This window comes from Anopheles arabiensis, chromosome 3, assembly GCF_016920715.1.
Source record: "Anopheles arabiensis isolate DONGOLA chromosome 3, AaraD3, whole genome shotgun sequence".
NCBI classification, from domain to species: domain Eukaryota; kingdom Metazoa; phylum Arthropoda; class Insecta; order Diptera; family Culicidae; genus Anopheles; species Anopheles arabiensis.
The window spans coordinates 22,432,216-22,552,097 of NC_053518.1; the positions used below are offsets into that span (position 1 = coordinate 22,432,216).

The window sequence follows — 119,882 nt, forward strand, 5'->3', positions numbered from 1 at the left end:
ACCCGCGGCTGGAGAGGTCCATTCGGAAAACCAAGGCGACAAGTAGCAGTTTCACTTTCCAGCCATTGAGCTTCCCAATCGAATCAAGCTGGCCGCGTGATTGCAGCAACGTCGACGCGTCTGCTGCTGCGTTCACTTGACACGCATCGGGGCTTGAGGTTTGAATTTGTGTGCTTCCTCTCCGTTCCGTTTTGTGGTTCCCTTGGTTCCGGTTCTTTTCGGGGCGGGGAGATGGGGTGGGTTGTTGATCGTGAACAGCCACTCGCGAACCTGTCGCCACTCTTTCTCCTGTCCTTCCTTGGTTGCATACGGAACTGAACGAGCACGGATAAGAGTCGTGCGCGTATCTTGATTTCCGGAAAATTGAATGGATGCTCGAGAAGGTTTGACGCACCAAAGGAAAGGAGCAGCAATTTCAATCACCCTTCACCCTTTCTAATCCATGCGGGTGTGCGACCGTCGTCGGCAAGTCGTGCGAATTGTTGCGATCGTGAAACGTCGCCAAGTTCACGACCAAAGTTGTTCTCAGCTGTGGTAGCTTTTCGCGTTCGTCGATTGATTTATTGCATACTTTAAAGTGTTTTGGACCGGGTTTTAATTAAATATGGGATACATTTCTAGTAACTGAATGTTTTACAGCACTGAATCATGTTTGACAATAGAATGGTGTTATAAAGGTGTTAACGAGATGAAACAACATTAATTGTGTGAACTGCGCTAGAACCAAATTGTAATGTCAAATTTATAGAAAAATTAATATTTAAAATTGACGAAAGAGCATTTTAAACTCTTGAAAACATGACAAATAACAAATAAGGTGGAACTGATTTACGGCCATTTAACGATAGATTGTCTCAGCATATAATAGAATAGGATTTTTGAAAAGTTTGTTTAGCTCAAGGTCAAAATGTCATTCTTCTGTATGGTTAAAAACTTCAAACAGCACTGAGAAACATGTCATTCAAAACCGTTCGAAGGGTTGTGCTTCCCTTTCGTAGAATCTGGTGCGAAAACAGTCCAGTGCGAAATGGGTCAAACGCGTGGAAACACTTTCGGTTCATCAATCGCCATTAAAATCTAACGTATCGCTCGGGCACTTTCAAATGGAAAAGCAAACGTACGGCCGGCGAAAAACAGAAAATTTAAATGCTACTTTTTAACTATCGTTTTCTCCATTAGGCGACCCGCGATATCGTTCGATAGCCGCCCGACGGCTTAATGACTTCGAAGCCAAAACCCTCCCGAAAGCGTATGGGGGCAAGCGTTCGTCGCGGGCACACGGCTTACCCGTGCGACGAGTGTCAACAAACGAATCAGTAATGGTTTTTAGGTTTGTACGTTTGGAGGCATTTTTTTTGTTGTTGCTGCTGTTGCTTTTGTCCGCAATGGTCCACTGTGTCGCGCGGAAGACTTTCTTGCTTGCCGGAAATTGACATCCCATCCCTGTGTATTGAAGCAATGAGCAAAAGAAATGAGCAAAAAAAAAAAAAAAACGCTGGAGAAAGATCCGTCAATTGATGAACCGCGCTTTTATTTGCTGTTTCTATTTTCGGAGGTAGGTTTTCTTTGTTTGAGCTTTGCTGTTCTGTGTGTGTATGTTTTTTTTTTTTGCTTTCTTGTGCACAGCATTTCTTTCCCTGCCGTTTGACAATCGAAAGTTTTCCTAGGGTTTGATGCGACACAAAAACCGGGAAAAGATTACAAAAAAAACAGTCGAATGTGTGAATGCAAAGGATGAACAGTAAAAGTTTTCTTTTCGACATCGAGTGCTGTGTGGTATTGCAGTGGGTAGGACGGATCAGGGAGGTACAGGGGTTGAACACGAACGTTGACACGATCAAAGTGTGATTTTGCTAAATGGCTCTGTGTCACTTGTCCCATCATTCGAGGAAAATGTTTTGACTTTTACCGTGAGTAGCTGGTTAAGAGGAAGCAATGTAAAGCAATTGAGAGTTTTTGTATTGAAATGAATATTTTCTTTCTTTTTTCTTTGGTGGGTTAAGTGTTGATTGTACTCAAATCGGTTAATACTCCTTCACTTTCTTATGGAATAATGTATTACTTTCAACGTGGTGATAAGGCCATTCTTTTTTTTCTTCTTTGGCTTAACAACCGTTGTCGGTCAAGGCCTGCCTGTACCACTTGTGGGCTTGGCTTTCAGTGACTAATTTCCGCCCATAGCAGGATAGTCAGTCCTACGAATGGCGGCACGGTCCATTTGGGGATCGAACCCATGACGAGCATGTTGTTAAGTCGTACGAGTTGACGACTGTACTATGAGACCGGCTAAAAAAAGGCCATTAAAATCACCTAAATAATAAAGTTGAACGTTCTATGAATCGTATGACAACCATAGAACATTTTATTAAATAATGGTTATTTCGGTTAAAGACCATGTTGTTATTTTATTTAATCAACCCGTATATCGTGCCGGTCTTGTGGTGCATTCGTCAACTCGTACAACTTAACAACATGTCCACCATGAGCTATATACTATAGACCGTGCCACTTTACGTAGGACTGACTATCCTGCTTTGGTAACAATAAGTCACTGAAAGTCAACAGTCAACAGTGACCGCCAAAGGTTGTTGTGTCAAAAAAGAAGAAGAAGAAGAAACCACGCTTTACAGTTGATCTAAGGGTCAAACCGAAAAAAATATAATAATGTTACATGTTAGTGTTTCCAGCAGCTAGTATTTCATTCTGATCAGAACGAATAATGGTAGACAATCTATGCATAAATGAGGTCAGCATGAACACAACAATCGTTATGTCAGGAAAAAGAAGACTCAAAATACAGGTAACAAGGTCAATAACAATTTAAATCCTTTATTTTCATCTAAGTATCATATTATTTTAATTTTTTTAACTCAAATCGTTTGAATATTGGGCAGATAATGAACAACGTGAATCAACGTCTTAAAAATTCGAGCTGTTTAAACGTGAAGAATAATCGTGCAGTATCGTAGCGCCTCTGGCGGTAAGGTAGAGAAGCTAAACCTTGCTGAAATTGCATAACTTCAGATCGTATTTGGGATAATCGCTGGATCATTTGATAGGTCGGACGGAACAGTACTTAAAATTTATGATTTATTTATAATTACTACGGATCGTAAGAACGTTATTTGTTGCTATAAGATTACTACAAATTATAATGTTCTTGCAAGTATTATCAGGGCGTATTGCTTGCCATCTGAAAATTAGTCAGAATTGAATAGAAAAAATTATGGAAGTGTTTACTAAAACTGTTTTGCGACGCAAACCAAATGAACAGACCAATCAAATGGTTAACAAACAAGAACCTGGACTACATTGTTAGTACCTGTGATGCTGTTATCAACATGTTATGTCAACTGTTTTTGCTGTCCTTAAAACGAACGGAGGTTTTGATTGATTGATAAATTTTAGTAGGCGGTATGTTATAGCTAGAATACATAATTTTATTATATCAATTTCACTGAACATTATAACTCTGTTGGTACTGGTTTGCTCAATCGAGTTTTTATTACCGATTTTTGAGGAAAGGCTCTCACACATCAGTAACAGCAAATAATATTCACGTCCATCGGAAAAACAATGAACTAGATTATAAATCCTTTAATTTACATCCTTTCCCACTTTTTACATTCTTTGATTACTAAGAAATCCTTATTATCTATTTGTCTTGAATTGCGAAACATTGTTTCGAACAAATTTGCCACGTTTCACTTCATAAACTTTTTGTCATCGAACGAACAATAAAAAACCGCATACGTTTAGTTGTTTAAAATGTTTATTTCAAAGTATAGTACAGTCGAATTTAAATATCGTGTCATCGGAATGCATCTGGCTTCTTAAGTATAAACTATGTACAGGAAAAATTGTCACACAAACTAGCAGAACCTGTTCCGATCACGTCCGTCCACGTCGGTTACACATTCGCCTTGCATTAAGTCGTAGCACCTTTTGCGATTGTTCGTCAATCTAACGTTGCCTAAGTGTCCGTTTGTCCCTACGCTCCTCAGTTTGTCTGTGCGCCTTTCGTTCCGTTCTCTTCAGCTAGATGCGCGACACAATCAAATGTATCTAACGTTGAATATAAATAAATAAATAAAGTCATCTTAGCGCGTAACGTGTACTTTCTACTTGCAAAATAGTGTCTAACTACTGTTAACGGTCGTAACTCTAGTTCGCGCACCAGTCATCCACCGAGTGCATCCCACTACTGCACGTTCTTTCCCACAGGGCAAACGTTCGCAAAACGGCTTCGTTTGCGACGATGCATTTAATTATCACAACATACTTTAATTTAAAAAGAAAAACCGACGTTACTTCACTATCGTACTGTTTTTTTTTTGTTGTTGCTAGGTTTAAAGATACTCTGTGTGTGATCTTTACGAGCAATTGCTTTTCACGATCAATGTTCCGTTTGTAACGATTGTCGATTCTACCACCGAAGTGCCGACTAACTATAATACCTTGCCTTTGAGTGTCCTGGAACTCACACTGGGTTATTGGATGCTTTGAGCAAAACTACGGGGAACGGGTATAACTTAACACAACTGTCAGCTAAAAACTTTGTCTCGTCTGTTTGTCTGTCGCGGCGGAAAGCTTGCCAAAACGACTGTCACCTAAGGCTGTATCGATGTTCAATCGGCCAGATTTAGCTGGCCGATTAATCATCAAAATAGGCCGGCTTATAAAAGAAAAAAAAACTGTACGCAAATGAGTAAACGTAGTATCAAACATCAACAACTACACGCCCATTGCTGGGGGAGTGGGGAGACGGACAAAGTCGATCGAGTTTCCCCCAAAGGTTCCATAGGCCCTCCCCTCGCTTGGAGCAACATTTTTCCAAGGATCTATACATCAACGAGAGCAGCGAGGTTACTGCGTGTGTTTCTCTTTTCAGTGCTCCTGTGCGCGGAGTTGGAGTTGCTTCAGAACTGTAGTATCTGATTGATCCAATCCCGGAACTCCGATATCCTGGTGTAAACACCGGGCTGGTTTGGCTCGGCACAGCCAATGCCCCAGGAGATGACACCTGCGAGCAGGAATCGCTTGTCCGTACGTTGAATTACCATCGGACCACCGGAATCACCTGTGAGGAAATAGGAAAAACGTTTGCATGAGACTTTGGAGGTGACATCTTCACTAACTTTGAGTTGTTCTTACCTTCACAGGAGTCATAGCCACCCTTCTTCCAGCCAGCGCAGATGAAGATGTGCGGAATGTGCTCGATGTAACCGGCACTCCTGTACATCGTCTCGCAGATCTTATTCTCGATCACCGGCACGGTCACCTCCTGCAGCACGCTTGGCAGTGGTCCATCTACAGAAAAGCAAGAACACAAGAGCAATTAAACTGTTGGCTTTCTGTATCTCATCGATAAAAAAAAGCTCCAACTCACCTTCATACAGACGACCCCACCCGGTAACGAATGCTGTTCTGCCGATGAAGTTCTCATCATTTTCCGGCACACAGACGGGTATGATGTTGGGCTGGAAGACAACTGGCTCGTAGAATCTAAAAAAAAAAACGATCAAAAGTTGGGTGTTAACGGCGCGCTCTTATTATCGCTCGATCTCGACCTCTAGCTTTCTCTCCTACCTCAAAAGTGCCAGATCATACTCGAACGTTCGCGGATCGAACTGTGGATGAGAGGCCACAATCTGGACGCGGCGTTCCTGGTAGCCGTACGGTTCTTCCTCCAATGCCAGATCGTACTCGCCTAACCGCAGCAACAGATCCGACGGCGGAACACTATTCAGGGTGGCGAATATTGTTTGAGTTAAAGTGATACGGATCTTCGGTACGCCTGGTACTTACTTGTCAACACAATGCGCCGCGGTGATGGCCCAGTTTTCGTTCAACAGTGCCGCACCGCACTTGTGCAGGTAGGTGGACGTTCGCCACTGACGCAGCGATATTTGCCAGGGCCACCGGCCGAACGCTGCCTTCGTGCCGCCGACGATACGCGGCTCGGGGAACATCCTTTTGCCGCACACTGCAAGATGAACGATAAGAACAGTTTACACACGATAAATACCTTCAAATAGCGCGTGGAGGAGGAGAAATCGGCATTGCGATAGAGACGCGCAGCAAGATAAGCAAAGGCAAATCAGCATCCATCTTCGTGCAGCGATGCGTGCATTAATGAGCCTTTGCGTGGTGTGTGTGGGGGGACACAGAACGGATGAATGGAATCGTAATTATGCTGCCATAAAAATTGTAAATGATCCTCTTCGACCCAATCAGATCCGTACGATCTTGATGGGTGTGCGTGGTTTGTGTAGCGCGCGGTGCTAACACACTCGCCGGCGACGCACTCGGGGTCGGCGGGCAGCTGACTGTGGGAACCAGTTTTTCGCACAGCTTCTTCTTATCGGTGCAATGTCCAAGCCACTGATCGGTGAGGTTGCAATGGCAAGATTAATTTTTACCGATCGGAAAGGGTCACTTGGAGCGAACGAATGGGCAAACCGTAGCGAGGACGACAGCGTGCATAATATGTAATGAAATGTTCGCTCCGCACGAGAGGAAGAGCCGCGATGCGCGATTATCATTAGACGCGAAAGAGTGGTTGGTGTGCAGAGGATAAGCAGTGCATGCACTCCTCGACACTTACTCGGGACTGTTGCGAAACCAGAATCGTACATGTAATTCGCTGTCAACGAGAGTTTTATATTTCCACGGTGTTGTACAGCAATTCGCAGCGGACATCTAGCAGCTGTGGCGGCATCCAGGACGCATTAATTGAATGTTGAAGCCTGGAGTTTTGAGTTATGATAAATGATTCACCGTGCGCGAAGCAATTCATCTTGCGCTGGGATGAATCTATCAACACGGTAGAAATGGTGGAATGGCGTGAAAATGTTGCTTATAATAGGATTGCGCCTAAGGTACAAAGGGGCTCAAAGTGACCTCTCAAAACGGAATAATTCTTATTGTGCTTTAGCAGCAAGAATACAATGTCAACAAAGCTTCCGTTTTGGATCACTTCACAATACATTGTAAACATGTGTAAGCTATCAATTAAAATCGTTTGTAAACTGCTGTCAATCCCAATAGGGGGAGGAACCCAACCATCAAGATGTCAGCGAACTGAGCTCCATTCTGCTCGTAGGCTAAACCGTACAACAGTGTCAGTAACCGAACGGACGATCACATTGCATGTTCGCATGCCCGCAGCACGACACAATGCTCCTCGCGGTAACAATTAATTACATAATGTTAACAAGCAAGCGATAAGCCACCGGGGCGGCCCCACCACCCTGTACATTCCTGTGCAGCTCCTGCGCTAAATTCCGTTCACAACCGATCGCGATGCGGTGCGCAATCCCAAAACAGGAGTGCGCAACCCGCGTTGGTGATCCTCGATGGCGACAAAAAGCCAAACCACACACACACACATCTTTCTGGCCCGGTTCTGGTGTTTAAAGTGTGAACACGGGCGAAAGGAAAGAAGACAACAACTGAAACAACAACAACAAAAAAACCGGATAACAAACGACCTGTGAATGCCCTCCGGACGACGACGACGACGAAGGAGGTGCCCTCGTGGAAGGATCACGCAAGAGTGTGCAACTGTCAAAGTCAAGGTGCCGGTACTGAGCGGTCCCCAGGCCGGCCAACACGCCGAGCTTGAACATAAATCAACATTACCCGTATGTGTGTGTGATAGTAATGATACCATTAAGTAAATATAAATAATTTATTTTATTCAAGCCCGAAAAACCAGTAAATCAGGTGTCGGGGAGGGACACGCACGTTCTGACGCTTTGCTCCGGTATGGTCATGGCTGTCCGGTACGAGCTCTCCTTTGGGCTCAGGATCACACTCTTGGATGGGTTGTATTTGTGCTCTTGCGAATGCTCGCACGTCAATGCTCGATAATATTTCATACCAATGGTTGAGGTGTGCAATGGCCTCAAAGCCAAAGGGATTGAATTTAGTGTCCCGTTCGTACCCACAGTGATGGGCTTATTATTGAGCCTGCCTTCGATTGGGAAGGCACATCAGTACAGCATCTTAATGGAGACAAGACGATCTTCACCCCAAAAAGGTACCCTGTAGTGAGCTGTAAAATCTGCCTTCATATTGCAAAAATTGATTCCCACAGTCGTAAAGGATGTTTGCCAAAATGCGCTCCACCTGAGCAGACCCTAACAGCGGGAGGTACCTTAAATACATAAAGCTAATTTATCAGACTATCAATCATTTCGGTGCAAACCATTGTGCCGTTCCGCCTGCGAATGGTCGAAGGTAAATAGAGTCTACCTGTCGATAGCGATCAGTGTAATCGATTTCGAAACAGGTCGTGCTCAGCTCGGTCTCCCGGCCTCGCGTGTGCCTTCGGGGTCGCCCAAAAGGTGCTGCTCGCAAATCTTCAGTATGAGGTATTGTTTACCTTCCGTTTTTTTTACCGCGCTCTGAATGTTGAAACATGCACAAGAAGCGAGAGAACAAAAATTCGCAATCCCTTGCCAAGCTCCAAGGAAGAATTCCTGCACGAAGATGCCACACAATCAGGGAACGGTGGAAGATCCGATCGCGCCTTGCTTGTGCAATTCCAGCACTGGAACGAGTTGGATTCACCCGGCCTCGGTTTGCATTAGGCAATAGGGACATCCGATCTCCCACCGCAAAGGTGAATCAGTCCGGGAGATACTGCCTGGATCGGGGTGGTAATGACAAAACCGAACCCGAGTCCGAAGACGGACGCGAGCATTGTTGCTCGTTCTGCTCGGGATGAGCCCGGGGGATACCGAACCTTCGTGACTTGTGGTGTGGCGTGCGGGCGAAGCATTGAACTTGCTTTCAAGGTTAAAATTGTTTTGTGTTATTATCAATTATTTATGTTATATTTTTATGACCCTCTACGCCAACGAATGACGCCCGAAGGGCGTGTCGGTGTGTGTTTGTGTTTGTGCTCGGGAAAAAGAGTGAGAATCAGCAATAAGCACATTCGTAGCAAAATATAACTGCCCACAAGCTGATGAGCGGTCTGAAGACGCAATCACCCCGTAATGGGACATAACGCGGTTGCTTCCTTCCGCGTGAGATGAGATAATTTTAAACGCACCACAGAACGGCACCCTGATCGGGGCATTTTGGTTGGCAAGTTGGCGATTGCGTGTGCGATACGGCTCCCCCCCCCCCCCGTATGGCCTCCTATGTCAAAGGTGTACTCACCCGATCGGTAATCGATCCCCTCGAGCGTCGGCAGTGTTGAGGTGGTCAGGAAATCGGGCGCCAGCGTAACACCGTCCGTGGTGACGTTGGCAAGCATCGCCAGGGTGGTCGTTGTCGGAAGCGCCGTCTGATTGCTGGCCGGCTGCTCGGGGAACTTGATGGGCATGCCGGTCGTCGACGTGCCCTGGGTCGTTGTTGGGCCACGGTCAGATGTCACCGGTGCTGATGTTGGTGTCGTCACGTTGTTGGACGTTGACATCGTTGATGGGGATGAGCTCGAGGTGGACGTGGTGGAGATCGAAACCGGTGACAAGGTTGAGGCTGTCATCGTGCTGGGCACGAGCGAGGTCGAGGACACTGTGCTTGGGCTGCTGCTGCTGCTGCTGCTACTACTACTGCTGGGAGCTGCCGAGGTGGAGCTTGCCGTGGAGGAAGATGTCACCGGGGTGGTGCTTTCGTTCGTTTGCTTGTGCTGGGTAGCGTCGGTAGCGTTCTCGATCGAGGCCGTCGTTGCATCAGTCGTTTCTTCACTTTCATCCGTACCTTCCTCTCCTTCCTCTCCTTCTTCCTCTTCTTCTTCCTCGCTGGAGCCTTCTTCGCTGCCGCTACCGGATTCTTCCTCACCGCTGCCTTCGGTAGCGCTCTCGATCGACTCCTCAGCGGCAGTCGTCGTCTCACGGAGCACGAGCATGGTTTCCGTGGTGGACGACACGTCGACGGCCGGCGGTCGTTTCGAAGACGACCAAGCGTCCGTCGTGGAGGATGTGCCTGTTTGATGATAGCAAATGAGCAGTTATTAAAGGGCCCCCACATATAACCGAAGGTAAATAAACCGCAGTCATGTTTTGCGAAGCATTGACGGGATCCGTAGCAAAACAAATGTCCTGCGAAGCGATGTAACAAGCGATGATCCAAATGGACGGTGCATTAAATGTGATTTTAGTATGAATTTTTGCCGTAAAAAATACGAAAAACCACTCTTGGGTTTGAAATTGGAAACGCCAGACAAAAAGAATGATGATTAGCAAAAGGTAAACGACACAGGCTAATAGTGCCATTAGTACCATCTCTCATCGCAGTTTAAGCTTGCGTACATGCCGCGGGAATTATGTTATTAATCGCAGCATTTACGCGGAACTTGCCATTGGATCTGCCACGGCACGGATGCTGCGCCGTATCGTTTTATCTCGCATTCGCATGGTGCAGTTAGTGAGGGAAATGTGCAGTCTTTAAAGTCACCAAATGAATGAAGTTAGTGTGTATGTGCGTGTGTGTTTGTGAGGGCAGATTATTTTAAAAAGCCATGCAATTTACCAGATTCCTCGCTAGACGCTGATGATGTCTGTTCGGATACGCTCGTAAACATATCACTGGTCGTTAAGGTCGGTGCGGCGGAGGATGTAAAATGAGTCGAAGTAACAGCGGCGACAGGAATCTCGGTCGTTCTCGGCGAGGAGGATACGATCGTCGTGGACAATGTCGTCTCAACCGATTCGTTAATCGCTTCTACCGCCTCGCTACCGGGTTTGGCGGGTGATTGAGTGATCTGTGACTGGGCGGTGGTGGACGACACTGGTCCATGTCTGGTTACGATCGTCGTACTGTCAGTGGTTGTCGGTGGAACGATCGATGAGTGACGCACCGTGGTGCTCGTTCGCTCGTACGGTGGGAGAGTACTCGATTTGACCTGTTCGGTCGTACTGCTGCTTGCAACCGAACTCTCCGTGGTCTTCGACTGCGCTTCCAACGATTGATCGGGTGAGCGAGAGGTGGACGTTACTTGCGAATGTACCGAAAGATCGTCCGGCAGCAGGAGAATGTTTGGAGCGGGTTCCTCCTCCGGGACCGTGTTGTACACGTAGGCCGCCTCCGGTAGAAGCGACTCGATCGGTAGCTTAGTGTCCTGCGCGAAGGACACCTCGACCGATGCGGGCGGTGTGTGAGTGGAGGATGATGGTTCATGCTGGTTAGTTTGATTACTAGCAACGACCTCTTCCGGGGTTAGTGTCTGTATGAGTATCCAGCTGTTGGAAGTGGTCGGTCCTGCAGATGCATGATGATGATGGGCATGAAGTTGGGGGCGCATGAGAGCATATGTATGTGAGAAGCGGTACGATCGGGACTGTACTTACCTTGATTCGAGCTAGGACGCTCGGTCGGTGTGTCTTCCAGGATGCTAGTCCATGTTACCAGCCCAGGCCGGGAAAGGGAGGCGAGATCCTCAGAATCTCCAAGGTTGATCGGAGCCTCCGGACCCTTTATGGTGGAAGATTGCACTGACGGTTCGGATTGGGTGGATCTTGTAGTGGAAGAGGCCGGTGTTGGAGTTGGTGTCGGTGTGGTTGGTTGTGTTACTTTAACCGTGGTCGAAGGATAGGTCGGTTTACTCGTACTGCTTGAGGGAACAGCACTACTCGATGTAGCTTCCGAGCTCGAAGAATGCGTCTCAACTAAATGGTCTAGCGATGTGGCCGGCACAGTGGCGACTTGGGATGTTGGTTTGGGGCGCGGACGAGGCGCTCGTGTCGTTTCCGAGCTTGTCGTGGCCGGTACAGTCGTTTTGGTAGTCGTCGTGGTAGTAGTTGTAGGCCGTCTTCGGTTCGTGGTCGGTTTGGTTAAAGGTACCAGCGAAGGAGACGTTGTTGGTCGTCGGGAATACGTGACAGAGGGAGTCGTTGATTCGGGTTTCGGAGTGGACTGCGTCGTCGCTGGTCGTCTCGACGCAATGGTCGTCTGTGTCTGGGAAGCGGCAATCGAACTGGGCGGCTTGCGAGATGCAATCGTTGACGAAGTCGTTGGATGTCTCGTGTTCTGTCCAGAGACTTTCCTAGTCGTAGATGGTGGAGTCGTCGTTGGCGCTTCGGTCGTAGTCGTTAGTGGTTGCGCAGGTCGTCTGTTAGGTGGACGTACCGTTGAGGTTTTGTTAGTCGTAGGACGACGTGTTTTGTAAGGTTTGTAAGTGGTTGTTCGGGTCGTAGAAACACGATTATCCTGCGTTGCTAAACTGGGGCTGGGACGTGCTGAAGGCCGTTTGTTCGATGTTGGCGATGAACTTCCGGCAGGGTTTTTACTGCTCTGCACGTACTGGAACGTTGTGAACTCCTGGTACTCAGTCGTCGTCTGCAGATCATCCTTCTGTTGAACCTTCTGGGGAGCTTTCGTCGTTCGTACGGTGGTGGATGTCGTTCGTCGATTGTTCTTGGAGGTCGTTCGTCGCGTGGTCGTGGATGTGCTGAGCAGCTCGTACTTCGTCCCATTGCCAGGTGCCGTTGTTGGCAGGCGGGTTTCCGTGAGCGGTGGCTTTCGGTGCGTGTTCACCGATGGTGGAAAGTGCTGGAAGTTACCGACCGAGTTGTGATCGATGCTGTTATCCGTAATGTCGGGATCAAACAGTAACCGATCGTCCTGGGAGAAGAAGAGATACGGTAATCACAAAAGGCATAGTGTTAAGAGAAATGGAGAGAGTTAAAGCGTACTTACATTGACCTGACAGCAAGATCCGAAGAAAATTTTGTCTATACACACGCCCAAATGTGTGCCATTGGCCTTAAAGCAATCGATAGCGAACATGCAAATTCCTTCCTCACCAGTGTTTCGTACCACGCAGGGAAGATGCCGAAGGTTTCTGCTAGCTTGAACTGGAGAAAGAGAGAAGATGTAGGTTACAGATAAAGCGATTAGTACGGGTATGTGATGCGTGCTTATGGTTTGGTTATATATATCCAGAGCGACAAACAAACATTTACAGCGAACAGCTCAACAGCTCCATGAATTAAGTGCCATTCTAAAGCACTCTCTATCGCTCTATCTCAAAATGTCCAAAACCTAGTTTCTAAGCATGCTGCCCGTTTAACGCTGTGCATCTAACGCGACCAACATTTCAGCTCACGTGTACCGGACTAGGTCAATGTGTTATTTTTACAGCATCATATCGCACGTAAGCATCTTGCTCGCCGCAGTCAGCACCTGCAAAAACGCCAAAATTCCATTTGCATACACTCGCTCTCTCTGTTGCTCTCAACAATCCGATAAGCGCCAGACCAGCGTTAGAAATGCTCTTTTGAACGAATGCCTGGAACACCAAGGTGTAGCGTGCGCTCATGAATTACTGAAACGTCCCGAGTAGGACACGCTTCTCCGGGAAATGGTCGGATGCTGGATGGAATTTAAAATGAAACCATTCCTTTCGTTTGCCCATAGCCACAGCTGCGCTGCCGCTGTCCTCTCTTTGCTGGGTTGAGCACGATGCGGGCGTCGTTGGCTTGGATGCTCCAAAACGGGAGCTCCCTCGAAAGTGGGTCAGCCCGGGTATCGTTTACCTCGATTTATGGTTCTTATACAATTGCCCCTTTGTTGGGTTGCCGGATGATTGCTCTCTGTGCTGGGGGAAGGTGCTTAAAACTGCACCACCGAATGCGCCGCCGCCCGGTGTGAAGGAAGTGGAGTTTTACTTTCTTTGGTCGTTGAAAGCATTGCTTGGGCTGAGATTGAGGTGTCATTTGGCTACAACGATGCTTTGTAACGAGATTACTTTCTTTTCTGCTGACTGAAGCGGATTCCTGAAAAGCCTGATTACCGTGGTTGTCAATGATTCATGTTCCTACGTTTGCTTTCTTTAAATGTGAAATGTGATTGTTTGTCTTGCGGGCGATGAAGTGTGTGTCTGGTTGCGGGAAGCTTCCTCACATACACGCGTTATGCATGCATCTTAATGTTTCGATCAGACACTCAAAGCAGTTATGAAAGTTGTCAGCAGAGGCGTAACGTTATCGCGATCGCACCCGGTGACACCACACGGAACACGGAACACCAGATCAAGTTTGATGAACTAACACAACTTTGGGGTGAACCCACGGAAAACAATGCACGATTGCTTCCGAGCCGGAACTGGTCTGAGCACCTCTGTGAAACGTTCCAAATCCAGCCAAGATCCAACCATCCAGATGTTTTCCCATCGTTGTCACTTAACGGCATAGCTATCGGAGCGAGGTCATCCTACCCTCACGCAGAACGAGAGTCAGTTGAGTGTCCAGCTGTCAGCGCTCGTTATTACGCCGGCAGAAGAATAGTGCCTCCGGGGGGGTTTTGGTAGAACCCTGTTTGGCGGGAGTTTTGTGCAAAAACCCGCTCCCACCACAATGGGTTAAATTAACTCTGTTTATTTTCATTGCCTAGCCGAGCGTCGGAAGGCAGGTCGACCGTGTTCTCCGGTCGTGTCCCTTCACGTTCCAGTCTAGAAACTTGGGCTCGAGAACTCGTAACCAGGGGGATGAGAAAGAGGGAGAGAGGAAACGGAGAGCTTGGGTTTGCATAACCGAAACCCGTTTGTGTAAACCTGCAAACGGAACGGGTGTTCATGCGACCAACATGCGACCGACAACTGGCATGCATCGGAATCGGCATGGCAATGGCCCCTGGACACATGGGAGACATGATCGCGGGAAAAACAGCAGCAGTTCGGTCTGGTTGTATGATCTCTTTTGTGTCATTTCAGTTCCTTTTGCCCCTGCACGAAGCAAGTTCAAAGTCAAGTTCAAGACGTGCCGTTGGCAATCGTGCTCTGGCCGGTAGAATCGTCTAGTCTCTGAAGGGGCGCTGAGGATATTGGTAGAGTTGTGTGCGATAATCACTTGCCTTCTTGGCCGTCGGTAAAGAACCTTGAAGTGGTTGAAGTTATCAAATAACAAATAATGAGGGGTTATAAAAGCATGATTATTTATTTCGTCCTATAAAGGCTGACTTGACAAGCTTTAAAAAGGAACTGTCTTCATTAGCTTGTTTGTTTTCTTTTTTTATGTTGAGAAGAGCGCAGAGTTTGAAAACGATTCAAGCTTTCTTCATCAAAAACTATGTTCTGGTTTGCATTTATTTTATCACCGTGGTCCCATTATTCTTCTTGAAAAATAAACAACCAGCTGAACGCGACATAAAACTTTCTGCGCTCCCCTGGGATAGCCGGTATTGCTTACATTTTAGTGCTCATACTTCAACGTCCTTGTGCTTCCCATGTGACCCATAGCCGCCTACGCCATCACTTTCCACACACAGCGTTTCGGTCAACAAAACCCCCATTTGGGTGGAATGTTGGGCCCGTTTACTTGCGCTTTCGAATTGAGCCGCATGACTCACGCGTGTGCCATTCCATCCATCACCCTCGGGTGCCATTGCGGGTCGCTTCCCGCCTGCCCGAGTGACACTTTCTCCCGAGGCAATGGACACAAAATGTGTGAACATAATCCGCGGTGCGTCACCCGGCGCGGGAATCCGGTTTGGCTGGCATGTTTTTGGCAACCGAGTAGCTTTGCTGCTGCAATTTCGGACATGACAAATATCAACCCCGTCCAAGGGGCTGAACGATTTCAGGTTCACGAATTTCAAGCTAACCTGTGAATGAAAGTGAACGCCAGCGAGCAGAGGGTTTGAGCTTTGGGTTGGACCGGCCACGGCGTAGGTGTTGCCAACTGGTTAGGACTGGCGCGTTGATTTGCACCAGCAGAACCGCAAACATTTCCTGCTTTCCCATCCCATTACTGCTCGCTTGGTTTTGATAATGTCTGCCAAACCAGTATCTTGGGAAAGGTTTTGTGTGTGCATGGCAGGGAGAGAAGCAACTGCTGGGAAGCGGCGGTAGGAGTGGGTGCTTTTTGGCGGAAGAAGAAAGTAAATTAAAGCTGCCCAGCATGCACCCGCAGCTTTACCCAGTGACCTCAAAACCGAAAGCGCGAGAAACGCACGAGAAACTCCCAGCTCACCATCCGCGCGGGGCAAACCATAGGGTCGGTGGGGGGTTGGGGTGGATCTGCCAACAAGGAAGCGGAGTGGGGTGGCAATTCGTGGTGCCGTGTCAATTACGCGCACATCCCCTAGGCGGCCCCATCACAAAACGCTGCTGCTGCTGATGATGATGATGAGCAATGATGATGGTGCTAATGTAACACAAAGAAAGCCTCGCCGCGCAAACGAAATGATATGATAGGGGATTGGGAGGAGAGAGAGATGGGAGCGCGTTTTCTTCCCCTACTCCACTCTGCTGTCCATTGCAGGTAACCTCAATTTTACCGCGGGCGGCGGCCTCATACGCCGAATCTTCACCAAATTGGTATGAAATGAGCGATGCTTCTAAAAAGCAACCTCCCGCTCAGCCTCCACTCCGTTGTGTCTGGTCTGGACTGGTCCCGAGCCCCGAGGGACGAATTGTTATGATAAGCAAACTGAGCGGATTCCTTCAAATTGTTCCACCACTACCAACAACCAGCAGAAAAAAAGAAAGAAAGAAAATCCGCAACCAAAAAGCGAAATCGAAATTTCACGCAATTGTGCAGCATTGTGTGCCTTTGTATGAGTGCGAAGTTTGTTTCCGCATTTCGGTAAGATGTGGTCTTCTCCCCTCCGGGCAAGTTCTGCTTTTGTTTGCCAAAAGAAGCGTTTTCTTTCCGCCATCAATAAAAGCAAACAAAAAAATGGTTGTCACGCTAGCAGAAGGTGCGTCTCAACAAAGCTGAAAAATGGGCCCAGCGTGGTTGACGCAGTCCTTTGGATGTAAAAGCATCCGTTCCGTGGATGTTTCAGGTTTGTTTGTTTGCTTCCACCTCCGCCAACACCGGACGACGACGACGATGAAGCACCCGCCGTTTTGCCCATTCGCTTTCGTTTTCCGTGTCGAATCGCGCAAAACTAGAATGGGACATTGTTTAGCCTTTTGGGCAGCGCGGCTACTTTCACTCGTAGCTGAAGCGAAGCGCCGAAACTGGAACTGGTACGTGTACGATTTAGTGGAGCGACCGTGTTGCAAATCGATGTTGCTTGATGGTGGCCGTAGGGAAAGCAGGACCTGTGAAGGCGGACACCCGGAGAATTCAGTTCGGTCGGTTGGTCCGAGGTAACTGACTGTCCTTTCACTACCGAGAATGGTGATGGTGATTAGAGCTTTGATAGTAATCAATTAGATTTATGGCATGAAGAAAGTGAAATGAAATTGCGTGGTTTGTCAATCGGCCGATGCAGTGCTTGTTTAAGCATTTAATTCAAATAAGGAGTGTAAAAACTTCGTGGTAAGCCTGTTCGAAAGTGATGCTTACTTCTTGTTAGTAATGTAGAATGAGCTCTACTTTCTTCGGGCCTGTTTAAGACCACCCTTGAACCATCCTTTAAGTGAATAATATATACATTTTCCTGGAGTTTTTTTGCCTGGATTCCTAGGAATCTGGAAACATATCAGAAACCTAACACGTACTCTATTCAAAACATTGTAAACGGTTACAATTTAGATTCATAATGACCAAATGTTGTTATGTGTTGTTATGTTTAAGTTTAAGAGATACTAGTATTTGGAATAAAGCCTGGTTCTTTCCAATTTCCAGTTGAAGAATTGTCAACATACATTGGACGAACCGAATTTTAGTAATTTGATGACATCGGTAAAATGATTAAAAAAGAAGAAAAGCTTGCTACAAAACCTCTCATGACGCTTCATTCTTTATTCCAACAAGAGCACTTAGTTCGACCTAAAGCTAACCAAGGAAAATATGTTCTTATGCCAAAAAGAAAAGTTCACAACAAAACTCTTTCTTATGCTCGCCTCAGCTCTAATGTGCATGGTGGTATTATGCAGACGTATATATTGTTAAACTTTTACGACCACTACCACGATGTTAAAATCGATTAAAGTTCAGCATCGTTTTGGTGATACACCTCCATTAGCCTGCAAGCTGTTAAGTCACTTTAGAGACTTCTGCTTGCAGACAGTCTTACCGATTTGCTTCGTTAGCTCGTGGCACCCATCCCGATCATCATCGTAATCATTATCATAGCCATATCATATTTAACAGCGCCTTGGGGAGCATAAAAACCGTACCAGTCCATTCCAGCCCAGTCGAGTCCAGCGCCGTAGGGTGCACACGGAGAACAGTTTCCAAAAATTTGTTTAAAACAACTTTCTGAGCAGTTTTGCTTTGTCCCGGCTCATGTTTTGCTGTATGAAGGTGGGTTTTTTTTTGTGAGAAAGGTCAACAAACTGCATTTGCCGAAGCGTACCACACTGTAATGTGCGCCAGCGAAACCTAAAGGACGGTACGGGGCAGCTGCAGTGTGCCGTGGGAGAACCGCGTTGTTATTATTCTACCAGCATCGTGGCACGCGTCTTCTAGTGTCACGATGTTGTGAAGCATGTGGACAGTGCGGGAGGAAATAAGAAGACATAGCGCGGTTAAGGGTGTAACAAAGACCAAAACCCATCATAAACCGAACAAGCTGGGATGAAAAGTTTATTCTGCAGCGTAAGGAAGGAAGGTGCTTCCCGCTATTTTTGTGCTGCTTTTTTGTTGTTGCTGCTGAGGCTCCATCAAAACAAAGAACTTGAAATATAATGAAAAGCACATCAATAGCACACGGTTCCGACACGGTAACCCCCACGACCGGCCGGGGTGCAATCATCGATTAGAAGTTCCGTAATGAAAGCGTGATGGTTGGTGTACCGGTGTACCAAAAATGAACCCACCCATAGAACCCCTAGATGGGCAACGGGAAACGCTCACTTTCGCTTCGGCTGGCGTGACTACCGGAGACCCTGGAGCGCAGCTACTCCGCCTGTGCGTTTGGTCTGTGCGTGGTCTGGCCGCGAAGACAATGGCGACACGCGTGGTAAGAAAACCATAATCGACTCCACCGTTTCTCCACACTCTAAAAAAACCAACATCCTCTCGCACATGTCCACGAGTAGGTATTGTCGTAGTACGGGACCACGGGAAGCGAACAAAAAAACTCCACGGCTCCCTAACGGTTCTTGGAGCTGAAATATTTTCCTACACACTGCTTCATTATTAGTAGTAGACTGTTTTATTATTTTTGCTGGCGCGTAGGGCCGTAAGACCAGCGTTTTAATGGTCACTTTAGATGCGGATGGCACACCGTGAAGGCAAGGAATAGAAAGAAAAAAAACAACAACAGCCTATCCACACAACCGTAAGCTAGAGCGAAGTGTTTTAAATTCTATTCAGTTCCGCACAATCCACTGGTGGCTTCTGGAGGAACGGACCGGGACGAATGGTTGAACGAATTGTGCGCTCTATTTAATACGGTTTTTTGGTGGTAAATATTGCACCGGCCTAGGGGTTTGGGAAGGGAGCATATTACGCAACGGTAGAATAATATGAGCCAAAAAAAATCGCGTGATGTGAGTATCTTGAGAATCGAATAAGTCCTGAATTTGTAGAAACAAGTTGTAGAAAAACGCTTAGTTTTAATACTATTTTTATGAGCTTTTTGAATAATCATTAGTTGTGGCACTACGAAGGCAATACAATTTGGTAAAAACTGATACTATTTTATGCCTGTTGTTATAAGCTAATTAGCTAGACATTATGCTAGTTAAGCCCAAATGCATGAATAATATTTTATTTGTGTTAACTCAATAGAATCGCTACTCCAAGGTATAGAGCATTGGAAGTTGCAAAAAATGGAAAAATCATATTTAAAATTGAAGATATTTTTTAAACTATTCAGCAGTAGCAGTATAGTTATATAACATAACATAACTTAATAACTTCTGCCAACGAGGTGAAGGAAGCCTAAACTTTTTCTGAGAATAATTTACAATTGTTATTGTGGTGACAAATGGATTAAATCAAGTTTGGTCTAAACTTTTATTGGCTTGCAAAAATATTTTAAACTCAACTCCATCGCATTTAATAAGCGTCCCAGTTTAATTAATTGCTGTACACATCCTATCAGAATAAATAGAATATTTAATTTGGCCCCCTGAATCAGCACTACTGATATGCAGACCCCTGAAATAAGGGCAATGTATCTCTGATATGCATGATCACCGTGGTAAGAAATGAAACAAAAGCAAACATACATACACACAAAAAAAAAACTGTCTCCAATTAGGAATCGTGCCATCGACCTATAAACCGACATAATTAAGCTGTAAAATCTGATAACACCTGAGCACCGGAGTACTCCACGCGGACTGACCGCGGTCCCGATGTGTCCCGAATTAATGCAGTTATCAGACCCTCATCGTGTATGTTTGTCGAGGGCTAGCGCTACTACGTGTGTGTGTATGTTCATACTTACATGACGTGAACGGGAACCCGGGACTGCTGTACGCGGACGAGAGCAAACTGCCCAGCAGCAGGGTAAGGGAGGTAGCGAACTGGGCGGCACTCCGCTGGTGACTGCTCCATCTGACCGTCCCCCGGCGTAGATCGACACTGGACATCTGCAATGGAACGGGTGGAGAGAGAGAGAGAGCACGGAGAAGAGCACAAAAAGCGCGAATCAGTACACGGAACAAATCAGCTACACGGCACCAGGGCCCACAACAAAGGTCATAGACAAAATTTGCATAATGTTTTTCAAGGTTTTACTTCTTCTTTTCGATCCACCCGCTTGTAGGGTGCTTTTCAAGGGGCAGAGAACATTTGGTGTACAACCTAGTGACATTAAGGGCTCTGTTGGTTTGTCGGTATTTTTGTTGTTGCTGCTGCTCTCCGGAATACCCAAGAACTAGAGAAGTCGATAGGCGATAGCTAATTGAATTCACTGTTGCTGCGCGGTACACAGGGTGTCTCTCCGAAACGTCTTCGATGCTGCCTTACGGCAAGAAATTAGTTTCCAGCAAATCGGTAAAGCCAACGAAAGCCAACCACAACAGCGCACTGCTGTTGGGGCACTGTGGTAGTTTGTAATTAATTGCAAATTAAATCAACCTGCGCTGGCCTTTTCCGCTGGCGATGGCGTGACTCTTCGCTGATTAAGGGACAAAACTTTATCGTGACGCACGGGGCTCGTTGGAACTGGCGGTTGATGATGTTGGTGGATCGGAGATGGAAAAATAAAATGGTTTACCTACAGGTGGTCTCCAGGCCAGTCTGAAGACATGCTTCAAGTTCAAGTTGAAGGTCACGCCAACGGGCGAAGATGCAACTGCAATGGAATGCGTCTTTGCTTAAAGTTCTTGACGACTTTGCCGAATAAATCTTTGGCTGATGAGTTAACCAAGCAAAGCCTTTAAATTTTGACGCTTCCCTTGTTCAGCTTTAATCCCGCGGGAACTCCCATGCCCGGGACTTGACGTTCCCATTCCTTATCGATCCACCTGCGCCCGGGCGGCCTGATTAAGAAGTCAAACACGCTCATGTGAAGTGAAATTGCTTGCTGTGGGATGTCTCTTGCCCCCAAAAATGTGCCTGAGAATAATTTTTACACTTCGGTGCGCTTGAATAATGAAGGTTTGCCAGTTTCTTGGCGTACGCTTTCCAGGATTTGCCTGGGTGAAAAGTGGCGAGTAGAGTGAATTGCAAAAAAAAAAACTCTTTTTTGAGACGTAATAATTTTTTGGGTCTCACATTGTGCCTCTTTGTCCTCCTTGTTCTTTGCAAAGTATCCAATCGTTTGGATGGGCACTCGTTTATGCGAGCCCAATTCGCTTAGGGTCGCCTGTTAGTATGATACTCCGTGGCTGCTGTTGCTGGTGCTGCGCAAAATCCTTCCATCGTTCGCACATGGTTGGCAAAGTTGAACGACCGAAATATGTGTGTGTTTGTATGTGTGTGTGTTTGTATGTGTGTGTGTATGTATTTTCATCATTTTCCCGTTTTTCACCGTGACCAAGAGGTAGCAACAGAGAGGGGCTCCATGGTGCACTCGGGGCATTCGACCGACCGAATCTTCCCATGAATGAGTAGCGCTCTTGAAGCCGGCGCAGGCAAGGCAAAGAGCGAAACCTGCGGCCCGGTGTTGGCGTCAAGAAAACTCTGGCAGAAAATCTAGATTAAAAGCCACCGGTTCCAGCAAACCATCCCACCAGACCAGCCGAGAAAGGTGTAGCGAATGGAGTGCGGGCCGGGGGTTTGAAATTAAGCCGAGCGCTGGAAAGACCACCGAGCTGGAAAGAATTTCCTACCTATGCAGGGTATGGGCGGTAGGGCCAGCTGCGGGGTGGAGCGGAGGAGATGAGTTTTTATTTATTTTCCCTCCCAGCGTTCTTTGCCCGCGTTCACATCTTCGGTTGGAGTTTTCAGTGTTTAAAGTGTCGGCCACGTTACATTTAAGCTTATGCTGCTAAAAGCTGAGCAACAAGGAGTGCCGCAGAAGCGCAAAGACGCCGTGCTTCTCGCAGGGCGAATCGAGTTGCATTCGCAACGCAAGAGCTGAGCTTTACCACACTGCACGCTGAAGACGAAATCACTACGACGGGGAATTAAAGAGTGCACGGGAACAATTTTCTACGATTGGCGGACGGTGATAGGAGGATGGAACGCACGCGTAAATTGGTCGCGGCGTCGTTATGTTGCTCTTCTTTCTTAAGCCATATACCACTTTATGCGGCGTAAGGATCGCCGGAACGTTGACGGTATGATGAATCCTTCGGTACGATCGTGCAGAAGGGTGGAGCGTTTGTGGGAAAATCAGAAGTCGCAATTGCTTTCAACACTTGGTAGTAATTGTGCCCTGGCAAGATTAATCAGTTGCAATCGCCGATGAGATGGGCACTGCCTACCTATCGTTGTTTTATTTCTTAGTTAAGCAGGAGGGGAGAAGTGCGAACTGCCCCATGGTGGATTGCTTGGTCCAGTCACATAGATTCGTTAACTACGAGCGATTAAAGGCGTTAACAAGCTGCCAAGTGTCGTCACTTCTGTGTTGTTTGCCAAACAAAAACAGGTTAGTGCGCGAATAAACTGTGCGTTGGAGGTAAAAAGGGATTATTCTAACAATAGTATTTACTATTCGTTTAGATTTGGAATTGAGTGTGTCTTGAAAATAGCTTGCTTATATCCAAAAACAGTATTTGCTGAAAGCAGACTAAACCTTAATTGAAACATTTTTGAAAAGGACTTTAAAAACAGCATTGAGTGCTTGCAAAAGCAGTATTTTTTTCATTTTTGGGTAAAACCCCTTCTTAAACGATTCAAATATTGTAATGAGGAGCCATATATGAATTCAGTTTTAAATTGATCAGTGGACTTAAATGAAGCAAATGGACATGATGGATGGCCTGGCTCATAAAAGAAGAAAATCAAAAGGATTTATGCAAAGTAGGTTTTAAATCAAATTACCCAGAAACTATACAACAATAGGAACAGAAAACAAAAACAATTTTATTTCAGTTATACAATTAAATGTCATGTTCGTGATAAACGACAAACAAACACGAATTAGATAATGAATAGACAAATTAATTAAAAAAGTTTGTGGACTCATGAACCTATCTTCCTCAAAAGAGAACCGTTATCAGTGTTCATGTTTTGCCTGCACGTTGACATGCTGCTCTTTCACGCTCCAGCCCCATAATCCAGTTCGATAACCTCAATTAAATGCTATCAATTCGTAAGGCTTAAAAGCGAAGGCATCGACCCGAGCACCGCGCATGGAGATGGTTGTCCGACGCTTAAAAAAGCTTTATTTTCTTAATTCATTCTCGTAGCCATGCGCGCGCGCGTCCACCAGGAAACCCAAAATTACTATCAAACCTGTCCTTCATCATCGTTCAGGCATGGGTGATTCCAGCAACAGGCCGAAAAAAACACACAAAAAAAGGAAGCCTTCGAACGGTGACACGATAGCAGTGGAGAAGATCAACCAAAAGCAGAGCAACAGAGTTGGTGACGCCAAAGACGTCCACGACACCACCGCTACGACGACGGCGACTGCGACGTCGGGAATTTGACCTAATTCGATGTGATAATTTATTATTTCACCGCAATCAGTGCAAACCGGTTCCGATCGCATTCGACTGCGAACGCGAACGGATGTATTTTTGATCACCCATGGACCCGTGGCCGTGGCCGGACACGGCATTGGAGTGCATTGGAGTTGATCTTCCTTCCACGCCGTGAGCTGTTTGTCCCCCCCTGGGTTTGCAAGCCGATCCCGTCTCCGCTTATGCCGCACCGAGAAGTATCCCACTGTGTCCGTGTAGTAATTGCTCCGCTCCGGAATCATCCGGCCATTAACGAGCTGGGTCTGGGTCAGAGTGTGTGTGTGGGGCTTTTTCCCGAGAAAAGAAAGCTGGTGTGCGGGATTGATCCCGGTTCGGGCCCGGGAAAAGATAAATCTGTTCCACGCGGTTAGTAATTGCAGCGTCGTCTCACTGTCACGCGCGGCCAATGTGTGCCACCCAGCACTTAGCCTCATCCCGGATGGGATGAGGGAGATTGCGGAAGGGGCTCGATTGGAATCACACATTACACACACACACGTGCCCGGTCAGCTGGCAGCATCAAGCAGCGAGAGAGATTGAAACGAGATCAGTGCGATTTGCCCGATGATCAGTTTCTAATTGCCTGACATGATGGAAGCAATCGATCGTTTCGGGCGATGCTTTTATCCGGTAGCATAAAAACACACATACATCACACTGTGTGGGCTGTGCTGGCGAGGTGCTGTGACCATGTTCCTTGTTTCGCAGCCGGCCGCACAGTCGCATCATTAAATGCGTCATTATGTATGCGCTCGTGTACGATTCCCCATTGGCCGGTGCTGCCGTTTGCTTTCCCCTCAAATATGAGTCCACCGTGTGGCGAGCGTTAGCTAGGACCGTAATCTTCACGTCGAAGATGACGGGTGGGTCGTCTACGTCCGTCCGGGTAGTGTCAGATGCGATCAATCAGCTTTTGGCTGTGGAGAAGCGGAGGGTGGATACACACATTTGCATACGCTATGGCGGTGGTCAACGTGATGAGAAGATGTCAAGATGAGCGATGCAAATGTTTGGTTCGCTCGACTGGTTTGGCATAGAATAGGGACAGGGTTTTTGCAAAAGTGGAGCAAAGTCCAACGTTCAATAGTTGGATAGGAATACTTACAAAACCAGATGTGAAGGTAATAATCCAAAGTTAGGATAAGTCATAACAAAGATATCTAGTTCTAAAAGACATCGTTATCATCCAAATTGACTAGTGTCCAAGAACAACTATTAAAAAAACTGGCAGGAACCACTGACTTTAAAAGGCTGATTCTCATTATAAACTAATTACTATCAGGTATCCACAAACCAGCCTTAATAGCTTTTATTGTCTTTATTTAAAGTCTTTATTGATTGTGTTATAGTTGCTGAAAGATTACACTAGAAACGTAAATTCATGATGACTCATGATGATATTCTCAGAATATACTTAATCTGTACATTCCGAAACAGTATTCACAATTCCTGTTACTTACAAATCTTCAATCCATCTTGTACAAATGCGCTCCTGCGGAACATTCACAATGGTTTGTAATATCTCCAACGACACTTGATGTACATATCAGCCGATCAGAAAGCATAACTTTCTCATCGTGTTCATCGCTTCCTAGGCTTTGCATCATAATTAGCTTCCGAGGCAAATGGCTTCTGCACACCCTTTTGCCCCCGATTAACATCTCATACGTAAAGCCCACCCAATAATTCCGGTAGCAGCGAACAGCGGCAGAAATGTGCTCCAATGTGCAGCGGCCCGTAACGCTACTGATGGGCGACCAAACGAGCCACAGCAAAGGGGTGAGCAATGGAATGGCGCTGTGATGAGGTTCACCGACAATCACGGTTCGATGAGTGTGAAATGGAAACACCCGGGCGAAATTTGCAATTGCATAACGAACCGGAAGAGATGTTGACTAATCAATGTCATAATGCTGGGAAGACAGGGAAGTTGAATCGACAGGATTGTCCATGAGTCATCTGAGCCGGGCGGGAATACGTATCTTTGTTGCTCGAAGGGAAAGACTTCACCTGAGCGCTGTCGTATCAACACCGGGTGGTGACAAAATAATTCAAATCAAGCGGAAGGAACAAATCGAGCATCACTCGCAGCGTGCCCTTTTACCCTTTCAGAGCCAACGATGGCTCATTATGTCGTTTGTTTGTTGGAACACACCGGTCCGCTCAAGGACGGTCACGATCGCAGCATCGCATCGGTATTATGTAAAGTTCACCTTCGCACCGGAAGAGCGTCGACCCATGGTGTCTGTGTGTGTGTGTAGTGCGAACGATTGTCGGTTGTTGATTGATTAGTTGACTGTTTAATGATACCGATGCTGGTCGGCGCGAAAGAGCGCGAGAGCGAGGACGTCAGCTGCGTGCTGCTCTGCTTCGGAGCTCAGAGAAACAGGCGAAGCAAATTGCTACCAAAGTTAGAACGTTCGCTACAAAACGCAATGACTTAGGGTAGGTGTTAACAGGCCGGTCAGTAATTATGGCCTCGCTTGTTTGTGCGCCCGTGCAATTAAGTACTCCCGCGTACACCTGCGCCAGCTAATAAATGTGTGTGTGTGTGTGTGTTCTGGCAGCACTAGCAGCCCACGGGCAGCGAACAGAGGATGAGCCATTTCCGAAGCGTCGTTTGTCTGCAGAAACGTGCTCGGCGGCTCATCACGATTCCACGCTCCAATGCAAACATCCTGCAGGAGTTCCGGCAAGCAGGGTGGCTGGGTTCTTTGTTCTAAAAGTAGCAAACATGGAGGGCATCCAATCGTTCGCGGCAATGATAAATTCCAGTTCATTCAGGCTCACTCCAGCCGATGTTCACATCGATCTCCTAATGAGCTTGTATCTAACGATGTGCGGTTCGTTTGCTCGCACCGATCTTACAAGCAACAGTGTGGCAATACAAACAGCAAAAAAGGTCGATCATTCGATCTCAGAACCTCTCTCGACCTGGGATATTAATTAGTCAACCGAACCGATGCCGAATGATGCCTTACCTTGAAGCCGTTGCGCGTTCTTGCTTCCCCTTTATGCTCGACGCTCGGTGTAGTCGTTCTGTACGCCAAACCCAGTCCCAGAAATGATGGATTGGTTTGCTTTTGGATGCCGGCGTTTGACGGGGAAGTGTTGCTGCTGCTACTGCACCGTTAGTTCACACCGGAAACCCCGTGGTCTGCGTACGCAGAGTCTGCGGACGCGGTCGGCGGTTCGTGCGAGGTTCGTCTTCTACGCGCGATCATGCGATCTTCCCATCAAATGCGCATCATTTTTTTGTCCTACCGTCACTGGGAGCTGAGAAGAGGCCGAGCAGGTATGGTTGGATGGTTCACCAAATAACCCTAATCACACGGACGCGGCTGTATTGGTGTGTCGCGGCTAGCAGCGCATCATGGCTGGAGATGCTACTAATCTCTTTCCAGTCTTTGGAAGTGGTATTGGATCCTAGCAGCTTCGTTAGCACCAGTTTAAAGCTACAAACACCGTACGAAACACTTTAAGCGCACTCAACACTGTTCTTATTGCAACTAAACTCACTCACGCACTGTACAACTTCGTTCGTTTCACTGGAAACAAAACCTCACACTAGAGGCAAATGTGCTCTCCGATGAAGTTTAATGGAAAAAGCCTGAAGACAAGCTATTGCGCTGTCTAGCACCTTTCCAGAGTCAGAAGCTCCGAACGAGCAGGACCGTTAGTATCTTACTAGGAAGATCGTTGGCTTCAGCGTAGAAGCATGGCGCGGATGGTCTGCTAGCTGGGTCCAGCTTCTAGCCGGAGTTTTCCGGCTCTTCCAACGTTTGCACTAACACAGCGTTATTCCACTATCTTTGTACACATCAACACACACACAAGAGCAGCACGCACACGGCAAACGGACGGAATTGCACTTAAGGTCGAGATTGCAACACTGTAATGTAGACGTTCTGGATTGCGAAGCCGAGATGCCCGCGAGCTGTTGTGCACTTTGCGATGTTCTGGTAGACCCGTTACTGGCGGCACGAGTTTCTGCCGATTTTGTTTGATCTGAAAAAGAAAGAAAAGAAAGAAAGTGTTATATGTTTAAATCCATAAAACAGTTTTGTGGGATACATATAAACATTCCTAATTGCCATCTTTGTCGTATGCGATCGTTATGTTAGCAAAAATCTCGTTTATGAGATGGTAGACATATTTATAATAATATTTCTGACTTACAAGAATGCTTTTCAAAAGGTGTCTAATACTTGAAACCAATTTCTTGCTGTGTAGTTTCCGTTGCTTCTTAACCCATTACGTCTAGCACTCAGGAAGATCTACTCAAGCGAATCGCGCACGGCATTTGCTAAGAGTTTTCCCCCAGCTCAGAGCAGTCCCAGCGGTCCCAGCTCCAGGGATGGCGTGTGTTAAACGGTGTTAAACTCAAGAACTTCCTCCACCGCACACACACACACACACACACACACACACACACACACACACACACACATTCCACGCACTTTAGCTGAAACGCGCACGTGAAGCGCGAAAACAACCTCAACAACAACCGCTCAGCATAAATACGCGCACCCGCGCGTGCAGTTAGGAAGTGTTGGAATTTATAATTACAAAACGATGGCACGAAAGCACGGTGCAACGGTGTGCAAAGTTATGCTAGGTGAGACAGCATACAGGGGAGGGAGGGCGTGGAAGGGGTGGTGAAATAAATACAGCAAACATTTATTTATAAACGATCGGCACACGGCTAAGAACGCACGCGGCGTTGTGCACTGAGCATAATGAACGGTTATACCGGGTAACGGGATTTAATTGAAAATCAATTTACTGTAGTAGATCGCGATGGTGGAAGAGGCCATCTTAAGTTCTGTACTGGAGGGGGTGTACGGGTAAGAAGCTTATTCTTGGTGCGATGATGGCGCACTGTCCGATATCTGGACCGGATTCTGAGCGGCTGCACGTGTGATCGGGCTCCTCAGCGCACTGCGGCTGGGGATGGAAATGGGGCGCAATTCTAAAGTGTTGGAAGTGTTCGGAACTGTTTCTGTTCTGAGCAGAACCCATCTCGTGCCAAATCTACTCTTAATGGTCAGTACGGTTAGCTAGCGGAGTATGTGCTGGGAAGAGATGGAAACGCAAGAAAGAACGCATTTCAACCTCCGTCTGCTTCTGGTTTAGAGAGAGAGAGAGCCCAGAACGAATGTAGAACAGGTTCTCATTACCGGATCGTGGTGCATTGATTACCGTGTCTAGTGCGCTAAGTGGTGGCGAAATGAGTTTTTTTTTGTAGAGAAGAGGAGATATTCTGAAAAAAAAAAACAGACATGAAATGATCCTTCTTGAGCACAATCATACAGTTTGTAGTCATTCGACTTTAAATACACTTCAATGAAAGCTTAGAGCATGATACTCAATAAATCAAGCAGTAATCTTCAATAAATACTTTACTTTTGATTCAACTCCTCCCTATCAAGTTCGCTAAATGGCCACTTTCCGTGCTATTTCTTGATCATATCATCTTGAAACCAAACACAAAGAAAGCTCAAAAGTGCAATTTCGCAACCACTCCACCAAGCTGCTGGAGTGCCATTCACTCCCAACACAGCTGACTGGTCGCTCACCCGATGCTCACCGATCAGCATACTTCTCCAGTGCCCAAAAAAACTCCAACCCCCCAACCAAACACTAACGGTTCACTTGTGGCGTCGCTGCCAGCACGATCAACGCAACAAGAAGGGGTAGGAAAAGGAAGCACATGCCCGGTGTGTATTGGTGGCGCTGGTTAGAAAACGGTTAATTGGCGCTGTGACACCGACACCGACAGCGCGGAGGAGAAAGCGAGCGAACGCGAAAAGAACGCGCCCGCGTATTGACCTCATATGATGGCCGTCCCGGTGATGGTGGTAGTGGCTACTCATGACTAAGCTCACATAACCTCAATACGGGAATCTCATTTCCTTCTTTCTTTCTCCCCGGGTCGCTGTATGTGTGTGTGTTTGATGCCCTGTGCGTGTGTATCAGTTTGCTGGTTGGAATGAGCTCTCGGGTGGAGTATGCAGAACCACCATCACCACACAGGTGTCCCGTGTGGGGAAGAGAACAGATAAAAACATCCCTCAGAAGCGTTTGCAAGGGTTTCTCGCTTGCATGTTTCAGATGCCTTCAGTACAGGAATAAATTGCGATCCCTTGCTCCAAATACTGGTTCAGATCGTAGCTGTTCCATCGAGCTTTCAAATGTTTGCTCATGTCTAAAAAAACGGCAAAGAAACGGGAAGTCTGTCAGAAAAGTGTCTCAACTTCAACGGGATTAAAGCAACACAAACTGATCGATCGGGTTGGGGTTTGCATTTACTGCTGCATTCCTGATCCTCCCCCCGGGATATCGTTTAGCCGGGTGAGAGGACGGTAGCGTGTGGCCCATTTCGAAAAGACCTTCGGATTTGTATGACAAAAGCCCGGCTCTTCCCCGTCCGTATCGCCCTTCAATCCAGGCCATGGTCGTGATCGTGTTCGTGTGGAAGACTGGAAGACTTCATCTCCGTTTGCCGTCCCTCCAATCACGGGGCGGCGGTGTGAGACGAATGACCACGCGAGTTCCCTTTTTCTTTTTCCCTTCTGCTGCTACATCGCTGTCTCCTGCATTTCTCTTCTACTGTCTTTTTCTCTCTCACACGAAAACACACACACATACACACAATCTCTCCCATTCTTTTACCACCACCCCTTTCGAGGGGCCTCACCGCTTGCCGTTCGGGCCGTTCTTCGATGCGAGAGAGTGCCACTTTCTAAAAAATAGGTTAACCGGCAGTGTAAACAAGTGTGTGGGTTTTTCGTGCTGCGGGCTGCTGGCCCCCTCCTCTCCAGCCCTGTCGCCTCACCCTTTACCATTACCCTACCGTGTACGAGCGGGATGTTGAGATCGTGTTTTGGGGGGGGAAGCACTTCACATCCTGCCCGCCCGAGAATTAATAGATGCCTTTGCCGAGCGAGATGCACGGCCATCGACGACCGCGTTTCAATTTCAGTTTCGCTGCGCACAAACTTAACTTTCACAATCGTCGTGTGTTCTTTTTGCAGCATGCATGCCTCAAACAACCTCCCCATCTCTCCCCTGACAAGGGCCGAAATGCGAGTTGTAACTTTTGCACGGCCGGAGAAAGTGTCTTGCCACTACACAGAGCAAGTCCTTTTGCGTGCTAATCGTTCTTGTTTGCTTTGTATCGGCTAAGCTAGGCGCCCGATCTTATCGCGCTTTTAAAAGCGAAGCCTTTTGTTCGTCGGGGGAAGCGTCGCTTCTGCATTAGAAAACGGTTTCGATCGCACCGCACACCAACAGACCAGCGGGCACCGGAGACCTGTTCTTTCGGGAGGGAAAAAACGGTCGCCGCTGCTGCGTCAACAATGGAGCGCAGTGCATGATACCAAAACAGCACAGGGCAGTCGGAAACGGGTTTTGTGTAGCATCTTGCCCGAGCAGCCGCGATCGCGATCGATCCCTCCGGCCTGAGGTCAATGGCTATCGTCCGCCGCCTATCACGAGTGTGCTTCCCTGAAGATGTGAATGCTGTACGCAATGCAACAGTGTTTTCTTTGGCCCTTCTTCACAGGGTTTTGTTTGGTTTGGTTTCCCCACGTCAAGATCGAAGATGTTTATGTAACTCGATCGAACGTAAGGTGGACACACAGGTTGTGGACGATCAGACGTAGCAGCATCAGGATCTTTGCTCATGTTGCTGTGACCATCTCAACGAAGACCAATTAATAATGGCACACAACTGCACGTGACTCGCTGACAGGCTGACTTCCCGAAATGACCGCAAACCGGGGACCAATAATTTGATCCACTCCGGGTTTTGGGGTTAATGCTCGTAACGCACTCCCTGCAGGGAGAGGAAACACTTTTTTTTGTGTTGTGCAAACAATCCACTCTACTGTTCATTAAAATGTGTGTATGTGTGTCCAATTTCGAACGATGACTCTCTTAAATTCTCCACCATCAGCCATTTGATGCTACTGTACTGTGAGAAATAAGCACAGAGCGATTAAAATAAACATACACATCCATACACACACACACAGCTCGGGAATCATTTTGTGATCCTGCGTTAAACATTAATTGCCGCGCTTCGATTCGATCCATCCGGATAGAGACGTTGATTGGGTTGAGGATCAATAAAAAAGCATCCACACCACCACCCGAAGCTTCCTAATTTGTTGATGAACCCGGCCGGAATCGTCATCCGGAGGCTTGCCGGCTGGCTCGGTGTACGTGAGACTTTTCACAAACGGAAGGGAAGGAAATAGTTTGTTGCTCCCTTGGGAGTAGGAAATGCTCAGTCAAGAAGAAGCGTAAATTGATGCTCCGATGCAGGAACAGGTTTCTAGTGGCATTGCCTGAAGATGCGAGGAAAAGGAATCATTCCATCCACAAATACAGAACAAATGCGAGAACAGTTTCGGGTGGAACAAACTATAAATATCCCCCCGAAAAGGGTACCGAGAGGGAAGCAATGCCCATGTTGCCCACCGAGAACAGTCACGTTCATTATCTTACTCGGCTGTTTGCTTGCCTTTGTCGCATATCTTCACTATCTCTCTGTTTTCGGGGTGGATCTTAATTAGCAAAACAATAACAAGAACTAAAACACTCCGATCTCGCCGCTTCTGATACAGCACGCAAAGCACACGGGATCCAGGACAGGGCACACAAGCAAATGCCACACCGTTTTCGGGCGCTTCTTTGCCTTCGGTGCCATTCACCAGTGCTGTGAGCAAAAGAAAGGGCCCCATGGTCATGGATAGAAAGTCGCGCGATTTCTCTGGCGTAACTGGAAACCTTGTCGGCGAAGAACTTGTTCTCGCTCGCTTTGCATCACATTGATCACACGGCACAGTGTTCGTTCCAGCAAACACACATTTTTCACCTCAATCAACAAATTCACAGTTATACCAATGATGCAAGCTCGCGCGGGGTTTTTGCTTCGAAAACTGGACGTACCACATTCCCCCATTGAAGATGGGAGCGAGTGGGGACCTCTCGAAAGAACTTACGTTTAATTTGGGATGTTTTCCAGCTACGAGCGGTCGTTCTTGGTGCGTGAAAGGAAGGTTTGGACCGTACTTTCACTCGATCACTCACAGATTCTCCAGAAAAAAAATCGTTTGGTTTTTCTTTCAACAAAACGCAAGACACTCTTTTTGAAAAACACTGGGCCTAACTGGAACTTTTCCGAATGGTTCCGCTTAGTGCTGCTGCTGCTGTTTGCTGCTGCCTCTGCTGGCACCGTTTTTCTTACGCCACGGTACGCACTCGGTCAACGGACGACGCGAAAATACGGTCAGCACTCAGCCGTTCGGTCTCCTAGATCCCGGCCTGCCGAGAGCCCAGACTCACACTCACAAACACACACACACACACGCGCGCACGTCGGAAATGAAACCCGCTGCGGGGTCCGGGAGCGCGGAGTCTGTGCTGGTGTGGTCGCAGATCAAGAGCCTCGCTGGAAAGAGACCTTGACACTGAAGACGTTAGATTTATACTGACGAGCTGGTGCCGGAGCCAACTGTGCCGTGCTAGCGCTCAGCCGCGATCGTGTGCGATCGTGCGCCGCGCGCACGGGGTTGTACGGTCACGGAGAGCGCTAATGCCCCTGCCCCGCCAGCATAACCGGACGAACGCACTCCGGGCCACCGGGCGGGCGAGTGTGTAGTGGTACGAGCTGCAGCCCGAGTTGGATGGGCTAGAAAGAGATACCACCGTGTGGATGTATGGCTCTGTCAGCAAGATGCGCACTTTTGAGCGAGAAACAAGAGAGTCTCAAGCGAGCGAGCGAGAGAGAGAGAGAGAGAGAAAGAGAGAGAGAGAGAGAGAGAGAGAGAGAGAGAGATCGTCCCGGTACGCCCGCGTACAGAGAAAGAACTGCAGGCAGAAGCGCCTGCCGAGGGCCCATCGAAAGTATGTTGCGCGCGATCAGCGAAATGGTCAGTCGGCTGGTCAGTCACGAAACGGGGCCCAGGGGTCGGTTAGCAAGCGGAGACGCACACGAAAAGGAACAGAGAGGAGCGAGAGAAAGAGTCAGAAAGAGATAGATGAATGGCCGTACCGAGAGAACGCATTCGAAGAAATAACACTTTTGAGGGAAAACGTTGTTATGCTGCACACTGGTATGTTGCTGTGTGTGTGTATGTTTAGCTTTTGCCGTATGCCTGCTCCCTTTTCCCTTCTTCCTTCTTCCTCCTTCTTTCCGGAACCCGTACAGCTTGCTTTGGTGTGTTTCTTTCTCTCCGTTTCGTTTTGTTGTGAACTTCGTTATCTGCGTTTTCTGCAGCGCGGGACACCATCGGGAAGGAACTGTTTCGGTAGGTTCGTCGCTTGGTGTTCGACGCGTGAGTCACTTGATTTTTTCGGTGCATTTATTTCACAAGGATAAAGGATTGTGGTGGTTTTTCGTGATGCGATCGGTGAGAGTGAGCTGTTACTTAACCGGCAGCTGTTGGCTGTGTTGGGTTTTGCTGTGGAGCTGAGTAATTTGTGTCACCCGCGAAAAGACCCGGTTTGCGTGAGAGGTGAAAGGGATGTGTCAGCGACTTTTGATAATCAATGCGCGGATAACGGAACTTAGCAAAGACGGCAAGGATAGTAAAGTTGTAATATGGGGCATTGCAGGGTTCTTAAGTACTTGTTCTCACAAACCTTACGAATCTTAGTTTAGATGTTTCTGATCATATTTATAGGACTTATAGCTCCATCAACTGATTTTAAGGGCTTAGTCCGATTTTGATAAACAATGATAATGATGTATGTTCAAAATGGTTCGTTAATTAACTGATTAATGAAAGACATTTACAAAAAAGCATTCAAAATAAAGTGAGTCATAGCAAACATAGTTACTTATGCATAACAAAGATTATGCATATGCTGTCAATCACCAAACCATAGAAGATGAACTCAAATACGCAATTCATACATAATTTATGGCTGAAATCAAGAAGAGATTTAATTAGTCCAGATGTTAGCATTGAAGTAGATTCCTTACTTAGTGTTAAATGTAAAAAATATGTGAAAGTTCATAAAGTTTTTGTTACCTTTTTAAATATTTATGAAGCAGATTGTTCAAATAAGAAATCCCAAACATTTATCCAACGATGCAGTCATGTCATATTATGTTAAAAAAACATGATATACTTCAAAAATTACTGTACTCAGTCCGGACTTTGATTTGAAATCTAAAGTTAACTATTGGATTTAGGACCAGCGTGTTTTAACAAAGCTTGTGCAGCAAAAGTTTTCCCTCTGCACCATCTTTACGAAGCCTGTTTTCCTGCTGTGTTCTATTTTACTCAATGATCGCGCAAGCCTCCATCCAGGGTCACCCACAGTAACTCCCCCGGGAAGACAGGAGCACCTTGGTATGCGACCCGTTTTGCGACCCGGTCGGCATTTTGCGCGCAACCGTGAAGGGAAAGTATGAAGGAACACTTTCCAAGCGCGCCAGCTGCGAATTGTTTGCTTGCTGGTTACTCCAGAGTGAAGTGGAGAACGTCTTAGAAACCCGACCTGGGGCCCATTACCCACGGCCGCCCAGATTCGTTCCGATACAGTAGCCGATATTGTGAAGCGCAAGCCTGCGCTGTCGGGAAAGAAATGCGCGCAAAACGGTAGGAAAATGATATTGCAGAAAGGAAGATAGACGTTTGGTGAATAAACCAGGGTTGAGCGAGGGAGAAGAACTGAAACGGAGATGGCCAGGCAGCTCCAGCCGCACACTTGTATGTGTTTGTGGGGAAAAGTGGGATGAAAAAGAACCACAACCGGGGGGGGCAAAGCAAAGCGCAGAAGCACACAAAACGGTCCACCACGGTTGTTGCGGCCGTCGAGATTGCATTCTTTTGCATCAGGTTTTGCAACCGTTTTTCCCGCCAGCCCACACTTCTGCTGCTCTGTACCTCGCTTAAGCACCGCTCCCACTTTCATTGGGCGATGGAGTGTGAGGCGTATAACAGTAGGAAAGCTGCGAGATGAAGATCCTAATTAACGCAACGCCATTTTCCTGCCGCTTAACCACCGACCACCGGCTGATGGAGCAAATGATGCAAGATGATCTCTTCTCACTTGCTGACGAATCCACTGCATGATGTTCTCGGGCAAACCGGCGTCGGCCTGCCTCGGCTCGAGATGCACAGGCCGGATGCATTCAATGTTACGTCGCGCTGGTTCCCGATCGAGCCCGGGGAAGCAAACTCGTTCTGAGCTCGGGTTGTGGCTTGGCTGATAACTGTTCTTCTACGATTTATAATTCAATCCTTCAAAAATCAGGTTTCGATCGGTTCGGAGCGGTGGGGAAACGATTTAAATGAGCTTTCGACGAGCGGCGGGCTGAATGTTGACGATCTCAGGCAAGTGGGACAGTTTATCGTAATTATGCGAAAAGCGGATTTAATAGGCAGCGAACGGAAACTCCTCAAGTCCCGAAAAAAAGATTCTGCATTTCATTTGTTGTGTGTGTGGTTTTAAACTCTCATTAAAAGCAGCCTAGAGACTTCAATGCTACAAATGAGACGAGCTCGGTTTCTGAAATCACTTGCTGTTCCATCTTTCATCTCGATGCGTACTGCTAGCACAAATTAGTATTATTACTACAACGAGCGTACGTACGAAGAAGAGCGCCAGAGAAATACCAAGGAAAAGAGGCCAACAAATCGTGCTACAAACCTGCAATAATCAAATCAAAACCCGAATCGATCACTGCCGACCAGAGAGCAATTACCGCGGCAATGATTCCCTTTCGCATTGGACTTGCTCTATTCCGGCTCCTAGCTGACCAGCTTAGACAGGGCTATGGAGGCTCTTGTACGCGCGGCCCGATGGAGGTCACCGTCAGATAAATTAATAAATGAGAAAAATGAATCAACGATACATATACTTACCCACTCGGTCGGTTTGTGTGCTTCATCTTGCACTTTCGTGGTTGGTGCGTTAGCGCTTTGATAGGATCCCCAGGGAATGGCAGGGTTTGGGCCGGTTTGGGGCGGAGATGTGATCCAGCTTGCTTGGGAAACTACTTTCGAGCCGATGAACGATAGGGCGCCGGGTGGAATGTGTAAGACGTTCGCTGTAGCTGAGTGTCGATGGGTACGTTTGATACAGTTTTCCCCTTGGTGTATGTAGTACAGCTGTAGCCTAGAATGTTTGCCTGAAGATTGAGTCTAGCGCTCCGTTTCCTTTGCTGGACGGAAATTGCAAAAGGGTGCAGCGTTTTTATTTAAATGTAAATTACTCATTGCGCAGCAGACAAAGATTTCACAAATCGATTCTACGCTCCCACTGCACATCAAACATACTGTGAACAGAGCACAACAAGCAACAACTGAACAGAACCGAGGGCAAATTGTCAACGACGCTCATCGATGCACTAGAATGGTGCGCGCATACGAGGCCGCATGCGAGCATACTTTCTCGCAAAACAAACCCGATTCACGTCCCCTGCTCATCGTCTCCGGTGCAGCGCATATTAGTTGAACGACCTTAAAACGATCATCAACGTCAACGTCAGTCATCGTCGGCGGGCGACCCCCGTCCGCGTTCCGCTGCGCTGTGGGGGCCGGGCGCATTGGCAGTGCTATCAATTTTCCCCACCGTCAACAGCGACGGGGATGATAATTCCCGGGCTGGTCGTAGAACGCTAGCAGGCTTGGGTCTTGCACGTGCGATTACCTACGCACGCTCGCGACGGATAAATGCTGTGCGCTTGCGTGCGGAGCAGATACCGGAGCGATACGGGCCGAACAAGAACAAAAGTCGAAGTGACGAGCGAGAAATGTTCTTTAACGCGCTTCTTTAATTGTGCTGGGCATGAAATCGCTTTCGGATTTGGTCGGTGGAGATTAAGAGCGAGAAATGTATTTAATTGTAAATTATGAGCAATGGCAGAGTGAGATAATGGTGGGTATGCTCTCTCACTCTTTTTTTTTAGATTTGTTTTTGTGTGTTTTAAAAAAGTTGGAAATAGGTAATTATTTAATGTACAGTAACAGTACATTGTACAGTAACATAAAGAAAAAATGTAAATGTGAAGGCATACAAAGGTATCAAAAAGAATAAAAATATATTAAAATACGAATGAAATGGAGTGGTTTCACTATTTCTGCCATATTTACAGCGCCATTTTGGGATATTATCAGATTTTCTGCCTAGATGATTTAAGCCAGAACAAATATTTAAACAAACGCCGATTGAAATGATTGATTTTTTAAATAAATAAAGATAAAGATTTCGTCACGAAATTGAAACGATGCTTTAGTTTATTGAAATTCTTTATAGCGAAAGGTAAATGTCAAATGGAAACAACCCGGAACATGAATATTGTTCCACTGACTGGCTGTGCTTTTCGGCTTAATTTTTAAGCTCTGAATAGTTATGGAGAATGAGTCAATAATTTAAAATAATGGTGTTTGCTTAAATAGAAAATCAGGCATCGCTTCTAAGGTCATATTTATTAACCAAATAAATATTACATTCCACTTGCTTTGCGTTGCAGCACCCCTGCAAACATCCGTACCGCTGTACAATTATTTTCGATATGAATCTTTCATATAAGTTGCATACATTCAGGCGTTTTGTATTTCGTACCGCATAGTGGTTTGATAATTAAGTTACAGAAATAGGAGAACATTGTAATGGAACAAATTTCCTACGAACTTCCGTTCTTTTTTACGATCACATAGCTTCTTATTGTTTTTGTGAAGCACCAAAAATACATGAAGTTAACAATAAGTAAAAAACTTAGCTTTTTTTGTTCAACATGTTTATTAACAAGTGTAAAACATATAATTGAAAGTAAGCTAGCAAGATATTGCTGATGTAGATATTTAATTTCTTTTCAAACGTGATCTCCCATTGACTTCATTTGTAATAGCTAGTTTTACAACGTAACATGGTGATGATGATATCTAATCAATTTTTTGTTGGTGAATTGAAGTTTACGTTGATTTTCATAATATTGTTATTGTTCATAATTATATTTGTCAAATGTGTGATGTTGTAATTTTTTATTTCACATCTCATACTAAATGTGGGGTGGTCCCGTAGTACAGTCGTCAACTCAAGCGACTCAATAACATGCCCGTCATGGGTTCAAGCCTAAAAGGGACCTTATCTCCGTAGCAAGTTCTCACATCACATTATTTGTAATAAAGCCCGAATGTCTTCAACAACAACAGTACCGCGTATATGCTGGCCTAGTATTATTTAAAAGAGCATACATCTAGGCGTAAAATGCGATTCAATCGTGGATTCATGTTCCGAATTTCTTTCAAAGCAGCGACTAATATGCTCTCGGTTAGTTTTCCTTGGTTTGGTTTTATTTTGAGACTTACGATAACGTTTTGTTAGAAAGAGAAAAACTTTGACATAACCTCCCAATGCGTGGCATCATGTACAAAATCATGTTGAAATAATTTATCAATAAATTACTACTCGCATTGCGCCACTGCTTACCGACCTACATACATCCTTACGATTAATATCAGCTTACAGCACTAACTTCGCACCGTTACATGCCGATCCCCAGAATGCTAGGGCGTGTCCTTATCCACATTACCATCGAGTTGCCATGGTGAAGTCAAAACGGGCGTTCCAATCTAGACCTCTAGTACTCTTTGCCCATCACCTTCTCGATCCAGGGTACGAACTTCTGGATGTTGGTGTACACTCCGGGCAAATGTTCCCGACCGCACCCGATCCCCCAGGACACTAGCCCGATCAGCGTTTTGCGTCCCTCGATCGAAAGCGTTAGCGGTCCCCCCGAGTCACCCTGGCAGCTGTCTCGGCCTCCCTCTTTGTAGCCGGCGCACAGGAAAACGTCGTGTATGGTTTCGCGCCGCCCGGCCGCCCGGAACCATCGCTGGCATCGTTCGTTCGGTATGACCTCAACGTCCACTTCCTTTGGAGAGAGAGAGAGTGAAGAAAGGAAAAAGATATAGCAAAAGAACATTGATTAATTAGTGATTGTCTGGTACACAAAATTTTATTGGAAATCAATCGTACCTGCAGCACAGAGGGAACCGTGCTTTGACCGTGCCGTGTTCGGCCCCAACCAGCAACGGTTGCCATTTTGCCTACCAGCTTAACGCTCTTGGGAGGTAGACAGACGGGCAGTATATGTTGTCGAAACACAACCTTCCGATCGAGTTTAACCTGTAAGAAAGTTGAAGTTAATGATCATGGTGTATTGTGGGAAGAGCCAGCGTGTCCTTACCAATGCAATATCGTTACGGAAGTCACTTGGAGAGTAGTTTGGATGCACTTCTTTCCGTTCTATCGAGTACTCTTCGTGTGTTAACCGCTCTTCCTGATCCCGAACGTCCCACTCGCCAAGTCGAACCTTTAGGTTGCTGTTTGGGGTCCTAAAATTGAATACAAATGATGCTTTAAGGTAACGAATCAATGAAATTCTGTAAATCAATGAAATGAAAACTCACGTCGCGACACAGTGAGCCGCTGTAACGACCCAGCGGTTCGATATCAGTGCACCACCGCAGCTGAGCTTTTTCGTCAGGAAGCCCGATTTGATGAGCGCCGCCTGCCATGGATGCGTCCCGAACCCACTCGAATGGCCACCGACGATACGGTTCGTGCGAGTGTACAGCTCACCACAACCTGAGGAAATTTAAAGCGAAAAAGGATCTATAAGCATGCGGTTCAGAAAAAAACTGATATTGTCCCTTCATAACATTACGAACTCCAAATACAACTATTCCAATATTCCGTAGTGCATCTACATTTAAGAGAATGTTAAAAGATATCTAAAGGTGAGCGCATGTTTCCATTGCAAAGGTGCATTGTGTGGTGAATCAACAGTTCTCGGGAATTCTTAAGCGTCTACTGCAAGCGCGTGAAAAGTGTGGAAATAGGTGCACGGTGTGTGAAATTAAGGGTGCAAGATCGCACAAGGTGCTTTCGACGGAGCATTCGAACAACCGAAACATTTGTGAGAAATCATGCTAAAACGTTGCTTGAAATCAATGAAGGATTAAGCGAATTCATTCAGTTTTGATCCACTTTTCAGGCAACGTTTGTTTACACGATTCCCAACTGCTCTTGCACGCTCCAAACCATAGAATAAAATAGAAAAGCGAAAAACAGAAAGAAAGACTCAAACTCGAAGCGGAACTACGCATTGGACGACCAAGGATCTTCCACCCACTTAGAGGCGGATCCCACCACAACCGGGGACAAGGAATCGGCATACGGGGCAGGAAACACTACGTAAAAAAAACAGGGTGGCAAGAAACTACTGGCAGACAGTCCGGTACCGTTCTCGATGCCGTATCCATCGTCCTCCTGCGGTGGGTAGCCGAACACGGCCGACGGTGGTCGTATCTGTCCACCGGAACCGCTGGGCCCCCCGTACAGTACCGTCGGCCGGGAAGCGAAACTATACGGCCGGTCATGATCGCTATCATCGAGCGGCCCAAAATGTGACGATGGTGGTGCTGGTGGTGATGATGGCGGTCTTGCCGAATGTCCTCCGTGCAGTGGTGGTTGTGGCTTTGCCGGCGAGAACGGGGACGAACCGCTTCCGAGATGATTGCCATCGAAGCCCCACTCGGGAGGCGGTGCACCGGTGGCGTGGTGCTGGTGCGGCGATGGCAGATGCTGGTGCGGATTCACCTGATGGTGGCCGTGGTAGAGTGGGGGAGCATTGAAGCTACCGCCGCCACCGCTGCCGCCCACGGAAAACAGTGACGTCGTCTGGGTGGTCTGTGGACGGTTCTGATGGGACGAGGGCGATCCCGACACTGACGATGAGGATGATGAGGACGACGACGACGAGGAGGAGGAGGAAGATGACGGCGAGGCGGGTGGATAGAAACCGAACAGGTTTATAATGTCACCTAAGTATTGAGAGTTTAGTGATGAAGTATGGCAGCAAACATGTGTGATAGATTATCTCATTAGTGAGGCTTGAAGGAGGATTATAGTTTCCATTTTGTTGGTTGTTGCAAGCCTTAAGATCTATAGTCGTCCAAAGTTTTGTCTTTGTTTTGTCAATGCACCTCGCTCTATATCTTGTTTTTTTTTTTATTGTGAAGACGTACACTCTAATGTTGTATGTCCTTATTTGTGAAACTGCAGTGATTTTGCAGTTAGAAATTATTTTATACATTTTGCCAAGCTTTATTTGTTGTGTTGGATCGCCGCATACAAAGAGCACCATCATCATGGATAAATATAATATTTGATGGGACATTAACTCAAAACTTAAAGTAACATTATGATTTTTCGAACATTTTTTAATTCTTAAAGCATGTTTTTCAATGTGTCAATAAATCAACTATGAAGAGCAGTATTTACATTGTCTTCTTGAATAGTACAAGTTAGTTATCATAGTCGTGTTCTTGAAATTAGTTCAGGTTTAGTACTAATGTTATTTAAAATAAGTACTAACATGAACGATTTATAATAAGCAATAGCTATTATTATCATTTATTTTTCAAAATGTGTGCGAGATGATCCATATTACGCGTAATCGAAAGCTCATATTCATTCAGTAAATTTCAAACTTATGAAAAATACCTCAACATAAGTTATTAATAGTGAATGATAAATGTAAAAAAATATATATATCTTTACATGTATTTTAAAATATTTACCAATGGTACTCAATGCCTAAAACATAAAAAAACTAATCCTTAACAAAATAATTTTTAGAAATGTTGTGATTTAAGTTGTATTACAATATCCAATAGGTATTTTATGTGACAAGGAAAATATTTTTTCTCACTTAATAATTGAATAGGCCAAATTGGTTAACAAGACTGTTCAATGCAGCTTTGCAGAACTCAAAAAAGCCATGAACAATATAGAATAAAGCTTCTTCTTTTTTTTGGCTGAACAACCGTTGTCGGTCAAGGCCTGTCTGTACCACTACCTGTTGGGTGTGGCTAACATTGATCCCCCATAGCAGGATAGTCAGTCCTACGTATGGCGGCACGGTCCATTAGGGGCTTGAACCCATGACGGGCATATTGGTAAGTCGTACATGTTGTACCGGCAAAATAAAGCAGTTCAACCAATAAATCATCATCAAAATAACAATAAATTAATACATAAACCAATACAACAAAATCAAAATGCCTTACTTTAGGTTTATAAACGATCCAATGTACCATATGCTGTATAATTAATACATTAAATGCTGTGTATTGAATGCGATTCATCATTTTTATTTAAACAAGCTTTGTTTTGAATAACTTAAGCAAAACAAAGGTCACGCTTGGATTACGGCTTGTTTAAACACACATTCCCAATTATCTCCAACCGCCGACCAACATTGTTCGCACGATGCTCTATTTCATTTCTTTTCTTGCTTTAACGCCTTCAACCGCACGCTGACTGAATTAAGCTGGAGACACTCTGCTCCGCTCAACGGTAAGCCACGTGACGCCACTGTTGCTTATTCACCCTCCGCTTAAGTCTGCCACGGATGATAAAGCGCCACACCTTGGGGGGGTTTTCCTTTTCGATGAGTTATGAGCCGCACGGGCCGCTTGGGTGTGTGTGTGTGTACCGTGTCGCGTAAATGTTTTCATTTTTCATCTGCACTTTCGTCACTCTGTCACCGCTGTGTGCTGCAGAGCAATGTAGTTTTCCGCAGCATAACCCGCAGCGGGTGTTTTCTTTCGCACGTTTCATACGCGCTGGGGAGACACATTCGCGACACCACTTTCCACACGGCTTAAGCTTAGCGCTCTGCAGCTTTTCCCTCTGTTACCTTAAATGGTGGGGAGCGATGGTACCCGGAATGACACAACAGTCATTTTCGATTACCATTGTAAAGTGAGATTGAGGTTGCGGAATTTAATTACCGATTCATCCGTCTTGCCTATCCGTCAAGGTCGTTCCTAGGCGCGATCATAAATCGTTTTATCGACACCGCGCGCGAACGGTGGCGATGCGTAAATGACCCATTTCGATCGTGTGGTGAAGTAGGGCATGAACTATGGCCCTAATTGCTCAACAGTTGCACCGTGCGTTTTCAATTAACGTGCGCTTGCGGTGTAAGCGGAGGCAGTTGGTAAGTAACAGTTGTTGCACTGTAATCCATAAAAGCTTACCAGATAGCGGCCACTTGACTGTTTATCGCAACAGAAACCCCGGCTGATAACATTTCATCGCACAGTTGAATTGGTCAATCGGCTGGGATGAAAGTGTTTGCAAATTGTTACGTAAATGAGAACGACTCAAAACGGCAACCGGAGATCATGAATTTAAAAAATGGTGAAAGTATCTATATCTTCCATCGTAATCAGGAAAGAAGATTAAAAATCCGGTTTAAAATGTGCACCAATGTCCACTAAAAGTGTTTGCTTGAATGGTACATAAACTACAAGAACTGAATATTGCACAATAATGCATGGTTTATAATTACAGAGGAGTGTATTAGTGTGTGTGTTTTAAATGTAGAATTAAATTAAAACAAATTAATAATCAGCATTATACATTTCACTAATCAATAAATCAATAAATGCCACTTCAAATCAAACATGTTTTCCACATGATTTTCAATTTCTTATATTAAAGCTTTTTTGAGTGTTATACATCTGATTGAATTACAATTGAGTGTTGAAGCACTATAGCCACAGTAAAAATGCCTTCATTTGCTAATTTTTTCCTCCAAAATAGATCATAGACTTGATATGTTATACTGAAATTATTTAAATAGGTGTGAAGACACAGAAAAATAAGTGCATTGCTTCGAGTGCTTTAGCATGATTTATTATCAGTGAAAGAAAATCATAGCCAGCCAGTTATTTTTCTTAACGCTAGTTAAGCAAGCAAAGAAGCTTTCCCTTCACCGACAGTCAAAGCGGTACCTTATCATTGCTATCCGCTACGCAATTTCAAACCGGAACACACGGTTGGCAGTGAAATTAACCAGCAGCCGGAGAGGAAGAAAAGTCTCATTTTCCCTTTAAACAATGCACACGCGGGTCTGGCTGGCTGTAAATCATCATGTGGCACATGTGGCCGGAGAGTGCGTCTAACGAAGACGAGTGACGCTGATAATTGTTATCGCCACCCTCTGCAAGGGCCCCCCCACTAACCCGTGGCATGGCAATGAAAAGCGTATGCGGTGGTGGCCCTTTCCCGCCATACGATAACCACCACTCGCGGTTGTATTGTTTAGCGCTTGACAAAAGCTGGCAAACACCAATTTCAATAGACAGCCTTTGCTCGCGCCCCTCATCCCACGTACACCGTGCAGTGCGTGTGTGTGTGTGTGTGTGTGTGCAACATCGGCTGACGCTGGCCACCGGGACACGCGTTGCATCGCAGGAAAGTGAAAGGCTGCTGGATTATGCTGCTGACTGATGCGGCGCGGCTTGAGCGCACAAAAGCGAACAAACTGTGCACAGCCGTTGGTTGTGAAATGGTCCATTGCAGGTGGATGGCAAGAGAGGCGATTTGTTTGAGCAACACGAAATGAAGCTTAAAGTAGCGATTTACCTCTGGCAAGGATTAATCCATAATGATCAGGCCCACCGTACAGGAAATGTTTAGTTAATGTGAGCACAGCAAGAGCCTTGCCGTGTCACGTGCGCGAAAGCTAGCATCGGTGTTTTGTTTTTTTGCGAGTCATTCGAGAAAGCAGCCAAATAAATAACCAACCAGTGCACGGGCGACAAAACCAAAATTGGCATCGTTTTTCCCGTTCGTTACCCCGGCGTTGCGATTCGAAGGCGGATGTAAAGCGTTAGGCAAACGTTATCCATGATGAGGCAATTGCAGGCGAGCTTTCCATGGCTTTCCTGCCGTTAACCCCGCTGCCATTTCTGCATGCGGTTCATTTTAATACGCAGATTAAAGAGGTAAAGAGCGGTGCGTTTATGTCAGAGACCGGGGACTGAGATTAAGTCGTTTCGCGATGCCGGTCTGCCATCAGTCAGGTGTCAAACGCCTGTTTGTCAAAGTGTCGGCTGTTTCCATTTCAAACAATTGGGAAGTGGTTGGGAATGGCCCTTGAGAACGGGCCCCGAACGGGACGGGCTATACTTACTCGCATTGTGGACGGCACCATGCTCGGGATCACTTTCCGGTGCAAAGTCGCGATCGATGCAGCAGGACCATATCATACCACCTGAGCAGAGATCGAGCGGTTTGCCGCCCCCGAGCACGCAGGACAGGGACAGGCCGCACTCGAACTTGCGCCCCTTGTGTCGGCATGTTTGGGGAATCACTGAAAGGAGAGTTCAATGTAAGAAAGTTTTAATAAATTGAAAGCAAATTCAAAACTAACGTTAATTAAAAAAGGCATTGTTAAAAAGAAAAATAATAATAATAAGCGTAAGTGTAGTAATAATCAGAGTGCAAAGATGAGGAAAATTCAAAAAGCATAAACAACAACTGAAAATATTAAAATAAAAAAACAAGACATAACAAAAAATAATAAATAAATTAAAAAAACAAGATAACATTTTAAACAAGTAAATTAAAAATAACAGTAATATTGGTAAAACAAGTAACTTTTAGGCAAACTATGTTATTAGTTCAAAATTACAAGGTTTTCCAGGGGTTCTCATAGTGGTGGGACACTTCCTTGAATTTTTTCTTATTTGAACTTCATATGATGGTAATTGGACTCTAAGGCACCCTTTTTGGACAGGCTCCATGGAAATTCCTATTGGTTTTGTCCAACACGAGTTCTATAGTGTTCAATTCCTATAATATAAAGTTCATTTCACATAAGAAAGAGTCAATAAAGTGTATCACAGCTATGGGCACTCCTGGAAAAACCTGTAATAATAAAAAGAAGGTTGAAATAAAATGTTTTTAAATGAAGGAAATATCCAAGTTTTGTTACATAATAAATTATATCTTTCTTAAAATAACGTACGACACCACGCAAACAAATAGTACATTTAATAAACAAACAAAAACTAGAAGTTCCGTTAAGAGTTTAAAAGTCATAAAACAAATAAATGAAATAGGATAAACATTGAACGGTTAATATGAGAATGCATTAAGAAAGCATATAAATTGTCACAGAATGCAAACAAAATGTATGTTGCTATTGTATGAAGTTTTTTTTTATTCAAGAGGAACGACCCAAAAAGGCCGTATTGCTTTTAAGAAGTTCTAACCACCGTTAAAATGGTTAATGACTAGTGAATAAACCTAACGTTCAGTGAAAAATACAAGTAAATATGTGCATACATCATAAAAACTGAGTGTTTTTATTTGTCTGCTGTTCGACACTAATAGCTTTGGCTATCGGTCTGAATTCTTAAAGGTAAAACAAAATGACTTTTTCATCAATTCCAGAAGATTTTTTTTACTAATTTATGATAAACAGAAACGATCAAAGGTGTTAATATTTTTTTTCAAAACAAAAATTTTCATTTATAAACCAGACAGTCGTTTCATTCCCTTGAACGAACAATTTCCCACAACACTCATCGCTTTCAAGATCGCGTTTCAACCTACTTCTACCCAGCAGCTCAATGATCGAGTTTTGACCGTAATCCTCATTGTTGAACGTTTGTCGCTTCCCGAGCGCATCCAGTATCAATATATCCTGCTCTTGCTGTGGCGATGGACCACTTTGACCACCGACCGTTTCCATCAGCAAGATGAGCACCACCAACAGCATGTGGCATGCGAGCGTGGACCGTAACCGGTGTTCACCGGTTCGCCGCAGTATCGACATCCTCTGACACACGTTATCTAGCAGGTGCATTATTGGCTTGCTTCGCGTTATTGTTGCCCACAAGCCGTTACAGGATCACGCGCGCGCTTGCGTGATTATGAAACAGATTCACCTTTTGCACCTTTACACCAAGCACACCTGTACGCACATTTGCTTTGCACCGAAGCCGCTCTTTTGTCGTCACGTGGTGGAACTAATCTATGCAGCGCCGTACACTATACACCCTCACCGACACGAAAAAGTGTGCAAAAAAAAACTCAGCCGTATCCAGTCGGTGGCACTAATTTCGGGCCGCAACGTTAACGTAACACGCGTATTATCATCATCAGCAGCATTATGGAACAGAAGGTGAGGAGCGGTGGGAACGAGACGACTACAAGAAACACAAAAAAAGGAAACACTTTCTTATTTCGCGCAGCAACACTTTTTACTTCTTTTCACTACCACTGCCAGACACAGTGCCACAAAATTCGGGAGCCGGATGCGTTTTTTATTTCTTCTTTCGCTTTTGGGTTCGCTTTCTGTGCGTGATGATGAACGCAGAACCAGTGACAACAGCGAAGACTCACGAAATACAGGAAAGGAAAAACACAATGATGATGCCTTGGTGGCTGTATGCTCCAGTGATGCCGTCAAGTGGTCAAAATTTCCCACCACCACTTCCGGTGTTGCAGATGCGGCTCGGCCCGGCCGTTGCGCAACACTTCAATCGGCTGACTTTGGCCAATGGAAGCTGCCCTGGCAACTCGATACGATCCCAGGCTCGGTGAGTTTTTTTTGCAATGAAATGAATTGCAAAAGACGATGATGATTGCACCGATTGCACACCGTATCACTTCCGAACGGCAGGGGGGAGGAAGCACTTTAAATGGACCTTTTACATGCAACTACACTTGCCACACTACAGCGACTGCAGTCGGATCATTAAGCCCTGCTGCTAGCGCTCCTTGCAAGAAAGGAGCACTTTGCCCGATCGGTACAATGAACTCTCACAAACTGATGGATCTTTTGCTATACACTAGCATACACAAACACACAGATACGTGAAAGCAACACATGCACACATTCATCAGTGGCTCCAACACCCGCACAATGTGCGCTCTCGTTTGCGGTCGAGCGATCTATATACCGTGGCACCAGACCGTGCGCTGCGCCGGGGGGAGATGAGAATTCTTCTCTCCACCTTCGCGAGCACCGCTCAAGATGTTCCCACGTATCTGCCCGCCCGGTGGAGTGTGGACGCGAGTGGTAGGCACGCTTGGGGCCACGACGCAGGCAATTTCACTTTCTGTTGCAGGCGCACACCTTTCTTCGGCCTCTCTGCTTGCTGTACCGCGCGTGACCGTGGGACCACGGTCAGCAGTCGCTCCGGCAGGTCGCGGGTCGCGGCTGTGCGAGGGCTGTGCGAGGGCCAGTGGATAATGAACGGCGATAAGGCGTGAGCGGGAAGAGGGCCGTCGAGTTCAATTCAGGTTCAGTGAGCTGAGGTTCTTCATCTTGACACGCTAATGACGCCCTACGAACTCTGTTGCGATCGTCGTAACCTTCCCAAATGCTTTCGCTCGGCTCGGGGTCTCGGGAAATGAAATTAACTTTCAATCAGATCTGTGTGTAGCACTTGGATGTATTTTGTTTTTGCACCACACTACCAAACACTCTTGCACACTGTCACCTTGTTTTGATCGCGTCACTGCAGCAAACTTTCACGCCGTCCCAATCCGTGCACGCGTTCGAACACGCCGTGGGAGAAAGGAACTACCCCGTCACGATCGCTTTGTCGAAGGAGCAAAAACGGTGGGGGGGAAGAAAGGAAGAAATAAAAAAACAGACAGGACCGCACCACCACAACAGGCACACGCGTCTTGCTTGAGGGTCGCCGATGAACTGACGCGTACCAGCCGCGGTGCAGTCAGCATGCGGTCCAACCCCGCGCAAACGATCGCGGAGGGAACAGCTTGATGGAGACAAAGAGTCGCTCGGATTCGAAGATGAACTCGCTGAGTACCTTTCTCCTAGTGGTGGGTGGTAGCGTGCTCGCTTAAGGGTGGTGTTCACTGCACAGCGGGTGAGTTCCGAAGACGTTGTTTTGTTTGTTTTAATCAACTTGGGAGACAGCATCACGGTTAACCCGCGGAGCGGAGTCATGTGCGAATTAACGGAGGTTCGTCGCTTGTTCGGTGGTGTGTCGGGCGTTGAAGTCGTTTGTTTTTATTCGAGTGCAGCGTCGTTCCGGGTGTACCCGCGCAGTGGTGACTGATCGAGACGGGCCCGATAAGAATGCGGAGCAGCAATTACTGTGCCAGCACTGGGTTGCTTCCGGTGCAGTGGGTAGAATGTTCCGGGAGTGGTGTTATGGCATGATCTTAACACGCTTTGCGTCGATTTGGATGGATGTGTTGCATGGAGTAACGGGTTCTGCCAGGGGTTTCGAAAAAGGGCACGACGGTGCGTTTAGGGCATGGCATGTGAGGTAATTCTCTTGTGTGATATAATTGTTGGAGTAGATAAAGTGTAACAATATCTAGATGATCATGGCGTGATACAACGAACAGCACGCATGTGCTGCGATTGACCTAGTAAAGGGTAATGTTTAAGCAGAGTTCTATTGTTTTGCTTTAATACTTTATACTGTGAACAGTATTTTGGTTGAAATGCATCACTATCTTGAGTAACAGATTTAAATAAAAAAATGCCAAAATTCCAATTAAAACCGTTTACCGAAGCAAGCTGGTGCTCCATTGATTATTTATTTTAGTTTTCAATAAATATTACAAAAATGATTCAACTTGTGTTCAAATACATTCAAATGAATGTGTTACCATTAGTTCTTGATAAATTGTACAAGAAAATTATTCAATGCTTCTTTTAAGGGGAAATTTTTTGCACTCAATATACTGCGATCAATCTCGATCATCTTTTTAGATTGAAATGGATCTTAAATTGAAAATAATATTTTATTTTTCTTAATACCTTATTCTATCAAAAAAACCTTAAATGTCACAATTTAAATTAGTTTAAATGCAAACTGGAATCGAGGGCAGTAATTAGCATGTCTCAAGGCACAATTTTCCTTGCGCGACGAGGAAGACGGATCTACAAAAAGTTTTCACTTTAATTGCCGCCCCATGGAAACTAGTCAGTGAGTTCTGGCCCTTTTCCGATTCCTCCCCCACAAACCAGCCACAAAATGAAGAAAAAATAATAGCAATTTTCCATTTGTGCGCTTCTCTCTTTCTCTGCTGCCGCGAAGTTTTCGCTTCCAATCCATCTTATCCGAACTGGTGCACAAACTGCATCAAGCAAAGGCCTCACGCCGTCTCTTTGTCACGCTCTCTATTATATCACTTCACCCAAATACACCGCAAGCGCCTTGCCGAGCACTTACCACTAAGCTTACGCCGATTGCACATTATGCATACACGCTCATCCTCCTCCTGGGTCCGGCCGGCCCATGTGTCACCGTGGAAGGTGTCGAAAGTGTTTCAGTCGCCGATCGCCGGGGCCCGGCAGTTTTGGCGTTGGCAATGGTGGTCTCGGTTTGCGGTTTTAGCGTGAATAGTGAGCCAGCCCGCATAAAAAGAGAGCGGACGCAAACACACACACACAAACACATTTATTCGCCAGTGCAGGAGAAAGTGCCTGAAATTGTACGGCACCGGCGCTAGTGGAGGGAGTTTGGTATTGCTAAGTCTTGAACGATCGGGACACAGTGGTAAGGTGTGCGATGGCGCAAAAATAATCCCTCCCAAGCGCTCGGTCGGTGGTTTAGCTTAAAACGCGTTGTTCGTATAAGAAGCCATGTGTCATCAGTGGTGTAACTGCTGCTGAAGTGGAAGCAACCACAAAGCGACATTCGATCAGGGTTTCGGCGCTAATCCGCCTGTAATGAAGCTGTCCATTTGTGATTAGTCTGTCCGAGTTGAATAATTCTGTACGCTGTCACCGATCGCAACATAATCGTCGAGAGCCGGGGTCTCCCAGAGAGAGGGTCTCACTTACATAACGTCTGCACAACCACCCGCACACTATAGGATCGCAGCGGCAGGGCGCCTTTGCTACCTTTTGCTGTCCACCATTTCCCTGGGCTGTTTTTCGGTCATATTTATCGCCCGATCGCCCTCTTCCGACGGCCCGCTTGCGAAAGAAAGAAAGAAAGCGAAAGTGAGCGAAAGATTGAGGCCGCCCCGTTTACTTTCTCTTTCCGGTTGCGGTTTATTTGGTCACCGTTGCTATTTTCGAGAGGGCATGAAATTGGACTCGTTCCGTCTTTTTCGGCCAGCGGGTGCCGCGACTTTCCACGGATGGGCTTGGGTGGGTGCTTATTGTGATTGTGAGTGTGTTTCCAATGGGAAGGAAGATGCTTTATGACGCGACTGTGTCTGTGTCAGTGGAACAGACAGTAAGCCAATGCGGTGTGACAATCTCACTGCAATGATGTGACGGTAAAGTTATTAAACGCACAATTCGCACATTAATGTTTCGACAGTTTGACGAGTCCCGCTCGCTTCCCACCCGTGCATTATGCGTGAGTGCGCACTGTTGCGTAAGTGTTGGCAGCAGTTCGGTGCGAGGCACGACATTTTTGGAGGAAGCAGGTAGCTTCGACCGTTTCAAATGTGTCTGTGAGCTGGCGAGGTACACTTTATTTGATTTTAATAATGTGCGAAAATGACACAATAATGATTGTTATCGAACGCAAAACCCAAACAGTGTTTTCCGGTCGATTACATGATAGCTCGGGGTGATAGAAATAATACGTTTATAATTGCAATATGAGTGAAATAAAACGAAATGGAAAGAAAACAGTTTGTAGATAGCGACCAAATGGTAATGTTCTTGCTTCCCTTATTGCATACTTTGAAGTATCTGGTAATTCCCTTATTGTATACTTTGAAGTATTTTTTAGTTTAATATTGAGACAAATGACATCAGTGATCATCAAGTGGTCAGATCATTCTCACACAAAATTGTTTAATTTTTTTAATGACAGGTTAGTAGACTTCAATAGAATAAGGTACATGATGCTTTTTACGATCAAATAAACTAAATAAAAATATTTATGTAGGCGAATTTTGAAATGAGAAACAAAAAAGTAAACAAATATTATGTTGAAAAGAGTAAACTTAATGTATTTTATTTTGCTTCAAAAATTTTCTAAGCACAATTAAAAATGTTAGAATCATATACAGTCTGTTCCCGGGTTACGCGGTTTGTGCGTTCCCGAGGAATCCGCGTAACTCGAATATCCTTGTAAGTCGAATTTCGAGATTTTCGGTCAAATGACATTAGATTACTCGATATTTTTTATTCAATTTAGTATTTGTATACACTTAATCATTTATTTGATACGATTCGTGCAAAACATTATGATGTTTTTGGCTTTTTAGTGGATTAAATTTATCAGCAAAAATGAAATTTGTACTGCATTGGACAATTCTTGAAGCAAATTGCACTGATTTGACATTTTGTGTGTCAAATAAAAAAACCGAGAACCGCGTAATTCGGGAACAGACTGTACAGTATATTCCCGAGTTCCGCGGTTCTCGACTGACGCGAATTTGGTTTTCTAAATTGGGCAGTTCATGAGTTGATCCAAAAAATGTCAAACGGAAGGAAAATTGCTTTATTGCTAAAGATTGGAAACTATTTCAAAGTCAGAGCTTTCATAGTTTTAAGCACTAATCGTATGAAATAAATTATTTAGTGTATCAAAGTACCAAATTTAATTAAAAAATCGTAAATTATCAAATGCATTTTGATAAAAAAATTAATAATTGACAATTGAAAGGTATTCTCCGATATATGCTATAGACGATTTATGCTATTTTTCTAAAACCAATTTTATGAGTATGACTATACTTTCAGCAAATTGTAGTGATTTGACACATCAATTGTCACATGCCAGATAAATTCACTTTTGACCGAATAATAAAAACCGTTTAAAAAGTAAAAAATGAAATGTTTAGATGAAATCGGATCAATTTACTAATTTAATGGTTAAACATATTATACTTCCAGCAAAATTATACGAAAATGAGCTATAATTTTTCTGAAATCTTCGAAATTCACTATGCTAATATTGCCTCTGGAACGCAAAACCGATCGGGAACATACTGTACATCAAAATCTTTGTGTTTTTTTTTTCAAAGCGATTGTGCTTACTTAGTTTAATACTCTCAATTAGTCGCAATAATCCACAGACATTGTCGATCGTAAATACTACCTAGCGATTAATCTCCAAAGCTCCATTTTATGTTATTAACTACAAAACCAAACCACACCACAACAAATCACCAACATTTCCTCCCAAATCGTCATACACATGGTCTCGAACCATCCGTTCTAATTACTCACTTCCGTCGAACTCTTCGAAGAATCGGCCCTGCTTCGGCAGCTGGCGGCTGATGAGGGTGCGCAAATTTTCCCGATCCAGCACCTCGTTGAAGTGCGCGTTGGCGCTGGCTGTCCCTCCATCGGCGGGCGGGTTCTGTGCTGCTACCGCGAGCACGGCAACGGCAGCGATCTGCAGCAACGAAGCGAAGCTCCAACCAGGATGCAGCCGCTGCAGTGGAAATCTGCAACGCATAGCGAGAGTTCCTTCGACGCCCGCGCTAAGCCTTGCGTGTGCACGTGCGCTGGCTGCAAACTTCCCCTTTTCACTGGAACCGGTTTCGAAATGGACAGACCTACACACACACACACACGTAAAGCCCACGCTCGATCGCGTAATCACTCTCACTATCCGGTCGAATCGAAGGGGTGGACGCGAGGGTTTGTTTTCGTTTGGTCGGAAGGTGTGACACGCGCGATTTGACGATTGACGATTACGATAGCAGGTCACGATTAGGCTTTTTGGGGGACCTAATTTTTTCGACCGATCATTGGGCAAGTGAACTTGGAACTGGAAAAGACGGCCAGCCTTATGCGTTTGTCACAACGGTTTATCTAATGGGTGGGAATTGAAACGGTTGAATCCGTGCGTGCTGGTTCGGAAACGAGGCCACGGGGAATGCACCGAGGAGGACGAACGCTGCAGGAAACTGGATTCAGATGATACGTTTCACTTTCACAAACAGAAAAAAAAGCACCACGAACTAATGGCGGGAAGGCACTTTGGGGGCTCACAGTGACTCGTTTCTTTTTATTAGTGATTTCTACTGAAATAATCACCAACCAAGTGATTGAAATTTCCGTTTTATTTCAACACACACACACAAACACCCGAGACGAGATAAAATGATAGCACGAGATAAAATGATAGGCCTTGCTTGCTGACACAGCGGACACTTTGGGTCCCACGAGGGTTACATGGGCCGCCTCTGGTGGAGAGCGGATGATCGTCGTTTGATCCGTTCGCGCGGATCAGACCAAGCGGATCACTTCCGAATTGGCTTTGGCGGGAGTTTCAGGGGGCAGGAAGCTGGGGGTGCAAAGCAGGCACAAAAATGAAAGCTTTTTGTTGTGGTGGTGCCTGTGGACTTCACTTTCACAGAGGCTGGTCGACACAGGAGCACACAGACGCGCGCGCACGAACGAACGAATGACCTGTCACTGAGCTGTAGCTGTAGTATTTGCAGAAATGGCTCGCACTGGTAGGAAATATTGGACAAACCTACTCTTCCCACAAACACACCTTTCTTCTTCCTCCCCCACTTGTTGTGGGCGTTATGCAACCGTTTCTTCTTGCGCACGCGCGCGCGTTATGGAATTATGAATCACTCGACTCCCTCCCGTCGACCGTTTTTCGAAAACCGACCGTCAAGGTTGCAGACCCCGTTTTGGGGGAACCGGATAGGCGATCGGTGGAAAACCCTTACGTACGTACGATGCGATCGTGGCGCTGTCTACCGGGACACTGTGGCCGGTTTCGTGCCGTGGCTGGTGGTGGCTCGCCGGTTCAATCTCTTGTCCCACCACAACCGCACACCGCACACCATGGCAGCGGTTTTTGCCTGGGCGGTTTGGCGGTTGGCTCGTTGACTCGATGGTTAGAAGAGAAAAACGAGCCAACCACATATGGAAACGCTCACAAAAGCCTCAACGAGCGGACGGAACAGTTCACGATCACGACACACACACAAACACACACGAGCAGTATCACTGCGATAGGGAGGAAGCAAACACCGAAGCAAGCAGCCTTAACGACCCTCCCGGTAGAGCTTGCCTGCTTGCTCGAGCTGCAGGAAAAAGGTTTATCCGGAAGGGTAAAGTACCTCCGGGGGGAGTTTTGTGTTTTCGATCAGCCACCGGCGCTAAGGTGGAAGCTTTATAGCTTCGCATTATCATTCCTCATGGTCTGATTCTTGCCGTTGACGGCTGGTGTGTGTGTTTCATCAGAAGACATATCAAACCCGCCACCACCCAAAAAACGGTATTTGAGTAACTTATTTTATGGCATAACGTTTTTTTCTACCGCACAAAATATGATCAAAGCCCGAATTTAGCACAACATTTAACCCATCTAGGGGAGTGATGAATGCTTCACTTACCCAGTGGCTACCGCATACGAGCCTCTGCGATCGCGCGGATAGTTGCGAACGCTTCCTCTCTTCGGTGGCCATAAAAAACACAACACTTCCTACCCCGGACCCCAGCACTGCCATGCAGTATGTGTATCGGAACTTTCGCAAAAATGTTGTTAAACATTTCTCCCGACCAGGCCTACGCTTCCGTGGGCCGACCATCCGGAGACCGTGTGCGCCGGTTGACCGTGACGCGATCACGGTATCAGATCCTCGGTCTAGCTGTGGGAAATAATTAGCCCGGCGATGGGTGCTCGGGTGCTGGGGAGTGAGTGTGTACGGTTGTGTGTGTTTGTGTTTAGGTGGAGCCGGTGAGGCTCGATAGTTTGGAAGGCTAATTTCACTTTGACCGCTTGGGCCGGTGAAAAGGTGAGAAAAACAGAGGAAACCGATAGGTGCGCAAAACAGGCGGAAGCTCAATAGAGCGGTACGGTGTGCGGTAGGTGTGCGGTACGGGTGGTCGGGGGGCACTGTTTTAATGGTGTGATTTATTTCCTATGGCTTTTTCATGCGTGCAATTTTGTTCTGCTGGAAAAGGCCTTAGTAACGATTTTAGAGGATTAAAAAAGAGGTATGTGTGACTTTTTTTTTATACAAAGTAAAATATTTTTATTCGAGTTCAATTCAATCAATCTAAAATAATGGATATAATATGAATGACTGTTACTATTTTGAAACTTGATTGATTTTGTGGTTGTGGTTTAACTCTCATCCTATTGCGTTGAACAAATTACTCTATTTGAATCTAACATTAATCTTTCCTACATGATCTACTGTCGTAGCGCCTTAAAATGAAAAATAAAGTAAGTATAGAAAATAAACGGGAAAAAATAAAGTGATATATTCGTCAACTTGAATGACTCAATAGCATGCCCATCACGGGTTCAAGCCTAGAATGGATCGTTTCCCCGTAGCAAAGATTGACTCCGCTGCGTGGTAATTAATTAAGTCTCGAAAGCCTGTATTGGCAGGCATGTCTTCATTTAATTCCAATACGAAATACGGTAGAAACTGACAAACTAAAATTTAAATCAGTTCTAAAAGCTACTCTCTAAGGGGTGATGCGGGTTGCATAATGCACAGGGGGCGACAAAAGAATCTGATCATAGGGTATGCAATCCGCACAACGGTAGCCAAATCGATTTTAAACTAAATTTACAAGTAGCAATGATACGTTACGAAGCATATTAATACAATTTATTAATTATATAAGAAGACAAAGGTATATAGAAAGGTATTTCTTTTAAAAATCGTTTTTAATGATAATATTTTTTTTCATACAGAAATTGAAGGATTTTTTTTATACGACTAACAGATTTACCCGGTTTTAAATGGGTTAGTTTGTTTTTCTGATTTAATTTAAAAGGATAGTTATTCCTAATACATATTTAAAAGGGTAGCTGTAAAAAATATGTTTAATCTGATGGCATTTTGCCGTCTTTTGTTTCTTCTTATATGGCTCAACAATAATATTTGGTTTAGCCCTATTGTAGCTTTTCATTGGCTTTGCTATTGTCAGACTAGTTTACATTGAAAGCATGATTTGGACTGCAAAATCCCATTAGCTTATCAATACATCTTTTTGTGATTAACTTATATATATTTTTTAAAAGTTCTCAAACAATCAAATCATTTAATCGAACCACACGAATCAACCTTGTACAAAGCGTATGGAAAGACTTGATTTAATGAATAAGCCTATGAATATTTGAAGGCCGGCATGACTGATTAGGTCGTTATGCAAGACTTTGCAGTCTTCTTCGTAGAAAACACCATAAGAAGCAAAAGTTCATAAATTATCAAAGGTAGTTCCTGCTATCTATATTCAGATATTTTTCTCAAATCTCTGGCAGATAAAAAAAGCATTTCCCATTAAAAATATACAAAAAATACCAGTATTTCGTAGAGCTTTTATTTGAATTTTGAGCTCGTGTTTCGGTCTTTTTGTCTTAAGCTTTTTGATTGTGATATTACGGCAACCACACTCTTATTAGTAGAAACAACTGATTACGTACGATAAATAATTTATTTCATAAAATTCATTGCATTGTTCGCTCGCTCTAGAAAGTAGCGTCACTTGAAGAATACAGAGAGCAGTCAGTCAATCATTCAAACTAGTAAAATCTTCCTAAGAAATTGTGTAGCACAGTAGCTTTTGAAACGTTTTGCACCACTAGTAAGGGTAGAAGATTTTCATCGTTTTGTTACGTTTTGTTTGCATCGTTCGTAGATTAAAAAAAGGAAAAAAGATCACAATAGTGTGCTGCATTCGCTTTCGCCAGGTTGATTAAAATGCTATCTCAATAAATAATCAATACTGTTTTTACTGCACCGCTGGTTTGCACTGTTTTCGGGAGGGGGGGGGGTGAAGAGAGCACCACGGGAAGACATACGGTATGCCCCTCCCTGCCTTACGCATAGATAACGCTCTGTATCCATTTGATTGTTTTCTGCACATTGTGGTAGATGCCGGGCTGATGGTCAACGCCACAGCCGAACCCAGCGCTGGTAATGCCGATCAGCGTGTACCGCCCGCGATCGTTGATAATGAGCGGCCCACCCGAGTCACCCAAGCAAGCATCCTGATGTCCATCGGAATGGCCGGCGCAGAACATCTCGTTGAACAGCTCCACGTTGATGTTTTTGCTGCTGTGCCATCGCAAGCATTCTTTTGTACCTAAAAACACAACAAAAAACACCATACATTATAATAGACGTCACTGCTTAAACCAATGCTCCCTTACTAATGATAGGAACGGCCGCCGTTCGAAGGATGTTGGTTCCCGTCTGGCCCATGTTGGCGTTGGTTTTGCCCCACCCGGCAATGATGCCCTTGCGGCCGACCAGCTCCAGTGGTCGCATCGGCAGACAGATGGGCAGTATGTGTGACTTGTAGCCGGCCGGCCGGGTAAGCTTCAGCAGGGCCAAATCGTACCGGTCCGGTTGCGTCATGCGGAAGATAAACTTCGGATGGACGATTTTCATTTCCACCCGATGCTTCTCCGCCGGCAGGGGTTCAACAATTTTGCCCGAGTTTTGCGTATCGAGCTCGCCCAGATAGATGAGGATGTCCTTCAGCCGGGCCTGCTGGATGCAGTGGGCCGCAGTGGCGACGAACCGGCGCGACACCAGCACTCCACCGCACTGGTACTCCGCTATGCGGATGTGCGCCTGCCACGGGTACTCGGCAAAGTTGGCCGTCCGTCCGCCGATGATGCGCTTCTGCAGCGTGTTCTGTGACGTTTGCGGAATGCCACATTCGTTCTGCGGGTGAAGAAGAGGCTTAATATTAATTGTGCTCCAATTGGTATTTATGAGGATTATTATACTCGCCTGCATCAGCTGGTCGGAGCGACGGTGGAAGAAGCTTTTCTTCTTGGTAAAGCTTTGGGGTGGAACAAGCATGTTGGGTCGGTTCACCGGTACGATGGGCTGCAGCACTGGCACCATCGGTACCATCGGTCCGGCGTACGCTACCTTCGGCGCAAGGACGGCACTCGATTGCTCATTGTCGTACACACAGCAGGACATGAGCCATCGGTTTTCGCCACAGCCGGACACGTGCCGTCCACCCTCCAGCCAGCAGGAGAAGGAAAGCCGACAGGTGCGGACCTGGTTCTGGTAGACGCAGGTGTCCGGCAGACCCAGCACATTATGAATGATGTCTGCAAAGGATAGGAAAAATGAGATTCGGTTTTGGTCATAAAAATAAGATTATTCAATAAATTATCTGAATCGATTTTGCGAGAGTAGTTTATCAACTTTGAACAAAATGTCTAGAACAGTCTAGAAATGTCCAACATGCTGCGTTGGATTAGGTTAAAAAAAACTTGAAGATGGCGAACAATCCAGTTCATTCTACTAACGTTTGCATTTAAAAAAATGACAAAAAATGTCGATTTTTCATGCACCTTAATCCGCACTAACGAAACAATATTTACACTTTCAATAGTAGTATCCCTTCAGCTAGCAGAAAAAATTTGATACTTCTATTAGTCGAACTATAACCGTGAGGGACAAAAAAGTAAAACAACTTCGTTCAAAAGCGTGCGCAATCAAAAAACGGCACCCCGTAGCATCTAAAATGAACTCCATGCTTTAGTTTGTGGACGTCATAGGCCTGTTCCGGCAACTACAACATCTTGGAACTATTAGACAACAATCAGAGCATCGAAAGAAAGCCCAGTTCCAAATGGCCGACGAACCTGAGCGACAAGAAGCTCCAAATGATGCTGAAAATGAAGACCGAGGGAAAAGTTTCTACAACGCTGTGTTTATTTGGCCGGGAGGTCGATGCCACTGGTCATACAGTGTAATAGCTCCTAGAAAACATGAACAAACATATCAGGAAGCAGAAAACCGTAGCCACAGGCAGTGGCAAGCTATAACGCCAAAATTCAATCCAATCGTTTTAGGCGAATTTCGGCAGAATTTCGATATAACACCCTAGTCCGCAAACTGGTCTAAAATCCCCCAGCTGCGTCCCACCGACATTTTCTGAACCAATATTATGCAAACGCTCTATACCAACACTTTTGTCGCGAAAAATGAAGAGGAGTTGTTAAAAATCAAAGGTAGTTCTTAAACATATATTTACACGAATTTCTTCGTCCGCCATACGTTTGTTTTCTTCAGCCACCCGAAAAAAGGTCATTTTTTATAGAAAACATTAGAAATTAAAACTAAAATTCAAAAACTGAAAGAGCAAAATTTTTTCGTTCCTCTGAAGCGTTCAACTAAATTCGTCTCCATTTGTTCTCACGCACTTATTTATGTTTCAAGAACCTGGCTAAATAGTTCAACGCCAGTGCGTTGCTCCGTTTACTCCATCCGTTAATAGTCTTCGTCGAATCGTAATTAGTAGTTCGCGTATCCCTACCCAAGCAGTTTATTGTTCACATTTCTGTGTATTCCACGTTCGTTTGTGTAATGGGCAATTTTGAGCTTTTCTAGACTAACGAACTAAACTGTCTTAAAACTATTTAGTGGACCTAGTTAGATCATTTTAAAGAACAGAAGAAACTGAACATGTCTAATTATTGCTTATCGTGGTTTGATGTCATTGTTGAATTGAAATTTTAATGAACTTAAATACAAAATATAAAAATCTGTGTATTATTCATTCATTTCAATAGCTACGTGTGCTTTAATGCAGCCACGTTTCAATTTCATGAGCTGTTAAGAGGAGCAAATAGTGATTGTTTCACAAGCGAAAATTAAAATACAGCCATAACCATCCACAATAGACAGCAATAAGAGGTGATTGCATTGAACGGGATAGGTTAAGTTGTTAACAAAAAAAAAAAACATTAATCATCAAAGTAATTACAAAGCACCATCGCTTTGCAAGATGGTAGCTGCCGCCGCATGACGAATTCCAATCGCTTGCGAAATCCAACACAACACTGCTTCAAATGCTGCCCAGTGGCTTCCCTCTGCGATTGCAACACTCAAAACTTTGTGCCCGGCGTTTGCTTCAGCAAGCGCAACCGCGATTACTCTTCATATTTCACCTGTCACGGTGAAGCATCGACTGGTGCAAGCTAGATGGGAGAAAAAATTGACCACTATGTCAGGGCTGTCTGTGCACTCCGGGCGGGCACAATCTCGACTGGCAGCACACGGCCGGTACGGATGCTGTTTGATCTTCGGTGCTGGTGAGGTGCTGCTCCCACCAAACGCAACGAGCGGGGGGGCACAGTGAATTGGCAACATTTCGTAGCCCCAACTTCCTAGCTCCTCATTAACCTACATCCGGACCAGGTGGATCGGATCCTCCTTCTCCCTGTGGCAGACCCCTTATGGAATGGGGCAATTACTTTCCGATCGCTGACCGTTCGATGCGAGATTCGCGATCGTCCAATCTGGGCGCGCTCGTTGATGATAGTGCAGCCGAGCAGGCGTGACCTCGAACTTCACGGGACGGACGCGCACGGGCACAAAAGCGTGCGTGAAATCCGTCACAATCGTCCACATGTTACGATCGGTGGATTTTGGAGAAAAAGGGTGGGCACACCGAACGATGGCCTAATTTGTGCCTTTCTGGCGTGGGTAAGATCGGTGTAAAGAAGTGTTTTTCCCCCCTGAATGGCTACAAAACGTTAGACAGGCAGAAATATTAGCTTTGTTCGGACCAAATCCCAGTCGCATTGGTCGCACGAGAACACGATCAATCTAAACGGAATGGAGCACGCTGAGTAGCAACTCGGTGTGAAATCGTTCCTAGAAATTATTGCAACAACACGTTGAAACAGCTTCAAACGGTGCACGAGGTACCTAGAAGCGAAACTTACTTGCGTGTACAAGCGTGGAAAAGCATCCGAACCAAATCAGCAATCCTACGGTGCAGGTTGGGAAATGCCCTGAGAGCATCTTCTTCTGTTTGCGGGCGGCCGACGATTGCGTCGTATTTTCATTCTTCTGAAATAGAAACGGTGAGAAGATCGTGAGATCAGTTGTGAGGTTTGCAATTTCGTGGGAGACGGCGAACCTGCTGGGAAGGTCGAAACTGGTTGAAGAATGGCTTCAAAGTTCGTTAGAATTAAATAGTGGTATTTTTTGAGTTTAGTGATCATTTCTAGTGGCTAAGCGCCGATCCCAGCCAAACAAGCATTGAAGAGTGTTACGGTTCAACATTCAAGTTATGCAACGGTGTGTAGAGGGATTTTATTTACATATTATAGGACATGCTTTGGCGTTCGAGCTGAGATAAGCTGCTTAAAAGCTGAACAATCTCACCCTCATCAGACCACAACAGACATAAATCAATTCATCTGGCCGAAAAAAATAAACGAGATTAGAAAACACCCGTTACCCGAACTAGACGCATTCCAATCAAAGGCACCAAAACAAGACAAACCAAAGATCAGCCCACCCGGCATGAAACACACGCGTCGACACCGAGCTATTAGCTGGTGCCGCCGAATCCTTCGCCGGGTGTCTCGATGCCCCATTGTGTGTGTGTGTTTGTGTGTACGTTTCGTGTCTCTCTAGTTTCGTCTGGCCTTGGCGAAGGTCGACGACGGTGTGGAGATGTGGAAAATAATGTTTTCTCGTTGCCACACGTTGCGTTCTTCATGTCATTCCGGCCACTGGCCACCGCAGACCCTCCTTAGGCCCCTTTTTCCGAGCTAAACGATCGGGCGTGTGTAGCGTAAACAGGCTTCACAGGTCTGTTTTGTATGCTTTTGCTTCCATCTTCCATTTTCACTCACTCTCCGACCATTATCTTTCACATTATGCTGCTTTTTGTATGCTTGTCCTTCTGCTCGCGCGGACCAAAGCGAACAGCAACAGCCACCCACTTTTCTCCGGGCCACCCATTTATGGCAAGAACGCGCACCCATCGCGGTGGGTGACGAGCGTCGGTGGCCGCGCGGTGCACTTAACGACGGTCGCTCGCCGACGTGCGTAATTAGTTTGTGTCTTCGTTGCTCACGTCGTTTTCGTTTACGCTGGGATGGCTGTTTTGCTCGATTGTTTTTTTTTCTCTTCAGCTTTTCTTTTTCCCCGGGCCGCGCGCGCGCGGGTCTTATTTAATGTCAGCGTCATGTCAAGTAAAGAGACGGAACAACGGACCCGCACGATGCGGCCGGCGAGAATAGCCAAATCACGTACGGTAATTGCAAGAATGTGGTTAGGCGTCCTGGGGAGAGATATCTTGCGCAGACATAAAAGCCCGAGCGTTTGTGTTAGGTTGGTAGGTAATGGATCTACTATGGAGCTTTAAGGCGTAGATGTGTGGGAACCAGCAAGGAGAAAATGCTTTGAAAGCGTCGCGTAGCATTGAACCTAGACAACGTGCAGTAATACGGTAACTAAATAACATTTAAATTTACGTAAAAATGCAAAGCTCATCTACAACGGTGCAGAAAGTGACAAACACGAATTAAATCCTAATCAACAATCGCCGGTCACTGCACACGGCTGATAACATCGGCAGTTTCATTTTCCGCGACCAGTCGATGGTGCATTATCATAATCAGCGCACCGTGATGGTGATGGAAAGTGGTGTCTGTGCTCCGAGTGCTCTACGGCTACATATCGGCGTATATCTTTTCGCAACATCGATCTGTTCCACGGTCATTTCCATAACGGAATTGTTCACAAAGTGGTTCGCCAATTGCCACTCGGTTTCACTTGGCAGGGGTGGGTGGAACATTTTCAACTTACACGCGTTCCAACGCGCTGATGTCCACTCGGCGGATGGTAGCGCCTCGCTGGGCATGTTCACGCTCACGCTCAGTAACGTTATCATTGATTAAATGTACAATCAACACTTGGAAGGATAATTAAAAACCAATTTCATGATTGAATTATTTATGAATGAAATTGATGAAAAGGTTGTTGCATGCTTCAACACTTCTTCATTATTGAAAAAACTATTGGATTTAATAAAAAACTGTTCAAAAGTTAGTTTGAGTGAAGCTTTTGTGAAGTCACTCAGGTAATATATAATCAGCCAAACCTGCCAATTTTTACATTATTGACACTTAAAGGTACAGGTCGATACAAAGCTCTTTTTGCATTAATACAAAGATCATGGATTTGACAGTTGTCTCGTTAGTTTCTACACGCATGCACACACGCTCGAAGCGAATTGGGTGTTAATATGGCGAATTTTTTACTTATTTTGGAGATTTTTCGTTTTTATTCATTTAATTAAAATATGAATATGTTTAAATGTGTTCTACCAACGAAAATTCGCACCAAACACACAGGTTTTACTGAAAATTAACTGTTTTTGATGCGCCAATTTCATCACAATGTCACAGGAATTTGAATGTTTTTGAGTGTGTGGCTCTCATCAATAATGAATTCATTTGCAATATCTTCAAAAAATATCGTTTTAAAGAGAATTTCAGAAAAAAAATCATCAATCGGAGTCAGCATCCATTACAATATGTAAACAAACGAACTGTCAACTGTCAAACCGAGACTACTTCTATTTACTTTCAGTTGTCAATTCCTTAGGCATGCATCAATCTGTATCCTATAAGGACTTTGCTTTCAGTGGAATAATATTCATTATCCAGGTTGGATCCATTGGACAGCCTTGTTTGGTAATATTGAATTGCATAATTTTCGAAGGAACAAAGATGCATTTATAAAATGTTTTTTCTTTCTTTTTTTCGCATTGAAATATTGGGTTTAATACTTTAAATACATTTAAAATAATCGAATCAAACCATGTTCAGTTTTTAAGGTTCAGCAAAAACAAAGATCTATCTTACATGAGTCGAATCGGCATTTGTTTAAATTTTTGTAGGATTTTTGTATGACAATCTGAAACTCTGAGGATAGTTTAGTATGTGTTTTGTATGGAGTGTTGACATATTTTGAGTCTCCAACTGCCAAACTCCATACAAGAAAGCTGGCTAGAATCGTAAATCTCCTCATTACTATAAAATTTTATCTTTAAATAGTACTGTCAATTTATCGATGCATCTGATCCTTTATTACTAGCATTGCTATCTGAAGTCGAATTTTGTTTTCCTGTTTGTTTAGAGATTATTATAATTATAGTATCTAAATGGGGTGAGGGTTGTTTTTTTTTTTAAATAATCTTTACACTGCAAATCGTTCATTTTGCTCGAAAAATTCACCACAACTCTGTGCTGTGCTAACCGCTCAGTAAGAAAAGCACATTAATGTTTCGAAATTTTCCTTAAAATATTCACACTAATTTGAGCGTATAATTTGAAGCTTGGTTGAAAATAAACGGTTTAATTTGTCTCAATTTGCCCCAAAGTGGCCCGGCGATACCGTTGTAATGATGCATTAGAAGCGACAAATGAATGTTATCGCGATGCTTTCTTCCCACGTCCGCCCAGCGCACAAAGCGACCGACGCTTTTTCTAGCTTATCAAAACATTTAGCATCGCAGCTTACCCTGGGCACCCCAGGGCCGATTCGTCTCCAAAGCAAAACCGTGCACCTACAGCTACCTCCAAGGGCCGCCGCTGGTTCGGTCCGAGTAGAGTAACCACCCGAAAATGTGGCCCAATTAATCAACGGTTTACCGGTGGCCATTTGATAATTTCGCCACCGGTCACCGCCAGAGCGGTGTGAAAGTTGAGGGAGAGCACTGCCGAGGGACTGGAGGGTTGGAGAAACAATTATCTTAAAATATCCTCGAGCGGGCCTGACACAACACAGTGACAGCAGTGGTAGCCTGTGCTGTCTGCAGCCTTGGTTCCGTTTAGCCAGCTGGGTTCTGTTTGGCGCCCGCCTTAAAACACCGGCAATGAATTCGCGCTGGGTCCATCTGCCCATCCGCCCTGGTAGATAGGAGAAACAGAAACGTAGGACACATCTCAACCCGGGATTTGGATGGGTTTGCGGTTGAGCAAAACAAGAAAGATAATTTCGCCCAACCGGCGATACAGTTTATTTTCTCCTTCCCGAGGCCGAAAGTCCAGCAGTCCAATGACTTCTCACAATTCAAACGCTTAAAAGGATATGAGGGACAGGGGACTGCGGGGGAGCTTCCTTCGTGCGAATGCGAATGCGACGGTGTAATCTTTCATCGAGCGAATTTCTCCGAATGCTGTCTGCATCTCGGTGTTGCATCTCCTGCCATTACCTCCTCCTCCTCCTCCGCTACACCTCCTAGCGGGCACGGATCTGGCGAGGGCATTGACGCATTAATGCGGCACCTCCTCCGAACGCTCCACTCCTCCCACACTGCACGACTTGCTAAGCGGTGCCGATTATTCGCCGGCCCCAAACACACCAAACCGCAGCCTGACGCGTTCGAGCTGCGACCGCAGCAGCAGCAGCAGCAGCACCGAACGCAACCACTGCGTCATCGATGAACCTTTCTCCTACGCCTGCGGGCGTTCAGCAAAACCGTCCTCTCGTGAGCCCCCATCAGCACCAAACCCAACATCATCATCATCATCATCATCATCAGCATCGACAACACAGCATGATGGTGCAGGCCGCTGCCCGCAAGCTCGCCTTATTAAACAAACAGATTATCGCGGTGCCTGGCCGTGCTGGCATCGCGGTGCGGCCAGTGTGCAGTGCAGCGATGAATTAAATTACGGGAAATTAAAATGGAGAAATTACAGCCACGATTGACCTAATCCCGCCCGGGCATGCTTTCTACGATTGATCGCGCAGGACGAAACGAGCTGCGAGCGAAGAGCGGCTGGTCGTGCTGTGGTAGATTAGTTGACGTTAAGCCGATGTTGCTGGCAAATGAGAACGACCGGGAACAGGCATGGCCCGTCACGCACAAGGCCTCCCACAACACCATCCGATGCGTGCCACGAATGTCAAGCGTATCTTCCAGCCCGCGCACCGAAGACCGAAAACCGTTGACTTTGGTGTAAGCTTTCGTACTACTAGGGTGGCCGATACTGGGGCCGATAGTTTCCACGGCAACCCCGAATATTGCCCATCTTTGGGTGGAATTGCGGAACAAAAGAACAGCACTCTAGCGGTGAAGGCAGGGAGATAGTTTTGAATTAATTATAACAGCGCACTTCACATGTCAATCCGGGCCACCGGGAGACACAAAGCACCAAATACAACCACCAAAGCACCACGACGAAATAAAGCTGCCGCCATCGTTACCGTGTCATGTTAATGGGCGTTGATGTGTATACCCGTTATAGAATAGAATCGAGCCGTGGTTCTCATTAGCGGAACCGCCGAACCGTCTCGTGGACCGTCGTAGAATTAGAGTTTTTCGGCAGGGCGGCTGTTAAAGTTGTTAACGCGGCTGCCAAATTAGAGCCCGGCGTGAGTTGTTGATGTGCCATTGCCCCGGTGCGTGATAAAACGGTGAATTTTATTCGCACAGTGCGACCCGTTAGCCGGAGGGGGAAGTTTGCACAAAATTGCCGCTGCAAAAGTTCGATTGAATGTTGATTGACCGTTTGGAGGGTAATATTACTTCGTCAAGTTTAATGGTGCTGGCGGGACTTTGTCTGTGTGTGAACAGTATGGTCGTAAAAGCGGCTTGGTGGTTGAAATTACATCTTAATTTTTCACATTCCCATCTCCCGTGGCGAAGCTTACTGCGGGAGTTGTGTAATAAATTTGTTGAAGGATGGATAAGGGAAGATGAAGAACCACGATGCAAGATGTCGTAAATAAGGCCGAGGTATGATTTAGCATGCCTACATAAGCGTAAATTTTGATTTTATAATATGTGTTTTTAGTTAAATTTTGGAAAATGGTGATAAGTAGAGCTTACAGTGGGAAATTTGCGCCGACAAAATTATATATAAAGTTTATGATTGTTCAGGAATGTGAGATTGTTATTAAACTGAACATATCAAAGAAACATAGCAATTATTTCATACAAATATGTACATGTAATGGATGTATTAGATGCGTCTTGTCCTAACATTATTTAAATTAAACATTAAATAGTGATTATTATTAAACGGATGAGCAAAATATTGTTAATGCTATGCAGTTAAGCAATTGAAAAATTAAACAAACACTAGAAAAAAACCCATATGGCAGAAAAACGAATCCACAAAGTATGATTCAAACTCATTATTAGAAATTAAAACACATACCATTAAGTATGACCTGAAACATTTTATTTCCACATTGTTATGATATTAACTTCTCTAAGATGACTTTACAAAATGAATGTTGAATTATATCATTATAGTTGAAATTGTAAATCTCACGAGTCACAAATGTTTTAATCACAATTAACGGTCAAATCGCGTTGTTTATATGGTTTATGTGTTTATATGGACAAGGAGTATTGCTCTAAACTTTTTGAAATATAAGAATGAACGATATAAAGCAAACGTATGCTTCACTGGTCTTTTATTTTTTCAAAATATGTAAATTTAAACAAAATCGTTCAATACATTCTTTTTACCAAGCAACATCGTCATTCGTGTTCCATTATGTCTTTTAATTGGTTAACCTGTATCATAATTTTATTTTATTTTATTAGTATGAAGTTTTACATGACACAAAAGATAGTAAGAATTCTAGATATGGTAAATAATTATAGTATAGTCTTTCCCCAAGCTACATAAATAATGCGTTCTGGAGACATTTCCGTAATTTGGATATTTGCGTAAGTCGAATATAACGCTCTTTAGCCAAAATATAATTTATGCATCGTTATTTTTTTAGTTATCTTTATTATGTTTTATGCTTTCAAAATTTCCCATGTTTTTTGTTGTTGATACCTGTGTTTGATTATCATTCTCATGATTTATTGGGCGTATTCCAGAATTTTGTGGTTCGTTTGTATTAATATTCAATCAGCCAATACCAATAAATTGTGGCAACGATACAAAAAAAAATATGGAAAACGATGAATAAATCGTGAGAAGACCCCAAAAATATGGCAACCAACCAACAAATCTTGGGAAACTCTGTAATTACTTATTTAATAGAATCCTCCTATAAAATTATATTTTTATTTCTCTTCAAAGTTGTTTTTAAAGTTTAGCGAAACTTAAATTTATTGTGCATTTGACAATTATTTGAGTAAATTCAAATGGTTTGGCATGTAAATGTAAAACAATAATTAAAAATTCTAGTAACTTAAATTTGTCTAGCTTGAGTGTCGCGTAACTCAGAGAAAAACTGTACAGGCTGTTCAAATGTTCCTAGTACACGAAATGTAACAAAAAGCAAACTTATTTCAATTGTTCTCAAAGCAATATGAATTGTTTTGTATACTCTTCATCAAATATTTGGTATCAATGTGGGTTATATTTATTGTTTGGGTTGTGCTAAATTTGAAATGGTGCATCCATACACTACGATAACGACTTAAAAAATACCAAGATAAGATCCGAACGCATGTAACAACAATTCAAACATTGAGCAAAAAGTAACCCCTTAACGTTAAACAAACCCAAACCTCCCCCTTTATTCTGACATGATGTAAATCTTCCCATCCGAAAAACAGGCACACCGCTTCGTCCCCATTTACTCGCTTCCTGCAGCACACGCTTTTCATGCAAACAAATAAATCAATCGTCTTTATTGTTCCTTCGCTTTGTGCAAGCAAAACCGGCAAACACCACAAACATCATCCCCCATTGCGGCCCAACCATCACTTATGGATCGCGAAAATAAACGCGCACTTCAAATAGCAAATCCAATTCAGCTCGCCCAACGACCTGGCCGGGGGAGGGCAGGGCACAGCAGCACGCGCGACGGTCGCGGAAAAAGTGAAAGACAGCACAATGCAATGCTGCACGTCCCCGCGGGTGCGCACGGAATTTCGAGCGTTTCGCACCCGACGCCGGACATTGTTCGCCGTGTTTGGATGTTCGTGGTGGACGGTTTTGGAGCCTTGGCATTATGCTCCATATTCAAATCGATCGGGTCGACAGGACGGGGCCAAGCAGGGGGGGGGGGATGAAGGTGAAGCGGAATAAAAACACTTTCACGCTTACGAGCAAACGTTCCGGGCGCAAGGGGCACCGTGGCGCCGGGCAGGGAAAACAGCATCTCAAATGATGATAACGCGCGCGCGCCCGCCAAATAATGCATCCGATACGCCGGTGGTCAATGCACTTGCCATCAAATTTCCCTTTTGTTCGGGGTGTAGCGTACCAGCGCGAGATAAAACGATCGCCCGGTAGCAGAAGTCGGGCGGGACACCTACCCGGGCCCGGTTACGGTCATTTTCCATGTCAAAACTCATGCTTTCGAAACAATAGCATTACCAGTCGGTGTAGTTACGTTTTTTTTGTGTGTGCTTCTTTCTTTCATTGTTTCTCTCCATGAGGTTGAGAGATTTGTGTTTTATTACCTTCATTCTCTGACTGTGTGTGTATGTCTTTCTTTAAGCCAAATTATGCACGAAAGCGATAAATTGAGGAAAAGCATCGCGCGGCAAGAGAAAACCCGCCTAAGCCGCCAGTTGACAGCACTCCGACAGCACTCCGGCGAGGGAAAAGCATGCAAATCTGTGCGCGGAAAAATGGTGCCTTTGTTTTCCACCATTGTGAGCCTTGTTTTTTGAGCTCCCTCAATTGTCCGGTCGCAGGACAGGAGAATTAATCTTTGAAACGTGGAGTGGCAACACTGGCTCGCCGTCCATTGTGACACATTTTCCCATGCAATCCCGCGCGCTTTCGGGGTGGCAAAGATCAACCCAGATGGGAAGTTTTAGCACGTGAACTGTGTGTTTGCGAAAAAGCAAAAAAAAAAAATAGTGCTTTTGAGCCCAATTTATTGCCCAAACTATCGGCGAGCACTCCATCCATTACGTCAGAGTGCGCGAACCCGGTTCGGCTTTGGGAGTCTCGCAACAAACGCTGGTGAAGTTGCATCTGCAACAAACCGTACCGAGCAAAAAAAAAAAAAAAATCCCAAGCACAAAACGAAACTCGGTCACATTTACATGAACCGTACGGCGATGTTTCGCTTTCCTCCCGTTGCCCGTCTTTTAACCAACGGGGTGCGCTTCTACCCGTACGGCTCCATTGCCCGGGGTGCCCAGGGTCTGGTTCTCGTGTTGCTTGTTGCTTGTTTGTGCCGGTCGTTTTTTTTTTGCGCTACATCGTAAAGAACTCCAAACTGTTCGCAAACACGGTGCGTACGAAAATCCCGAACGCGCTCCCTGTCGTAGTCTGGCGCTGGCCTGGATCTATGCTACGGGAAGCCCCCGATTCCCTCAACCTCCCGTTAGCAAGCGGAGGGAGGCCTGGGGAGGGGATGGAACTGTTTCAAAACTCTCTCGCGCGCACTCGCGAGCCACCCAAAAAAAAACCAAACAACGCACACAACAAACGCCAGAGAGTGCGGTATGATTTATGAGAACCATACTGGCGGAACCGGTCCGGGTATTAGTTCTTCTTGTGTTTTGTTTCCGTTTAGTGCACCTCCGAGAGGCCCTGAGGAGTATGTTTTCGCTTTGATTTGCATTTCCTCCCGTCCTCGTGCGGATCGTGAGCGTGCACGTCAGCTGATGCCTTCCAGGCCAGTGCGTTCGTTTACCGTCCGCATTAGACCGTAGCCCGGCACGGGGGAAAAAAAACGGCACGAAAAGTAATCGAACAGCGTGCAAAATTAAGCGCGCCCCAACGCTCGTTGCTTCGATTGCGTTTTAATCCACTTGATAATTAGAATAAGTAACTGGTACACTGCGCGGCACAGTGCTGGTTTCACGCAAGCCTCCTCCCGGTGGTTTTGGGCCGATCGGTCCGGCCCATTCTGCAGGAGAAAGCCTCCATCCGTCCGCAACATGAAAACATTAAACCACCGCGGGAAGAATGGGTGCATCCCACACCAGTTTGTTGTTGCTTTCTTTCTTTCTTAAAATCAACGATGTTCGCACCTTCTCAAGGAACCGTCTGCACTCCAGGAGGGAGGTTCATCTGGGCGCTCGCACACACACACAGCAAGAAGCAGGACAAGCAGGAAGATCTGGAACTGGACCACACCTCGGCTGGCGCGCGCGCAAATTGCGGCCACACCACGTTCTTCCGACTTTCAGGACACACACACAAACACACACGCACACAACCCCGGCACCCGGGTGGACACTTTGCGGAGTTAGGTTGCGACGAAAGCGACACGTTTTTTTTTTGCTTCCTCTCTTTCTCTAGCACTCCAACGCTTGGAAGCTTGGGCACGAAAGCACTAACCCGGCGGACAGGGAGAGGGATGAAAACATAGGAATACACGCACACCGACACGGAGCAAACCGGTTAAGGGGCAAAGGGTGAGTTTTTGTTATGGGGGAATGAACGGGGAAGTGAAAAAAAACCGGGACTCAACACACACTCTGCCTGCCTGCCGGGGCGTTCGAGGTACTACGAGTCTGTGTCGACGGCGATCGCGATGATCGAGAACCGAACCGAGCGGGCCGCGGTGTTATGGCAGACTGAAGAAGTGTTCCAAATGCCGACCGGAATGTGCCTTCGCCGTGCCGGGGCTAAACAAGCGCTGCCGTTGCCTGGTGGTTGGTTGGGTGAGGAGAGCGCTGGGAGTGGGGCGTCGTCGCTGAGCTGCGAAATAAAGCCGGTGGCCGCGTGCGCCGCTTTGCTGCGCTTTGTCCCACGTAGATCCCCCTAGAGTGGGCAAGCGATCGTTCAGCTCAGCATTTGAGGTTCAATTTTCTTTGTGGCGGTTTAGGTGGTTAGATGGGAAGTAGTTTTGATAGAGTTTTAATGTGAATTGAAAGAAGTTTTACAGAAATATTGTATAGTGTGTTGAGGGAAATTATTATTGCTTTCAATACCTTTTTGAAATATTCATTGAATCAGGACCAAAATATTTTTTTCGAAGTAGACAATCATCAAATATTATTCAAGCATTCAAGTTGTCTTAAGAACCACAAATACACAATTGATAATATTGTTGCATTGTGGTAATATTGTAATGCTTCTTGTAACGGCAATTTGAATTAAACTAACAATAATAATCACAACAATCGATGTATAGCTATTCCTCGATATACGCCATACTCGATGTACGGAATTTCGCTATAAGCGATTTTTTAGGCTTGACAATTCTCTGAGCAAATGGTACTGATTTGACACATCACCTATCAAATGCAAAATAAATTCCCTTATGACAAATTTTAAAACCATTTAAATGCAAACCATCATCAATAAACAAACAAAGGTACACAACTGTTATCTTCATTTGGAATCAGATCAAATCAGATCAGAATCAGTTCAAACAGAAGGAAATATATAGAGTCTATAAGTTTCATAACCGCAAATCATACGTTTCCTACAGTCGGCCCTTTCGAGTATCAATAAGTTACCGTCCAAAGATTTTCTGGAACTTCATGAACAGCAAACGAAAGTGCAACAGTCTGCCGTTTTGCATAACGTTGGAATATCAAACGTTTGAGGGCGAAAACGAGATCTACAATGGGTTCGCAAACTACTTTGCTTACCACAATTCATCTCTAGCTACACAACACATTAATATCGAAGAAGCCCCCCGGTAGTGTTGTCAAACTTCCGTCAAATCTGTATGCTTTGAGCAGATAGTAAGTTTTTGGAAATAATGATTCAGAAACACCTACTTCGATGCGGTCCCGTGGTACAGTCGTCAACTCGAACGACTCAATAACATGTTCGTCATGGATTCAAGCCTAGAATGGACCTTCCCCCCGAGGAAGGATTTGGTATGTCCGCTTCCCTGGCCGATCTACAGCTACTAACCTCGTGCAATTCTTGCATTATTGATATTCGCACCTTGACTAAGGCATTCAGGTCAATGCTACTAATACCGATCTCCATTCGGCCTTTGATCGCAATAATCATCTCACTTTATCACAAAAACTAATGAAGCTTGGCGTGATTTAGTTAAATTGATCGTCTCTTGACTATGCCAATCGTACCTTGATCGTCAAGATAGGAGATAGCATCTCGCAATATTACTCTAATGTTGCAGGTCTGCCTGAAGGAAGCGTTCTAGGTCCGCTACTGTATCTTAATCAACGACGTAGTTTTGGTAGCACCGGAATGTTCAATGTTGTTATATGCTGAAAATTTAAAAATTTACTCTGCGATCAGAAAAAGTAGTGGTTGTAGTGATTAAAACTGCAATACTCTGCCTGCTTGTTCCAATCTTGGTATTCTGTGAATATGGTATCTGTCAATGTGAGTAAATGTACTATTATATCCTTCTCTCGCAGTTAGAATCCTTTCAAACACAATTAAACATATATCGACGTCACACTTCCTCGTTCTGATCTACTATTACATTACTTTAGCTATAAGTATGATAACTAATTTCAAACAGAAAAAACAAAAGGATTTTAAAATGCATCTTTTTTTAACACAAATGGTGAAATTCAATATGACGAACTGTGATTTCCGGATACAATCTGCACGATGATGAATATTGTTCCACTATTCTTGAACAGGTTGAAATTTCCAGTTTGTTGGCTTCAAACAAACAACGACCCATTGACAGAATGTTAGTAAGTAATGAGCTTCTCTTAAACAATATTTAGTATTTAGATTGACGTATTTAATTTTTAATTAAAATTAATTTTCTTATTATATCCTTTTATTATGGATTTCCTACGATAAAATTTATACGGGTCAGGGAGCATTTCTCAATGACAAATTAAAGTATTACTGTTTCACAACCTTCTTAGCTACAGTCATTAGTAAGTAGATGTCATATAAAAATAAGTAATTTAAAAGATGTGTTATTGGTTTAATTACCATTTTAATTACCTGGTTAATTAAACTGGTTTGACACGTTTTAATTGATAACAGTACATTTTCTGCAACAACAACAAAAAATCCAAATTAGTAAAACGATAAATACTTTGATACTTACCTTGAAAACTTTGAAGATATTAAAGTAAAGTTAAAATTAGTGTAGCTAAGCAAAATTTAAAATTTTAAATGCTTGAGCTGCAAAACTCACTCACTTGCAATACTTTTCCGCCCAGCGAAACACAAACTAACGTTAGAGAGATACCGGGAAGATAGAGATAGGTGCTTCCTACTGCCAGGTGAATATCGTACCGTCGATCAGCTGAAAAGTTGTTGTACATCGAGACGGCAACGGCAGAAGGAGACGATCGAGAGTGACAGATAAGGATGGCACGGAGCGCCGTGGAACGCATCGATGGAAAACCGGAGCGGGGGGGGGGGGGTGAAACGCCCTGCGGTGAGCTAGAGAGTGAAATAGAGACCCATGGCTGGGCAAGCTGGGCATGACTCAGGCAACGCTGCGCTGCAATGTCACCGATCGGGAAACAGGCAGCATGAAAATGAATCGTAGAACAATTTGTGTCGAGATATAGAAGTGGTCGCTCGACCAGTGGACAGTGGGGCAATGTACAGCAAAGTGTCAAGTGAATCGGGGTGACTGATCGTACCTCCGGGTTTGGAGTGAGGGATAAAAGAGACGAGCAAAAAGGAAACGACATAACTGTACAAGTCGTGCTGCAGGTGTGCTGTAAAGGCAGTACGCGTGCCATCGATCGAGGACTTTTCCTGCCACTCGTGATCGTGAGCACCGGCCCCTTTAACAATCTCGATTACCACCCGTTACCGCCACCGGGACACAGGCATGATGGCGCTTAGATCATGCTCTCCTTCCGCATGGAATCTGTGACACATATAAGCGTCAAAGAAGGAATGCTGTTAGGGAGCAGGAAAAGAAAGACCGTTCGTACATCGAGTACACATTTCCGGAGGTGTGGTGGAAATCATTCGCCAAATCTTGTACGCTTGAGCTGACTGGGTGCTGTTTTTACTTCCTTCGTTTCGCAGTAGAACAGCAGCAAAGGGTGGTTTGCCTGCTTGGTTCGCGCCGTTTCCGAATCGTGCCCACTCACCAAATGGGTATTTTCTTCCCACGGGCACTTTTAAAGCACCCTCCCGGCAGCAGTTGGTTGTGGACGGGCAAAGGAATTTGGCAAACATCGGAACAAAAGGAAAACTGCATAGAACATCGGATCGGTGGAGGAAAGCGCACTGGTGTGCGAGAATCGAGAGGCGTGGAGGCGCCTGCGGCAGAAGGTTAGTGGTTTATTAGGTTAAGCATGCGGAACGAAACGAACCAAAACCAAACATGGAACACTGGGAGGGCCCACCTGATGGCTGGAGCGGGCGTGGGGGAGGGAGGCTCTCGAAATTATAAGTGGATAAATTATTTCCGTTTGGGGAGATTAATTTTGATATGCAAATGGTTGGCGTCGGTGCGGAATGCTGGAAACGATCAAACCGATCCACACATACACACACACGCACACATGTGCAACGGGAGTTTTGAGAACAGCCCAGGTCCGGGGTCCACATTACGCGCTGCTTTGGTGAGAGGTTGGCTTGGAGAAGTGCTTTTGAATTGAGAGTTTAGGTTTAAATGGTTAAACGCTCCGAGCTGGAATGCTTACGCTATTTTAAAGCAGTGGAACAATGGTATTGGAGATTATTTAAAACAGCCCAAAAAGGCATAATGGGTTGCATTTTATTTTTAGAAAAGCGGTTGCTTTCATTCATTTTGATCGATCATTGATAAGGTATGATTTCTTTTTTCGTGACTGATCATATTTCTAGATTAAATAATTTTATCAGGTAACAATTTGTATCTTATATTTACTTCTATAACGTAAATAATTTGTTCTTTATTTCTAGGACAAAGTCGAATCATAGTATTTCTATTAATTCAAAAAATTGTTTCATCTCTTTTTTTTAATACTTATCAATTAACTTAATCAAACTTATAATTTACTTTATCAACTCATAACAGACATCAAATCATGTACCCATAATCGATCTTTACACCTGGTTCGGTATATGTATCCCAAGTAAAATTTTAAATCTTATCATAGTTTTTACGTTGTTGTTACGGTTATTCCATTAAGCCTCCCTTTTTCATTTGAATACCTTGTATGACCTAATAAAACTATAATAAAACTCTCTTAAGACTGATAGGGCCCATCTACAGAACTCTGTTAAGACTACTTGTTAAAACTATTTCTAGACCTTTAAGATGTGAGGCGTAGATAAATTATCAAAATTACAGCTTATTGCTTTGGATATGTTCTTGAGACGGCAATAAAGTAATGATTATGATGTCATAAAAATGGTTGAGAATTAATTGAGAGTTATTATGTTGTTTTAATATTTTTTTTTTTTGATTCGGAAATCGCTCGCGTATGAGCAGAAATCCATGCCAAGAAAATTTGACTGTTGAAATACATTATAATAATAAAAAAAATAGCAAAGCGCCTCAATAATAAGCATCTTTTTAGTTTAAAAATAAATTATTTTAAAAATATAGTTTTCATTAAAACGCCCTCAATTTGCACAAAAAGCTTTTTCAAGGCTGTGGCATTATAAAAATGACGGGAAACACATTTGGGAAATAGCCATTTTTCTATTTGTCTTGTAAACTATGAATTGGTTTATCTACACATCAACATGGCTGACACATTTTGGACACACAAATAAACAATATTATACATTAAAATGGATTCCATTGGCTTAAGATCAAGAGGACTTGCCTGATCACAAGTTCAGTCGATTTGTAGTGCTATGTGTATGGCTGAGATAGTTTTAAACAGCACATAGCTTTAGTAAGGTAAAGGTTTTAAAGGTTTAACAACTTTAAAGACTGTTAAGCATCTTTAAAAGACATGTTAAAACTATGTGCCTCCAGTTTTAACAGAAAGTCTTATCATCGCCTTCAGAACATTTTAAAGTTTTAACAACTTTAAATACTATTAAGTATCTTCAAAATACATGTTAAAACTGTAAGCCTTAATACACTCATAGTAAAGCATTTTATAGACATGTTTAAGTGTAAAAGCCATAGGAAATGTTTCTTGGGATGTCTTTTTAGAGAAGCTGCAATTTCAATTACAATTCTGCTACTTAGTTTCCCTGCTACTAAGATACAGAGCCCGTAGATGTTCTTGAAACGATCACAAAACCTAGTTTGGTTTTTGGAAATGATTTTGAACCCAAACCGGTATTGGAAATGATCCTACACTTGAAACTGTACGTGGATTTGTTCCGGATCCTATTCCTGTTATGAACAAGTATCTGATTCCGCAGGTCAACGGTGTATGTGCATCGTAGGATTTAGATGAGGAATTTCAGCTCACCTTTTAGTAGTGAACTTAAAATAGTCTTTTTGTTAAAAACTATTTTTGTTCTTGTTTCTACTTACACGATTTCATGTTTAGTTGATAAATTCTCAATGCTTTGTGACACATTTATTTCGTTTGGTTAACATTACTGGTTATGGCTTGATAAGCATTTTTTTAAGCAAGCCTGATTTCAGTTTTTGGTACACATATCAATATACAATAATTTGTGTTTGAGAGTTATTAATCAATATTTAAATATACGTCAGATATGTTCAATTGTTTTCTTATCCTATCTCTTCCTTTATACCTTCTACCTTGACAAACCTTATTTCCTTGACTTCCGTTATCATCTCCAGTTTAGACAGCGGTTCTCAGGTTGATATCATTTATACTGATTTTAAAGCAGCCTTTGACCGTATTCCTCACCCTATCCTTCTTGCGAAGCTATCCAAAATGGGTTTCATTGACTCACACATTCGTTGGCTTGATTCGTTTCTCAGCAATCGCTCTTTTCGTGTTAAACTAAACTCCTGTTTTTCCAAATCCTTTTCATCCAAATCGGGAGTGCCTCAAGGTAGCGTGTTGAGTCCTTTATTGTTCGTTTTATTTATTAATGATGTTAACTCAGTCATTCCACACGATTGTTTTCTTTGTTATGCAGATGACCTAAAGATTTTTAAATCTATATCGTCTGTTGGTGACTGCGTATCGCTCCAAAACATCCTCAACCGATTTGCATCATGGTGCTCATCGAACCAGCTAGTTCTATGCCCCGAAAAATGTCTTGTCATGTCCTTCAGTCGTTCACGTTGTCCCGTTACGACTGCTTATAACTTTGAGGGTATAGCAATAAATCGTGTACTCTCGGTAAAAGATCTTGGTGTTACTTTCGATAGCAGGTTATCATTCCTCGATAACATTGACGTTACCGTTAATAAGGCTCGTAAAACAATCGGTATGATAAAACGTTTTTCAATCCGCATAACCGACCCTCTGTGTTTAAATGCGTTATATTGTTCGTTAGTAAGACCGATTTTGGAATACTGTGTTGTTGTTTGGTGTCCCACCTCATTTACATCGATTGACCGCATAGAAAGAGTGCAGAGATCATTTACTCGGTATATTGTCAGCAAAATGCCCGGCTTCACGTCAGATACCCTACCGGACTATGAGCAAAGATGCCAGCTGTTGTGTCTGGACTCATTGGAGAAACGCCGTCACATTTCCCAAATAATGTTTGTTGCCTCGCTCATATCTAATGCTGTGGATTCACATATCATTCTTTCATCCCGGCATTTCTATGTTCCAATTCGTTCCTTACGCCCTCATGCTCCTTTATTTGTTCCAAATCGACACACTTCAGTTGGTTTAAATGACCCTTTATTACGTGCTGTGAGATTGTTTAATTCCTGCGCACACCTGTTTGACCATCACCTCTCCTTACCATCCTTCCGATCCATCCTCCGAGCAAATATTTAATAAGTTTAGTTAATAGGTATGTTCTTAAGAATTCAACTCAGACAGCAGTTATGTAAATAAATAAATAAATAATAATTTTTTTTTTCAAAAAATAAATATATTCTTTAACAATTATAGCCCAAGATTCGGTGATATTATATCAAACGAGCATTAATGTTGCAATGCAATTGTCTTCATTTTAAACTTAAAATTGTAATTGATACTTAAATTTGAAAATAATGGGTAAATTCACTGTACATTGATCAATAAAATAAAAACAGTTCATACTCATTGTACCCACTCTCTCAAACCATTAAGTCTCAAAACCCCTTAATTTCACCATTTCGCAGACCTCTGTAACGCTGTTTATGTCCGCTTCAAATTCAATTAAAAATACACACTCACACGCGCACAGAAAAGATCCTCCATCCAGGCGCCGGGAGGAACGTCCTATAATTAAACCTCCATTGCGTTGCAGATCCTTCCAAACGTACATTCAATTTCAATCACACACTTTCCCTCCGTGCTTGTGCTGACATTGTGCTGTGCCCAGTTCGGCACCACGCGCACGGTTTCTTGCAACATTGTACGTTTGCGCCTCAATCAATACGAGCGCATGAGCAGTCGTTCTCGTCACTGTCGCTTTCTTCGCCTGCTGCGGCCTCAGCCGATGCTACGCCTTTGCGATGATGAGTGATGGCTTTATAATAGGAAACGAAGTAAGGTGAGTGCGAGATGTGACGGTCCGTGTGCACACCACACACACATCCTTCTGCTCGTTAACAGCCGGCAGTAGCCGGCCGTTTGGCGTTGAGTGTCAAGATGAAATGGACAGTTGACATTCATTACTACCCTGATTATTATTATCCTCCCCGATGCATCGTGTCGCGAAACGGCAGCATTGATACATAATTTATGATAGACCCTCCCACTAGGTAAGTGCCAGGCGACGTACGCCTAAGCCACGGATCTCTCAACCGAGGTTCCGCTACTTTCAGTGTGCTGGTGAAGTTTCGCCAATCGTAAATGGGAAAGAGATTTGTTGATTTACAACCGAGCGGATTGAGGTGACAAAGAGGTGGCAACACACTCGTCTCATGACTCGATTGCTTCCTCCGCTCAGCTTAGAAAGGAAATGAAAAACTACCCCGTCAGATCTGTTCGCGCCAGTGCCAGTGGGTCCAGGATAGGTAAAAATGACGTCATCTTCCGTAGGGGAAGAAAAACAAAGCAACTGCTAAGGTCAGCATCTCTCAACGTACACACGATCCAAGCGCGCGCGTGTTTTCCCATCTCCCGTGCACACTTACATCACAGAAACGAAGCGGAGGTCACTGCGAGATCCGGTTCCTTTCGCTGACATGCGGGTCCGCAAGGGTTAATCAACGTAGCGGATCCTTTGGCCTCGCCGAGGGCCTCAAAATAATAAAAAATAATAACAACCCGAACCCTGCCGCTTTTCCTCGCCCACCAATCTATGCCGTTGGCTCGGAGATAATCGCCTTTTTTACAATTCCAGTACATGCAAGAGGAATGGACGCGGATAAGGAAGGGAGATACATTATCGTGCCCATAAACTGTGAGTGTGTTTTGAGCAGCAGAATGTCGGGAAGGGAGTGGTGCAGTGTTTGTCTGTGTCCGTGTGTTTGTGTGTGTGTCGGTAGACGAGCCGGATGCGACCCGAGAAGGTGGAGCGCGCTTTTCGGCAGACCAGGGGCGCCATTCAATGGCTCTCACACGGGCAGGGCGGTAATTCCTGACCGACCCGCGAATGGCCAAATTTCTTCTCCTTTCTTTGTTGTTCGCACTTCGCACACTGGTTCGGTGGTTAAAATTGAGCAATAAAACCCTCGCACCGACAAGGTCACTTTATTCGCCTCGCCTCGCAAGGTTGTAATCAAACCAATTCCTTCATCATCCGGGAGCTCGGTGCTAGAGTGTTTCTTACTATCAGTCTTGCTCCATTTCCTTGATTTTACCTGATTTTGCATGATGAAGCTTGCGGAGATACAGCTGCCATAAAATGAGCAAGTCAGATTGGTGCCGCCGTACGAAGAGCCGCACATTCTGGAATCGAAATTGGTGGAAGTTTGATTTTTGGCGTCCTTCTTGCGTCCGAGATTCTCCATCCGGTAGCGGGTAAGCAGAATGATTTAAAATAATTGGGCCAATGAGGTTGGGCTGCAAAACACGGTTTGCATATTTTGTTTCGCTGCATACACACGGCTAGGACAACAAGTGGACAGTGGTGGACACCGTGTGATCAATTAACTAACAAACGACCGGGGGAAACCTGGGGTGGCGTTTTTTCGATGAATTTTTAATCGATGACATTGTTTAATGTGCGTTCGCTTTTAAAAACAAAACGAGAATAACTAATTATGCTTATTACCAGCAATGGGCTGCAAACGATCGATCCACTCCATCCATTTTTCCACTTCTGGAATCAATTTATTGCTACATTTGAGGGTAACGAGTCCTGCTGGAGGCCTGTTATTGTATGCTTCTTGTACATAATTGGTTGCCTGTTGAGGTTGTAGAAAGGTAGCAGTTGCCGTTTCGTTTATGCTCCATAAATTGTGGTAAATTAATAACGAACATTATCCATTTTGATTGGCTTACATAGAGGATGTAGAAGAAATTTTCTTTATTAAATTATTCCTCATCAATTATTTAAGGTGAAAATTATCGAAAGATAACCAAAACTTTTCATTAACTGATTACTTTTATTTTTAATTCAAAGTCCTGCTTTTAAATCTGGTCTTTGTAACGCTCGTCGTCTCTTGATGCTATAAAGCGTAGTTGCTATAATGATTCGATAAAGCATACTTTTAGGCGTTTTATGGGATAGAGTAACCATTGCCGGTTTGTTGTAAAGCAACCAATTATTTTTATTATTTGATGTCTCAATTTGAATGGTAATGTTAATGTGATCATGTAAAATATATACATAGTCGAAGGAATTTTTAATTTTCCGACCTTTACATAATTTCTGATATAAAACATTATTTTCTTCATTGAAAACAGTAAAGGAAAATCCGAACACACCGTGCGCTACTGTCAGGTTACATTGCTGCGTTTATTATTCTTTCTACGTTTCTGACGAGGTTTTCATTTGAGAGAAGCAAAAAAAACTGATTTTTCAATAGCTATCTAAAAACAAAACGAAACAAAAAAAAACACTATTGCCATCAAGTCCATCTAAAAGTAAAGCTACAGCCACGTACACGGCGTCACGTTGTGTGCGCAGCGTGCAGCAGGAAACGTTCCCATTCCTTCCCCGCTGAAAGGTCTACTGTAGCGTTCCTTCCTTATATCGTTCCTTTAAATTGTAGTTTTTGCTAACATTTACCATTTTTCATGTTTTAAGCATTTCCGCATTTGCTTCCTCTTTCTCTCCCGCGCTAAAGTACACGCGCAACATTTACAAAATATTCTTACACACAAACAAAACGGCTTTACCCTACACACACACATACAAACGTGTACCAGCATTATTGGAAGTATCGGGTGGTACATATAAAATAAAACAAACCATCGGCTCGAATGCTATCGTGCACACGTGGGGGTTTTTTGTTTGGGGCTCGTGACTTTACGTTCACGTGGTAACATTGGCTTTGCATAAAACATCGCTACCGTGCTCGCATGCTGCACGCGGATGTGGCTTGGCGGAGCTTTAGGCCACAAAACATGATCTTATGAGTTCAGAGATGGTGAGTGAAAACAAAAACTTATTGTTTTGATTTTTGTGTTTCACTGTGTTTCACTCAATGCTCTCTACGCTTCCTTAGACGGGGAGCCGAAAAGTTTTGCTGTGCCTACATTTTTCACCTCTTTTTTTTCGATGATTCCTTGTGGTGCGCTTTACACATCGCGGTTTTCCAAGCTTTTTTGTTGTTTTGTTTCTACGTAAAACTGCCAGCAGAATAAAAATAATATTTACAGTATCGTATCATTAAACGGGCTGGAGAGCGTGGAGCGTGAAGGGTCGTTTTTGTTTAACGCAACGCGGCGGGATTACATGTACATTTCTACCATCTTCTTCTTCTACTACTGCAGCGACGTGCGTACCTATATTCTGCTGCTACCATTCCTCGTTCTCGTCCTGGTGTCTGGGAGGGGGTTTCGTTTACATTTAATGGACCGTGTACCGTGCTAATTGTACAGTTTCACAGAAACGTGTAATTAGCGCATACGATAGTACACACAGTTGTCCACTGCGATCGTCGTTTGGTGATAATAAGTATTCAGTGGTGTCGATTTTGTTTTTATACAATTTGTATCGTCTTTTCGTCCTCCGCTGGTCTGTCGTCTGGTTTCGTCGGCTTAACGCGTCGCTACATCGCTTGTTCTAGTGCCTCACTGCTGCCTCTCTAAACTAGCCATCTCTTGGGAAGCTTTCATGCCACCTTTGCTGAGGCTTCAGGTTTTCGGTTGCTTCCTTCCAGGGCCAGTTGAATCATTGCTTTTTTTTACATATCACATTTTCACTGCGTGCGCGTGTGGTAGTGTGTTGGATTCATGCTTTTTTTTTTGTTGCTGGGTTTGTTAGTGTTTCTTTTCTTCTTTTATGGTACGCTGAAGTAAGCTCTCTTATCTTTTCCCCCTAACTCTCGTGCGAACCAGTACTACTTTAGTGCAGTTTGAAATAGTCACACGTTGCATCGTGCCGCATGCGAATGCGTGTCTTGAAGACCGTAAGGCAGTACAATAAATATATATCGTTTTCATAAATTAAATCCCACCGGCGGCTGATTGTTCGCACAAAGCTCCGACACATCTGGCGAAGAACTTTACCCCGGTGTGCGGTTTTCTAGTAGTGGCCTGTCGTACGGTGGAATAGGTCTTGCAGGACTATTCTTATATCACTCCTTTCCCACCCCTTGCCAACAGTCCTTGCTGCTGCTGCTCCACGAGTTTTGTGAAATGAACGGTTTGTCGTGTGACTTAGATGCAGCAGAAACCCATTTTACGTTTGCTTCGTTTGCTTCGGCGTTTCCGGGGGTAACGGGAGGGGAGTGGAGCCAGTCTGGATCCTGGTGCACGGGACACGGATTAGGTGGAAATTTGTGTAATGTGCGATATCCAGTCGACCGTGTTGGCCACCCGATGGTAGATACCGGGCTGGCCTCTGGTGGCACATGAGTAGCCTGCGGACACGATACCTGTTGAGGTGTGAAATTCGAATCAGTTTCAGCAACTCCAATGCTGGCAGTGCTTGCCCACTTACCGATCAAATACCATCGGCCAGTCTTCTCGTGCATCAACGGTCCACCGGAGTCGCCCTGGCAGGAGTCCTTGCCACCGCCCCGGTATCCAGCGCACAGCATCTCCGGATAGATGACCACGTTGATGCCGTTCGAGCGATGCCATCGTTCGCACACCCTGTGGAGGGATGGTAAACGAGTGAAGAATTATGGAGCGTAAAAGAGGGAAGAGTTTTAGTATGATGAGACAGGCGAGATGGAGAATGAGCAGGATTTCTTTTAAGAAGAAACGATGCATGACACATATTCTGCACTAATTGATGGTGGATGGGAAGTTATTAGGTAATTTTTACCTTTTTAATTTGATCAAAATTTATTCCAATTTAATTTTAATCGTTTTTCTGACGTAGGAAAATCCAATTAGAAATAGCTGCTCTTTTGTAAATTAGGGCTTTTTGATATTAAACGCCTTAAAGTATGCAACTTTACAGCTTTGTATACCATGTCACGTTTTGACTTCTAGGAAAACGATTTTGAGGATATCAGTTATTTTCTTTTCATACCAAAATTCGTTAAAGAGTAACAAAAAGTAAACAGTAAGTTTGATAAGAAAGAATAGCATAATTTTCATAATTTATGTTAATTCATAATTTATGAGAATAATTTATTTTACTCTTGTTTTGCATTTAATGCTGTTGTTGTTTAGGTTATGCATTTTGAAATTTTCATTTAATAATTTAATTTAATCAAAATATTATTACTTTGGGTTCAACATTGATTTGGAAAACAAAATATTGTCTATTTATTCGATTGAATCAAGAAATATTTTCAAAAGTAAGTATGACGTAAGCGAACCAGCATCAAATCGCAAACGCAAGTAAAACAAATCTAGTAGAAATAAAAATTGCTCAAAAATCCCTATGGAAAACACAACTCGTTACATTTTACAGCAGCCAATACCCAATTTCCCCACACAGGATAAATTCTAACTCCACGCCAAGGCGTACTTGCTTCCTTTAAGACAACAAAATAAATCGCCCCACGAGCTTTCGAAACAATATTGCCCTAGCTACACTTACCGATTATCTAGCACCGGGACGTCGACCGCCTGCAGCGTTTTGGGTCTCAGCCGCGAACCAGGATTGAGCGCTCCCCAGCCGGCCGCCCAGCCGAACTTTCCGAGGAAATCTTCATTCTTCTCCGGCAAACAGATGGGGGCTGACGCACCGGGAAATGGGGCAACAGCGGCAGGAAGCGGGCGACAATCAGGAACAACGAGCGCGCGCGTCCCCACAAGGGCGTCGGGAAATTTGGTCGATTTTCCCCACGGCACGCACACGCGGTGGCAGTGTGGTGTTTTTGTTTGAAGAGAAGAAGTTTTGTTTTTGTAAGGGATTGGTTTGGTTTTCCGATAGTCGGGTTCGGGGATAGAGGACACCGCGCGCGCATCGGGTTGATGTTTTTGATTTTGTTTTTTTTTTCAGTACCGAAAAAATAGGAAAAACAGAAGAGGTTGGAAGAAAACAAAAGGAAAAAAGGGATGTAAAAAATGTACAAAATGAGGAGTAAATAGCACAGCAGAGAAACAGCAGATTGAGAAACTTTTTTCATCGCAAAGGTTTTATCCGCCCGTAAGGAAAAACAAGGATTTAAAGATTAGAAGTTATGATACCGAAAGGTTCTTCGGAGAAAAAGCTAAGTAGGAGTACATAATAACATAATAAGGCAAAGGGTTTAGTTTTTTGCTTCTGAGGGACGGTTTCACTTCTTTTTGCTTCATCCCCAAACTAATCCTTTCTTCTGCGGAAAGGTCTTCCGATGGTCATTTTTCCTTTCACCTACTTACGTTCACAACAGAACCCTCTTTACAGACGGCTAGCTAAAGCGAGATGGAAACAAAATGCAATCCCCCCCCCACCATAACTCCCACTAGCGCGAAGCAGCAGAAGAAGCAGAGGGAAAACAGAAAGAAGTGAAACTGACCCCCTGCTGAGAGGTCTTACCGATATGGGGCATAAAGTGCACCGTCCGCTCCAGCGTCAGCACGGCCACATCGAACCGATCGGCCTGCGGTGTGAATTTGAAGTACGGATGCACGTTGATCGTCCGCACGCCGAAGGTGTAGGCGGGCAGCGGCTCGACCGCCGAGTTGATCACGTAGTCGCCGAGGGTCACGTGCACCTGCCGTGGGGTCGCGCGCGCAACGCAGTGGCCCGCGGTCACCACGTGCCGGCGCGAAATCAGCGAACCCCCGCATCTGGAAAGCATAGACCTGTGTGTTATAGCGTGTCGGAAGAAAGGTGCACCAGAACCCATAGCCGTGGTGAGGGTAGAGAGGGAGGGAAGGGAAACAGGAAAATCGAGACGTCAGGGAGGAAAATGAGTTCACGATCGGTCACGCAACCCGGTGCGCGATAGCGTAAAAAGGAAGAGCGAAAAACCACAATTTTGTAGCAGACCGATCGTGAAGGGAAAGGAAACAGATCATTGCAACATTGCAGTGCAGTGTGCGGATTCAACCGGGACAAAGAAACCATACAGAGAGGGGGGCACAAAATTGGACACAAATGAAGTAAGTAAAAGGGTAGAAAGATTGTGAAATTTCAAAACACGAAAGATACAAAAACAAAGGATAGCACCGTGCCCAACAGTGGACAAACCCAGCCCAAACAGTAATGTAGGTAGGTAAAAGATGAAGAGAAGAAGAGAAGGTGTGGGGATGGGAAAACAAAAAAAAAAATCGAACAAAACACGCGTTAGAGGATTAGTTAATGATTAGTAACAACAACAACAACATACTGATTAAAGACGATAACAACACAACGACAAGAAACTCAACCACTACAGGAGGCGAATGGGGCGCAACGGTTGGAGCTGCTAAGAAGTGATGGCAAACCATTACGCCGGTGACGAAGACGACGACGATGATGAGTCCCGATACTGGTGAGAGTTAATTAGTGGTTATGTTAATGAAATTTTCCCCTTCAATTGGCTGCTAGCAGGCTGCACTGACAGGCGGAATGAGCGCTCGGAGCCTATTTTGAGCCATTGTTGCGCACAGCGCAGGGCACTTGTTTGGCACAGGTGTTCTATCGATGGATGGAGTCGTGTGGCAGCGTCTTTGGACGATGAAGTGTTATTCGATTCGATTAAACCCTCTCGTCCTCCACTGGTGAGGGTGAAAGTCGTCCTTTGTGTCGTAGTGTTGCCTTCATCTTTGCCATGCCTTGCGTCGTTGTAATATGAGTAAGAGTATCAACGTGACAGTATTACAACAGTTGGGACACTGAACGAACTACGTCAATGGCTCATTATTACTAGCTAAGATAACATTATTGCCGACAAATTAGATGTAATGAAATAACAGTAGTTCTGCCTCGCAGGATCTTCTAGGCTTCATGCTGGTAATATTGTTTAAGATTTAAAGAAGCCTCGTAAAATGCTTATGCTCTTGTTTAATATCTCAAAAGTCATGAACACCAGCGATTGTACCAATCAAATGGTGAATATTCTCTGAGATGCGTTTACGGTTTGGCTGTATAGATTACGAAGGCTGCGTCATGTTTTCAACATAATTTTATATGAAAAATATGATGCATAAATTGCCGTCATCTAGACAGCAAAGAGTCGCATGCGGGTACTTTGTCGATCGCTGGTCTAAACTGTAGGTCCTCTGAGTATTTCAGTCAAGATCCTGCTCTGTGTAATGTGACAAAAATTATCCCCTTATATCCTTGAATATATGCTCTTGTACGTAGATAAATGAACGGATTGCATCGGAACTCGTTTTACATTGGTCATTAACTAACTTGTATGTCAACCTCATAAAATTTGGTCTGTTTTACATGCTTATGAATTCAATGGGACTTATCTCCTTAACATGAATTTGTTATAAGTTTCCTATCGATGTAAACTCACCCTATCATGATAACATTTATTTTTATACCCAAGAATAAAATGGACATTACATTCGATAAGCTTGCATATGCCTATGAGTTCCATTGGAATCAATTGTCTTTTTTCTCAAATATTTTTGTGGATATCTAAATTTAACGTGTTTGTGGACAATGTTTAGTCTAGTTTAAACTGAAACTGAAAAATAGTGTAAGTAGTGCGTTTGATATTGAATAGTAACTGTGTAAAACTAAATTTTAATATATGAGAGTAGTGTTCTCCAACCTATGGTCCGCGAACCATTTGTGGTCCTTGACGTTAACATAAGTGGTCTGAATAAGATGGTAGAATAAGATTTCAACATATTTTTGATGACAAACTTTGAACTTAGTCTATAAAATGTATGCATTCATGAGACCAGGCCCGCAGGGGGTGTATTTATAAGCAAAGCCAAGGTTTCAGTGATCCTAAAAATTTTGGTGAGCACTGTATTAGATCATACTGCGCATGTTAATAAATATAATAAATAAATAAATAAAGTTATTCAATGCCAAGTGCAATGCTTAGTCCACAGGCACAGGCACAAAATTAATTTCAAAATGGTATAAACATTTTTAAGAGTGTTCTTCGCTACCTCATTTACTTCATTTGTTCTTTAATGTTTAACTTAAACGTCCTCAACAACACCATCTCATCACTCATAGGTTTCACCGAGAAACCATTTGCTTCGAAACCGAATTATAAATTTCATATATCAACATCATCATTTGTTTGTTTGCTGTGATGATCTCAGCCCTATCTCAGCTATCTGTTCACCCCTTTTGTTAACCGACTCGCTAATCAAACACCATTGTCCGTGGGTGAAAACCAACTCGTCCTCTCACACATTCATCCATCAGGCGTGCAGTGTTGCCGCGCGATATGAGAAAATATTTTAGTTGCTCGTACGATTTGATGCCAACGAAACTGTTTGCTTAATTGAAGTAATTTTCAACCAAATCGACTCCCTCCCACCCACTAAACCAGCATCCGTGTTTGTGTGTGTGTGTTTGTATTGAGTAAGACGGAAGCATTTTCACCGCTTTCTCAAAAACCGAACCAATCCCTACGGCATCAACCGAAACCTTACAGCCGCACCGAGTGAGTGTGTGCAAACAAACCATGCGCCATCATGCCCGGGGATGGGGCAGGTTATCCAAATGCAAATGAAGTCGCTTGCCAGGCACGAGACAACCGTTTTGCAGTAAATCCGTAAGTGTCAGCTGACTGACTGCTGCTCCCTGCGACGCTGTGTCCCACATACTTGCGTACGTGTCCTACCCGGGAGCTATTCCGATCGCCACCTACTTCCTTGCTTCCGGTCCGGCCCGCGGCCATCTCTCGTCCGCTTCCTTCTGTTCGCACAGATTTGGCCGTCTTTTTATTCGGCAACCTCCGGGCGTGGGCGCGCTCTGGCAGTGTGGCGCTCTTGTGTGGTGTAGTAAACGCACTCGCAACTTTCGATTTCCGAGAGTGGTTCACTTTCTTCTGCCGCAGCATCCGGGCAGTGGGGCTCTTGTGCGGGTGGCGTTTTTGGAAGTGTTACGAGGGAGTGGGGAAGATTTCACCCCACGAGGAAGAGGAAGGATGGTGACGGGATGAAGCAACTACACCGCCGACCCGAAATCGGTGTCAGGGGCCATTTTACACGGTTTTCGCTCGCATGTGGGTCATGTAAAAGTCCTCCGCTTGATCTCCAGCGGTGACAGAGCGCGTTCGCCGGGAAGCGAAAGTCGACCATTCTGGATGCTGTGTGTGTGTATTTATGTGTCTGTCTGCGAGGGGAGCGATCCGAGAGGTCTGCGAAAGGCCGCAGCAACTGCATGTTTTGCATTTTCCCGAATTGGAGCAGAAGTGCATTACCATAAATTTAAACCGGCTTTGGTGAAAACACCGCACACAAACGCATTACACAGACAAAAACACACACAGATTTAGCATGGTTAAACACAAACATGGGAGGCAGGGGTTTGGGGACGTTAGGGACGGAATCTGGAAATTGGATAAAAGAGGGGGAGACATCATGGTGGGACAACGTTACCTTGAAGAACCTATCCGGATGTACGCCTGCCAGGGGAAGGAGCCGAATCCAGCATCATCACCACCGACGATCCGCCGCTGGGCCGTCTGCTTTGCCAACGATATTCCGCAACCTGTATTTTCCGGGAATAAGGGGAGATGAGAAAGAAAAAGGTAACAAACGGGGAAAAGACCGTTAGTAACAAGATCTTTTCATTTTAAAGGATACAGCTATGGAAATTTCAATCAAACTCAAAGCCTGCGTGAGAAGAGTGTGTGCGTGAGAGGATCTAACAAAAACAAACAAAAACCAACAAATGGAAACAAACATAATAGTAGCCAATTAAGAGAGGACAGAAGAAAATTGAGTTTGAGTGAGCCACAAGGAACCGATAAGAACGGAAAACACACAGAGTGAGCGTCTGTCAGTTTTGGGAGTGATGTCTTGGGTGGTGTTGAACGTCAACTGAGGGTGATTGGTGTGTTATGGCGAGTGTTTGTTAGTGAAATGAGGATGTGCGATAATAGTGAAAGTAAACCCGTGAGATATAGTATAATGTACATACAGAAGAAGGTTGAATAATTTACATGGTAAAAGAGAGGGCGTTAATATGCACAATGAGGAATGTTTAAACATATGCCGAATTCAAAACATATGGTCATGAATATTCAAAAAGTTGGGCTGTGAAGCCTTTTTCTAAATTATCTATTTTAAAATCAAATTCCACAAAGAATAAAAAAGACGACACGCTATCAACTTTAAAGCTAATTGAGGATTTTTTGTTTTTATTCTTTTCTTACAGGTTGCCCAATGAAGGAACAGTCCGCACACACGATTTTTAATTTTTTTATTTCAATAATAAAAAAGATACTAATATTCTAAGATGTCTTCTGGACATCGCAATGCCTTTAATACATTCCGAAGCATTGTAAACTGACTTAATTTAGGGACATTGAGTGTGGAATTATTGTGAAACCCATACGATTGACTCAAAGAACTGGAGCATACAAAATTTAATTCCTTGTCCCTAACTCTTTCTGACTTCTCAATGATCAGGTTATCAAAATCAGTCTTGTTTAGATCATCATATATATATTAGAATGGTGTGACAACTGAGACTTTTAATACGATTAATGTTTACTACTCCTTTTCAGATACATGATGGTGCAACTGACCCAAAACTCTAATAGTTCACAACTCTCCTACCATTTGCTCTACGCAATCACCCTAAAATGGCTTCAATGCGTGAAAGTAATTTGAAAATACTACTATGATCGCTACAACCATCAACCGCTGACCAAACTACGTTTGAACCTGGCGCGACAATCACCTAACATGAAGGTACAGTTCCTCCGCGGGAAACACTGAATGAAAAAAACTAGCCAAGAAAAGAAAATAATTTACTTGTTAGATAACCACTAGCGGCCGATGCCTAAATCGCTATCATCTCACACACTAAGCGATGTCAAATCGGTTTCATTATTGGTTTAGCCGAGCCAACGCCCGGTTCAGATTGAGGCAACATGCGAGTGTGCGTTCACGTAACATCCCTTACAAACGGGCACTTGGGAGCGGTGCTTTTTGGTGGTGAAATTGAAAATGGAAACGAACAGATTGCTTGCCCCAGCCTCCACTCCACTCCAAGGTTTCAGAAGAGCTAATGAATCAATGTTTCGATTTACTGCTGCTGATGCTCGTGCAATGTCCTTAATAGGGAAGTGATTTGGGTGACTATAATTGGGAACGACTTACTTAACAAATTGCAGGCTTAGTATTAGGAACTCTCATTCATGGCAACTAAATGTAAGCATATGTAACGAATTTGTGTGTGAAATGACAGTTTTCCTATACTCAATCACATCAACCATGCATGCAACCCAACCAACTCCACTACGTCCACAGCCCCTCGTATAAAATGTGTGTTTTGTGTGTTGTATCAGTCCACAGAGCCCGAGCCTTTTGTCAATCGATGTTATCGGGATCGATGGATTGTTAAATGTTCCCGGAACTATCCGTACGTGTTATCGGGTGACCATGGGTGAATCGTGTAAACTCGTGCGCGAAGCCACCAACTCTACGAACCGGGACCACCTTCATCGGGAATTATGTTGGGCAGGGAACCAAAACAAACCCCCCAGCGGGAACTAGCATCTAACGAGCGTTTTAAACTTAACGCACACACACGCACACACACAGGCACAAACACACGCACGCAGCCATACGAGGAGGATTGTTCGGGGAGGAGGGTAGTTCACACTCACTGGGATCGTTCTGCACTGGGCCGTACTCTAGCGCGGGCACGTTCGTCAAATCCACCGCCGTGCTCGCGTCGATACCGATGTTGGCCGATTTGGCCGTCCGATGGCAGCAGCCCTTCAGCATACCGCCGCACGTACCCTGCAGCAAACCGCCCGACATCCAGCAGAGCAGGAAGAACTCGCACGTACCGCCCTCGTGCTGGCACTGTAGTTCGGTTCTCACACCGCGATTGTTACCACCGTCACCACCGACTAGGATGTTGATAGTCCGGGAGTTAGTAATGCGCTGGTAGTTTGAGTGTTTCTAAAATGCTGTTTTGATTCGCTTTGTTGTCCAATGAGTGTCGTTTTGAGTGATCTCCATTTGGTTTTTGGAAACTAACAGCACCAAGCTAGTTTGATTTTGTTAACTATTTTTCTCCTGTTTATGATTTTTCTTTAGTGAGTTAATTTAGACTCTCATTAGCATCCACATTATTTCTTTTCTCAACCTAATTTTTTACAAAAATGTTTCAAAATATTTCTCCTCAAATTCTTGTTTTTCTGCAACAATTCTATTGTAGCTGGAAAACACACATCTTCAATTGTGTTCTTTACTTTGTTGTAGGAGCTCTTTCTCCATTTTGACAGTTTTGAAACAATTTAACAATGGTATTATTGAACAATTTCTGTCATATAAATGAGAAAATGATTTCAGATATATTTACTATTCTAAACTACATGCTAACTTAAGTACAGAAAAAATCTATTATATCGTTTGTTGTTGAAATTAGTTTTCCTTATATGTTTAGCTTCATAATTACTACTTGTGGCAACTTTGGCAACACTAGGAACTGTCAAAAGAAGTATCTTTCTGTGTAATAAACAACTGTAGAAGAAAAGTTAATAAAACCGACGCCCTCGGTGCTGCAGTTGTTCCAATTCTGCTCTGTCTGCGTGTCAACCTGTGTCAATCGTTCGTTGAATTTATAATCTTTACTAATCAGTAGTCAAAAAACAGTCGCACCATTTGCTCGAACTACACTCCACGCTACAGCCTCTCGAGTTTGGCTGTGTTGAGAGGATGACGTAGCCATAGATGCATAATCATCGGGGCATCAGCAAAAACCGGGCCCTCCTATGTCCGTTACACTTCCCTTTCGAAATAAGCAAACAAAAACTCGCACAAACATAGACCAACGCCATCGTAACCAAGATGCGAGCTTCCTTTCCATTTCAGTGCGGTTCAGTTGAATGTCCGGCCGGTTCGATTATACGGAACATTGCACACACAAGCACACACACACATCGTACGTTCGTGCGTGCGTGCCCGATCATGCCCGTTTGGCGAAGAAAATCAGCGTGGATCTGTTTTCTGTCTGTATGTGTGTATGTTTCTATGTCTGTACGTGTCTGTAAGGAAGCTCGATGGCCGATGGGTTTCGTATTACATAAACACCGCTTTGCTTTTTCACCAGCCATCATCATCATCTCCACCATCATCATTATCGTCACCATCTTCTTTGCCGTCTTTGCCACTGTGACGCGTCCTTCTTCTTCTGTGTGCGAGGACGCTCGTGCGCCTCGTCTCGCGTTACCTTCTCCGCGGTGTGGTAGGGTCGGAGCGACCGCTCGACTTTCCACGGCGCCGCTTACCCTGCTTCCTTTCACGAGTCACTCTCACTTTCATTTGCTCTGTTGCGGCTGTGCTACTCTTTTCCCGTCCTTCCGCACCGCACGGGAGGCGAGTGTTTTGTTGGCCGTCGTCACCACGATTCACCCTTTTTCCGCCAAGGTGGGTCACCCGGTGAGGGACCGGTTTTTCCTAGCAAACGGAACGACGACCGCTAGGGTCGACGGGGGTGGGGGAGGGGGGGGCGGTTTCCATTGGCTTCGGACAAGCACGCACGACGGGTGGATGTTTTCGAGAGATGAAAAACAAAACGGCGGGGAGAAGTTGGGGGATACAACAGGGACAGATTGGGTTGCCATTTTACGGTTGGATGTGTAGGAAAATATTGGAAAAATATAGCTCTTTGCTCATTCAAACTCTTTTTAATATTTCTTAGACTCGAAATTGTACGTGCAAGTGAATTGGTTTTGATCCTTAACAATGTCTTTAAATAAGCTTAACATGAATGTCGATCCTTTCCTAAACCCAAACCAACATTACAAGCATTCACTCCTGCATGACATAATTCAAGAAAGACTTTTTGGTTTAATGATGCTGCTTCGCTTCCTCCTGATTGATTGTAATCTCAGCGCAAATGCAATAAAATCATTAACGAACGGCAATTTCAGCTCCGACCTTGTCATAAACCGGTAGCTCCTCGCTAACTACATTTCTCCCGCAAGCAGCGGTACGTTTTTCCGCGATGCAATTTTGCAAAGTATAGGTTTTTATCACTTTTGCTCGATCGACTCGCAAGGCGCTTAATCGCGGGTCGTTCGCTTAAAGAGCGAAAGTTTAATTAAGTTTTGCAACGATCGAGTGGCTGCTCGGCTGCAAGAAGAAAACAGGCAAAGATAACACTTTGTTTTTTTTTTCTTATAAAACTGCAACATTTCTCTTCCCCATTCCTGTGCGCACGTGGCTGGAGGGGAGGGGGAGAGACGGTAGACAAAACTATTCTCCATCGCCGATAACGACCCATTTCCTTTCCATGCGCGGTAAACTGTGCCGCACGGACATTAAGTGCCGCTGTGCCGAGTGGGCCTTCACGTTGCCCAACAGTTTCGCGGGTAAACATTTCCCTTCGGGGAACGATAGGCGCCCCTCAAGTGAACGGCGTGTGTGTGTTTATTTATTTATGCTATCATAGAGCGTTTTCTCGCACAACTCTTCCGCGGCTCTAAATCGTGACAAATGGCCACCGGAGACTGGCAAATATTATGCAATCGGTGGGTTTTTGCACTCACACACACACACAAAAAAGACCAAACACGGAAAGAGAGCGGAAAACTCGCGGCCAAACAACTCGAGACTGCACGTTTTCGTTTGCGATGCGTCGAGGAGGGCTGTTTGCTTGGCCTGAAATGGTGCCGAAGTTCCGGAAACGAATCGCTAATTTTGTACCATGCATTTGCGGGATGAAAGGTGGTTTCGATGAACGGCCGGTTCGTGAGATGATGCGACGCGTGCTTTTGCGTCGTGAGTGAAGCTTGAGCACTTTTTGAACCGTTTCGATGTGTGTTTGGGGTATGGGTTGGGGAAAATAACTTTTGGTTGCTGGTTTTTGAATAACTGTCCATTCTATTGGCGGTAGTTTGATTTTAGTTTAGCTAAATAGTATAAATATCGCTGGTATGTCATTTCGACAAGGAAATGAATGAAATGTATTAGGGTTTATGAAAATTTTAGATTTTTTTTAAATTAAAAACTGTATATTATGATGACTAACAACATCAGAAATTGAAGACACTAAAAAAAAGCTCCTTTGGAGTTATATTGACTACAACATTAGTAAAAATTTCATATCCAATGCTCAAGTACAATCCTCAAGTCAAGGAAAATGTTATCAGAGCTTTCTGATAACTATTAGTTTACAAAGATTCATGTTGTTCAATAGTTTTCGAGTATTACTACATTTTTCCCAGTATGAAATATGCATTGCACGATGCGAGTTTTTGCCCATGGTAAGCATTAAATATAATTTATTTAAACTCCAAACAAATAAGAATGCGTCTAAACCCATCCGTCCTCTTCTTCTTTGGCACAACAACCACTGTCGGTCAAGTCTTGCCTGTACCACTACTAGTGGACTTGGCTTTCAGTGACTTCTTGATTCCCCTTATAACGGGATAGTCAGTCCTTAAATATCGGGGCACAATCCATTCGAGACCTGAACCATACCGGGCATGTTGTTAAGTCGTACGAGTCAACAACTGTACCACGAAACCGGCCGCCACTAAAATCTAATTTTTAATGTTTGAACGAAAAAAGGTAAATTGTTGAACATGATTCCTAGCATAAACAAAGCTAAAGAGTCACATGCTATGTAACTATAAATTATTTGTCTCTATAGATCTTCAATAAAGTAATCTACAGGACAAAATCGCCAATTAAAGTACATTCATGAAGAAGAACATCAATGTTGAACCTATTTCTCTCATAATGCTCAAAAATAAATGGTAGCTAACAACGAAATTGAAAATAGCTTTCAATATTTAAACTAATCAGCGAGTTTGTTTGGTTAATGCTGTTGAAAATGGATGATTATAAAATATTCTTTGAAGATTTATCATAAGTAGTTCCTACGCATAGATTTAAAGGGAAACATGTTCCGAGGAAAAACTAATTTTGTGATATACTTTCTGCAAGTTTAATACAGTGGAGCGCCGTTTATCCGTGCTGTTCAGAAATGACAGTTCAACACACATATGACATTGAGGGCGAAGGAGGATATTTGAAGAAAGAAAAGGTTATCAGAGCACATGTTCTTAACAAAAAAGCTACAATTCATGGCACATTTCAAATATTTTCTACAGAAAAACATGATGGTAATTAAAACTGACTAGACTAATAGATATTTCCATAAAAATGATTCAATTTGTGATACAATATGTACTTTCCGTGTTATACGAGTATCCGGATGAGGTCGTGTCCCGATGAGCCCGGATTAACGGAGCTCCACTGTACTTCAGATAATATCACTTGGTTGATAAATTAATGCTATCTCAATTAATTGTTCCGTGTTGGTTATTTTACGGTCTTGTTAACAAGTTACGTTATAAGATAATAAGTATTTTTTAGTTCTCCAGTTGGTTCATACTATTAGCACTCAAACATTTTGGGTGAGCTTTAGTAATTTACACAAGCATGTATGTACAAAGCACAAATAATTCGATTTTTTGCTTACAATCTAAAACTATTGCACTCAATACGAATCGGTTGAATTACACCTTGAAGTGTAAAGTACTGTTTTGCAAAGAACTAATGGATAAAGTGATTTGCACCACACATCAATTTGATCACAATTCAAGGCAATTTGTAGCACATGAAATCACATTTCACTAGACTAGAAATTTCCCACGATTCGCCCTAGCGCCCTAGCTGTAGCCAACCACTAACGGCCCTATATGGAACAACATCGCTACCCATTGGTTGCACATTTCACTAGCGAACGATCGGCTCCGGCATGTTATTCTCGGTGCAATTTAAGATTTATTAAATTTCTCACATTTCTTCATACTGGCACCAGGGGGCTGAGCAATCGCCCTAAGTTGGCCCCATTCATTTGGTCGCTGCGAAATTGAATTAGTTCATTTTCCACGCACCACGGTGGAAACCCCACCAGTTGGCCAGTGTGGGTGCAGTGCTTCGAGGAAAGCATAAATTGTTACCCAAAAGCCCCAAGAGAGAAAGTGACCCAACTCTAGCCTTCAGCACGGGTGGTGCCAAAAGTGTGGTGCGAGAGACAAAAGAAAAAGAATCCAACGCGTGCACATCAGAATAGCTGTGAACATTGTGATGACGTGATGTGCGTCGTCCAGCGGATTCGAGGCACCGAAAGAATTTGCCAGCAAAGAAAGAAGATGGCTCAGTGGCCCAGCGAAAGCATTACGCAACGAAGAGCGCAAAAGAGAGAGAAGGGGGCGACCGATAAAAGCTTTACGATTTATTGTTGCGCGTCGTTCATTATGTTTTTATGTAGCACTTTGTTCCAGTTTGCGCCGGCTTGGGGCCTTACGATGGCCGGCGGGCACGATGGTTTTTTTTTGCGATGGAGCAACCGATTCTCCCCCCACCCACACACTCACTTCCATCGTGACCGGATTCTGTTTTTGGTGGTTTGTTACGCGAAGATTGTGCGCTTTTTTGCTTTGCTTTTCTTCGCGAAACGATGCGAAGGTATATTTGGATAATTTAATAAGCGACTCGTTTTCGATTCACCAAGCTTATCACGCCCCTGGATCTATCCACCCGGGGATGATTGCATGACTGCGACCGGGCCAGGGTGAAGCGAAGAGAGGAGAAAATTTCACCGGAAAAATCAATAAGCTCCTCCTCGCTCGCCCCCTTCTTTGCCGTCCAACTCACCATCGCGACCGGTAGCGCCAAACAGCGGGAAGGAAAGAAAACAAGATAAGACACAGAAGGCGCAAAACCTGCTTGCCCCAACATCGGAAGCAGCCAATTTACGCGCGAGTGAGGAATCGACCAATCGAGGCCGGCCCCGATGGTGCGATAATACACATCCGGCGCGAACACATGTCGCTGCGGAGAGCCGGACAGGCCCCCCTTTACCAGCCTCCTCCTCCGGCCCGCTTTGATAACAGGGCCGATGACATAATCAGTCACGATTTCGAGCTGAGTAAAAGCGACGGCCACAACAGCCGGGTTGTGCCTCCTCGCCCCCTCCGGAACCAGTTTCCGCGGCAGTGGTTGGTTTTTGTGTTTGTGTGTGTGTGTACTTCCTCCGCGCTCCGAGCATCGCGTCATCGACGACAAAATAGCAACAACTTTCACTCCATATTTTATCCGTCCCAAAGCGAGCGAAATGGGCGCTCGAACGTCGTGACGGTGGAAGCGAAATTGGGTGGCTCTCGGTGGTGGCGCACCTCGGCATTTGCACACCGCACACCGGCATGAAAACCAAGGAGACGACAGAGTGCATCCATGACGTTGAATGTCACGAGAATAGTACTCGAGAGGTTCCTGCATGCCAAGCGTTGGTTCAGCACAGGCGCGCTTTGTTTCCGTTCCGGAGGAGATAATCGAGATGGACGTTTGTTTGCATCTGGGTAACGATACGAACGCTGTAAGCCGGGTGCAATTTGGGGAATGGAATGAAAGGGAAACCATTTGGCCTTTAGCGTGTGGCAGAAGTTTCCTCGGAAATGATGGTGTGTCGTAACACTTGCAGTGTGCAAATGGGATTTATTTTAATGCGTTTTGCATGGTTGCAGTTTGAAGTTGAAATTGCTCGGAGTTGAGATGCTGACGCTAAAGGTATTTTAACAAAAAAAGTTATAACATAGGATGAAATTTTCTGAGAGTTTTGAGGTTAATCTTGAAAACGTATTCCTCCATTTAGTTTGAGACGAGCAACGACAAAGCTACATACATTTTCAACCGAATCTGTTTGCAAACAAGTAAACCAATAGCTGAGCTATGATTGCTCTTAGCCTTTGAAATCTTCAGATCTCCAAGTTAAATCATTAAAATAATCAATAGCCTAAAAAATGAGTAATGATTATAACTTTTTTTTTAATTTTTTCTCAAATTTACTCTTTTTAATGTCCCATCATTTTAGCCCAAAATAGATCTTCAAAATAGATCGAAACGAAATATCGTCCAAATTTTCATTGCAATTCTGGTTTTTATGTCCTTACCAATTTTATTCGTGTTGTCTTCACAGATAGCAAACACTTCACCTCAACAAGACGATGCAAATTCCATCCCAATCCGGGCAGCACAACGGCCCCGTGGATGTTGAACGATGGAAATTGGAAACAAATCGTTCCTTTGTTACCGGATAACACATCCATAACAACGCCCGGACAAACATTTCCCCCATTAGTTGGCAAATGAAAGAAGAAAAAAAAACAGTACCCGGCTTAAAGTGTAAGACACTAAACAATCGAATCGTTTCTTTGTGTTTGTTTTGGGGCTTTTGTTGGCGTTGAGCGGTACTGTGCGCTGCTCCTGCTGCCGCTGTTGTTTTGCCTGCATCGCATCCGTCGCTGGCCCCGCTCTGTTCATCCATCCGGCCGAAACGAATGCGGAGAAAGTATTTTAAGTGTAGCAATATAACGCCTTTCGCGCTGTGTTTAAGCAATCTGGTCTACCACCCACCCCACCCCTCCGGTACCCATTCATTCCCCTTCGTCCCATCGCAAGCACGGCCGGTCCGTCTGGACCTGTGTGTCTAGTGCGCCACGGGTTGTGTAAGAAATCATCGACGGAAAATGCCTACTGCTGCTGCTGCTATGGTCCCAAAACTCGTTCACGTTCACGTGCATGGAGCAATAGACAAAAGTTCACGCCATTTGCGATCGCTCACCCGAGGAAAAGCCCCCCTTCTCCCGCCGTGCCGCTATGCTGGGACGATGTGCTTGCTGCTGTTTCATACTACTGCAGCACCTTTTTACGAGGTGGAAAGATTAAGCTACAAAGATTAATTTTCCTGCAAAGTCCCAGATCAGACTTGAAACGGGATGGTGGTTTAGTGTGGGTGCCAAAATGAGAAAACTTCAGTTTTTCATCTAAAAAATGAGCTACAAAGACGCGATTTTCCATGCCTACCATGCAAGGAGTGAAGGCGATTTTGATGAACATAGGAGCTATATTTACAAAAGCTACGCTACCAGTTGACCTGTTTAATTTCGCCCGCCTTACTTCGGAAGGGACTTAAGAGGATTAATGTTCACGTTTCGCGTTTTGGCTTTAAGGCAGCTTTGAAATGATTTCACGCACACTGTGCAAGATCGATGCTAAGATCGTTCATGATCAACGGCAGTAAGTCGATCGTTTCTTTGAAAGGAAAACAAATTGTTTCTCTATACACTTTACAGTGCCAAAATGTGGCGTAAAACATCGAAGTGATCGAAAGAAAAAGGAACAAAGAGTTACACCCTAACCTTATTACTAGTGTTGAAATAAAGTTGAAGTTGAAGCATGAATTGATGAGATAACAGACGATTGGTTTTGTCAGGCGAATGAATGAATGATGATCAAGAAATGGAATAGTTTTAGCTCATCAAATGTATATCCTAGATAAGGAACATGATTCCCGAGATTTGATTAGACGAGATGTGATGGCTCACAGAAAAGTCCCATATGTACATCTTTGCCTGGAGAACTGTGTTGAAGTGTGAACTGAATGAATGAATATGAGTGACGATGGAATGAAAATGACACCATAAATCTTTCTTTTACACCATTTTGGGCGCTTGTTTCGTGATGTAGGAAACAGCGATTGAAATTGGACGTGAAAGATCAACAAAAGCCCAAGTAGACACCCTGAAACTCCCTCCAAAAACAAAACAAAAAACACATCATGTAAAAGGGGGTGAAATGACAACAACAACAACAACAACACCAAAAGCCAATAGAGGACCGGAAAAGAGCACACGCAAAATGAAAGTCAAAGTAGCGAGGAAAAGAGAGAGAGAGAGAAAGGGAGAGAAAGGAACGGAACCGCCAACAGCGGGCACAGGGTGTTCACTTACCACGATCTTTGCTGGTCGTCGCCGGCTCATCGTTGATGTCGTCCTGGTTGAACTCGTTCCGCACGTCCTGGATGGCGGCCAGCTCGTTCAGCCCAAAGTTTTGATCCCTGCGAGCGCAAGGTACGGATTAGCTCGAGATGACACCGAAGCGCAGAAGAAGCAAACAAACAAAAAAACACTCACCGAAAGACAACATTGTCCACGCCGAACCCGGACGGCCCGGAGGCAAGGTCCTGCGCCTGCGGGAAGACGACACGCGGCGACCGGGTCTTCCACAGCGGCTGGTAGATCTTCTGGTTCGGCTCGGTGTACAGCTTGGCGGGGAAGTACGCCGGCCGGTTCGGCTGGTACGGGCTGTCCGTGTAGTAGGTGGGATCGAACGCGCGGAAGTTCTTCTGGCCGTCACCGCCAAACTCACCGAACGGTCGCTGCACGGCCGTCACCGGTCCGGCCACGTCGCCAAACTTGGTCACGTCGTCGCGGAACGGTTGCTTCACGTTCACGCTGCCCGGGAACTCGATCAGCCGGCTTGGACGGGGCAGCGACTCGGCCGGACGCAGATCGATCGGCGGTCGGTTAAAGTCCCGGAAGTACCGATTCGCGTACAGACTGCGCGAGAACTCTTCCGTGCCGCGTCCGTCGTGTCCCGCCTCGCCATCCACCGGGCCGTAGTCGTCCGCAGTGCTCACGGGCTGCTGGAAGATGCCCAAGTTGTCACCGAGCGTTAAACTTTCCTCGCTGTAGCCTTGCGGGGTGAATCCGTTCGCTGCCTTCAGCGGTCCTGGGAACTGGATGCCCGACCGGCGCGCTCCAATGACGGGTGTGTCCGATCGTGCATACTCATCACCGCCCTGGGCGTGCTCTTGCTCCTGGGCCTGCTTGGAGCTGGTGTCCGGAACTTCCGGTTCGTCGTTTTCAGTCTCCTTCGGCGGACGACTCGGACCGACCGGTTTCAGGTTCGCTGGCAGCACTGGTTGCGCCTCCTCGCGGTAGAAGTAGCTGATCGGGATGATCTTGTACCGATGTTGGCGCTGGCTGCGGGATACATTTTGATAGATCGGTTCCTGTTCCGGCGACGGCAGTACCGATGCACCCGGCTGCTGCTCCAGCGGTAGCCCAGCGTCCACGCCCGCCTCATCCGATCTGCGCATCTGGATCGCCTTCGAGCGGCGGCGCTGAAGCCCATCCGAGCTCGGTGTTTGCTGCTGGTCCGCTATCCGGAACGCACCGAACGTGCTCTGCAGATGGCGACTGTTCGGTGTCCGGCTGTCGATGTAGCGGATGTTGTCGACGCGCGAGAACAGCTGATGCGGTACGAGCAGGTTCCGCGCCGGGATGTTCCGGCCCGTGCTCCACGGGCTGATCTGTTCGATGCGCAGCCCCAGTTCGGGATTGGTGAACGAGCGTACCTGGGCATTGAGCTTGTTGCCCTTACTGGTCGGTGATTCGATCGCGTGGGCTAGCAGTATACCGGCAACGATCGTTAGAAGTCTCCATTTGGTCGGTCCTAACATTTTACCTCATTCGTGAACAACACAAACCCACACACACACACTCACTTAAGCACACGCACGATCACACACAACCCGCCAAAGGATACACACAAACAAGGGGACACACGCGCTCACAGAACAACAACCGAGGGCAGGGGTCTTGCTGTCTTGCACGGATCGGATCGTTCGTTTCTTCTGGCGGGCTGGTTTACTGTCGTGCGCTGCACTTATTTCTTGATCTCCATTTAGCTAAAGGCTTTGGGTTGAAGAAAGCGAAAAGAAAGGTTATAAAGCTGAAGGTTTCATGCAACAAAATGTAAAAAAAAAATGAATTCAATTACTAAAAATAGTTCAGTCCAATCGAATGTCTTCCCTCACAGTTCATTTGGCTCAATTATTGGTAAATCCTTATGCACACCTTTACACTATGTCGGTCCCGTCAAAAACACGCACGAACGCAAGCACGCACGCACGGGTTCCTTGCCACCTTTTCGGAGGGTGGATGCACTGGCCCAACGGTTTTCCGCACACGGCACACGGTTTTCACTTTCGATTTTTCCACCCCTACAGTGAGTGTTCGCTTCCCTTCCCGGTGCGTTGCACTAGCTGTACTAACACACAGTGGTGGTAGTGAGCTGTTGGTAAGTTCGTTCACTACACAGACACACAAACACAGACACACATACAGACACAGAGTTTATGAAATAATTCCGAGTTTTGCGTCCCTTTTAATATTTTTGCGCCCCTTCGCATCGGTCGTTCGCTTTACTTTGTCCCGCCATCCGCTCGGATTTACACATAATAATGCACAAAAACACACACACACACATAGACTTGCATAAAACACAGACACACAGCAGCAGCAGCAGCAGCGGTACGATTGAGCGGGTGCGAACACTGCGGGCGTACTGCACGGGCGTATACACCTGCGCACCTGGAAGCTTAAATTCAAACCACTTTCTTTTTCATGCCACGGTTTTGATTGTTGCTAGCAAGCCAGCAAACCGCTTCAAACGTCCGTTGCCACCGTTATAAGGGGGGGATAATAAACCAGCACTTTTTCGATCGGTTGATCGGTTTATTTGGTGATTGTGTTCAGTTTGCGATGCTGCAATCGTCCTGATCCGCGTGAGGAGATTATTGCAACGGTTGCCGCTTGCTGAACATTGAATTGCGTGAGATGACTTTGGTTGGAGGTTTCTTTTGTCTCCCGCTTTAAGGCCCTTTTCCTTTGTTAATTTTTGTTTTGTTTTGATAAAATGATTCATTTGGCTTGAAGGAAATCAAAATCGTCTTCCTATTTTGGGTGGCATTTTGTAGCAGTTTCAGCTTAGGGAAATTGAAATCTCTGTAATATCATATCCAACCGATGTAACACAACCAACCCGATTCAAGACCTACAAGACAGTATTAATATAATTTATTCACCATTAATCGTTGCTCTTCCACGATCACTCAACGCACAGCAACGTGTGCTTCGCGCAGTTAATTGTAAAGGCCATGGCAATGCAGACGCCTACACAAAAACGCACGCACAGTCACCGCATAATACGATCGTTTGAGAAATTTCGCATCGTTATGCTGGTGCTGCTGCAAGCGATAGGCTTACGAATTTAAAGATCTCGGCTTGCGGCACATGCTGTGCGATTCCGGATGCGGACCAACTGAGTCCACCGAGTGAACCGCTCCATCTCGACCCCCGTACGATCCAAAACCGCACAACATCGTACGCCTCCACCAGGCAAGAAGAGAGGGTGAGCCAATGAAAGGAGGGCTGCGAGCAATGGAAATTAATTTCACTTTTAATTTTTGTACGCCCGACTCGGCCGCCAGCTGCCAGCTAGGGGGAAGCTTGGGGTAAAGCATTAACCTCTCACAGCGATCCGTAACGCGTATCGCGTATCCGTCAGGCGCCCAGCTGCTGGGCTGGCATGTGACTGCATTTGCTACTGCCCTCCAGCTTGGAACGGATCACATAACAGCCGTGCCGCGCTGTATGGTCGCCCCGTTACCCATCGTTTGGCGTTACGAAATCAAGTAGCATCGCTCGAGATGACTGATGCCCGCCTGGCTTGGTAGGAGGAAGCTTTCTTCGAAAAAAAATTGACAAAAATAGTGGGTCGTGATATTGCTTTAATTAGTTCTACGGCAATATTCAGCGTACAGAATCCGTTACCGGTGTCGTCATGCTCCTGTTCACATCGCTGTCACCGTTTAGGTGTGTTATTAACTTTGGCCCCAAATCCTAAATCGAGCCGCTTATGTGCAAACCGATGTGAGGCGTGCAGTAGCTAAAATTACAGTGTTTCACCGCTACGCTTTTTCTCTTGTGAGCTTGAAAGCTCCGGCTGGGTGTATGTGTAATGATTAAATGATGAATGTTTGTGGCGTGAATGAATTTTGATCTTTTACTAAATAGTTTTGGTAGATCATATTCTGGTACATCAGATGACATCCTAAATTTGATATTTGACATTGATGGTTAACTTTATTTGATCAGCTTTGTTTATGGCCAGGGGTATTTCCAGGATTGTTATAGTCTTTAATATATTTCGTTTATTTTTATATGGTTTAAGAGCGCCTGGAACAGCAAAAAGTAATCTAAAGCTTTATTATTTACTACCTTACTTTAGAGGCCAATTTTAATTGCATTGTCTTGCCATGAATAAGATTCAAGATCTAATTAGGATTCTTTAAACAATTCTGGAATGTAATATCGATCTAATCGTATCGCAAGTATTCGAGTTAAACTGCACGGATATAAAGATTAATTTGAATTTTAATTTTAATTAACTTTTAGCTTTAAAACTTCAATTTTGGATATCCATTAATTATATAAATTACGATTAAACGTTACACATGTTTGACACATTCAACAGCGGAAGGTGCAGAAGCCTTAAAACACTCATCAATTGTTAAATTTAAGTAAAGCGTTAACTCATAGGTGAAAATACATACAGTTACTACGTGAATTTTTTACGTTTTATTCATGCACTGATATTAGTTTGTAAAGAGGGAAACATATGCTCGAATTGGGATAAAACTGGGTTTTTGTGTAATATCAAGCGTTTTCCAACAAAGAATATGCCCTAAAGTAAATAAATACACCACTAACACAAGCATTTTTTTAAATTAACGACAAATAGTTGTCTTTTAGAATCCATGTACATAAACATGTTTTAGTTTTCAAATATCATAGAAATTTACTAACCAAACAAGCTTCAAGAATACTGTTTTGCAATGGATGAGTGCTGCTTCATGTCAAGGTTGCCACCGCTCAGTCGATTACTACTTAGACAACCAATTTGTTGTTGTCCACCGCAGGAAAAACCCCTGTCAATGTCACATGCAATTGCCAAAGAGCAAGCAACTGTCTATGTCATCGGCTAATTACCACTCTTCAGCAACATCCTTCCTCAGGTCAGAGGTTTGTAGAAGAGTGACACCGATCCGTTCGTTGACCATCATCAAACAAGCGTCTTCCACTGTTGACATGCTGATTTTAGCCAAACTTTCAATTCCATTCGTGGCTCATCACACACACACACATCTTACTGAATTGTTCATACACAAGGAAACAAACATGCTGCGTGTAAAGTTCAATCACTTTGCAAGTATTTTTATTCCCATTGAAAAACATGCCACCCACCCGCTCAAGTCAGCTCATGCGAAGTCAGTGATCACAGAAAAATGCCAACTAATTAACGATCCGTTTCGGCGCGTGTCCTTCCAGTGGGGTTTTGTATCTTTCGGCGTAGCCGTAAACTAGCAATCACGCTATATCTCGAGCGAAAAACGGTTCGACGGATCCAGCAAATACCGGTTCCCGGTACCGTGCCGTTTCCGGTTCCGGTATTCACACTACGGCAACACAAACTTCAACTCCACTCAAAGTGAAAGACCTTCGAGGCGGCAAACAGCATCTACAGCATTTCTCTTTGCAAAAGACTCCCACATCCGACGACGACGACAACGGTGTTGGTGGCGGCAACGATGCGAGCGGGCGGGTACCAGGGCGGGTACAATTTCTCCCACTTTGTTTGCCAACATCCGTTTAGGCTCGTTTGGCGTCTGTAGCTCTCTGTGTGTCGTGTGCAAAATGCGCGAAAGAAAATAACGCACCACATTTATGGTGATTTCGTTCCGGCCCGTCCCAATAATAAGGCGTCCACCTCCTGTGCGGGCTTCGAGCTTGCGCAGGACACAACCCGGGGAAGGTGACCGGTCCGGCGAAAAGAGGAAGAACGAGGCGGTTGGCGAAGATGTGGTAGGCAAAATGCATTCAACTGCAATTCGACTTGTCACCGCGTACGGGCGTACCAAATGCAGCAGCAGCCCCGGTTGCCGGTTGGGGCCGGTTTGGGAGATTTTTTTTTGTTTGAGTACAAAAAGCTCGGACCGCTCAACGTCCGGCAATTATGCGTTCGCGAGCGTTTAACCGTTGCTCAACACGGGCAATGGTTTGGTCCGGTCTAGCTGAAGATGGGGCTAGTTTGTCATTTAATCTTTGTTGAAGGGTGCAGCTCGTCGGTTGTGCAATTCCGACACCGACAAACAAGGGGCTGGACCAATTCCTACTGGTACTGGTTTTGAGGCTTCGGGTTTTCTCACGCACTGGCAAACGATAAACGTTAAGATCTTAGCCACCGACATCGGGTGGAGCTTCGTTCAGGCCATGGCCACTGGTGTTTTGGGGATGGTTTTGAAGGATGCTGGCACTCGCTGGTGCGACTCGGTGTGCAACAATACCATCGGCCGGCTAATGGGACGGTCAAGATCGCCATTGTAGTCGCGCGTGTTGACTGTTGGCCTCGCATTGGACGCTTTTAGTGCACGCCTCACAAAAATGAACGCAATGGGATCGCCGGTGCTGATGAACATCACTTTCTCACGCACTCTCGCGCGCTCTCAATTACCATATTGCACCTTATTCTTTGAACGTGTTTTTTTTAAACGAGCAGTTTATGATGCCAATCTGTGGCAGTGAAAAAAAAGGTATGTCGAAACCTCTAGGTCAGCAATGCTGGGTATAAAGCGACGTCTAATTGAAGGTTTGGCTAGTGAAACGATTGGAACTGTACGTCTATCACCAAGATCTAGCATCAATGTCGCTAGATGTAGCTTATCGTGCGAATCAAATGTTTGCGATGTGATCTTACGACGTAAAGAATTGCCATCCGAACTAGAGCATCTCTCGTGGGCATTTCGAAACAAGCTTAAGCCCGTTCGCTTTTACCTTGACTTTAGGATTTGCTCGGCTTACAACCACGCAAAAAAAAAGGCAAAACAACGACAAACCACGCGCCAGGATGGCAAGAAAACGCAGTGCTCTACGCTGCACACGCCGGCACTCGCACTCATGTTTAGTCTAGGCTAGGGCTGGACGGCGAACTTTCCACGCCATTGGAAAAAGTGAAACTAGTGAAATGTAACGATAGCGTTTCCGAACGCGAACGCTGCCCTGCTCTGTTTTTTTTCTTCTTTCTTCTACCTTTCTTCTGCTGCCTTCCCGCCCTCTGCCAATGTACATGCAATACACAGCCGCGTACAACAATGGGCGTTCGTTCAGCTAATCCGCACATTCCGCACGCCTCGTGCCGGTTTAAAATGTGGCTGCTTTTTTTTCCTCTTCCCACTACTCCCATCCCCGTGTTTTCTTCTTCACTCACAGTGCATTAGTAAAAATCGAAAGGAGAGTAAGTGAACTGTCGCCGAAAGGTTCAACCGAGGTACCGAGGCAGCGCAAAATGTGTAGCACAATCGATCCTCGGCGTAGGTTTTCACAAGCGAATGCTATGTGACTGTGAGCGTTTGCCTGCAGCTTAACTGGGATGAAAACAGGCGCATTTAAGCTTTTGAAAGGGTTTCCAGTGTTTTAAAATGCAAAACAATGTCCCTTTGAACTTTTTTTTGAATAAACCAATTAACCATCATTCATCTACTCAGTTTGACAAATTTGTCATTTTGTCTCAAAGTCCAATAATCAAAATCATCAATTACCCTTTCATAAATGATTGCGGTCTTACCCCAAGTTGTTGGAAACTGATAGACGAAATAAATAAAATCACTTAAATTACTGCTGAATATCAATTAGTAGACAGGTGCAAAGAAGCTTCTACCCGATTCTTAAGCTCCACACGATACACCATGACCATTTATTCACTTCATTGTGGTTAATCCGTTTCATTTGTTTGTTTCCAATTCAATGCAGGTTATTTTAATCCATTTGTTTGCTGAACAATCACACATTTCACGTATTGTTTTCGGGTTTAAGCACCAAACAACTACTTGTTATCCGTTTTTTGCTGTGTTTCGCTTTGCCTAGATTCTATATTCTATATTGATTTCCACATTTACACACGCATGCATTATAACTACAAGTATTTAGATTCACTCTTATGTTCACTCAAGTCACTGTTCGAAGCATTTGTTGGCTATTTCCAGACACCAAATGCACACAAACACGTATATACACAATCCAATCAACAATTGTAAACATAAAAATGTTTAAAAACCATGCACAAATGTATCCATTCACTTCAAATCCCCGGGCCAATTGATCACAATTCTGCACAAAAGACTTCAACAGCCGAATAGGCGACGAACCTTCACTCGTTGCTGTACCGTAAAAAAAAACAACAAAAATTCACACTCACGCTTACTTCGAAACAAACAAAACCGGTGCAGAAACAACGAAAAACTAAACCCCAAAATGTGTGTTCACACTTCGTAGGCACACTGGGTCTCCGTCTGAGATGGGATACGACACGCCGCGCACGGATCGTTCACCTAGCTACAGTACATCACTGACGGACCACTCGACGTTAACTGAACGATAAACCATAAAACAAACGCAGGTAATCCGGGGGCCTCCGTGCTGCGAGTCTTCACCGCCGCTCACCTCCCCCCCCGCCACCTCCCCTTCCTCCAACCGCAATGGGGAAGGGGAAGTGTACAGTGTCCACCAGAGACGTCGCCAGCTGAGCTGACTCCCACTCCTGGCCGGCGAGCGTAACCCTTCCCTTTGCCCGGGAGGTGGAAGTGTTCCGGTTGCATTGCCGCTGGAAGGGGCTCCGCTGGTGCATTGCGTTGGTCAACAAAGCGGGAAGGGGGAAAGGAGAGATTAAGTAATAGTCTCCCCTCCTTTCGGCTCCCCCCTCCCTGTTCTGCACCGTTTCCCCTGAGCCACCCGCGCTGTTCACGCACGCATCCTCCCAGCAGGACTTTGCTCACTAATGTGCTTTTTTCTTCACTCAACTTTCCGAACAATATCCTACCAAGGTATGTAAAACAATAGCTAGGAGAAGCAGAAAACAAAAACACCCGCGTTAAGAGTGCGTAAGTGAGTAGCGCGAGCACACCGAACAGCACCGAATGGGGTGGTAGTAGATGAGAGACTGCTGAGTCGCTGTCGAGCCGTAAGCACATAATCCCCCCGCCCCGAACTCGGAAGAGAAATGTACAACCTTCAGCATCGCGGGGCGGCTGCGATCAGTACAACCTTCACGCTCTCTCCCTTTTTCGCTCGACGAAGAAATGGTGAATTTGAAGTGTGTGTGTGTGTGTGTGTGTGTGTGTGTGTGTGTGTGTGTGTGTGTGTGTGTGTTGCTGTTTTCTTCGGCTTGGAACTTTTTCCTTCGTTCAGTTGGTCGCCCTCTTGCTCTCTCGTTCGCTGCCAGATTTAGTTTTCTTCCACTTCTTCCCTCGATTGCATGTGCTGTTTGCATGGGGCACACCACAAGACCTAGCCTCGAGACACGCGCGCAATGCAATCTCTTTCTTTCATTTCCACCACGCTGGAAGAGCTTTAAAGCATAAACAAGAGAAAAATCAAGCATCAACACCCGTGCGGTTCGAAGCACTCGCTCGCTCCACGTGACAGGCGGCTCCAAGTGCTCCACCGCGCACGCACAACGAATCGGACTCCCCTTCTTCCACACACAAGCGCACACACTCATACACACACTAACAGTGAAGTCAACCACAACACCTCCACCAGTGTGATCGTGACGGTGCAATAAACTGTTGTGTGCTTGAAAGCGAAAGATGCTCTTTCTTCTTTCCATTTTTCACCTTCGCTTTCATCGCCAGCCCGCCGCTTTCCCCCAAACTCTCCCGAACCGTCTGTTTGCCCAACCCTTGCACCCGTACCATAAACGAAGGCTCTCTTTGCCAGTGCTCTCCTTTTCACTCTCTCTCGATGCATCTTGGAAGCATGTTTTTCCTTCCTTTTCTTTTCGTTTTTTTTTTTGTTACTACAACTCTTTTGCTGCTACAAACCTCGGTGCGGGGAAAAATGTCGGAAAAATAGGTGGAGAAGAAAGGGCAGTGATAGTGGTGTAAGATTACCCCCATCCGTTCCGAAAAGCACTTCCGTTCGCTTTCCACCACCTACACACGAGAAAAAAAAAAGACAGAAAAGTATGGCCGGAATCAGGTTTTGTGTTCGTTTTGGTACGAGATTTGGAAAACTTCCTTACACAACCGAATCGGTACTGATATGGTTCACAGCTGGGTAGGCTGCCAATCGGATACGGAGTGTGTGTGTGTGTGTTGATAACGCGTACTGTAACATTTCCTACCCCTGCGCTGGCCATGGGGTGGAATTTTAACAAGCAAACGGAAGCAATGTTTCGATGCCATTCAACTGAGGACCGAGCAAAAGGCATGGATCAAAGTCGGAAGCGTACGGTAAAATCTTTTTTGGTTAAGTCGTCCTGAATTAAGGGAAGAACCTGTTTTTCCTCTATGGAACCGAACGCAGGGGTTTAGTGTAATCGATCAAAATAAAAAAAAACGGTCCAAACGACGCACGGGCCTCTTAGACGATGCGGTAATAGCTTCCTTCCCCAAACAAAGCGACGAACCTGCTCGTTCGTCCACTTTCTTTTCCTCGCTTATCAGCCGGTTCGATGGCGCTCCATCCACGACATTGCATAATCTTTCTCTTCCCGCTCGCCGCTACTCATAAACGCACGTGTGTGTGTGTGCGTACAGGTTAGGGTTGAGGTTTGAAATCATAAATCGAAAAACCGACCCCCCACTCGACGATACCGTGATGACGATGATGTTGGGACGCACCGTGTTTGGACGCACGAACGTATCTGTGCAGCGGTCGATCATGTTGCAAGCCAACCCAACCCGAAACCCAATGGCAATGGAAAGTGAAATGGGCCTGTTGCGCGCGTACACAAGTGTTTGCCATCCTTGCGCGCGCGCGCACCCTGCTACAACTGTTTCCCTTCTGGGCAGCCAAGGTTTAGTTCAAGTTTGAAACAGCTGAAAAGCAGGCGGGCAGGAAGCAATGCGAACGAGCCGGCCCATGGCATGGCATCGGAAGCGGAGGCAGCTGGCAGGCGATGGCTTGACGGGTAAAACATTCGTGGCGGGGCGGGTTGGTAAGCTAGAGAGAGAGTACACGGGGTCAAGGCGTGTGTGTGTGTGTGTGTGTGTGTGTGTGGAGCTGTGTGGGGGTTGTGATCTTTGTGTTAAGCCCTCCACCGTAGTGGATGTGTCTGTGTGTGGCTCGCATTTGCCGTGGAAATGGTGAAGGCTTTTTTTTCTCTCTCGCAGCGACATTTTACCAATCACCCCCTCGCATACACACGTGGAAACACTTTCTCGGATTACACAATTTGTGGTGGGACGCAAAACGGCTCGGCTGCTCGCCATGCGGGGGTGAGCGCACGGAATGACATCAGCGCAGAAGCTTAGCGCAGTGCAGGGAAGAATTGGGATGAAAGTGAAAACGGTAAGATGAAACGCACGGCCCAGCAGCTCGCAACATCGGTGAGAAAACAGAGAAGGGGCATTAAATTTGACTACCACAAGCAGCAGCAGCAGTACTTTTAACGGGGATGGCCTTCGACACAGCGAGTTAACGCCCGTGACATAAGAGCATGGCTGAAGCTTCACAGCGAAAGTGACAAAGGAAAGGAAAGATTAACGGACCGAAGGGTTGATCGAGAATAATCGCTTACGTTTACGGACAGGGAGTTCCCCTAAAAAAAAACCCTTCATTCTAACAGGGCGAGAGCGAATTGATGACTCGGCTGGGAAAGGCAATCAAGCGATCATTGGCTCGTGCTGGCCACTCAAAAGAGTGTTTGAACTTGAGTTCATCAACACCAAAGCTAACGGTACCCGCATTCTGTGGAATGGGAGATGGGTTTTTGTTTGTTTCCATCTTAGCACCGTCCTTTGGCGACGAAAGATTTTTGCTCTTAACGCGCAAGCGACGAACCCCGGCCGAAAGATCTCACACACTGTGGCTCGTATCTTTCTTTGTCGAGCGGTTGAATTATAGCGTTCCGTGTCTGTCGACACCAAATCCGGTTCAACCGCGCTGGGAGAAGCTTGCTCGACTTCAGCATAATGCATCGGTTGATGAATCAGCACGCTCGCGAGAAGATAAGCAAGCGGGGAAACAAAGAATAAGCAAATCACCCCAAACCATGGTCGGCGGTTGGCGCGGATGATGTTATATCGATTTAAGCGCCAAAATCTGCAACCACATACAAAAAAAACTTCAACAGCTTTGAACGCAACGCAACAACAGCAAAAAAACCCTCCAAAATATCCGTAACCTGGAAACTATTGACCTACTATCACGCCAGCGCCAAACAGCGCCCGGTGCCGGAGATGGGAAATTTTCACTTTCGCAATGCGCCACAGCAGCAGCAGCAGCAGTGGGGGGAGCGCTCCACAGACTCACCGCTTTGCCAAACATTCGCTCACCCTTCCCAGATCTCATCAAGGATGTGTTTGTTGGATGTGTTTGAGGCGAGGCTGTCCGAATCTCCGGGTTTGTGGTTTGCTTCTCTCCTGCCCCCCCAGACAAAGAGGGGAATAAAAAAAGCGAAATGAATGGTTTCATCAAAATTTCCCCATTTTTTTCTTGTTTTTCGTAATCCACTCCATTTAAAACAAATTGCTAGCGACGCTTGAGTGTGTGTGGAGTGCATGTATGGGTATATTACATGCTGTAAAGCTTGTGGTTTGTTTAAAGTGTATGGATCGCTTCCGAAACGACCTCTGGAAAGCGTTTGCTTTAGTGCTTCCTCGCTTGCGCCGCTGTTGCCGTTGCGCACGGGAAGGTGAACCAGCAGATGAATCCATCACTAATTAGTTTACGATCGGTCTGATCGGTTTTTGACGATGAGCGATTAGATAAGCAGCGGCTACCGGTTGCTCCGTTGAGAGGGAAACTGATCGGAGCTATTTGATGAAAAGATGTACATCCGCGCGACCGGTTATCGCGACAGCTGAAGGGTGGAGATAAAAAGTAACATCAATAAGGATTTTTTTTTGGGGCTTTTTTTATTAAACCACACCAAAGGAAAGTGTTTAGATGCAACACAATGGTAGAGTAAAGTGGCATGCACTTAGCAGTGGAGGATCATTAATTTCATCCTTTTTTAATGGGAAAAATAAGTTGGATTATTATTTTGATTGATCGTACCAAAAACAACGATCTCACCGAATGTGGATGTTTGATGAAAGATTCGTTTTCGATCGTTTCTTCTCCTCAAACTTTTTTTTATTATTTCACAGTAATTCAAATGCATTAGGTTGCGTTATTCAAGCTTTCAGCACCGTGCAGTACGACAAGTATGACTAATTCACACACAACAACTAAAATGATTACGAAACCGTCTGCCAAAACAAAACTCCCATACAGCCGATAAACGATCGACGCCAGGCCGCTTAAACAATTCATTAAAATGGATAGCGGACCAAAACCGTTCGGCCGCGCGGCAAGCCGTGCCAGGTGCCGAGTGAAAGACCAAACAAACGTTTGCTAATGTAAAAAGTAACACCCAGCATCAAAAACTGCAACACGGCCCCAAGTGGGGGAGAAAACAAAATCAAACGCCGAATCAGATATTGCATGAGGCTGGCGGAAAAGAAATGGCTAGACAAATGGAAACAAAAAAAAAACAACAACAACAAAACGCCCCACACTCAAACCCTAAATCGGTGGCCCAACACGGTTAGCGGAGAGGCATCACACAGTGATACAACAAAAGGATGAAAGAAAACAATTTCACTTTCGCACATCTCATCACCGTACCACCGACCGTCGTAAGCAGAAGCAAGAGCAGCAAACCCGCCGATGGAAGATATGGAACGGTATTGTATCATTTTTCACCCTTTTTTTTTTGTTTGCACCGGCCAGACGGCGCTTCCCATAGCGGATTTGGCCTTCATAATCGGTGCGACGCATTGAATGCAAACGCCCCCCCCCCTCTACGGGGGCCGGTAGCGCATCGCGAAAGGTGACGACGAGTGGCGTTTAATTCCCGCTTTTATTACGCTGCGTAATCGGACGTGGTTCCCAAGTGCACTTTCTACCCGCCGCTGCCGTGGTGTTGGTGGGTGGGGTGGAGTGGGTTAAGCCTTTTAACAAAGAAACATCGAACAGGCTACTCGAAAACTCTTCACGCTCATGTCAGGAAATCCGGACGCAAAACGGAAGGAACGGTGCGTATCGGTGACAATCTGCAGTAAGAGTTACGAGCAGCAGCAATAAGGGTTTTGGCTTTTTGGCAGCATCCTAAACGGATGGAGCCAGTGATTTTTTGGTATTGATGAAGAGGGAATATTGAAATCCAAAATAAATTCATTTTAATATTTAAAGAACTTTAACAATACATAATAAAACTAATAATCATCAATAAATAGTAAAAAAACATACTACTTTAGTATGAAAGTCTGTCAAAGCACAGTGAATTTATTCTTCAATCAGGCCTGATTATGGGCTTTAAACTTTGGGTAAAGTCTAAATCTAAGCAGCAGGAATGAAATAGTAACTTCTGACTTGCTTATTGGTTACTTCTAGAACAGTTGCGTAGATTTGTTCTGGTGCATAATAGGTCAACAAGTCTTACAATACTGTGTTGTCGAGATCCGTTTCGTTGATCTAGATGAGAGGTCCTAGAGAGTCTATAATGTGCCCCAGGATGTCTTTGTAAAGGTTAACATGAATAGTCAATTTTGTTGACTAGTTCAATCGAAATTTTAACTTATACTTTTTACAGACGAAAATCAAGCATCACTAACAGAATGCTGTAAAAATTCGACATATTAACTTAGTATTTTCTATCGAAAATTACATTTGACGTTCACGTAATGGTAGTTTCAAAATGGCCCTTAACGATCTTTTTTGAAGCGATGCGACTAGCGAGCTGAAAAGTTTAGGGATCCATGATCTAGATCTTTAAAACAAACCAGGTCATCTTGTCACCTGTTGGACCTAACATGTCTCCTTAGTCTTGGTATTGGTTGTCTGGTATGACATGGCTAGTCCAAGTTGATTCTACAGCAGCACATTTTCACTGCATGTCAAGTATCAACTGTCCTCAACAAGTTCATTAAGGGGAAGTTATTCCTCAGTATATCTAGAGACCTGTTGAGAGCCAGTGAGCAGGAACTAGGATTCATATGTAACTCAAGCTAGGAAAATTCAAAATACAAAACATTCCTTATGCATTATGCGAATCATTATACTTCCGGACAAAATGCTTGTTGTACTCCTTGAAAACTTTGTAGCTTGTGAGAGTTTTATAGTTAAATCGATTCAACAATTGCATCTCTTCATATGCAATGCTTAATCTTCACAGACTGATGTATTCACACAGATTTTTCCGTGTTTGTTTTTACATTGCTATTTTTCCTGTATTTTCTATGGTACTTTAACTGGACGGTGTTTTAGCATCTCCTTCATCATGCACAAAATTGGTCACTTACGATGCCTCACAGAAGAGGCACTCGTTTGGAAACAGACCGTAACGAGTGGAATAAATGCTTGCATTTTTTGTTCGTCTTCCTTGTTGCACGATTCACTGCAAACACAGCCAACAAAAGCAAAACTCCCATGTGTGTACGGTTGTAACCACAAGCAAAATAACGCCGAGCTTGACAAAAAAAGGTCTCCCCAACAACAAATGGCCGTCGCTTCAGTCGTTACGAAACGGCACATTTTAATATCGAAAGTAAACGATCGAAAGGCGACGAAAGATCGAACCGAGCGAGCCGTTTCCTTTCTCTCCTTGTCTGGGACCATGTCCGGTGTGCGGCGCGTTTTCGGGGTTTCTCGGATAGGATAACATGGGACAGGCAAACCGTCACCGCCAGAAAGCAGCGCAACGAATCGGCACAGACAAACACACACACACACACACACACACACGCATGCACAGCTTCTGCCAGTCCTGCCTAAATTTCTCCTTTCTGTCCACCGGCAAAAGGTCATATGAAAATAATTCGATTTTGATTGGCAACTGGCGTTAAGTCGACTGCAGTAACGAAACGGCCGTCACCAGTCGCCACCACAAGCGGGCGGACGGTGGAAGGATGCGGGTACTCGCCCGGGCACACTGGTGGGTTACGGTAATTATCAGTCGATTTGGAAGCCACCACATCAGTTTATGTTTGTACCGTTTCACTTTTTCCCCCCGCGATGTATTGTGAATTGCTGTGAACAACGCGGCGGAACATGATCGCCATCCTGTCTCATTAAACTTTACTCTCCTGGCAGCGGCATTACCCGCTAGCCGGATATAAGGCTCTGAGCAGGGGGGGAAAAATGGGAATGCATCCCGGCTCCCGTGTGTGCCTGGGCACACGGAGGGACAGTTTTTATTTCAATGCCATTACAGGCCTGCGCCACGGCCACGGATTCGGTTTGGGTGAAAGGTTATCAAATGAAAGTGCGTAGCTGTGCGCAACCGCAACGAGCTTGCTGTAATCGGTAATAAAACAAAATAATAATCATCGAGCGTGTGTGTGTGTGTTTTTTAAGGAATCGTTGAAACAACAGCAGCTAATGAAAGTGGAGGCAAAATTGTATGTTCGCCGCCCGCGAGGTGTCAATAAAATGTGCGGAGAAAATTACGAACCAAAAAATAATAATAATAATGGTGAAGCAATCTCCGTGAGTAATGTCGCTGCGTTTCTTTTAGTGTCGAGAATGTGTAAAATCCGTCATAATAACACGCCACCTCTCACATTCCTATGCTTTCTTTTGATACTTGAACGGATCATAATAACGCTTTTGTACAATACACGTTGAAGGACATTTTTGGTTTCTCCAACGACTCATGGAAATACCACTCGCGTGTCCTTGAATCTTTGGTAAGGTGAGAAAGGTTGATTTTGATGGTTTAACCCACACTTAAAATACAAAAAATCATGCCCATATACTAAGAGAGAACAAACACTAGCAAAGTATTGGTGTGTAAAAATCAGTGTATAGACAATAGACCAGAAGTCTCTAAAAGAAAATAAATGCTTAATTCATCATTGAACACTTTGAACACTTTACTTCCTGATATTATGTCACATTATTCACCGATAACAATCCATTCTATTATACTACTCTAACTGAGATTTAATCCAAAATAAGTTAAATTATTCTTTGCTTCTAGTAGATTTACCTATAGACATGAAGTACAGTACAATTTCAATAGAAAAACATATAAAATAATCGGTTTACCATGACTTTTGTGGTTGTTGCCCGTGGATTTTTTGTATGATTTCTGAATTGTTTTGTATTTCTCTCTCTCTCTCTCTCTCTCTCTCTCTCTCTTTCTCTCTCTCTCTCTTTCTCTCTCTCTCTCTCTCTCTCTCTCTCTCTCTCTCTCTCTCTCTCTCTCTCTCTTGTTGGCCTGCTCACGATAGAGCACGTCGATGTGATATGGCCCGGTCAACAATAAATTCTCCAGGATGCTCGGTCCCTGGCTGCAGCCTCCTAT

The 119,882-nt window shown here is 44.9% G+C and overlaps 3 protein-coding genes across 9 annotated transcripts; all 3 read right to left on the reverse strand.

Moving 5' to 3' along the window:
- Window positions 1-3,754: 3,754 nt before the first annotated feature.
- On the reverse strand, window positions 3,755-33,360 carry LOC120902197 (serine proteinase stubble). Of its 2 annotated transcripts, XM_040310750.1 has the most exons (12): window positions 32,893-33,360; window positions 26,863-27,889; window positions 20,251-20,395; window positions 12,655-12,812; window positions 11,307-12,579; window positions 10,489-11,217; window positions 9,175-9,942; window positions 5,809-5,986; window positions 5,590-5,742; window positions 5,390-5,505; window positions 5,155-5,310; window positions 3,755-5,080 (listed from the first exon to the last, which is right to left on the reverse strand). In XM_040310750.1, the coding sequence occupies exons 3-12, from the start codon at window positions 20,393-20,395 to the stop codon at window positions 4,920-4,922; spliced, it is 3,837 nt and encodes a 1,278-aa protein (XP_040166684.1). In that variant the 5' UTR covers window positions 26,863-27,889; window positions 32,893-33,360; the 3' UTR covers window positions 3,755-4,919. The 2 variants fall into 2 exon arrangements, with proteins under 2 accessions (XP_040166684.1, XP_040166685.1); XM_040310751.1 differs by lacking the exon at window positions 10,489-11,217.
- A 5,833-nt stretch (window positions 33,361-39,193) lies between these two features.
- Window positions 39,194-72,906, reverse strand: LOC120899537. The gene is made up of 13 exons (XM_040305504.1): window positions 72,363-72,906; window positions 62,368-62,494; window positions 59,408-59,739; window positions 58,819-59,338; window positions 58,489-58,751; window positions 53,907-54,075; window positions 47,330-47,629; window positions 45,903-46,082; window positions 41,155-41,736; window positions 40,321-40,498; window positions 40,098-40,245; window positions 39,887-40,036; window positions 39,194-39,782 (listed from the first exon to the last, which is right to left on the reverse strand). The coding sequence occupies exons 2-13, from the start codon at window positions 62,444-62,446 to the stop codon at window positions 39,489-39,491; spliced, it is 3,195 nt and encodes a 1,064-aa protein (XP_040161438.1). The 5' UTR covers window positions 62,447-62,494; window positions 72,363-72,906; the 3' UTR covers window positions 39,194-39,488.
- A 10,207-nt stretch (window positions 72,907-83,113) lies between these two features.
- LOC120903833 lies at window positions 83,114-111,491 on the reverse strand. Of its 6 annotated transcripts, none has more exons than XM_040313476.1 (9): window positions 111,405-111,491; window positions 102,818-104,383; window positions 102,635-102,741; window positions 93,485-93,733; window positions 91,245-91,356; window positions 87,274-87,542; window positions 86,350-86,488; window positions 85,294-85,448; window positions 83,114-85,228 (listed from the first exon to the last, which is right to left on the reverse strand). In XM_040313476.1, the coding sequence occupies exons 2-9, from the start codon at window positions 104,146-104,148 to the stop codon at window positions 85,119-85,121; spliced, it is 2,472 nt and encodes an 823-aa protein (XP_040169410.1). In that variant the 5' UTR covers window positions 104,149-104,383; window positions 111,405-111,491; the 3' UTR covers window positions 83,114-85,118. The 6 variants fall into 6 exon arrangements, with proteins under 6 accessions (XP_040169410.1, XP_040169409.1, XP_040169411.1 ...); XM_040313475.1 differs by lacking the exon at window positions 111,405-111,491 and adding an exon at window positions 110,790-110,936; XM_040313477.1 differs by lacking the exon at window positions 111,405-111,491 and adding an exon at window positions 110,784-110,936 and having other exon boundaries at window positions 87,274-87,527.
- Between the last annotated feature and the right edge of the window lie 8,391 nt (window positions 111,492-119,882).

Bases quoted from the DNA above. Each gene is read 5' to 3' on its own strand.
- LOC120902197 (XM_040310750.1), bottom strand. From the start codon at position 20,395: ATGTCCAGTGTCGATCTACGCCGGGGGACGGTCAGATGGAGCAGTCAC. The intron at 5,743-5,808 runs GTAAGTACCAGG...CACCCTGAATAG, and splicing joins GCGGCGCATTGTGTTGACAA to TGTTCCGCCGTCGGATCTGT. The intron at 5,506-5,589 runs GTAGGAGAGAAA...TTTTTTTTTTAG, and splicing joins TATGATCTGGCACTTTTGAG to ATTCTACGAGCCAGTTGTCT.
- LOC120903833 (XM_040313476.1), bottom strand. From the start codon at position 104,148: ATGTTAGGACCGACCAAATGGAGACTTCTAACGATCGTTGCCGGTATA. The intron at 102,742-102,817 runs GTGAGTGTTTTT...TTGCGCTCGCAG, and splicing joins GTGGACAATGTTGTCTTTCG to GGATCAAAACTTTGGGCTGA. The intron at 85,229-85,293 runs GTAAGTGGGCAA...ACACCTCAACAG, and splicing joins TGGCCGATGGTATTTGATCG to GTATCGTGTCCGCAGGCTAC.
- LOC120899537 (XM_040305504.1), bottom strand. From the start codon at position 62,446: ATGCTCTCAGGGCATTTCCCAACCTGCACCGTAGGATTGCTGATTTGG. The intron at 40,499-41,154 runs GTACCGGACTGT...AAATTTCCTCAG, and splicing joins TGGATACGGCATCGAGAACG to GTTGTGGTGAGCTGTACACT. The intron at 40,037-40,097 runs GTAAGGACACGC...ACTTTCTTACAG, and splicing joins TCCGTAACGATATTGCATTG to GTTAAACTCGATCGGAAGGT.